Source organism: Grus americana, chromosome 7 (assembly GCF_028858705.1).
Source record: "Grus americana isolate bGruAme1 chromosome 7, bGruAme1.mat, whole genome shotgun sequence".
Taxonomy (NCBI): domain Eukaryota; kingdom Metazoa; phylum Chordata; class Aves; order Gruiformes; family Gruidae; genus Grus; species Grus americana.
Window position 1 is genome coordinate 7566187 of NC_072858.1, and position 144179 is coordinate 7710365.

Genomic DNA, 144179 nt, shown 5'->3' on the forward strand with positions numbered 1-144179 from the left:
AATTTATAGCATGAATCCTCCCTCCCCTGTCCCAAGAAACAAGCCCTAATTAACAAACCAGTGATGAAGTCAACAGAAAACTGGTGAGTAACTTGTGTGTGTTTTGGAAGAATCAGCTCCTTTGCTTTCATTTGGATGCTAACGACATTGTGATTGCATTAGGGTAAGCTGGTTTTTGGTTTTCTCAAGTACAAAAAATTCGGTACAATTTTAATTATTTTACTATGAATGAGCTCACTTTAAAGAGTAGCATTTCATGTAGCATTTCCATCCCTTTCTCCTGACTTTAATATACCAATGTGAGAATTGTACTTGCTATACTCTTCCGGCCTTTCACCATGGCTTTATTCACATAGTTTAACAATTTATAAGAAAATCCTGAGGCCACACAGCATATGCAAACACCCATCAAGCTGAACTGATGGACACAGCACTAAGAAAGAAATTTGTTTCAGAAATGATAATGACCTTCCATGTCCACGCAAACTGATTTGCAGGAAAAGAACTAATAAAACAGAGTCTTTTGATGAGACATCAAAACAATATTTTTTTACAAACCAACTTCTTGCTAAAGAAGCTGGCTGGGCATGTGCATATGTATTGCTGCTAAAGCAAATTGGTTTACTACATATGCTAATAATACATATGTATTATCGGCAAGTACATACACTAATAATTCATCCAAGGAAAAAATACTAAAGAAAAAAAAAAAGTAGTATTCTGTAGAAGGCTAGTTTGATATATCCAAGAAACTTTTGAATTTTTACACTGTGGGAGAGAAGAACACTTTTTCTCATACGAAACAACAGCAGGTAATTTAAAAGTAACAAATAGAAAGAGTATCAACCTCCAAACAATTCTTCAGTTCTTTTGAAGTAAAGTAAATGAAATGCCCAAATTATTTCTGTACCTATATCTGATCCAGCGTCATTGGGATTTTAAAATTGACTTCATGAGAGCAAGATCAGGCTCTGTAGCAGCAATGATATTATAGACTCTATTTTGATCTGGAATTACAGTCTGAAAACTTTTGTTTTCGCTCTGGTGAGCTCTCCTGTGTGAACCACACTTATAATCCTTTCAGTGGTTCCAGGTTACAAACAACAAACCTAATCTGAAGAGAAACGTTTATATGTTTGATGTTAACTGTACTAACAGCTTTATTCAGTTTGACCTCTTCAACCTTTTAATAAAGCAGATACTCGGCATACATTTTTTATTTTTTATAATAGATGTATCCCCAAAAAGTCTGAAGTGATAAGTAATCTGAATACAGACTAATATTTCTCAGTATTTCCCATATAGTTTGTACGTATTACCATTGCATAATAAATAGATGTTTTAAATATTTTTCGTAGAGGTCTTTCCTTGAACTTAAGCATAAGTTATCTAAACAATTGAAAAAAGATTTATAGTTATGAAGAGGCCTATATGTCAAGCAAAGTTTTATGATATGTTCCATAATAAATTAGCAATAAATGGATACAGGTGACTGTGGAATTTATGGCCTTTAATGTTTTAATGCTTCACTAAAGAAAAACCTATTATTAAGGTCCTAAAGGGTAATACAGGAATACCATCTACAAATTGTCAAATTAAATAGTTGTTGCCAGGTATTTGAACAGTGGAACATTTTGGCTTGACCAGCAGCAGAGGTAGACAGCAAAGAAAGTAACAGAAAACTGGATCATTTCAGAAGTACAAATGGAGATTTCACCCTGCAAACCCCGCTCCAGCCTGTCACCTCTGCTCCAGTCGCACTGAAAATGATGGGCCTGATCCTTAACCATCTCTCTTTTGAAAAATCTGTAATTATCCAGGTAATCTAAATCTACTCATAGGGCTCCAAATTACTCGTGGAGATAAAGGCTGCAGGACTCATCCCGGTTTAACTGATGGCTAAAAGCACCGTACCCCATTTTGCTTGGCACAGACCTTTTCAAATGTTTCTATCCACGTAAAAACTATTGCTTGAATCCAAGAAATAACAGTTTGGGAAAGAAATGGATTCCACTGTCCTAACACTGTGACCTCAGGTAACACTGGAAATTGCACTAAACCAGATTCGGACAAATGCCGAAACTAGATGATGCACCTACCGCAGACGCTTGTAAACCCTTTCTGCTAAGATCTCTTGAGTGGTTAAACCCCATCAAAAGACAAAAATATGGATAGAGCTGATGAGAATCTGACCAGAAGGGAAACCAAACCGAGATGGTATTTGGTGGGGTAGAGGGATTTCTCTTTGAATGGAAATCAGACCTGGCAGTAAGGAATTAAGATCCCGGCGCCTGCCCGCTCATGGGAAACAGCCCCCAGAGATGTAACACAGACCCGACCCAGCACTCAAGAAAAGACTGGGTCAAAATTACTTTTTAAGATTAGGCATATCCAAGCCATTAGCACGATGTCTGCACGTTAACACATCAGCACAAAGATAGGGCAAGGGGGAAGAGGAAAGAGTTATGCAAAAGTGCTCTGCGACTGCCATAGGGGCAGTTCATCTCTAAAAGGAAACACATGTTGTCCAACCCTCCGCCTAATAGGGTTGGACAGTAATTAAAAAATATCTTTTATTTGGAGAGCTGGGTCTTGAAACTACCAACTCACACCATTAATCTTTTTGATCTACTGCAAAGATCTGCAGCAAGGGTCAGTGAGCAAGATCTCTGCCATTTATAGAGGGACGAGCTCACTGACGGGACAACAGATATAGTCAGTACATACAGTTATCGATTCACGGTGGTTGGAAAAGCGATGGTAGGTAACCATTGCCTGATCACATCACCATCTGCTCTCATATCACTGGGCTGCCATTGGTAAATCACCTCAAAAACTACCAGCAGCTCCTCAGAAATAAAATTTAGGTGATGCAAATGCACGGGGAAACTATTTGGATTGAATGGGAAGCGAGAAGAGGGCTCAGGGAAAGGTATCACTGCCCCCAGACTGCCTTGTTCTGCTCATCAGAGATGGCAGAGCAAAACCTACTGCTAGGCTGGGAATCTTGAGATTTGCTCAAGACATTTACACTCCCACTTGCGAATGTGTAAAATGGGTTGTCTAAATGTTGTCTAAACTTCAAGCTACACCACATTAACTGTGCCTTAACAGTTAAAGCAGTGACCCCAACTCGTCTGTCCCATGCCACATGCTTTCCTCCCAGCATTAACACGGGTCTGCTCCACCAAATGGTCATGTCGGTCCGATTTGCCCCAGGTGGGGAACGCTTCTGGTCTAAAGCACATTGACATCCTCTACCAGCAAACCTAAATCCGCAGAGGGGCTACTACTGGTATAACCAGGCAGAGTTTGTGGTCAGGGGAAAATCTACCCATAACCAGGGCAGTCACCAAATAACAGTTTCCAGGCAGAGCCTGGAGGGCAGTGTTTTCACCAGCCTCCAACGTTATCTTGAAGATGTGTCCGTTTAAACCTTGTTGTCATTCAATTAATCTCCAGCACGGCTTCAGTAAAGAGAGAAGCTCTCCACTCCAGATAGCTGGGATAATCGTTAATTAACCCATTAGTCTCGCTCACTTCACAGTTCCTTTCCTTTCTCTGCTCTACTGTCATGACACCACTAGATGTTTCTCCTTATTTCAACAGGACTAAGAATCTCTCTTTGGTTTTTTTGCTTTTTTTTTTTTTTCCTTGGATTTTGGGGTGTTTTTAAAAAGAATTTGATGAACACCTGCGATTTCATCTGGAAGTTGTTTTTATCCTCATGCTGTGAAGAGCTAACTTCCAGATCACCCTCCCATCCATATGTTTATCAGATGTGTTCTTGTTGTGCTGGGTTGGGCAGGGTGGGGTGGGGGTTTTTTCCACTGTGAACTATGAGTTTATCTGACCCTTAGCAATGACTGCTGCAGGTGAGTTGTAAAGCTGTTCAGATCAAATTCAGCTGCTATACTACAGGTACAGTCTTCTGCTGTGCTCTGTCCAGAGGGCCACCAGCCATCGCTCCCCAGGGAAGGCTCCTTTGCCCTGAGGGAGCCTTACCAGCTGCAGCAGAGTCAAATATTATGGAAACTCTAAATAATTGCTATGTTTCCTTGCGCTTCTGTTAGTCATCACTTGCCCTACAAATTCTGTATCACTGTAAAAGATAGATTATTGAGTAAAGATCCCGTGGTTATTTCTTTGAATTCTTTCTCCCTCAGGACAGAGCAAACTGAGATGATTGTGTGAGCAAAAGATTAGTTTAGCTTGAGCAAGTGTCCTCAGATCTGGCTCTAGGGTATAATATCACCTTTCTGTTGTCTCTGAAGTACTTCCACTCAGGAAATACGGGGGAAAAGACACCCTCAGATTTTTATTTTTATTTTTTTTCCTCCTTAGACAACAGAAGTTAGAAGACTTAGATCTAATTGTGATCCCTCTTAGGTTAACAGTGTTTTTATGACTGACTGTAGTAGCTGCGATGAAGAGTCCACATACAGAAATACTCTGGAAAGGTCAGTTCACAAGAACACTCAGCTTCTGGAGACAGGGCAAGTAAAACAACTCTGGTTTAAAGACAGTTGATAGCTTCTTCTAAATAAAGTTACAAAAAATTAGGACAGATTTGCTGGTTCAAGCCAACATTTATTTAATTTACATATTTAGCTAGCATACTTGTGCAAATGAGATAAAAAATGCACTACTGCTGCACTGCAGGTAAGGTTCTCCATTATAACTACAGAATTCTAAAATATAGTTTTCAGGCTATTCTGCCTCTATCTACTATTCCACCATGATAAATCTTTAAATATACTATATTGCTATGTTTCTGGAGATTTCCAATGTATGGGTATTTTAATGGCATCTACAGTAGTGTTTAAATGAGTATAAAGAAATAAAATTTATGGATTTCAGATGCTTCTGAGTTTAAAAGCAGACTGAAAAATATGAAAGTGAGGAAGCGATGAGGTATAATGAACTACAATTGCTTTGCATTTGGGATTTTCAAACATGTTTAAACCATTGAAATCTCTTGGTACATTCAGACATATATCCAAGAGCTTCAAAGATTACTTCTTCATATAGAAGCTGTGCATTGGGAATGGGTGTGAACCAAAGCCCTGCTCTGGACGCTCCGGTTCCACTCCGTGGCTCTGCATCACAACCTGAATTTTGCAGCTGAGGTCCCTCCCTGTCATGTCCAACTGCCGATTCTTGCAACACTTTGTGTAAGATGCTTTTTCGAGTACTAAAATTACATCAGTGACCTCCGAGGGCTACAGCTGGGAAGGAGGGATGCTGAACTTCCGCTGCGGCCACCAGACTGCTGCTTGGAGACCGGACTGCAGGGACAGACGGCGTTTCCAGTGGCTGCCTGTGGAAACCACACTATTGCTTGTCACGTCCTGCAAAATATGATTGCTTTTCTCCCTGAGCAGTGCGTACGGAGCTAAAAACCAGTCCATGCCGAGGTGAGTAAAGATACAGGAGGTGTGTGGCCTTCATGTCCAGGCTGCTGGAACCACTGTCAGAGACTAACTGGGACAGGAGGGCAAGGGGAGCAAAGTCTGCTTCTAGACACAAAGGTGAAGTGAGCGGGATGCAAGCAGGAGGTCTTCTACCGTCAGGTGAAGCAATGGAGCAGATGATTGAAGGAATACAAGACAAGCCATGTCCAAGTAAAGATGAAGAAATTAAGATGGGGATTTTCGTTCTAGGAAGAAGACAGGGCTACACAAAATCAGAAATAGTGAGAAGAGGTTAAGCCTACCAGAAGGAAGGAGTTGCTGTTTGCAAGATGAGGAGGATGATGCTGAGATACAGAAGTGTTTGAATGAGTTGCTGTAAACATATCATATTGATGAAAAAAAAAAAAAAAGAAAGAAAACCAGAAGAAAAAAGGGATATGTGAGTTCATGTGATTTTAGACATTTCAGGAGTTACTGTAAAGCCTGCACAGGGGAGAAAAAAAAAATTAAAAAAAAAGCCAGTGATGCTGAAAAAAGGAAAAATAAAACAGGACAGAGAAGTGAATGAGTCAGCCTCAAGATCTGTGATGCTGGTGACACTTTTCACATGCTCATTAGGGGCTTCCTAAAAAGTAGAGTGTCTTTTAATGCTGAAAGAGAATCAGGTAAGAAAAGCAGCAGTACCTACAACTGTATCTCCACAAAACTTAAGGGTACACTTGCACCTACAGCTTCCCTAAGAGCAACAGTCCGAAAGGTCCGGCTTACTGTCTGCCTTCCTGGGTTAATTGATTTTCAGTCTATTTTTTTCATGATAAACATTGGTGATAATGGAGCATAGTGCTTTTTTTTTCCTTCTCCTCTCCTGAAGGTATGCAGCAAGGTGAGTTTTGTACCCAAATATGTGTGTCTCATTTAATGATATTGGCTTAATGGCTACAAATAATGCTTAGCCTCAACAGCATTTCTACTGTGATTTATTTAACAGCCAAGTTCAGGGCCATTTCTCTTTTTTTGCTTTCACTGACAATATCTCCTCACCCTTTTTTCTTCTTGTTTATTTCAACTCAAGAGGGACTCGGGAGAAAAAAATAAAAGTGGAAGTTATGCTAATGAAATTCTGTTCTTCCCTTTTAAAGATACAAGCATAATCTTTCACTAACATGCTTATTGCAAATTCAAGCATGCAGGATCAAAACTCAAAATTATTCTCACTCTCAAAAATAAAACAAATATATAAAAATCTTGAGAACACAAATTTAAATCACAGCAGAGAATGCCATACCTTGAAATCAATAGTCAAGTTCAAATATAGACCTTGACTTCCACCACTAAAGATGCTGCGTGGTGAATCTAGCCCAAGATTTTGTCCATAGATGCACTTTATCAAACACCTCCACCCTGGGACTGGGAGAATGAAGCGACAGCAGTCACCTCTCCAGGAACCAAACTGACTGCAGCTCTTCTGGAGCCGGATGTCTGGTTCTGGTTCTATTTCTACAAGGCTGAAGTTAAAATATATATGTATTCTTGCCCTCTCTCATTTGACAGAAGAACGTACTCAGACCCCTAACATTTGCACTGCCTGTCTTGCTGCCATCGTTAAGAGAACCTACTGCCTTGTAAAAAATGTAACTACACGTGTTTCATAAAAATCGATATAAAAATAACAACACTGGGGTACTTACATCTTTCTGGAACAACTGAATTCTGAAATAAGCATCTCTGGTTCTTCATCCTGCAAATGGATCAAATTACATTTCATTAGGTAGTAAAGCGTGGTGCAATAGCCTGCCCAATCTGTTTTCATCTTGTCTTGTACAAAGTCTCAGATATTCTTACTCATTACTCAACCTAATGGGCCTGCCTTTGGCATATATTGAATGTTAGTGCTCTCCTTGGAAGCTGCAGAGGTTAACTGCTCCTAACAGTCTCTTTCCTTCCTCTCCGGGCATGTTTTCACCATGAATAATAGAAATAACAGAACTGAGTGTCACAATACCCTGGAACGAAGGTGCTGCTACGAACCACAGTGATGAAGTAATGGTAGCATTTTTTTGTCTTAATCCCTGATCATCCCAATGGAACCTTGTCCATACCTGGAAATATTTTGAAACGCATCAGGGAAGGAATCTGCTCCTGCCAAAACGCTGGCAGAATTGAAGGGCCACGTTATTAAGTATTATTATCATTCTTTATTCACTTTATTGGTAGTGTTTGCGCGATTGTGGCTATGCATGAGAAGAAAAAAATGCTGTCAGAAGCTGAACTGGGGATGTTACACCCTTCATTCAACTATCATTTCAGAGGAGGAAAAAACCCTTTCTAAATACAGATGACCTAATTTAATTTCAACTATGAGCTAAATCATGGTCATTGTAGTCCTGTAAGTGGTCTTGCTGCAGCAAGTTAAAAACAAAATTCCTTTTGAAAACAGAAGCTTGAAAAATATTATTTGTAAATATTTGTATATAATTCCTAGGCTCTACAGCAAGAAATGACACAAATTTCTAATCACGCACAAAAATGAATAAACAGTTGATACAGTTGAAATGTTTTCTTTGCTCTCGTTTTGTGCTATAATATTTTTCTAGTCAAAGTAGATACATCACATTTTGATGTAGTTAGGTTCTTTTCAAGGTGTGAAATTGGTAAGTACCAACAGCAAAGGAAAAAAATTCTTTTAATACTGCGCCGTGCCACTTGAAGCAGTATTACCCTGTGGCTTCGAGCCAGCAAACTCCAGTGAGAACTATTTTATAGCACATGACTATAATAAAAGATATTTAAACATGGCCTAACAATGGATTAAACTAGTAAGACATAGTTTGTGTTAGATCCCAAGGATGAATATCAAAAATAGAGGCAATAGTTTTGAAACAACAGCCAGCAGTGAAAAGTTTACTTCTAATATAAACCAGACAGTCCCCAAAATAATTTGTGGTTTATTTAATTCTTACCGTTCATCTTGTGTTCTTTTGAGTAAGCTAAAGTAAGACACCCGCCTAAAAACACCAGCTGGTTTCGATTTTGATTCTGGATCTCTAGTGAGCTGAAAAACTGTAATCTGCGTCTGCAAGGGTGGGGAGTCATTTCTGTAAACTGGAAAAATAAGGATTTGCTGGGGGGGGGGGGCGCTGGGAGGGGAAGGGCAGCTTATGAGAAGGTGCATTTTGGGAGAAGAAAGAAAAACCAACCTCGCTAATATATTATAATAAATTACTGTTTTGTCATTATCTGGTTATATTTGCACAAACATCAATTGCATGTGAGCCCTGAAAAAGAATGTCTCATTGCCTTTAATATGCACTGCAGTGTGCACCCATACAAAATCATTACTGTAACAAAACCAGCTGCGTGTAATAGAAAGCAAATGATTTACAATGTTACTATAAGAAACTACTTTATTTCATATTATCATAAAAAGAACAGCACTGAAAATTTGCATGACAAACACAAGAATCCAGGAAATTCCAAATCTAATTCATTTTTAGGTTTTAATAGGTATTAACTTACAGAGGTGAATTGTTAAGAACATTTCTTGAAGAATATTTCCAGACAGTTCAGCTGCAATATTGGAACTTGTATTTAGTGAAATGCATACTAGTCCAGTAGTTGAAGAAAAGTCATAAGCCTTAAATAATTTGGATTCATAGCTGGACCTAAGAAAGTACATTTATTTTTATCACCATGCTCTGGCTGAAGGTTCTGGTCTATCAAGGATGTCTCTGAAGTCATTGAGACTTCACTCCACTGAACAAAACCTGCTGGATTAGATGCTGTTCCTTCCTAAAATTTCAGTTCTTTTATGAATCTGCGCAGTTACTGTTTTTAAGTGTTGTGAAATTACCACAAATAAACATAAGCAGTTTCAAACTCATGTTCTGCCCGGTTGTATGGAGTAGCTGGGTTACTCAAGTAGGTTACGGAGGATCAAGTCCCAACATCATCTGAAGCAAGTCATGAAACAAGTTTCTGCTGTATCGTGGAAGGTAAGCCTATTTTATGTAACTACCAAAGGAGATAACAGCTGTTACCAAAAAGGTGGCAGGCATGTAAAACAAAAAGTCTTGAACAAATGAAGCTTTATAAGACCCAGGCAGGACTCAAACAAATGTTCAATGAAAGTCACTTTTATGACTTGACTTTGGTTTATCGCAAGGCAGTAATAAATGTGTCTCATTAAAAGCCAGTAAAAGAACACCACCTACACCACCAATTGCTGTAATTGCAGATATAGCAGATCTGGAATAGTTACCTAAAGACCCTCATTTCCTAGCATTTAATGCTTCCCTGTCCATATAAACTAGCCTTCTATGGATTTAAAGACTGTTGGATGCTAAAAGCAGCAGCTGTTGCTGGGAAAACACCACTTTCAAAGCCCTGTTTCTTTCTCAAGGTGAAGGTAGAGGGATGTTGAATGAACATGGAGCTCTCCTTGGGTAAAATATTGCCAACAGAAAGACAAGTGATTCCCCCACTCTGGCTAGAGAGTAAGTGTTTTGCCTCAGCGTTATTGCTCAGCGGGTCAAATTCATTGCTGGTGAAACGGCAGTTCCCATGGTGAAGCTGCAGGAAAATTCTGAAACCTTCTGGCACCTGTCAAGAAATGGGGATGTGAAAGTGGGGGGAGGAACTGGCATGTAGAAGCTGGGATTAAGGGTGGGAGCCACCACATAAAAGGTTATTCTTGTTCTAGTTGTTAGAACTTTTTTATTGCGTAGAATTTACATACATGCTTATTAAGTGGTTTAAAAAAGAAGCCTGACAGATATTACACAGCATGCCACACTCTTTATGCTGCTGCCATACAGATGTGTCCAAAGCATAAACAGACTTACAGTCAGCACTCGGTTGCTCTATGGGAGAGTATCTCTGCAGTACATTTCTCCAAACTTTTCAGGACAATTAACTTGAGAATTGGAAACTTCCCCCCCCCCAGATTTTATCCTTTGCTTGATCTCTCACTGCTTTCCAATTATGCAGCGAAAATATATAGCAAGTGTTTTAATGTCCTAGATTGAATTTCCTAGACCTAAGCTAGCAGCAGAATTACTGGGCCAGGGATTCTGGCACAAGAAGTACAGCTGTGTATGAGCTGGTGGGAAAACTACTGGAATATCATGACTAGTCTTGGTGTTCACACTTCAAAGAAGCCATGGAAAATTGAAAATAGATCAGAAAAGAATGATTTCAAGATCGGGAATATCTGCCTTGTGGGGATAGATGTATGCAGCCTAATCTGTTTACTTTATCAAAAAAAGGTTAAGAGACTTGATCATGATATATTAATACCTACATGTGGAGAAGATTTGTAATGGCTCTGTAATTTAGCGCACAAAAATGAATCAAGACCTCAAAGTTGAAAATGGACTAATTCAGATTATGGATAAAGCAGACAGGATTAACAGTGATGTTAATTAATTACCAGGAAAATTTTTACGAAAGAATTGTGTGTTCTTCACTCCAGAAGAGACTGGTGGCTCTTTGACATCAGAGAAAACATTGTGTTTGACTTGTGAACTGGGCTGGGTGCAGGATTCCCAGGTGAGGCACTCCGGCCAGGGCAAGTTCGTTAATCATGATGACCCCTATGACCAAGAACGTCCTGGGGCAGGTCTTATTCAGTTGGACTAGTTTGCAAAATCAATGTCAGTATATGAACCACAGTAAAGCCAACATCTTGAATGGTCCCTTCTTCACAGCAACACTGATGCTCTGGGAAGCCCTGTCACCTGCGCTTGGCTTGGTGCTCAGCTCCCTCTTTCCTTCCCCATGCCCTCCATGCCTGGACTTTTCTGTAGAGAATATAAAAATGGAGCCAAGTAATCTGCTTCATCCAATCCCACTGGTACCATGCAGAGCCCAACTGCTCTAATCTTTCTTCTACCTCTCTACCTCTTTTCTCTCACAGACTCCTAAATTTCAGGCTTGCCACTGGGTAGAAAAGTCTGGAAAAAATGTCTTCTTTGGGAACATATGCTGGATACTTAAATGTTGAAGTGAATCTCTGTTCCTGTGATTTAAGTCATTTCAAGGATGAGCCTGAAAAGTGGTATCTTGGCTGGGATGCTATTTAAGTTAGTACTTACAACTGCCTGGGAGTTTTCCTGATAAAGGTTATTTGCACAGTAATGTTAGTCTTGTGCCTCTTCAGTCAGCACTCTCTAGGCACTATCATGCTGCTCAAACCCAGCAATGGTGCAATTATTAGCACCTTACCTAAAAATTTCTGTGACCTCTTGATATTGTCACTAGGGATGGAAGGACCCATGCAGTGGCAGGACACTGTGCAAAAGATCCTGAGAGAAATTAGTTAGCAAGAAGACCTGATTGCCAAAGTGGAGCACTTAATTGTATAGCCTTTTCTGTCACTGAAAATGAAGGTGGAAATGCTGCTGCAGTAGTATGGGGAGAGAAAAAATGAGATTGAGCAGCAGCAAAGAAACAAAGAAGCTGAAGGAAAACAAAATATGGAGATGATTTAAAATCACTTATGAGACCTGTGCCTGCTAATGCATTTTTTCAAATGATTATGACTTACATAAAATACATTCAGACATCTTCTTCTCATTAGAAATACTGAGTTGAAAAAGATATAACCAGTATCCCAGTGTGTTCCTCTTACATGAGCTTTTGAACCACAGCTACGAAGTTGCATCCAACACTGGTATGCCTTAACATCATATGTTGCTGGGTGATGAGACATCTGTGTTCTTACATGGACAATCATATTTACTCCAACATCAGTGAGAGTGTTTCTAGAGAACAATTTCTGGTGTGTTAGCATGGTTTCTATTTTTCTACTGAGACTGGGATGCTCCATCTTTGATTTCATATTTTTCTAGCAGATGGGAGTTTCAAAAGAGCTGCTCTAGTGAGCTTTTACTGTTATTCACTGCTTTTTCACACTTAGACAATGCTGTCAAACATCAATGGAAAAAGAGGGAGCACCATTGGCTTAAGCCATGAAGATGCAGTGAAAACCCTAAGGAAATGGCCAAAGTAAGAAAACAAATAATTTTTGCTAACTTAAGGTCTATTCAAAGTGGTGGGTGAAGAAGTTCAGAGGATGACATCTGTATCCTAACACTGTTAGCACTGACTTTTTTAGCGAGGCTCAAACCAGAGACAGCTCTGGTGGCAAACTTCCACAGCAATTCCTCTTTTAGAAGCAAAGGAGCATGAAGAGCAAAGCTACATAACCAACAAGAGATTGTAACACCAGGTAACTGTTTTCATTTTTATTTACTCAGACTCTAAAAAGAACTAAATCTGACTGCAACGCTTTCCTTTCACGAGCAGGTACGTTTTCTGAGCACAATTCTAAAGCGATAGTGGACAAAGTGACAGAAGACCCTCGACAGATTTCTAATGTAGGGGAAAGGGCTTCAGAGCTGCAAATAATAGTCGGCGGCAAAATTCTGCGCTCCATCACACTGGAGAAAATTCAAAGTAATTACCCCACTGACTTCAGTAGAGTGATCCTAGATTTATATTACTGTAAATGACAGCAAAAATTGGACCCAATATAGAAATAATTTATCTAAGGCCCTAAGTATAGTTGCACAATTCAATCTGTAAATAATGCCACTAATGCACATATGGCTAATTTACATCCAGACTATGAGAACATATCCAGTGCTGATTTCCAGGATGCTTGAAGCACTAGGCAGTGCCAAAATAAATCTGCAGTATTCCCATAGCCCTCACAATCTTTCCAACTTTTGGTGTTGGGAAGAAGATGCAGTACAGATATTTTGGAAAAGTGAAATTTTATCTGTTATATGACTAGGTATTGGATAATTCTTACAAAAAAGGCATAGAAGGCTGTCAAGCAGTACGTCACGTCTACTTGCATGAGCTCTGCAAGCTCTCTCCTCTCAATAAGTTGTTTTTATCTAATTTGTCTCTTACTGGGAGCAGAATTTTAGAAGCAGCTTGAGTTTTCTAAGAATAAACCATGCTTCAAAGAAAGGAGGGTTGTAAGTAACATTGGAGAAGAGTGCTTGGAGTACATACATTTAATGCACATAAAACTTAACTACAGCAATTTAATTTAGATTCCTTTTCTAATCACATATTTATATTAAGTCCTTGCTGAAGCCAAATTGAAATTTATATTGCTAGGAGGCAAAGATGATATAAAATCTGAATTATTCATCAACTCAGCAAGAGAAAAAAATTCTCCCAAAATACCAAATATTGTTCTGGGATTTCTATCAGCTCTGCAATGTGGGGTGAAGAGTTAGAAAATCCATGTCTTGGTTTACCAGGGCTTGAAAGGAGACATGTTAAGTTTAAATGTAACAAATACAGCAACCCTCCTTCCTTCCTTCCTAAAATATTTTATTTTATGTTATGTTATTTTGGTTTTGTGTTGTTTTCATTTTTGTTTTGTTTTGTATCATCAGGGAAGAAGGGTTCTCCTGTTACCAACACACCGGAGGTGTTGAGACCCTGCAGTTAACTGCAGATTAATCACGGCTGACTCAGTGCTGCAGGTGGATTCCATTAGACCCTTCAACAACAGAAGAGACATGGGGTAGTCCTCTAGTAGAAGAAAGTCCCTGGGAAGAAATTTTGGGGGTAGCTAAGTCTGGGAAAAAGTCTTGGGAATAAGCAGAAAGTTTAAATGTGTTGTTTCAGTTAAGAAGACCAAACTTCGAGGGAGGACTTTTCAGTCTTTTCAAGGAGCCTGCTATGCTTTAAGGTGGGTAGGTATTTCACCTGCTTGCTGCAACTGCTAATGTAGTACACAAAGGAACGATGTAAGTATAACAATTTCATCTTCTTGCAAGTAATTCCTTTTTGTCTGCTCTCATATGGCAGCCTACTGATGTTGAATGTGTAGGTCCTGTAAAGCACTTTGAGGTCCTAGAGAGGGAAAAGAAGTAGAGAAGTTTGGAACTTCTACTACTAAGATCTCTTTTTAGGATATAATTTTCTGGTATTTGCTGAGATTCTCCTTAAGAGAGTTGATAACCTTGGGTAATTTCTGAGGTAATGGTCTCTGAGATCCTTGGAGACCTATAAAGAGAGAATAAATGCATGAGTTATTTAAACCCAGGAAAAATACCTCTGAAGAAGCCTCATACTCAGACAATGATAAAAATCTCTTTTTTTTTCCTTCTCCTAGTTCATTAGGAAACAAGAAAGAAGGTCATAATTTTCAAGTCATTTTTTTCTGTTGCTGATGTTTTTTAGTTTCTGTCAAGCATGAAAAAGATTATTCTCTGCAGAGATGGTAAAATTATCCTTGACTCTCCTTATATTTTTATGTCCATTTCCAATGCATAAAAGTTGTTTGTGACCCTTCAAGCATCGGACATGTACTGAAAACAAGAGACGAATGTGCATATTTAAGTCTGAAAATAGACGTCATATAGCCAATTTCCATTTCTAATGTAGCTCTTTAGTCTGAGACCCAGTTTGTGTTTCTATGATTTTTGAACATATTTCTCTAAGGGTCAACTTGGAGGTTCCCATGAAGTTTTAGGACAGCCAACAGCAAATTGGGATCTGGCCCGTAGTGGTCAGTTTTAGAAGAGTCATACTGGTCCTGTCCCCTGCGGAGGTGTTGCTGAAGACAGGCAGAATCCTACCAGGTCTAAGGCAGGGCTATGATACCTCGACATGCCTGAGGTATCCCACGGCTACTTCAGGTTAGAAGTGCTCAAGGAGTTTGCGTGATGGGGACGCTTTGACAGAAAAGCAAAATGGTTTGCCTGCTTACGATTTGTTCAAAAGCTGCTGAGAGTTTGGTGTCTTCATGTCTTTAAAAGACTGAATTGAAATCTAACTCAGACACCTGACTAACATCTTGAGACACAGGCAGTTTGGGTCAAATCTGGATGACTGGCAAGTTTAATTATAGCATTTGATGACTGGTTTACAGCATTTAAACCTCTTTGAACTTCACAACGGATGACAGTGTTGAAAGGCTGTGAAAGGAGATCAGCTAAAAATGAACAAAAAAAATGATGCTTCCAACACTCTTAGTGGTACCTGGTGTTTATTTGAAGTCTGACATGGTACAAAATCCTAGTGTATTGGTGACTCCGGGTTTCTGGTTGAAAAGTACCAATTTCTATCAAAGCAATGGACAATTCCATGGGCCTCGTTTCAAGCCCCCAGTCCCCTTTTTAGAGAGACATTTCCTTTGCTATTTGTTGTGTGATCCTGTTTATTGCAGTAATGCAAGAAAGACAGTGAAAAATGAGGCAGGGGAGACGTGAACTGTATCTTAAGCAGAGGGGAGGATAAACCCATAGCTGGCTAAAGAGAGCAACGGCACAGAAGTGATGACAGCGGCGGTACCCGAGAGCTCCGTACGGGTGAGAGAGTGCGTGTAGGGCTGTCAAGAGCTATCAGAGAGGATTCAGCCCTAATGTCGAGGCCAAAGGCAGCTGGAGGATGGATCGTACTTTTCACAAGATGCTCCATAAGAGTGAGCGTGAAAGGTAAGAGACCACGCAGAGCAGTACAGTGCCAAACTCACCCAGCCTCAGAAAACCTTCAGCATTTTGGGATGCAAAATTTAGGTTCAGGACAGAAAAGTGATGAAGATTCATCTAGCTTTTAATATTTGCATCAAATACTTCCCAGCTTAATGAATTCTTTTCAAGCCAAGAGAGCAGACAAAAACAGTAGCTTGAGAAAAACTTTTCGATCCACAGCGGTGGGTTTGAGCCCAGCAATTTCATTTCTGCAATCAATTAATTCTAGTGAATTCCTGAAGAAGTCACTAATTGAAAAAATAACGACAGCTAAGATAAAGTTACCAGACAACAATGCTCAGTCTCAAAATTTGCACAGTGTCTCCAGAAAATGTGTAATCTGGACAGTTGCAACAGCTACCGAAAGTTAGTCAGATAGGCAGAAAGCAGAAGCTCGTTACATGTCTAGACAAAACCAGCCTGTGCCTCACAACTACATAATGTTCAAAACAAACACATCGCCCAAGATCTGCCAACAAAGAATTATTCAGCAAATAATTTCAAAGAAGAGATAGCATTTTCAAAAAACAAACAAACAAAAATGCTTCCTACTTCATAAACAGAAATCAGGGAGAAATTAAATCACCAAATTATCCGCTACAGTTTACCACTGTAAGCACAACTGCTCTGATCCTCTTTAGCAAGTACGCAACTGGAAATGAGAAGCAGAAGATGGAACCGTCTCAGCAGCAGAGGCAAAAAGATTTTCTTGCATTTTCTTTTGGAAGGGCAGCCAGAATATCAAGCCTGATGTTTAATCAGATGTACTGTTGGCTCAGGAAGGAGAATTGAGAAGGTATTTCAAATTACTGAAATTGAAAAAAATCCATCATAATTCTTGGAATTCCCTCTTTAAAAAACAATGTGGATCTCCTGGGCCAGAAATGCCTGGAAGAACGTGTAATAGAGATAGATGGCACACATGAGGATTAAGGTTCAGTATTAAACACACCATAGATATCCACTGTTGTTCTGTGATAAAGTCATTTTTTAAACTCACTCTCATCACTGTATCACGTTTTCTGTCCAAGTCCGCTCACTCTGACTATGTTCTAGCACGAATTTCCCGGTCCTCGGGTTTGTTTCTTTTAGAAGACTTTGAGCTCAAAATGTTATGTTTGGAGCTTGCACTCAAAAGTATCTCCCTTGAGCACTATATCGTGATAAAAAGGATTTCTCTCTGAGGATGGTTCGTAGCTCCTGTATTGTTTTCTGCCTTGTCCCTTTTCACGGTCTTCCCACCACCTGTGTAGGGTAGCAGAAAGACAGCTGAGAAAAGCAAGCTCATAATTCTCGCTGAAGAAAAAGCCATCAAAGCTGGAACACACGGCCTCAGAAAAGTTTCTACGTTTCTGATTTGCGATATCTATCCCATGCTCCTGGTGGCTGCTCCAACACCCCTTCTCCTTGTAGATAACATCCCTCTCTTCTCTCACACTGTTAGTCCACTTAGCTATTCTTTCCTAAATAAACCACTCAAAATAAACAAACTTTTGGGATTAAGGAACGGTTTGATGACGTGAGCTAGCTAGAAGGAGGAACATGGTGACCTTGATACATAAAAAGTCATAAGTGCTTTTCACAGAGAAAGCATGAATTACAGGTCTTGCCAAAACCCAATCTAAGAAAAATTCCTCCCTTTACCCAAGAGACATTCCAGTTTTAATTATCTCTTGCAGAGTCCCAAGACTTTCCTTCTCTTGTATCTATTTTTGTCTGCTTATTCTAATCAGCGAAGAGACAGTGAAAACAGAATTTGTCCATCACTTCCGTCAGCTTCACAGTATCCTTCCCCACATGAACTATTGTTTAGTTAGTGCCTGCTTCAAATTCAGGCAGAAAAAATGGTTTCTCAAAGATTAGTCATCCTCATTAGCATTCCCACTGTAGTGCTACAGCAAAGTATTTAATATTAATGTCCACTGATATTCCCACACTATTTGTCCTGCATCCACAAAGCTTGATCTCAACATGGGGAGGAAAAGAAAAAGAACAGTATGGTCTCGTAACCAAAACAGTGCAAAGAAGACAAAATGGATTTTCTAATGTAATATTCACTAAATCATGGACAGTGATGAGCAAAACCCACAGTGCATGCAGGCGCTGAGCGGTGGCAGTGGTTTAGTAAACCGGAATCTGAGTTGTTTCTGGATTAATACTCTAACACAGTGCCAGGGGACACTGTGTTGCTGGAGATATCATTATTTCTCTGAGATGTTTTGTCATTTATATCACACGTTACATTCAAGAAGACGACAACGTCCCTATTCCAAAGAGAACGAAATCAAAAGGCTGGATTGCGACTTGACCCTAGAGGGGTCTAAGAGGGAATAAAATATATCTGGTGCACCTTTGAGCAGAATTCACTTCAAGCAGAGGGGTAGGGGAGTTGAGAGGGCATCTCCCCAGTGCCTGCTCCACCAGCCGAGCAGAGAGGAGAGACATGAGAAAGGGAGAAGGGCTCCACTCCCCTCTTCTCACATGCCAGATTGTGCATAAGGAGGAGAGGACTAATAATCTGCTTATTTTTGAAAGCCGGAAAGGCAGATTGGGTATTGTATTGATATATTGTACGCAGAGGTACAAAAGCTCTTGCCCTGTTCAGCTGCATGCATATGTATTCCAGTCATATATATTCCTGTTTAGAAAGAGACAATAATAAGAAATTATAGAATAGCAATAAAAGACAAGGAAAAAGCACAAATCCTGCCTGCTGTAAGAACTCATAAAACTTTTCCTAAGACACAGCATGCAAGACATGATGTTTGACTTAAATTTCTGATTAAATAAATACATTCTGCCTACCTAAAATTCATTTCTTGTTTTGATTTGACGAGTACATCGTGTTTGCTTTTGATTTAGTGCAATGAAGAATATACTATTAAAACAGAATTTGTATGTGGTAAAATTCATTTAAGAAATAAAGCGACATACATATGTGTCCCCGGTTTCCAACAAGAACCCCGTGACTTTTCCCCACGGCCTAAGTCTCCTGCAGAACGCTGTCACCATAATCCTTCCTGGCTCTTCCAGCCTGCAATACTGCTGCTCCTTCCCCACGCGCAGCAGTGCGCTCCGGGAGCTTCGCTGACAACTCATTGCAAAACTTTTGGGAAAGGTACCCAAGGATGTGGGACACTGGCAGCTGGAGAGGAGGGGAAGCGATTTTCAGGTGAGGGGGATGGCGATTTATCCCAGAGAGTTGATGTGCAGCCTTAATTTGACCAGCAATACAAACCGCAGTGGATAATCATAGCATTTATAACTCTTTAAGAAATTACTACCCTAGATAATCCATTTATGTGCTTTTGTCTAAATATGGTCCCAAGGCGTGTTCTGAAGTTATCACTTCCAACTGGACCATCTATTTTCCAACATCAACAAAAATCAGATACAATGTGGAAAAGGAAAGAAGTGCCAGCACTGCGTTAATTACCACAGCACGCAGACAAATATCATTCCCAGTCAAAACTTAAGTAGTTATTTAAATTGTGTACAGAGATAACGCGAGCTGGGACTCAGACTAATGACTCTGTGTAGACCGGTGATACCCACACTTTTCTGACCCTGGACCATAACTCGCTCAGCATTAAGTGTTGTGGGCAGTATCATACTTTACTCTCCCTAATGGCCTTCAGCTTTAACTTTTTAATTTCCTGTAGGTCTCAGCAGTATGAGAAGGTCTCCCAAGCTTTTTGTTGCTCACTAACCCGTGAGCTGTGGACTGGGGACTCGTGAGTGAGGGGTGGTGGATGAAGTATTATCTGACTTGGCTGCCGATTTCCCCCCTTGTTACAGGTTTTTGGGGGTGGGATACAGAGCCTTGGAACCCTAATTGCGTGTGGACTTCTCTCCTTTTTCTGTAGAAACGAAGTTAATGCCCGTGACTCCACTTACTGGTGTGCATGTAAACGCACACATACACACATAGCCTGCAGGTATACCACCAGCAAAATTACGTGTCTTCGAAACATCTGACAATTATATCCGCTTTCTCATTTGAATCCAACAGGATTGCCAGGGAGGGCGGATGGGGTGGAAAATAAGTTCCCGAAGTGGCTCGCAGCAGGACGGCTCCTCGGCCACCCCGAGCCCCCCCCAGCCCCCAGCGCCGGGCAGGCATGGACAGACCCTGCACTCCCCTCCTCTGCCCCTGAATTTAAGGGAGGTTCTTTCCCTTGCTAAATCACTGTATCACTATTGCTGTATTAATAATTAACATAAATACAATAATAGTATTATTCATGTAACACTGGTTAATGCCTACAGAAGTTCCCTCCTGCCCACAGCTTCAGTAGAGATCTCCCTCCCCTCCAGAAATATAAATATGGTGAATTAACGAGTCGGGGAGCTCAGGCGGGAGGGGACCCCCAGGGGGACCCCGGCCTCTCCCCGCCCGGTTCTCCGGGCAGGACTGCGGGGAGGGGGGGGGCCCTCAGCAGCGCCTGTCCCGGGTGACGGGCCAGGGGAAGCGGCCGCCCGCCCCGGCGGCAGCGGGGAGGGGGCGAACCCTGCCCTCTGCCCTCTGACCGCCGCGGAGGCCGCCGCCGCCGCTGGCAGCATGGGGAAGGCGGAAGCGGCGGAGCCGGCCCGTCAGGCCGGGCGGCGGCGGGGGGGGAGCGCGGCGAGAGGCTGAGGCAGGCGGGAGGGCAGCGCCGTGACGGCCGCGGCAGCCGGGCCCGACACCCCCGCGAGGAGCGGGGCGGTGGCGGCGAAGCCCTCCGCCCCCGCTGCCCTGAGGCGCCGAGCTGTGAGGGGCAGGGGGAGGCCGCCGGCGGCCTGCGGGGCCCGCGCCGGGCCGGGCCGCGCTGCGCTGAGGGACCGCGGCGCTCCGGGCCGGGCCGGACGGCGGAGGGGCCCTGCCCGGGGGATGCCCTGGGGGCGGCGGGGAGCCGGGCCGGCGGCAGCGGCGGGTGAGGGGAGGCCGGGGGCAGGACGGGAGTAGTGTCGGTGCTGTGGGGGGACCCTGCGGCCCCCAGCCATGGAGTCGCAGGTAGGGCTGCGTGGGGAGGGGGGAACCTGAGGACTGGTGAGTGTCACCCGCGGCGAGGAGCGCCGGAGGAAAGACCGCGGCTGAGCCCCTGACAGGTGTCTGCGCTGTAAGTGCCCTTATGCAGTAACTCGAAGACTTACAGACTTTGTTATTGCTGCTGCGATCTTCAAAGATGATGTTGGCAGAGCAAGCCCAGAAGTGGTTCCCAACTCACGTGCAAGTTACAGTCCTTCAAGCCAAGGGTCTGAAGCCAAAAGGTAAAAATGGCAGCAACGACGCCTACACCATCATACAGCTGGGCAAGGAAAAATATTCCACCTCGGTGGCTGAGAAGACCCTGGATCCCATCTGGAAAGAAGAGGCCTCCTTCGAGCTCCCTGGATTACTCATGCAGGAGAATCCAGAAAAATACATCCTGTACCTGATTGTCATGCACAGATCGCTGGTGGGGCTGGACAAGTTTTTGGGACAGGTGGCGATAAGTCTGAATGATATATTTGAGGACAAGCAAAGAAGGAAAACAGAGTAAGTGATGGTTGTTGGTTTTTTTCATTATAATTTGTGCTCGTTGTGAGCTCGCACTTGGGGAGGGTGGGAAATAGTAGCCTTACTATCAACGTAGTTTGAAATGAAGGTAGTATCCTCCTTTCTGCTATGGTGTGTTCAGAGCCCCTAACGTATACAGTTATGGCATTGACAGCCTGACATCTTCCAAGAGGAATTTACTGTAATCACAGTGGTCGTCCTGTGCAGGGAAGGACTGTCAATAACATTAACATTTTTTGACAAATTCTTGTGTGCAACGTAAACTCATTACAGTCTGTTTTTCTAAACATTTTCCTTTGTTCTGCTCAGGGCCATATCCCCATTCAACTCCTACCTCAGTTTGAACCATATATGAGACTCGGATTCCCTTGAAGCCTGGTGTCGTTCTCTTTAAAAATGTTTTCCTCCAAGCTGCAACCAAGCATCTTTAAATAGTCTATATTTATGTTTTAGTGGTCAATGAACTGTGTCTTAATGCAGGCTTACCACAGCAGTACAGTGCTTTTCTTATCCTCATTAGCCTTAGGCTGCGGTCATGCACACTGCTCTGTACAGCAGGCCTCAACGGAGAAGACTGAAGAGAAATTTCTGCTATTGTAGTAGCCTCCATCATTACCTACATACGTCTTTGTCAAATAAAATTGCCATTTGCCAGCAAATCGTGGCACTGGAATGCAGAAAAATAAAAAGGGATCACAGCAGTTTATTAGGCTGAACTGTATATGTATCTAACTTTCTGGGGTTTTCAACTAAATTAGTAAAATTGTTATAATTTCTAGTGAGGACATGGTTGCGTGAAGATGTCTGGTACCAGTGTAATCCTCCAAAGTGTATGGGAATAAAGTGTAGGTATAAGCATACTGCAGGCATGCCTGTGACTACATGATTTGTGTTTGGTTTAGCTATGCATGTCCCATGGAAGTAGTCTCAGAACAGCATGGAGACCTCCAAGCTAGTTTTATGTAGGCAGTGATGGATAAGCGCTGACAAATCTTCCGGCCCCAGGTGCCTTTCCTCCTCCAGTGTCTCTGCAGTAGATAGAAAGGCTCCTGTGCCCAAATCTCAGCTGTTAAAGTCTGGTGTTTCTTCTGTTGGTGATGGTAGGTCTATGGTAAGATGCTGGACTTTGCATCCAAGTGACTAAGAGGCTGGCATTGTTTGTCTGTTGCTGACTGTGCTGGGGTGGTGTGAACCTCCAGCAGGGTCGCAACAGACAGCTGGAGGTGGAAATCTGCAACTCCAGCCAGGTCTTGTTGATCAGACAACTGCTTCTGCAGAAACCATCTCAAAACCTGGTCCTGCGGATGTGCAGTGGCTGAGGTTGAAGGACCACCAAAGACAAGGCAAAGCTGTCTTTGCCCTGGTGGGTTTGCTGGGTTTTTTTAAAGTAAATTTTTAGCAAAACAGTATGTTCACTAACCATATAATAGGAAAGAACATGTCAGTGCAGCATCTCTTGTGGGTTCAGGGTCTGAAGTATTATACTTTTTAATTGCTTATCTTTTTAAGGACAAACCAGTTATCTTGATGCAATACATGGTAATGCCTGTAGCCTTAGGGTCTTAATTTCTATTTACACCTGATTCAAGTAGTTTCAGTGCTCTTTAGACATGCATCTTAAATATTCTTTAATCATCAGTTGTAATTATCTTGCAAGTCAGTAGGCAACTGTCTTACTTTAAACACCTAGCTGCTTTACAGAAAAAAAGGTGAATGAGTCAAGTAAACACTACTAACTGTAAAAACTTTGTAAATCCAGGTAGAAATATGTATTCAGAAAGGGGAGGAAAATATGTAAATTATTCATGTGAGTAACAAAACCTCTTCTCCCTTTGGGGAACCATATGCTTTTGCACCAATTTTAGCAAAAGTAGTATTGGAGTCTTACAAAATTATTGCAAAAATTTGTAAGTGGGCTAATTAACATAGTCCTTGTGGTAGTTAAATAAACATTCACATCTCTTTGGTATTTCTATATGAAGTTGTGCTTAGCAGGGCTTCTTAAGTGTTCTTTATTTTTTCATTTCTTTCTCTGAAGTGCGGAGAGAGGAACTCACATGATGTAAATGTGCAGCGGTGCTTCCCTAGACCATGGCTGAAATTACCAGGGTTCCCCGAGAAAGCTGCGCTCTGCCTGCGAGCTGTACTGCAGACAGTGGGGGCCTATGGGGAAATTTTTTACAAACAGCCTAAGTCCTGTTTTCAGAAGTTACTTGAGCATTTAAGATTGCAAATCTTATTAAACGTTGATGGGTGTTAGGCTTCTAGAGCCGAGCAGCCGGACTTGTAAAAGTCTTATATATGTGTAAAAATGCGGATAGGCGGTTAGTGGGTTTTTTGGCAGCACCTACTCACTTAATATCAATTTAAATTCTTATGAGATAAGAGCCACTGAAAGTCCAGTTTTCCTGTCGGTGTCTTCAGAAGCCTAGAAAATGTCCTTTTTAGAAACCTAGAAAATGTCTTTTTTGAAACTCACTTTTGAAAAGATAATTCAGAGTCCTTAAGTGTTTAGATGTTTTTGAAAAGTTATCATGGCTGTCTGCTTCTGTGCCTTCGTGGGATGCGTGTGTGTCGTTGCTGTCTCCTTTAAGCTTTACTTGGAGATGTGGATTCAATATTTGTACATGTATGTGGGAGGAGGGCAAACTTTCAAGAATATATTTGCAAATGCGATCTCAAACAAAACACTCTTTCTTATTCTCCTTTTATTAAATCCTTTTTGATACAAAATATTCCTAGTCCTGTGTTGGCAGTAAACTAAGGGTAATATATTAGGACCCGAAGACCTTCTAGCCGTGACTATGGTGTGGGAACTGAGATACCCGGTGCCTTTCAAGACCAAGTCCAATGTCTTTATTACCAGAGCATTCTGATGGTTGAAAGCTATAGTCATTGTTTCAGAAACACTAATCTGTTTTATTAAGCAATGTTTTTACTTTCAAATATGTTCAACAGGCTTGTGGTGTTATTAAATCCAGAGTTATTTTCTCATGTTGATGTAACCTTAACATTTCTTGCTTTGTTTGGGGATGAATGAGATCCAGTTATTTGATGAAGTGTCTATTGGTAATATTTCTACTTTTTAATATATTTAATAGCTTCCTCTTTCCAACACAGCTGTACATATGGTGCTGTAAGAGACAGACTCAAGAGTCACCAGGGTATTGCAAAAAAGATATTTAATATTCTGCACAATGCTGAACCCTGTCAGCAATTCCCTAGTGCTTTTTTAGTAAGGAGGTATGAGAAGTGAAGGCTACTAGCTGATTTTGAATTCCTAGGAAGACCGTGGGGTGTGTGACATTCAGCTTTTTGTATATTCTTATTTATTTAATATTTTATAATTTGGAAGAAATAAATTTAAAAATTCGCTGCAGCTTCAGAAACATTATATTAGGGAACAATAATCCTGTTTTCTGGATAGCTTTTTATCTTACTTGTAACACCTTAAGAAAAATATTGTCTGCAGTGGAGTTTTCAGGCAGAGGCCTCATGATAGGATTTGCGCATCTTGTGTTCTAATAAACTTAATTTCACACAATATTTAATGGAACAAAGCAGTATATTTACTCAAATTTGATAAGGAAAATTTTGTACGCAATGTCCTTTCTCTTTCTTTCTGAAACTGATGATTTTCCGAATTCTTAAAAGTGAAAATTCCCGGAACAGTTAGATCCAGATGTGGCTCAGATGGTCTCTTACTAGGTCTCTTCCTGAGACCTCAGCCAAAGCATCTGCAGGATCCTCATTTGTTTTCTTTCTGTATTGGTGCAAAAGTGCCCATCACACTGTGCTGACTTTGTAAAGTTGTGTCTCTGGCACAGGCCCTTTTTACTTCTTCTGTTCTTTTCTCCAGAGTTGAAACTAGGCTCCAGATGCTGAGAGATTTTACTGAGTCGTTGAGGTTTTTTTAAACAGTTGAAAAAGCTTGGGAGATACTGCTTTATTGGAAGTATATTTAGCATAACTTTTCAGATCTTGGATTTCTGACATGGTTTTATTTTTTGCTGTAAAATCCTATGGGTTTTTTTAATTCATCCTGAGAAATACATGACAATTTTTTTGGTTTGCTGTTGCAGAATAAATATGCCTCTTTTGCTCTTACAATTTAAATGTAAATGATGATCAATGAATGTGTTGTTTTAAAGGACATATACATTTTTGTAATAATTTCAATTCAGTTATAATTCATAGTTGCCTTAATAGTTGCTGGTGATCTGACAATGCATAACATCAAAACGAATTTTTGAATTATCATGGAATAAAAAAATACTAATTTACTGACGTGTCTTAATTTACTGAAGTATTTTTCAGTAGTTTTTTCTTAATGACTGTGCTTTTTTTTTCTCTCCTGTGTGCTAAACGAACACAGCAATAGAAGAACAAATTTCCGTTAGCTGTCACCATGATGTTACTTATTTCATCGGCATTTGCTTCATCCTTGTTGTTCTCTAATTCCACGCTATTTATCGTCCGTTCCTTTATTAGCTTTCCTGGAGAGCTAATTTTATTATACGTTCAGCTGATTTAAGATGCAACACTTGTCTGGAATATTATAAATTTGAAGGGGGCAGGCGATGGTAGAGTTATTTCTTAGGGAAGTTTTGTTGGAGGAGACATTTTTTATTCGTGACTTAATTCACCTTCTCTCTGGTTTCTATAATATCTCAACACCCTCCCATCCAACCCCCCCATCCAAATTGCAGCAGTGCTGTAAAAAATGCTTATTTGAGCATAATACAGTAAAGGAATCTTGGCCTTATCTAAGAAGTTTCTCATCTGCTTACATTAAATAGTCAAACCCAGCTTCTCAGCAAACAAACAAAAAAAATTAACGATTGACCACGATCGATACCCCTGTGTTGTAAGCACTTACCCTCTAGTGCTGCTGAGCTTCCTGAAAGATAGGAAAATTGTGTGACATCCTCCAAATTAATGTGAATTCCTTCTTGACAGCCTCCCTCTTGGCTATGGACAGGTTCCCCCTTCGACTGCCTTTGCCCTGTCCTCTCACATCTGTAGCCAGGCGCTTGAGGAGATGACTTCAAATGCCACTTGAATTATGAACAAGCAAACGACTGTTAGTAAACAGATAGTATGATTTTGAAGGCCTCAGTGGTTGTTAATGAATAGTGCCTTTTTAAAAATAATTCTACAAAATGTAACGCATTATAAACATTATTTACTATTTTTGAGTCTTAAATTTAGTTTAAATCAGAAAAAAGCAATTTAGGTGATAAAACTCAATAGTAGTGGAAATGGCAGGCTGTAACACAAATTATCAAAATGTTGTGGTTAAAGTAAGAGAAGAATCTCGGTCCACTTTAGTCAAAAGTGGGAGGAGTAGTAACTGAGAAATGTGTCAAAGGCACAGAAATAATGAGCAGCCTGGAGGATCCATATGGATTTGTGCTGTTGCCTTCATGGTACCCACTCAGTAAAGGTAAAAAAGTAATGTTAGTGGCGAGGAACAGAAGAGAAAGATGATTATTAGGGAAAACAAAACGTTGAGCCCAGTTGTAGCTTTATGGGATTATAGTAATATTTTGAATTAACTAGTAATATCCCCAGCATTTACATTTCGACAACAAATGCAAGCACATCCTCTGAATAAGTCATCATTCTGAGTCAGAGTCTGAGTGCCATCTGGACTGAAATTCTTCTGCATTTTCTGTGCACGCGCACATGCTTGCACACACACTCAACTGAAATAACTGGCCTTATTTCTCATACTTTTAGTTATTTTGTTTCTAAAATAAAAGTTTTCAGACATAGTCTTTAGCCAAAATAATAAACTAAGACCACTTAATTCCTTTGATTCTAGCTGATGTTCGCTACTCCCTTAGTAAGGGTGTTGGGATATCTGTCAGTTCCCGTATGTTTTGTGATGTTACTATGTCACTCTGTAGTATTTATTTTTAAACTCTACTTTGTATATCTCATTTCATTTGGTTTCCAGAAAGTAAGAGTATTCATCTTTGTGAATGTCATCACTTATTTAAATAAATAATCTATTTTCTTCCTCATTTCCCCTCGTACACAATGTAGTCTGTGCGCAGCCCCTTGCCTTAATTTTCCTACTTGCTGACTTTTGGGGCAGTCTTTCAGTGTGGTATCTGCGTGATTTATCATGAAACATACTTCTACATTTTTTTCAAAGTGCATTTGCTGCTAATGAAAATGTTAAACAGTTCTGGGCTTTGGATGTTGTTTTTTTTATCCGTTAGCTGTGAACATTTATGTAAGCGGGAGTTTCTTCAGTGTATCTAGCTTGAACATAGTAATCTAAGATGAAGTAGTACTTTTTTACCCTGACAGCTGATGGACATGTTGTATCATTGAGATTTTGATGGTCTTTTAGAGGGGTAGAAGTACCTGCCGGTGTAGAAAATTCTCCTTATAACTGTGTAGCAGATTAAAGTTGCTTAGTAGATCAGGATGCTGATTTTTACCTGTAAAAGCAAGGTTAGAAGCCTTGTGGATGCCGTGATTGTGTGGCTTTTTTGCAGAATTCCTCCAGTAATTTGTGAATTGAAATCAGGATTTTGCAAAAATCTTTGGGTGCAATCTAATGATTTCAGCAAAGTGAAATTAGATCAGTTCGATAGATATTAACTGGTAGAGTGAAGGCAGAGTGGTGTATTTGAGAAGCAGCAAAATGAGTGGGAAAATTCCTTTGGTGGTTTCTATCTTCGACACTGGCAAGAAGATGGAGTCAGAAGGTTATCTATCATGCACAGGTTGAATGTGCTGGCTAGAAGACTTCTAATTCCTCTTGAAATTGTTAGACAAGTATCCCAGTGGCTTTGGAGACTGTTAAAGTTTTAATTAAAATGTAATTAAAGTTACATAGTGGTTTTTCTTACCCGTACTGTTGTTATTTTTCTTACCCATACTGTTACGAGCTCACTGTTACCTGCTGAGCAGAATAGGTTGAGTGATGCTTCTTCAAAGAAAAGAGAGGGCTAGGACTTGGAACTGTCAAATTCCATGGCAGATTTGGAGTATAAGGCATGACATCAGCTTCCTGCTATTAGGAGAAGAGAAACAAGATACTGGTTTCAAAATATTTGTTGAATGCAGGATGAAGGGTGCAATGAGAGTAGTGTAGATAAGTAAAAGTCAGTTGGAAAACCAAGTTCATGGAAAGAAAATGACATCAGAAAAAGGGAAGGGAAAGAACAGTTAAAAAAATGTGTTATAAAAAATATAATTATGTTTGTAGATCACTAGCTACTTAGATGGAATAAGCAAGCCAGAATGTTGTAACTTGCTCACCTACAGTAACTTCAGTTTTATCCTTCACTCTTCCTGTCCACTTTTTCTAAGCTAAAGGGTTCAGTACTGCTAATATTACACAATTTATTTTAATAGTATGCAGAAGATGGTTGCTGTCTTTCATAGAAATAAGGGAGTTTGCTTTTTCCACCCCTATTTGTAGATATGGCCAAAATTGACTAATTTTGTCATGGTTAGAAAGTAGCCATGTTTCTTCAGAGAGTAGTTTAGTTTTTCAGGGCTGACTGGGAAGCAGGGTTTTTCCTATTCAGCCTTGAATCTTGATCTTCTCTTTACATGTTCAAAAAAATTGTCAGCAATACAGAGTGGCAATTTATATAATACTTACAAAACAAAAATGATCAGAAACCTGTGCAAGACAGGCAAAACCCATTAGCGCACTCAAAAACAGATGAGAAAAAGAAGCAAAGGTTGTTCTGATGGAAACCATAGGGGAAAAGTCGAAATTAGAGGGTGTATGGAGGACCTTGTCCTACAGAATATTTGAAGGTGAGAGCAAGAAGTATGAATGTGATTCAGAAGGCAATAGGGCTTCCTTTGAAGTTGGGAAAATTTGCCAGACTTTGTACAAGGTCTGTTTAAATAAAGACTGTCTGCAAGACTGGATGTAATATTTGGTTATTAAATAAAAGGGCATCTGCTCTCATAAAAGCCACCCTGTTTTGTTCATGTATGTTATTGGCTATTTTCCTACTTTGTACGGGCTTTCGATAGAATAAGCTCATGGCAGCCTGACAAATGGAGCATTTATTGTGGCTAAAAGTACTGTAAACAAAACCAAAATAGCAAGTTTTATTGGCTTTTATAATACATTACAATTTTTTAAATTGGCAGTGGTATAGTGGAATTTAGTATTTTAGAACCTAAATGTTGTTATCTGAAAACAGTGGACTTCATTTTCCAATTCTTTTTTCTACTATATACAGTGCTATTTTTTCTATTTGTTGCTCACGCCCATGTGTTGTAGAAACAAATTCTAATAAGAAACATTTACAGACTCAGTTGCTCATTCACGTGCAGCTCCACACAAATGCATTGCCTGCATTTGTTCTCATCTGTTTAAAAAAAAAGTAATTATTCGCTTTTGAATTTGAGGAAAATCATGATTTGAGTCTGCTTCTCATATTGTCTTGTTACGAGCTGAAGCATATGGAACCTTCATAATAACTAAAACAAGATAAACTCTCTAAGGTAACAAAGAAACCTCCTTGAAATGCCTATGAAAATTAAATATCTGTGTTTTATATAAAGATTTGATCCAGCAATCATTATTCAAATAGAAATTCCATTGAAGTCCAGAGGAATTTTGCTGGAGTAAAGAGTTTATGATTAAATTCTATTGGAATCAGTGGTAGTGTTGAACCTGGTCCCAGCAGGTATGAGGTCCAGTCCCTCCGTGCCAATGTGTTCGCTTCTTAGAGTAAGGAGAGTTTCTTTGTTTTCCCAGCTGAACTTCTTTTTACTGTCAAGTTCTTCAAAGTCTACTTTGAAAAATAAATGTACAATCTGCAAATGCAGCATATTACTTGTGTGCTGGAATTCTCTCCTTCCGACCTAGTGAATGTCAAAATAACGCGGAGGTATGCCCGTAGCGGGTGAGTACTGATAGTGACACAGAGTGGTTGTTGATTCATGATAAGAATGTCAATAATTGAGTTAAATTCAGTTTTAAAAGAAAAGGCTTTCTTCCACACAGCAAAAGCTTAAGAATTTATGTCTTGATATTGTTCTAAAACAAGTTAGGAAGTGTCATACATCAGTTTAAAGTTTTGCTAATTCCCAAGTAGAATCATAGGAACTTTTAGCCATCTTATTAGAGATAGAATAATAATGTTTGAGACCTATGAGGGGAGGGAAAGATGGAGGAGGGGGTATGTTTTCTTGCAGTGCAGGCTGAGCCATTACATTTGCATGTCAAACAATGAGGTCCTCTCTGCTTATTAAGCCTCTAAAACCAGTCATAAGCCTTATTTATATTTACATTTATGTTTAGTGTCTGTCTAAGGAATCAAGGTGAGGACTTTCTCAGTTTCAGGGTGGGTTTTGGTTTGGGTTTTTTGGTGTGTTTTTTTTCTGCACAGTCAAGATCTGTCTGAGCAAGGCCTCGCTCATTATGGCTGCGTATTTTTATTTTTTTAAGAGAACATATGAACATACTGTCTTTTAAATAAGAGTTTTAAAGAATGTAGGCTATCTCATCTTCCAGTTTTTGCGATATTATATATCGCAAAAAAGATTTACTCGTTTCTATTGTGTGTGTTTTCTGTAATGACTCTACAGATGACTTAAAGTGTTTCTGGAATCAGTTACCAAGAAGTGAAATGTTATTAACTAAAAGGAAAAATGATCCATCTTCTTCAGACACATAACATATTTCAGGTTTTGCATTTCAGTAAAAATACATAAATGAAGTTACCTCCCAACACAAGAAAAACTTTCTTCCTAAAGGTTTAGTTGTCCGCTCACCAGTTTGAACTTCTGGATCTACTGGTCTGGATTCATATTGTCCAGTGCTGGGACAGAGAAAGTCTGATATTTCTTCATTATTCTGCTTTAATATGGGATATAAAACCTTTTGGACATTACAAAATAACAAAAAAAGTCATAATACTCTTTATCCTTTCATTATTTCTTTGGCGGGTCACTTTTAGAAGTATTTTCTCAACTCAGAAATAGTATGTCTGCCTGAAAATTTGATTTCAGCTGTCATCTTTAAAAATATTTATGAAATCTGAAAGGAAATTGAGGGTTATTTTTCTCCTTTCCTGACCTTGTTTTCTATATTTGGCAGTATTGAATAATGTATGTATAAGTGCGTAATCAATTTTGCATCTGTGCTGATAGGCAATTTCATTTCTCAGTCTCGAGTTCCAAAGTTACTTCATCGTGATGCTGCACCATTGTGTTAGCAGTGTGCTTGCATTTTGCCTGACAGTGGGTTTAGAGCATTTCTTTGGAGCTGACAGATCTGAAATATGTCTTTGTGCCCTTTCTTAAATAGGAAAAGGCTATTGATGGTGGGTGTGGAGAAGGGATTGTCTGTCAGTCATTCATTTAGGTGGAGGAAGATCGAGCCATAATTCTGCAGATGTTTCCATGGGACAATGGGTCACGTTAGGGAATGGATAAGACACTTAGGTAATGATAAAGCCTTTGCTGGACCTGGCAAAAAAGCACACTTGGCTTTTTGAAACAGGTGATCACACCTTTGTTCTCTTTTTCAAGGAGTGAGGGTTTATGTCATGGCTCTAAAGCCTGTGGAAACGTTTCTGAAGTTAATCCTACTGGTGACCTGCAAAAGAAGGGACAGCTGTTAGATACACCTGCGCACTCGCTGTTCTACCACCGATACTCATGGAGTTACCATCAACGTTAGTAGGGGCTGCAGTTGCAGAACTGCTACTGCAGTTGACATAAATCTTAATCAGTGGGTAGAAGGAAGGGACAGAGAGGGAAAAATGTTTGCTAGCGTATAAACCTGAGCAAAATCAAAGAAGGAAGGGTTAGTAGATGAAGTATTTGCCACATAGTATACATTCAGGTAATATACATCTCTGCTAAATAAAGGCCACTTGAAAAATATCAAGTGTTCTTTTAAATAGCAAAATAAAATCTATTTGTATTTATAATTAACATTAGATACATCTGCTTACAAAGGAGAATTTGTGACCCCATTAGCTTTGATGAAGTTTAGTAAGCTTCCATGGAGTTGACACTGGTTCTCGAAACAGGTAAACAGTGCAAAGAGCTTTGTGCTCGCTTAGTTATTAAGTTTTTTCTTCAAATACAGACAAAAAAGTTTTGCAATACAGAAATGTTTTAAATTTTGGTATGGAATTTGTTTTTTGTATTTTAAATTATCTTAGCCAGATAGATACATTAACCAACCAACCAGAGTTTAATGACTAGCCTCCAAAAAACACAACTTAACTTGCTCTTTTTCTCCTTCAAGGTGGTTTCACCTAGAGTCCAGACAAGGGAAGAGAACTAAAGACAGAGGAGAAATAAAGGTCAATATTCAGTTTATGAGGAATAACATGACAGCAAGTATGTTTGATTTGTCAGTGAAGGACAAAACTAAATCCCCTTTTGCTAAACTAAAAGACAAAATGAAAGGTCGAAAAAATGATGGGACATTTTCGGATACATCCTCTGCAATTATCCCAAGTACTCACATACCTGATGCAAACATAGAGGTATGTAGTGGTGAAGTACAAATGAAATCAAAACCAAAAAAACCTTTCCTTTTGGGACCTCAGCGGCTATCCTCAGCTCATTCGATGTCAGATTTAACGGGATCGCATGTCTCCTCAGAAAAAATAAAGTCTGGCACAGTTGGCTACTCTCATCTTTTCAGGCGTCAGCTAGAATCTTTTGGTTCAGTTGATGAAGGTGGTAAGTAAATCTCTTACTGCTTAATCTTGACCATTATAATTACAGTTGACTGCTATTAGAGCATTCAAAAGTCTATTTCTTTAGTTTATGAAGCAATTACAAGGCCAAAAAATTAGGAATTATTGCTGGCCTATTTTTTTTCACGTTCATTAGTTGGTGGTAACTCATAAATGGTGTTTCAGAGCATAAAGAATAACTACCATTGGTCATAATTTAGGATAATTTATAATTTTTCTTCTTATATCCTTATTTGAGAGTATGTTGTAGTGAAGCATTGCATTCTAGAGGGAAGTCTATGCAAAATAACATCTTGTATAAAATAAAAGTCTGTTTAAAAAGTTTAAAACTCTCACCAAAGTTTTAAACCTGATTTATATGAAGAACTAAAAATACTTTGCATTATTCAAAGTTATTATGCAGCAATAGACTACTGTTGCTTTCTGGAATGGCACTCTAGTCACAGCTGTCTTCTTTGTAGAACTTAGTTTTCACACAGGAAACAAAAGTTTGCTGTAGAGCCTATCTGTAAACGTTTCTGAACTACGAAGTCAAGGGTACAGCTGTTCAGTTTGTTTTTTTTTAAAATAGCTTAGTTACTCAGCAGTGTTTTGAACTGCGACTCAATTGCAAAGCTTCTAGACCTAAGCTAAAATGGGGTTTCTGCATGTCATAAACTATGATATAGTGTCTCATTGATAATATACTAATGACAGATTGTTTGCAGGGAGCCTAAAATCTCCACATAGAAGGACATTAAGTGTTGATACTTCTAAAATGAACCAGCTTGACAGCACAGTTGAATCAGCACTTGAAGCACAAAATGACCCATTTACCAATGTGAGTGCTTCGTTACCCCAAAAATTTGCTACACTGCCAAGACAGAAGAATCCGTTTGAAGAAAGCCCAACAACATGGGATCAAAACATAAGTCTGTTTTCCAAACCTGTCGAAATCAGAAAAGAAATTAAAAAAGAGAAAAAAGAGAAAGTTAGTCTTTTTGAAAGAGTGACTGGAAAAAAAGATAGCAAGAGGTCAGATAAACTTAGCAATGGGGGATCAGACAGTTCTACTGACTTGAAATCACCTAGTGCATTTGGTGAAACTCAACAGGAGAGTTTTGATTATGATTCGACTAATCCATTTATGACAAACTTCAAGCCTACAAGCATGTTGCCATCGTCAAGGTAGGTTTTTGTTGTATTTCAATCTGATATCTTGAACATGTTATATAAATGAAAATGTGAAGTGTTGAGGACCACAGTCTTTGTGCTTTATATACATTTATATCATTGCTTATCTGTTTCTAAGTAAAAGTTATGAACATTTATATAGTTTGATCTTTTCTTACTTCATTTTGAAGTTACATTTGTATTACTAGTATGTACTGTGAATGTTCTTGGGTACTTGCATTTATGGAAGACCTTGTTTGTGCTTCAGAATGGGTTCTTCATGAAAGTCTTCTGCTTTTACTGGACACTCCTTGCTAATTATTACACTGCCCTAATCAAGGTTTTAGAGGGAAGGGTTTCAAAGTGCTCCAAACTGGAATTTTCAGCTTGTAACATAAATCAGTTTTAAATGGAAAACATGGTTCTAACAAATTTGCCTTTCCCTATTAATCTTTAATTAATGACACAGTAGTATTTTCTTTAAAAAAATAAATAAAAATTGTTTCTTGTTATCTTGTTCTTTAAGGTTTTAGAACAGATTGATCTTCTTATATCCCAACTCAGTTTTATTTGTAGGTTAGAATGCATGCACTCCTGATTTAAACTTATTTTCTCAGCAAAACTAATCAGGGATATGAATTAGATAAATGAACTGAAATGGAACTGCGATAGAAAAGATTCGGTTCCTAGAAGCTCATACAGACTTCAGTGAATTATCTTCTTAGCATCTTCTATGAGTCAAGACAGTTCCTAGTGTCCTAAATAACATGTTTACAGAGTCTTAGAATATTATTTATTTAATAAAGGATTTCTCTAGATTAGAGTAAGGTTAGGATGTAGCTTGGTTTGTCAGAAGTTAAACTTCCATTTAAATAAGCTCCTTTAAAGAGAAGTAATTTAAATAACAATTAAAATTACATAGCATTTAATTTTTTTAAAATGAAAAAATGTATTCAGGCAGATGCTAGATATAAGTAGTGAAATCTTTTGAAGTTCTTGAATGCAGCAGATCTTGATAAATATAAATCTTTAACGGTAATCATGATGGACTTTTTTTTCTTTATTTTGTAATTAAAAAGCTCATCACAGTGCCCATTCAGAAGGACTGTAGTCATATGTTCCCCCTCTTTGTGCGAGTCTCTTCTACTAGTTCTTGACTTTTATGTAAACATAAACTTTTGATAAGACAAATAGATATTCTCTTATTTTCAAAAAGCCAAAAATAGTAAACATTTTGACCTTTTCTATAAGACAACTGTTAGGGAATAATATCTAGCACACAATAATTTAAGTTAGAAGCTCTCGACTTTTATATGCTCCAGTATTATGTTCTGCAAGAATCTTTTAGAATAAGTTCACTTTCTTTCCAATGTATCTCGTACAATGATTTTTCTTTTGAAGTAGAAACTAATACAAAATGTGCATATTTAATAAGTTTACAGTTTAAGTTTACGTTTTATCTGTGGAGGATTTGTTGAATAGAATCCATTTTTAATTTTTCAAACTAGTAATACTGTGAAGAAAGAATTGTATAAATCTGTGGGCACAAAATAAATGAGGTTGAGTAACAAATTCAGTATGCAGAAAGCATACACAGGGAATTTAGACTTTGAGTTGCTTTTTATTTACTCAACATGCTATTAAGCTCTTCTGGATGGCTACCATTTCTGCAAGTAAACCAGGCAGTATCTTTTTATTAAGGCGTGTCCAAAATCAGTGTTCTGGTGTGGATGAGAAGTTTGCTTTGCAGGTGGATCTCCCAGTTAACCCCACTTACCTAAGCCTTTGTTTGAGTGATGGAATGGTCCTGGGGCAAGTGAACTGGATTCCTGTCTGATGAAACTCCACTGGAAGATGTATTCCAGGAGCACATTGGAGCCACAAAAGGGTGTTCAGTCCATGGAAGCAGGCTGGAGATAGTGCAAAGTGGAAGAAAAAAAACCCCACAGCAACTCTTTTCCCTCACCCTCAAAAAAAAATGACCAAACTCCTTCATGTGCAGAGTGTGAAGGTCAGGTTCTTAGCACCGATGAACCTATGTAAAGTTAGTGGGAGTCTTTGTAGTGACTTTGAGCTTTGGGTCTGGCTCAAGTCCGTCCTAATTAATTGTGTTTGGTAATACTGACTAAGCAATAATGATGTGCAGGACAGCAGCTCATAACAACGCAATGGCTAGGTGAGTTGCAGAACAGAGTTGCTGAATAGCCCTTCACCCAGCCAGTAGTCGTGAAGTGCTAACTGGCTGTGCGCGTGCTCTGTCACTAATTACTCTTATTTACCGATTAAAAGAATGAAGATAAATGCATATGTTTCTCAGCTGCTGATATAGAAAACATAGAAGTGGTTCTGCAACAGTTACAGGATTATTTTTTTCCTAAAAGCAAGAAACATGCCAGGATTATTTGAAAATTATTATTTATTTTTATTACTGTTATTTATTATTGTTATTTCAAGGAGGTTTAAGAAGTGTTTTGGAAAAGAAGACATAACCTGTTTGTGTATAATACTAGTTGCCAGGAAATCGCAAAATATAGACCCCTAATTTCTATTAATGTCTACTCTGGCAAAGGTTTGTTCTGTGGCTTTGGCTAAATCACTTTAGTCTCCTTATTCCTGATATGTAAAATGGGGATGATATTTTATTACCTCTTACAAATGCTGAGTGGATAAATTAGTATTTTTTAATGGTTTTATAGATATGGTATTACATAAGTGTTAAGATTGGGGTGTTTTATTGTCTGGTGTAGGGGTAATATAGATCTTTATGAGCTGATTTCTTGACAATTTAAAAATGCTGCAGTCTCAGTGAAACAAGAAACGCTGGTTTTGTATATATTACAAAATCTGTTAGTTCCAGAAGATTTACATCATACAGCCAATGAAGAATTTTTAAGCACAATATGTCTAGTATTTTTAGCCAGCATTAACCAACACTAATTTTGTCTTCGTACTTCTTAATCCACTGCTTTGAAACTTTTACCTAATATTACCTTAAATTGCATTCATTCTTACAATTACTGCTATTGTCATGGCTCTCAAGAGGTTAATTTGCAGTCAAGAGCCACGTGGATTTTGTATTGAACACAGTTAAAGAAATTGAGGGTACTCCTGGAAAACAAAGCTCGTTTTGTGCCATGACCAAACCTTGTGCATCATTTCTCTGAAATTGTTTGTGTTTAGGAAAATACACTACAGTAGGCTAATAAACTGATGTGAAAATTTCTCAATTTACACCACTTGACAAGTGCTAAAAGAAAAGCATCTTTAATTTTAATGTGTTATTAGGACCTTTTTAGAGAGATTGTACAAGTTATTAACAAGGTCCTCTGAGACAGGAGACGGGTAATTAACAAGACCTACAGAAAGAGAGTTTAGGTAATTAACAAGATCTTAGGCACTGGACACAGGGAAACAAATAGTCCGATATTTAAAGCTGACAGGTTGTTACTAGTCTGATCAAATTCCAGATCTGGGAAATGAATTGATAGGTGCTTGGGAGCTTTCTAAGAAACATTATATATATTATATATACATATATGCATACATATAGAGAGATACACATTAAAAAAACCTTTTATAGTAGTACTTTCATGACCTAAGTATTGTTGAACTTAGAGAAGAGAAAATAAAGCTTATGCCAACATACTGACCACACTTTATCTCAAGTTCTTGCAGTGAATATGTTACATTCTAAGCACTATGGAAGATGGAATAGTGGAGGAGAAAAACATGTATCTTACTAGGATTCACTGTAACAATTATGAATAGTGCTCATATTTATAACATTAGTTATTGACCAATTGGAGCATAAATACAAAAATATTATTTAAATTTTGTTCTATGTTCTTTTACTGCTTCAGCCCTTTTTTTAAAATTGCAACTTAAAAAAAAAAATCCCAACCCTTGAACTCATCTCTTTTGCATCTTTCCTCTTTGTCTGTCATTTCCAAATACGGCTATTCTCTTCAGCATCTCTCCCCTATACTGTCATCACATGTAGCTGTTAGAGCTGCCTGCCTCTCCAGTGATGCCTGTTCCAAACAAATCAGTATCTGCAGTTCCATTTTTCCCAACGGATGCAATGTTTGAAATAAGCAATTTGAAACATTTGATAGGTCCATTATTAGACTGGCGGGGGCGGGGAGGTGAGTTGCCATGAAAATGAACATTGATAACTGCGATGTGTTCAGAGCTTATTAAATTAAGTCTAAGAAACAGTTGATGTCTGCTACATTTCAGCAAATGTTAAAATTTTGTATGTTTGATGGTCAACTCTAAAGAGAAGCTTTTGCGAAATCATGGCGTTGCTCTGAATCTCTAGTTTACTGCTTGTCAGTTGAGCTGTGTTAGTATACCAGGTGCCAGACTCTAGTCAGCTGCAATTGTAAAGTAAAACCTGTTAACTTAAACCACAGCGAAGATAAGTTATTAGTGCAATAACTTCAACATCATCAAAGATAAATGACTGTGAAATGGTTTCAATCTTGCCTGTTACCTGTGGTGTGCCAGAGGCGTAGTTACTGGCCACAGCTCCATTGGAATGAACCCCAGAAGTTGCCTGATGAGAGCCAAGGGTTGTAGTGGCTGTGTGTTTCTTCACCAAGGAGGTCATCCTTTTCTGGTGTACAGTACAACTCACTATTTTTAATTTTTCTATGCCTTGTTCAAAAATAATGATCTTTAACAAGTTTATTACTGTGCTTGCTTGAGTAGTAAAGTTTGTTCTGACATTTTAACGTATACTTCTCAGTCAAAAAATGACATCAGGTGAACGATGCTATTTTCGGAATTTTGTTTCCTCTGTCAGTGTTAGCATGTCTTATTTTAAGAACAGTGTACTTCACTGCTTTTCTTGAAAGGATTTTTTCAGCTCTCTACTGAAATTTGGCTAGCTTTATTTCTAGTCAAATGCGATTATAGTCTAGGTAGAATATTGATTGTCTATGACAGTGTATTAATTACAGTGTAGACTATTAATTTTTGTTAATTCAGTGGGGTACAGATGTCAGTTGAACATTCTTTCAACAAAACAAATACATTACAGGTATGTGAGAGGTAAAGGGAAACTACAAAACAAGCAGAAGTCGTGCAAGAGTTCTTGTCTGTCCTGCCAAGGCTGCTATCATCCAGTTTCTTTATTAATAAATGCGGAAACTATATAAAGTTGATGAACATTTTTTTTCCTGTTTCATTATAAGAACTAAGAATCAATGCTACTTTTTAAGCATTCAAAAAAAATTTGGAAAGTTTCAATACAAAATTTGACTTTAGGGTTGGTTGATCTCTTTGGTTGACTTATAGATCTCTAATAGTAGGGTCTTCTGGTAGAGGTGCTAGCACAACTTCTAGAATAAAAGTTCTTTAGTGGTGTCTTGAGAATAAAACTTCTTTAGTTTTTTAGTCATAGCACAACTGCCTAGTAAAAGGAGGAGTATTTAAATACTTAAAAATACTAACTTTTTATGTAAAACTGTTGTTTGTTTCCAGAAACGTAAATTAAAATTCAGTTGAGTACACTGTGTGAGATCACTTTTGATTTTAGAATGTCTTGTAAGTCCTGCATAATAAATGAATTTGCATGAGTAATGTGTCCAGCAAGTACAAGTGCCATTGCTTTAAGATACTTACATGTTTGGAAGGAGGAAGCCAGCATTCTAGTAGAGCTCATGAATGCAGCTCTGTACGCCTGTGCTTCCCTTGCAGTATCAGACACCTCAGAATTGGTCACCAGCCTAGTATGGATCCAAATTCATGTCTGTTTTCAAAATGAAGGTGTTCATACATAGACCCAAAATACTTTGTTAATTTTTTCGAGTTGTTTTAACTGAGAGTTTCTGTGCTTCTGTATAGTTGCATTGTCATGTTTCTACTGCATTAAATTTGAGATATGTGTGAGCTACAACAGCTGCTTCCTTGAGCTGACTATTGTTCAGGAGCATTATCGAGCACTGTATTCCGAAACTGTAACTTCTTTATCTCATGGAGCTTTCTGCCATCGTTAAAGGGCTCCATAGAGTGCAGCAGTATACTCGTGAACAGACCATTTCCAAAGTAGTCTATGTAAAGAATATGTAGCTTGAGAAAAAATGATTTGCAAAAAAAAGTGTCTTGCATTCAAATTTCAGGGTTTTTGGTCCAGTTTCTTAACTCTTGGCTTGAGACTTTATAGTAATATGAAGAAATTGAGTGATAGCAACAAAACCTGATACTCTTTCCGTGTCCTCCTGGGGTTGCACAAACTCCAGAAGGCCTTGGAGCATGGCTTGACAGCAGGACAATTTATATAGTGAAGTGTCTTAAGTGATGTTCCCCAGAATCTGATTGGGAAATAAATGGTAAAATGCTTACTCCATACTTGCTTAGCTGCCAAGCGTGACAGTCATTCCTTCCCAGAGTATAAAGTGATGTCTGCATTGCCAGGCACAGCAGGCTAATAATATTCTATGGAAAGCAAAGTTTCTGAAATTCATTAACTGTATCTGATTTTATTAATTTCTTTTGTTTTTCTAGTACATTAGTAATAACTTAAACTGCATCCTAATATTTCAAGGTTTTGATACGTGTTGTAAGAATCCAAAGAAAAATCTGTAAGCAACGTAATAAGGATCAATCCAAAGACTGAGAAGTAGGAACAGGAATAATATTTTGACTCAAATGGAAAAAGAACATGGCAGAGCTTTGCTAATTACCTGTACGTAGATCTTTCGTATTAAAGGAAAAAACCTGAAAGCTCACACTGAGCTTATTGTTATAATGGATATTTTACATGTCAGGTTAACATAGAAGATTTCAGTACTTTGAATAATAATGATTAATGTAAATATCCTAGTTTTAATTTCTAATAGTGTACAATACACCGATCGTATAACTCATATGAATAGCAAAAGGTAACTAAAAAGCTTTTGCTCCTTAAGAAAATATGCTTTCTATACAGCATAATCTAGGAGTCTGATTCCCATTCATTATGTTGTCAGAGTAAATGGTTCAGGCACTAAAATGTTTAAATCAGTTATAGGAAAGATATTTTTAAACATTGTTTTAATCTCTAGGCATTTATAAGCTAAATATTTAAGCAGCCACTAGACCTAATGTTTGAATTTTTAACTACCGTTAAACTTCAAAAGACAAAATTACAAGCTCCAGTCATAAACTTGAGCTTGTACTACATCCTAAACTCCACTCCACTGTGTTTAAGTTTCTATACAAACTGCAGATAATCAGCACACAATGTAAGTACTTAAGTATCTCATAAAAAATAGGTGTTAAGGAGAAAAATTAAGAGTTTCATGTAGTTCTAATGAAATGTATTTAAATAGGGAAAATAGCAAGAAAATATAAAATAATATGCTTGCTATGATTATGAAGTAGTCATCCAAAACACTCTAGAGAATCAGCATTATAGTATAGCTTATACTATTTTAATTTCTCATCACTTCTCTCCCCCGGTAACATGGCGATAGGGAAGGGTTCTCATCTCAGATGAGCTAAAGTTGAAATCCAAGCTAATAAAACCCCAGAAATTCAAACAAACTGTACTATTCAGTAAAAATGTACATGTAAAGCAAAAGTTATATCCCAAGCAATAAAATAATGGATATGATTTAATCGGGTAAAAATATCTGCTATAAAGTATCTGTTAAGGAAACTAATTGAATTCCCACATGTGTGAAATGGAGGACACAACTAATTGCTGTGCTAGATTGAAGAAGTCTATTCTACCTACAGAGAGGCAGGGACGATGTAGAAATTGGGTGGCTTGCTTGATCAGTGCCACCAGCATGATCCTACCGCAGCTGATTTTGAATCCATCTGGTGTGATTTACTTCCCTTTTACTTGTACCTAACTTTCTTGAAGGTGATTGGAGTGAATGAAAGTTTATTAGTTGTAAGAGACAAACTGTCAAAAATCACGATGGGACCTAGGACGTCACCTTGAGGCACATGAGACCCCACAGTGGTGGAAAGGGGGGCTTCTTGCCCTGTCTGGATAGGTGGAAGAGGTAGAAAATTACTTGATTCCGTTGGTAGGTTCAAAGGTACGTCCAGTGAGGAGACGTTACCCAGATATAACAACACCTGGGAGTTACACACGGTGTTAACGACAGTTTGCCTGTAGTTCTGAGTGAGTTGGCAGAAAGTGCATTTGTTAGAAAAGAAACATCCTTTTACTTGTAAACTGAGCAAATTTAGTTTGGGCATAATTGAGAGACAATAATTACAGAATCCCACAATGCCAGTGTTTTACAATCACTGTTCACAGTAAACTGCACTCAAAAAACCCCTCCAAAACAAAACGAGTCTTCCTTTTTCCCAAGCTGTGAACATAGTTTTTTCAGGCTTCCATTGCAAAAGTTCCCTGCCAATTTGTGAACCCCTGGGGAAGAAACAGAGCCGGGACTATAACTACCACTATCACTATGAGCTCTGACTGTAACAGTCAAAAATGACATTTTTTTTATAATTGCTTAGCTCAGTGATTTCAGAATGCTCATAGGAAGTCAAGAAAATGGCTGCTCGAAGGAGGCTCATGATGGTTGTACAGCGTGTGGGCTGTGGTCCTAGGGACATGTTTTCTGTAAGCTATTACCAGCAATCAAGTCAGACGGTAACTTTAGGGCTGTAAAGTTAGGGATGAAATTTAAATTAAAAATAAACGCCCTCATGAATTTCAATCCACCATACGCACAACTCCCCCAACTGTATGCACTCATAATTTTACGGTATTTTCTTTTGAGGTATCACATGGTCCTCGGACAGTGAATTATGTGTACGGCAGCGAGAGCCTGCATCTGCTCATGCTCACCTCGGGGTGGAAGCGCTGGCAGGAAACCCTGCGGGGCTCAGCGAGGCCACAGAGCTCCCACTTTACCTAGCGAACAATCTGATGTAAAAAACGTTATGTGCAGTCTCAGCACCTGTTTCTTCCTTGAGAAGCAGTATATTTTCCACATCTCTCTTTAAAATAGGAGTTTGAGTTTTTATGGGTGAATATTTTGTTCAATAGTTTTTCTTTTTTTTTGCAAGTATATTCAAATTGCTTCATGTGCAATACACAGATGTGCTCTTTAGTAATTGCTTACAATGTCCACAATGTTATGGAAATGATTGCAGGTATCTTAGCTAAAAAAAAAAAAAAATTAGTCTGTATTGCCAGGGATTTATATTTCTACTTTTCAAATGCAACTTTTTGTAGTCAGAACTGCTGCTTTTCTTTTAAGCTGCTGCTATGAAATAAGAGTCCCAGAACTTATTTCACAGAAACTATAAAGTCATTCAAGGCAATGAAAGATCTTGCTTTTCTAACCTTTCAGAAAGTCACTCAGTTGAGCAGTCAGGCCGTATTATTCTATATCTTGTCTAACATGAGGAAACAGTCCCAAAAGAAAGATATCCCAAATTAACGCCACACTTCGTTAAATAGAGACATTCTTGGTTTTCACCAAGCTAATTCGATCCAGTTCAGTTAACTCATTTTTTTTTGTACTCGGATCACAAAAGGCAGCCATGAATGAAGCAAGTTCATCATGTGTTTGACACATCAGTGTGAAACTAAAAGGCGGGCTGGGAGGGAGGGTTCCTGCCTTTAGCTTTTTAGACAATACCCGATGAAAGAGGCCCCTCATTCAAAAGTGGTCTCCAGCAAACGAGGCAGATTGCTGCGGATCACTGTTACAAACAGGTATAATGGGAATTAGCCAGAATTTGATTCATCAGACACCTCCTGATTTCTAGTTGTGACTGTTCGTGTAATCCAATCTTCATCTAATATCCTCAGCCCAGCAGATGGTTCACGGGACTTCTGTATGAGCAAAAGGCTGCCTACTTTAGAAATGAAAAATAATGTACACAATAAAAAATTCTAATGTAAAAAAAATTGTAATATAAAATTATTTTTTTACAGCAAACCCCCCATTTTTTCTGTTTGACATAATTTACATTTGTAAATTTACACTGTTTTACACTGTGGAATTTATGGCTTATAAATTCAGATGACAGTGATGGACAGTCACAAAATACATGTTCCTTACTTCAAGCTACCTTTAAAATAAATAAAAAAACCCCAAACATTTTTGTAACTTTTTGCATTATTCTGTCAACAAATGTCACCTTTGACAGCCGGTACGTGCACCCTAACTGGATAGTCTGTGATGTGAAAGAATGATGTCTGCTATGATGCTACCAAGTAAATAGGATTTGTGAGCCATATCCAAATTCTGAACACATTTTCAGAGAGTTTTCTCTCCACACTTGCTCTAGCAAGTACATAAGAGCACAGCAGCATTGATTTTTGAAGATATTTGCAAATAATTACATCAACCTGAGAGACCAATGAACCGTTTCTTAGGCCTGACACTTTGACAATGGCTGCTTTTATCAATATCAACTGCACTTTTGCAGTTGAGGAAGGAAAAAAAATCTCAACATACGCAAATCATGAAATAGCTTTGCTTTCTGGATATGTGGGATAATCACTAGGTTTGGAAAATAACGGATTATTTACTCAATTTGAAGTACGAAACAAATGTTGCTGACAGAAGGTGGCTTTTCAGCTCTGACCGAAGCTGGTGATCTGACTGGAATTTCTAAAGGACCTTTTTTCCTCCAGCAGCTGCTGTGAAAACTGGGAATACATGTTAGTCTGTGGGGTTTTGTTGTTCCTTACCAATCTCATCCCAGGGACCTGCTTCCAGAATATTTCACTGAAAGTATCTCTTTTTGCTTAGAAGCTTGAGGTGAGTCTAGAGATAAGAGAAGAGCTAGGGAAGCCCAATCTGTAATATCCTTTCTTGCATTTCTTAATTATTCATTCAAATTTTATGACAAAAAGAGTATGAAAAATATGAAACATTGTGAACATATGAAAATTGCCATTAACTTTGAGTAGTTTCCTACTTTTCATAAGTTCAACAAATCACGAAAGTAAATCATATGAAATGTTTTATAGCTATGTACTACTTTTAATAGATGTTTTTGTCAGATAAGTATGCACTGCTAATATTTGGGGTTTTGGGTTTTTTCCGCCCACAGTTTTAACGTGAATCCTCCTGGCATTGAGGACCTCAGGAAAACAATGGTGAGTTACAAAGTGTTATAGAAAGTCATCAGTGAATGCCAACTAATTGGTGCTTGATACAATATAAGCTAATAATCATCTTTAACCACTTATAAGGAAATGTTGGGGGGTTTTTTTGTTTTTATGTTTGACATAACCAGGAAATCTAATTGGAGAATTATAGGCTTAACATAAATTTGGAAATAAAAAAGGGTTTTACATCTGGTATGATGATGTAGAGAAGGGTAAAGTTCGATTTTTGCACAAAAAATAAAAAGAAAATTGTTGCTTTGAGGTATTTCAGCTGACTCTAGAGAAGTGGTAGTCAGGTGAGGAACTCTGCATTAGGCAGTGATGTATTAGTTGACCTAACAGGAGTTTCCTATCACTATAGTCAGAGACTTGAGGACAGTCTTTAAATGGTCAGTCAAAATGGAATTAATGAACTGATACATGACAGGATTAATAACACAAATGATAAATGAACAGCCTCCCATAAAACACTAAAAATAGAAATACTAGCAGTTATTATTCAAAATAGTCTTTTGACTCTAAAAGTACCTAGAATAAACCGTGTACTAAGAAAAGACAAAAAAAGTCCACAGATTTCCTATGCAGCATCTTTGAAGGAAAATGTGGTCTTACTAGAATTTGTTCTGTGAACAGATGAAATATGTAAAAGTGGGTTTGTTTTCAATCTTTAAAATATATAGAAAACAATTTTCACAAGCAAATATGACTTTGTACTGTTTGTTTTTTGCCGGTTTATGTAAATGACTTGTAATAGCATTTGATGTTATTGTGAATGCCCAAGTTTCTATAATGTAAGTAACTGGTGGGAGATGTCAGAGTATATGAAGGCTGCCTTTGATCAGATAGTAAACTGAATTCTACCAGGCGGTTACTTAATCTCTGACAAAAAGCGACATCAAAAAATTGATTTAACTTAGCAGCTATTGTCTGTAAAGTAACCATAATTACAGTTTCTATGTGCTTGCAAATGTACTACCGCAAATCGTGTAATTTATTGCTGGTAAAAGCATTGGTTTAGTTCTTTTAAGAAACAAGATGTGAATTGTTTTATTTAAAGGATTTAAAGGTGATAAAAGAAATCCTTGATGATTTTTCTTTTGGAATGCCAACTATCCTAAATGTCAGTTGTAGGATTATGAGGTGGTGCTCATTTAATACAAAATACAAATTAGGAGGAGAAGAAACTATCTCTCAGCCGTAGTTTTGAATGAAACCATTTGAATATATATTTTTTTTAATATTCAAGATTGCTTTCTAAGGTGTTTGAAGTAATTTATTATTAGGCTCTGCAATAATAGCCCTCACCAAGTTATTATATTTCTTCCTTGTGCATCACATTTAGTAATTATGTTTGTATGTCTTCTGCTCTGGTGCCAACACCTGTCTCTGAAAGCAGTGTTTAAATGGGAGCAGTAGCCAGTTGAAAGGGCAGCGTGAGCTCTTTAAGGCCTAATTAAGAACCTAAAGGAAGATGAAGTAAGTAGGACAAAAGATGTGAAAGTACCTTCGATGATATTCCCAGAGCAGAATTCCTCATTAGAACAATAAAGAGATGATCAGAGATTGCCAGGCCTTCGTTTTATCTAGCTCCATTCCCTCTGGCTGTCGGCGTGTACCCCAATAGTATTTTGTAGCTGCGACAGTCGTTCTTTGCGTAGCTTATTATTTAGAATCTTTTTTTCCTAATAATTCATTATAAGATTAATGTTTTGTATTAAAGTTTTAGTAGCCGGTTTTGTAAAGATATAATTGTTCCGTATAAATTTAAGTATGACTTACTTGCTCGAACTGAACATTTAAAATCTTATTAGAATTTTGTGTAATTAATGTGATAGGTTATTCCCCCCTCGCAAGAGCTATATAGAGCATGTGTATGACAAAACATCTTTAAAGCGTATGCATTACACACAATTTCCCATTAAATTTTATATAATAATTAAAGTCATCATTGCATCTTAATTCCTGTTCTTTTGCCAAATCAGAAAATTAGGAAAACCCTGTATTTTAGACATGGAAGTGTTAACGACAAAAATTTAGTCCCATAAGGAAAAAATTTTACTTCCTTCTTGTAGAGGAAAATGTGCTAAAAATACAATGACCACAAAGTGAAGTTATTTTTTCTTCTATAGTTGTTGGAAATCAATTACTAACCAATTTATAAATTTCATCAAGTTAGGCATTTTAATAAAGTGGGAGTTATTGATCACTTACAATATTGTAACTTGATAATGTAGTTTAAAATACTGAATACACGTACATAAACGTGACATTAAATATCTCAAATGTACTGAGAAACCCTTAAAAGCACATATTTTCAAGATCTACTATTAGAATATAATTGATGAAGAGAGGCTGATTGATCTGTCGTACTTCAGCCTATTTGCAGTACCCCATCACTTTTAATTAGGTTTATTTCAAAACTTCGGCCACCTGCATATTTTAATGATTCAACATATGCCAATGTGTAAGTATGGAGCTGTATAGAAAGAAAAGGAATGAAGCATGGAAGAGGAGTTAATATGACTTTATTATGTGGTGTGCTTCGTAGCTGTGCCAGCTGTATCATTTTTAATGACAAGTTTCTACTGTAAAGAAAAGCTATCTCGTGTTCTCCTGCCGTCACAGAGGCGCAGGATTTGAGAGGTTAGATTATTTTACTTAGAGGTTCTGTGTCGTTTAAATGTCTCCATTTCTGAATCAAGTAAAACTTACTGCTTTGCATGTCTAACAGCACTAATATTTTTATAAAACAACTCTCGCAATCTTTTTCTCAGTTATACATTCTCAAATATTTCATAATCTGGTTAGTTAAGGTCACAGCTAATTCTTCTTGACACAGAATAAGATGCTCAAGTTTATAGCGTTTTGGATCGCATGTTGCCCTTTGTTAAGGGGACTAATTTGTCCATCTCTGTTAATACCTGCACTTACTGACTCATCAGAATTCATGACAGAAACAATTCTGGTTTTCCTGCTGCTTAAATCTGGGCTCCTTCTGCTTTAAAGCAAGCAAGCAAGATCTCTTAGTAGTACGTACTTCTGTCTTAAGTGCTCTAGTGCAAATGTGATGCAGCCTTTTCACTTCACCTGAAATGTAAAATTGAAAGTTTTATTATATGATTCAGAGGCCAAGGTCTGGAGAACCACTGATGACTAAAAATAGAATATGAAAGACAGATGAGGGCTGATGTCATTTAAAGCTAAGTAAATGTTTTGCTATGATAAGCTCAAAAGGTGAGAACTCGGGAAAGTTACAGTAGGACTTGAATTCTCAGAGCTTTCTCTTTTTCTTCTGTAATTATGATTACCACATAGTTGGTTTCCCAAAATGGCCATGTAACCGTTCTTGTGGTTCCTGCTCATGTGGTCATTAACTGTGTATGCATCTCTCTGAGAACAGTATTTTTTTCTGAGATGACGGTGTGGGAAACTTATTTTAAACTGAGCAACCTATTTCTAGTCGTCTGCTCCAGTGAGGGTATTGGAGGGAAAAGCTCTAGAGCACATGGAGGTATGTTGTCTAAGAGACGTTGCTTCTGTCAAGATGCACCCGAGAAACATGAAAAGCTATAACCCGTCAACCTGTTCAGAACACTGAACTGTTTAATAAAATCTAGTGTTTTTTTTAAACTTGTCTGTAGGATGGAAATCCTTTCGACGCCACTGCGGGATACCGTAACCTTACTTATGAAGAGGTTTTGCAGGAGCTGGTGAAACATAAAGAGCAACTTAAGAAGAAGGACACTCATATTCGTGAACTTGAGGATTATATTGATAATCTTCTTGTACGAGTGATGGAAGAAACACCTAGTATTCTCAGAGTGCCATATGAACCTTCTCGAAAAGCTGGCAAATTTTCCAAAAATTAAGATAGTGATACTTGATGGTACTTTCTGCTGAAGATGTGAGTGGAAGGAAATCACACTTTAACATTTTGACTTCTCTTCGTTCCTTTTCTCCTAAGAAATTCCAGGAATCAGGGGAGGACAGGACTGTGACGTGGGGTTTTTTTGTTTGTTTTTTACTCCAAACACTAGCAGGGACTGCCAAAAGTAATATTCTGTTAGATTACCTAAATATCTTTTTTTTTTCTTTTTGAAAAACACCTTTTGGTACAGAATATTTACGGTAAATAATACACATTAAATATGTCCATGCAGTTTATATAATAGCTTAGTGTTCACCATGTGGCACTTTCAGCTGGGAAGCCTGTGCTGTTATGAATGTTTTCTTGAATGATTACTGGTATTATGCAAATATATCAGTTCTGATATTACAGCATGCCATCAAGACCGCTGTTTTCAAGCCAGTACAGTACACTTTACTAAACCTAAATGTGGTTTATTGCAGTGGAATGTAGTTTGTTCTACACATATTAGAGGAGAACAGTGATGCGCAATCTTTGCAGAGTAAATGCTGTATTCTATATGATGTGCTTTTTCTATAACAATGTAAAAAATACCATGCCATTTCAGTAACGGCACGTGCTGGAATCAGTTATTTTACACTTAAATGCTGAATTTTGTGTATAATGATTGAATTTTGGTAGTGAGCTCATGACATAAGGTTGTTTTGACAATCTTTTTGTATGAAGTTATTGCATGCCTTTTTCTATCTTAAAGTCCTTTGAACAGTGTTAACAAAGTTGGAGGTAGGACTGGAGAAAAGTATGGAATACAGGTAGGAATACTTTGTTCAGTCAAAGTCCTCTACAGTGAAAATGTAGGAAAAATGAGCAGACTGACTTAAATAGACATGACAATTCAAAAAATACAGAACTGACTCAATTTAAGGTTGAGTTTTACATGATAGATATCTATCTTAGGTTTTCTAAATCTTATGACAACAAAGTCATAAGATTTAGTCATATAGAAGTAGGCTATATTGCTTAAACACATATAGAGTACTTAGAAAGGCTTTTCATTAAAAAAAAAAAAATCTGTATTCCTGGTAAGTGCTTCTAAAAGTTGGTTTTCATTGAGGCAAATTAAAGAAGAATGTAGTAAATGTCTTCCTGATCATTTAATAATTGTTTGTAAGATGACATATGAAAAAGCTGTCTGTTATTCAATAAATCGGCAAAATACAGTGATGAACGTATAATGGAAAAATATTGTAGGAGAAGAATCCTCACAATATTAACATAAATAGATTTTAATTTTCATTTCCTTCATAAGAGTCTCAGTTGGATTGTCTGTTGCTGTGAAGCAGTAGGATGATATTAAAAAAAAAAAGTAGAAGATTTTAGATTTGGATTTAAGAAAACTGACTGTCTTCTCCTCCTTCTTCTACACCTGATCTGTTTTTTCCTTAGAGCACCGCGTAATGGCTGTTGCCGGAGGAAAAAAAAGCTTGAAATTAAATTCCAATTTTTGTTTGTTATTGTAAAAGATCTAAATATGTTTTCATTTCTAAACCTGCAAAAATTGGTAGTATCTTGAATAATTATGATCTGGAAGAGTTGAAAAAGTTCTACTATCTAATTGGTTTTGATGTTCGTATTGTCTGACAGGACAGAGTTATTCTTGTTAGAAAAAAATACTTCTTTGGACCATTGTTCTCAGATTTCATTTACTTATTTTGGGGGGTTTTGTCTTATTTTTGGCTTTTTCTTCTTTCTTCCTTCTTTTTATTTTCTTCTTCTGTTTTTTTAGCAACTACCTCCCATGCCCCTAGCTCTATGTCCCTAAAATGTATGCAGTCTGAGTGTTCCCACCCCACTGTTGAGATCCCGTAGTGTAGATCGTTGTGCCTGGATGGAGACGGAGTGACTGAAGCCCGACCTGAGCGCAGTGCTCTGCGTTTAGACGTTTGTAGCACAGGAACGGGCCCATTCCACCAGGTAGTCTCTCTTTCCACAGCCTAAGGATTTATCACGTTCAGTACCTCATAAACTACATGAATGTTCCTTTGACCCACTTAAGATCTAAATGACTGTAAATTTGTTGTAATATATTCCAAGTGCCAAAGGTTATGTACTAAGTTACGGTACGTTTACTGTTGGAAGTTAGGTTTTGCACTCAATTAGATTTTAATTTCCTAATTACACCAAGATGTATTTCAGTTATTCAATATTTCCATAAAAGTTCTTAAACATTTTCAAATGTTTGGCCGAAGCAAGTGGTTTTCTCATGTTGTTAATGGGGAAGTGTTGTGCAATTGTTTTGAATTCCACAGTCATTTTCAAACTAACTGGTTTGAGACCATCTGTAGTATCTACAATGATTAAATCATACACACCAACGGGGTTTAACAAGTAAACCAACCAGAGAATATGCTCCAATGACTTTTCACTTGCAAGCCAACTTATAATTATTAAAATGAAACTCTACTATATTTAGCACCTCTGAAATCACTTCTTTTAGAATGTAAATGTAGAATATCAAACTGCATAATTGACTAAAAGCAGATCGTTTGACATATTTGCATACCACGAACGATAAGCAGATTAAAGGTAGCGAAAAGATCAATTTTTGTGCATTAGTGAAGAAATTTAGTGAAGCTTTGAATGTGCTATCTAGTCTTTATCTGATCTGTAAGTGAATAAAAGCACCTTTTGTTTCTAAGAGTTTATCAAGAAAGAGAGGAGAACGACAAATGCAATTTGGGAAAAGGTAAAGTTATGGAGAGAGGCAGATTGGGACATTATAACTATGAAAATACTTTTTATAGAGTTCCTATAGCTAAAGATAGAGGCTGCTTTTGGAGCAGTTCTGGAAAGATTACATGCACGTCATTTTCTGCTTGGAAAGAATATTTTAACGTTTTTCTATGTTTTGAGATTATTTTTGAAAAGCATCTTCACCCCACATGTCTTTTTTGAACCATGCAGCTTTCGAATGAAAACATTTCATATGGAGTAATTTATGTGTTGAAAACAAAGTGCTGTTTCTCCCATAGGATAAAATCGTAAACTTTCTTGCAGATCATTTTAAAACCATAATAACTTGCCACTTATGGTCAGTCTTGCCCTTTAAAACATCAGGATGAAAATTTTTGACATCTCCACATTATTTTGATTTTTTTCTCTCAAAAATTAGCGTTAGAGTTCATGAGTTAGCATACACTGTACTTTGAAATTATCCTTTGAAACAGCTCTGCTTATAGCCATGTACTTTACTTTAAAGAACAAATATTAAGGCCATATTTTAATGTTGTAAGTAACAAATTTAAACTTTCTGCCATTCAAGAAGGATGTTTAATATTTATATATGTTACCTCTTGCTGCTGTATTTTACGTTTAGCTTGGTTTTCCACCTACTAATGAATGTAGCATTCTCCCTAGGTTATACATAACTACACTTATTGCTGTTGGCTCTGTATCAAGAACTATTTGTAATTTTCCAGCTGTGAAAATGTTGCCTTGCATTTAGAAAGGTTTCGTGATTTGGGGACCTAATGAAACTCATGCTCATTAGGTAGTAGTCTGCATTTCTTTCTATACAGGATGCCCTTTCTTAGTTGCATCTTAAAACAAACAGAACTGCTGTCTTACTATGTTTACTGCTGCACTGGAGGTTTATTTACACTTCCAGCTTTAAAGAAAAATTATTGTCCTACATCAAGTATGTAAAGTAAGCTCATGCTTTTTTGCTCTTTATGTACCCATTACTGTTGTAGATATGATAGAGGCGTTAGCTGTGGGCTTTTAAAATGGTGATGGTTAAAGCATGGTGACTAACTTCCTCTCTTTGAAGTACATGGTGAAGGATTATAGCGCTGCCGAGTTGATGATGCTACATTTAAGGGTCTGTCAGCACTTTCGGTATGAAGCCCTATTTTCAGGGATTTATGACTTATAAATGTAGATACAGTCACTGGAAGTATTTAATATGCAATAGGTAGCACTTTAATCTGTTTATGAAGGGGTTTGAGATTTGTTTCTGTTGAAGAAGTCATGTTCTGAAGCATGGTGGGCATTTGCTTTATCTTTCATCATCTGTACGTTGAAGAAGCCAGTGTATGTTACAAACGGCGGAGCCATTCCTATTCATCTTAGAAGCTTCCAGATGTCTTGTATTACAATGTACTATAAAAAGCTGAAGATCCAGGTTGTATAGGAAGTCTGTAAAAGATATGAACATTACGTATAACTTAAGGGTTGATTTTGTCTCGTGCAATCAATGGTAGTTTGTCTACATTTAATAATGGTACAGAATCACAACTATATGCACATGTGAGAACTATAAACTTGGAATGCATGAAAAACTTTATTTTTGTTTCATTATTGCAACTTCAACTCCTTTAATTTGATTAAAGTGTTATCTTAATACTTTAATTTCTGTTCATGAAATAAAATATTGCATGTCTAACACTAATAAAGCACCACAATGCACACTACCGCAGTATTTCTTGACTTGTGATATTAATCTGCGTTACGCAAAGCATGTAACTCCTAAGCTCCGCTCAAGTGCGTGTTTGTAAGAACCATGCTGTTGAGACTCTCAGCCCACAGAGAGGTGTTTCCTTAAGGACGGCTCTAAATTAACATCCCAGCTGTTTGCAGGGGAGCCATTGAGGGAAATCTCTTCAGGAGTATCCAAAACTTGTAATTAGTGAAAAAAATGGCATGTTCTTAAATGTGCTAATAGGTATGTCTTTTTTTTTTTTTTTTTAATACAACAGCTGCAATCCCTTTAAATGCACCACTCCTCTGAGTCTGTGGTTGGGTAAATATTACTAGGAGATCTGTGGCACTGCAGGCCAGAACTGCATTTAGCATGAGGACAAACACTGCAAATTTTGATACGGAAAACGTGATGCATATTTCTCTTCATGCTTGACACAATAAAACCCAGCCGGAATGACAGAAAACTGGAGCATCCTCCCCCACCTCCCTGCCCCATAGGTATTTTTTTTTCAATGCTCCCACAAGTTTTTCAACACACTTTTCTCAGAAAAACAAAAAATGCTTTTGCCTTGTCTTCTTTTCCTCTTCCTTGAGGCAGCAAGACAGCAAAGTCTGTCTCCTGACAATAGTAGGTTTTCAGGATGTGAAGGAGATACGAAGTGTGGTCCTGGCTCAGAAGAACATTGTGAGTAGTTCACCCGGTTGTTTGGAGGCTTGAATTTCACCGGGATGCGATTCCTTGCAGTTAACTTGCTCCATGACTAGGTCCTTCATCGTACAACTATGGACTTCAGAAGTTTAGAAAGGGTTCTCTTGGAGGTATCCATGAAATGTGGTGGTTACGGGAAATCGTAGTCGATTTGTGAGATGTACGCGAACTTACACTTGCTTTGTTGTGCAAGTGTCCGTCAGCTTTCACCCCGTCTCTCTGGCTTTGCAGCTGTCCCGATGGTGAGTAGATGAGGACTGAGGACAGAGGAGGACGGCAGGTTTCTGAAAGCATCATACCGCATGTTAAATACCAGTTTCCATCTGTAATTCACATCTGGTAATTAATCTCAACTCCTATGCCCATTTGAAAATGGAGCCAGCGCAGTTTCCCTGCCTCAGAGGCATAATGTTTGTTAGTTGATACCAACCGTAATTCTGTTGAGAACGTAAGCGCCCAGCTTGATGATTAAATAGCTTCCAGTTTCCCCAGCATGGAGTTGGTTTTTAAGTTTTCATTATTTAACATCTCAACCTCATAATAAAGATTTTCAAGGATATTTTAAATGTAGTTTAGCAGTTAAAGAGCTATCGAAATATTTAGATGTAAACTAGAAGGGTCATTAAGGACAGTTCTCTCTCCAGTTACATTTATTAAAGTTAATTCTTTGTGGAACCATACAGAGTAAAAATCAGGATTTCAATTCCATATTTTAAGTTTAATTTGTTTTTATGGGAGTGTTGTGCAAGCTCTGGCTGCAGCTCACTTGGGATACGTTGCCCTTTTGTGTAACACTGGGCACGTTAGTAAAGTTATAAATAATGGTGACGAAAAACAAATCCCATCTCTTATTCTGCATTAATAAATTAAATGTTGGATTATTTTGTTGGATTATTTTGTAATAGTGCCATTTTAAGAGAGAGAGGAATAGGACTATCTGCTAAAGGAAGCTGTTTTCTCTTGTCTGTACTACTTACTGGGTAATGGTGATAGCAGGCTATTACACGGAGATTATTGCAATGTATTTATAATGTGTTTTTACAACATTTAGCAACATAGATCAGTCTTTGATAAATGGATGGTGATTTTAGGACAGAAAAGTACCCTCTGTGGCTAAATATGGACATGTTTGTACTTTTAAAGTAGGCAGTTTAAAAAGGTTTTGGGGACATGCACCATTTAAATGAAGCCAAATATTAAAAAGGGAAAATGCTTCCTGGGATGGTTTTTTTGTTTCAGCCGTAACATTATCTGCTGTGTGACATAGAGGGAATGAGTAAAGGCAACGTTGGGAAGATTCCACTGCTGGGATCCTAAAAAAAAAAAAAAAAAAAAAAAAAAAAGTTAACAGGATTGGGATTCAGATTTTAAGGGATCTATTTGCCCAGAATGTGCCAGGTTCTTTTTGTGATAGGAAAAGTTAACACAGCATCCTTCACAGCAGGATCGGTGTCAGGGTGAAACCCCCCCAAAAAGCGGGAGTTTACCAGGAAGATCAGTTCCCGAGGTGCTGGGCAGAAGCAGAGTGCTTTAGCCAGCTGTCACCTCTGCTTTTTTGGTCCCTCTGACACTAGTGTTGACTTCAGGGCATAAAAACGAACCGCTTTCATAGGAAAGTTAGGAAATGTCTGAGGAAATTTGGTGTATGCAGCCCGCGGCCGGGCAGATTGCCTCTGGTGTTTCTCGAAGTAGGTGTCTGGCTCAGGGGCTCGTGGAGTCTAACAAATAAACCACCAAAATGTGTCATATCACCTCCGGCTCTAAATGATTCATTCGGGTGAGGAATGTCTCCTTCTCCGATAACTTGCTGCTTACATTATGAATTCCTTGAAAATTGACTCCCTGGGACATCTTTACAGGAGACATCAAGGGTCTCCATTTAAATTTAATGAATATTATGCAATTTGCCGAGGACTTCTACAATGCATTAAGAAAATCTGCCTCTGTGAGGCCAGAGCTTTGTCAAAAGAATGGCAGCTTGATGGCATCCTTTCAAAGCAGCTGCTGACTCTCCAGCTATGAGTATTTTCTACTTCCTAATAAAATTATTTCCCCATTAAAGCAGCTAATTTAATTAACTTATAATTAATAGCTTAAATATGCTTATATTTTGCTAATTGTAGAATACTTAGTACTTATTTTTAAGGTACATGGGAGCACAAAACGCAAGATGTCAGGGCGTTTTAAGAGAAGAGTCTTGCCTTCTGCATAGCAATTGCGTTTGGAAAAGCATTTTTCAATACGCTGTTTTTAAGGTGTTTTTACATCCTATTTTAAACTAAATTGTTGAATGTGTATAACAAGAAACAAAGTGTTCATGCAATTTATAGTTTTAATTCCTTTATAGATATGCTCTCCAATATTTTATAGTTACGATTCAAAATCTACCACAATTACATACTTTAAATTGTAAGGTAATATTGTGAGATCCCAAGTTATTCTTTTCCAAAGTATCTGATACACACTTTTGAGTATTGTAGAAGTTAAAAATGAGCTCTGGGAGAATTTAAATTTTCCTAAAAAATTGTACAAACCTTTGTGTGGAACTGCAGTGCAGCTAAACTTGGGCAAGTAGCCTCAAGCACTCCTTTATCCAGCAGGCTAGCATCAAATTTGCTTTATTTCTTTATAACCGGAAGACAAGAGAATAGGAATCGGTTTACAACAGATACTAAGTACTGCTCTTATGGACCAAGGAAAAAAATGTTCATGTTTTGTGAGATGTGGTCCTGATTTTTTTTTTTTTTTTTATGTGAAGTATATTGAGTGTGAACACCAGGCTTATGTTTTTCCAGGATCAGATACAGAAAACTTCCTGTTTCTCGTATTTTCACATTTAGAAACCCGAATAAATAACTCTTTATTGTTAAGGGCCAGATTATTGTTGGCTACAATACATGTAACGTTTCACTTGATGAGCGTTACTGCCGTTTGAGCCCCTCTTTTAATTGGCCTCTTCGTAATCCACACACAGAATACTGTGAAATAGCGTGAATTGTAAGTTGAGAGACTAAATGAAAGGATCATCCAACAGCAGTGGGGAGAAATAAAATAATCCTAATTAAAAGCAAAAGAATTGTGTGATCTGAATTAAGATTCAGTTGGTGGATACTGAAGAGTATTTTTTCTGGAAAGTATTTTTAGTATAGCTGTCCAGTATAATTGCTTTGGGGAAAACCTCATCCTTTGTGTTTGATGGTATAAACTTTACTAGTTCCTAATAAACCAAATACTAAGTTAAGGACTTGTACTCAACCTTTGTTTCATCGGACATGTTTTCAGAGTTGAAGCAGCATTTTATTGCTGGAGTTGATCACGACAGAGTTATATTTACTATTCTTTTATCTGTTTCAGGATTTTCTATGTAGTTTTAAGTTCTGAACATTTCACCACCATCTATTTAGAGCATTATTTAAAACTCGTTCCAGTTCTCTTCATTCTTACGCATGCCGATGTGGTAAACTACTCCAGAAACCAGCTCAGCTCTCACCATATTTGGAGGCTGTTCCTCTTCTTTGCTCTTGGACTGTCTTGGATGGGGACTTGCATCTAAAGTAACAAATGAAATATGTGCCGAGAGCTGACTGCCAAAACTGGGATCAAAGCAAGTTTCTGAAGGGCTCATTGGAAAACTATCTTGAACTTTGGAAGGATGACTCAAAGCCACGGTCTAAATAGAGCAAAACATAGTGAAATAAACCTCAAGGTGGGAACAGAGTTCTTGAGTATGGGGGGGGGAGGGGGGGGAGTGTCCCTAAAAGGGAAGGGAAGCAAATAAGCAGAGAAATTTCCAAATTCGTATCAATCAGGATGGGATGGTCAGGGTGTTCTTCCTCTGCAAGCCCACGAAGCTTGGCAGTTCCTGTCTGGGCTTACGACACACAAGTGTGTTAGCTAAAGAGCATTCCAAATAAAAGGTAGCGCTTGATGATAACGTCCTGTGGGACATCATCAACTTGTCTGAAAAGTTGCCAACTTTGGAGATGGTTTCTGTTAAATACATTCACTGTTTTTCTCATCTAACTTCAAAAGATGAGAATGTTCAGCTTCAATTCATTAGTTTCAGCCAGTTCATCTGAATAAAGAGGAAACTGCGTTTTTTCCCTGTATCCATCTAAGAAAAATGTAGACTTGCAAAAGACAGCTGCTGTAACAGAAAGGATATAGTCATACTTTGCGGTTGAATATATGTGTTAAAAAAGAGCTTGCATTGAACAAAAGAGAGTTTTTCTGTGAAAAACCTAACGAAAGCCCCTGTCATAATCACAGTATCTCTCCAAGTCCCAATATTTTATGGTGTTCAGAAATAAAGCAGTAGGAGAAAACCATTCAGCAATGATGGCCTTTAGCAATCGGGAGTTGTGCATTTAGGCAAAAAGTGAAATGTTAATTTTGGAAGGAGAGCAAGACAGGTTTTTAGATAGTCCCTGTACTGAAGATTGAAGAAATGCTAATATGTAAGGTGGCTGTAGAAGGGAGCAGCATCTCACTCAGAATATAAAAGGTGAAGAATGATCTTGTTGGGTTTTCCTGTGGTAGGCATGAGAAGCAATAACTGATTCCTTACAGGAGGCAATAACTGACTAGCTACAGTCAGCATCACACTTCAGGAGTGTGCTAGATGCTGTGAACACAAATAGTAACATTTCTCAGATTTCCCTACTGCCTAGAAAAAAGTACACAAATTTTCCCCCAAAGTAAATGGCTTCAATTAAAAGCCTCTGATTTTTTTATTTATTTACTTACGTACTTACTACCCAAAGTACAATTAGCAGATGATACACAAAATATTAAATCTTTCATGACTTTATTTGATTCCTCCTTTGACTTGTCTTTGAAAGGAAAATTAATGGGGTTTAGTCAGACAAAAGGCTAATGGAGTCAATGCTTTGTTCAAAGACTGACGTATAAATAAGGAGTGATGCAGTTCTAAAGGAGATAGATTAGGTTAGTAGAGTTCTTTTTACAAACAAAGTCTTTCAGTGAAATGGTGGTCTTCTGGCAGGAGGACTTGTTGCCTTGTCCTGGGAAGCATCCTTCCCTCAGTAAATCCCCACGCAAAGTCGCCAGCATTCCTGCTTGGGAAGAGTTACTAGCGTAACACTGGCCAGTTGAAATAACTCTCGCTGCAATCCCAAATACAAAGCGATACTTTTTCTGAAGTATTTTAGAAGGCAATGCTTTCTCTTTAGAGCACTTAAAAAGACACTGAGGGATAAGATCTTCACTTACAAAATTTCCGGGATTTCATCTTTTTCTCATTGCTAACCTGGGACTGGTACTTGCACAGCTGAGTCAGTGTCTGAAAACCTTTGAGCAAGTTGGTTGTAGCCCTTGCGGTTTGCGCGGTGGCAGATCTCAGCCTGACATTTGGATTGTTGTTATCCTTTTGCTGCGGTACCCAGTGGAACCACTGTATATTCTATCAGCTTGTGCATCTCAACTGCTGGATATTAATTATTTAGACCATTGGAAAACTGAACCTCCCCTGCTTCCCACAGGTATAAAATGTGTTTATTTTAGATGTGGCCCTGGAGTTTACACTGTCTGTTGCTGCCTGTGAGAAAAGCTGGCAGCATATCTGCTAAAAAACCCCATGAACCTCTTGTTCTCAGACCCCTTCTCATGAGCAGCAAGACTCAGGAGGCTCACTCCTGTTTACAACTTTTTTTCCCTTTTTTAATCTCTAGACCCTCACTAAGTAGAAAGTTGTGCAATTCTCAATAAATGTAAATTTTTATCTTTTTTTGCTTCAACATTAATGCCAAAATTTGGCATTATAACAGGTTCAAATGAGTTTAAAAGGCAACTAAATTTCAATATTAACAGTTATTCCCACTTTGCAGTGGTTTTGATGCCTATCTTAGATCCAGAGCAGCAGACCCTTACCACACCTGTTTTCAAAGTAGCAATTAGCTGTGCTGACATGGAGGAAAATTTAGGGCTGAATATAAATCTTGGTGCCTAGGAAGGAAATATTTTGGCTTGTCTTATGGTAAAAAGTTACACAAAAAATAATGTGTTTGTAGCCCAGGATTTTTGTGAGACGGCAGTAGCATCAGTCTGTTTCTTTCTGAGACCTTTTCTTCCTCTGGCACACAGCTAAGCGAGTCAAGACATTGATTTACACAGCTTCAGTTCTGAATATAAGCTTTTTCTTCAGCTATTGAAATACTTTCTCACATGTTGGTGCACCTGTACTTTCAATTTGGCTTCAAATCAGTACAGAGCATGCACTTTGGCAAGTCGTAAAAATTAGTTGAAGAAGAAGAATAAATAAAATGGCATAGTGCCCAAGCACGTTGTATTTTCTTTACTAATATAATTGCTCATTGAACATATATTCCAGATACAGTTCTGTATATTTAAGTATGTATCTGAATAACTGCACTTTTAAATTCAAGAGTCAAGTAGCTACTTTGTATGCCGCGCTTATCTTAAATAGAGTTTGATTTAAAACATTTATCTTCCCCAGTATCATCTCCCATGTCAAAGCACATTTAAATCATGCTCTGTTCCTAATATCGCTCGTGTTTAAAATGGTATCCGAGTACAGAAAAGTTTGATGAGCGCTCTGTTATTTGCCTGCTTTGTAGTTATTAGCTGCTCTGTCATTGTGTTGAATATCACAAAAGTTGAGAAGGAGAAGCTTCAGCAAAGTAAACTTTTAAAAATTAAAGCCAAGGTCAGACTCCAGGGTTAGCAACACTAGAAGACTGCAATTTAAGACGCACCCAATTATGCAAAATCATGTGTTGAGTTACAGCCTCAAATCCCCGTTGGGATCTGTGAGGTTGCCCAGGTAAAAGTATCAGAGGAATTTCAGGAGGGGTTTTCTTTTGTTTCTCCCTTAATCTTGACAGAGAACGACGCAATTCTGGCAGTACTGATCATTTTAGATCAGTAACTCGAAAGGAAAACTCTTACTCCAGGAACGTGTAGTAGGTGCATCACTTCGGTGACGGCAGCAGAGCCAGGATGAGGCTTCGAGACTCGGAGGCCTTTGGCACCTTGTTGCGTTTTATTGGTTTGCAAAGGTAGAACATTCAGGCAACACCTCTGAATCCAGAAATAAATCAGTCGAGGAACAGCAAGTGACCCACTAAGGCTGAGCAGGTTTTACTAATTATATTCTTAATATTTAAACCAAACGCCATCTAAGTGGTTTTTTTCCCCAAGATCTTAACTTTTCCTCATCCTTAATTTAGCTTTTCCTTCCAATAATTGGAAAGCAGGAGCACGCAGTGGTGCCAAACGGTGGCTCCCAGAAAGGCTGGAATGGAGAGGTCAGGCTCAGTTTACTGGGATGATTTATGCAGAAGTTAGGATAATTAATTTGCAAAAAAAAAAATCTACTTTGCTTCTCTATTTCTGGGTGAAAGGAAAACATCATGTGCTATGCTTTTAAAGTACTTATCCCCAAGCCAAAACACTGTAGAGATATTTTGTCATCTTCCTGCTTCAGAAAACATCAAAACTTACCACCATTACGGTTTCTCAACTTCTGTGTGAATCCGAGGTATACGGTTTCATAATTTTGATCATTTGTATGAAAGCATTCTTAATAAGAGAAACAGACAGATTATGTTCAATAAAACCAGAAACACAGTTCTGAATATGTTTAAACAAGTTTTTGCATTAATAAACAAAACTGCTGGGTGTTTTTTTCAATCACGCAGACATAAAAAAAATCATCAGTACTTACTAAAGAATTTGTACAGTGCTCAGGGCAAGTTACAGCTGGATCCTCTTACAAACCTCAATCTTTGCTAATAAATGACTCATAAAACTGTTGTAGCTATGAAGCTTTTCAGAAAATTTATATAATTAAAGGGGATTTTCACCATTTCAACAAAAGTGAAGTTATTGTAAATATCTTCTTGTAACAGGAGGAAAAAGATACGTGTTGGTTTTGCAAAGCATTTCTCTTTCAAGCAGCCCAGAAATTGAGTTTCTAAACTGACAAACTTACTATGATAATTGTTCAAATGCTTTTGACAGAGTGACTCTTCCTACTAGGCACGGCTAAGGCACCGGGAAGGAGTTTTGTGCATCTCTCAGTGTGATTAGCTGAGTATATGGGAATTTGCTGTCCAATTAAATCTGTAACAGTTCTACTGAGCCAAACTGCCTTTTATTTTCTTATGCAAGGAAAGCGTATGTATTTGTAAATACTACTCAGATTCCACTGAGGCACTGACAAAGGAAGTAAATTCTAAACCCTAACTACTTCTGTCACCCTCCGGGACCTGCTCTCATCCTTTGATGTTGTTTAGCCCCGGAGACATCTCTTCTGCCTCCCACAGGTGAAATCCTGTTTTAAGCTCTTCGTCCCATCAGTAGCTTTTCCTTCCCCTCCAGGATCTGCCACATCAACGGCACTTACCTCTACTACCTGCTCAGCTCTCAGTATCCGTGTGGAGTCAGGAGACCACCTGGTGAGGCATTAGGAAAAGCCACCACTGAGAAGACAGCAACACAGAAAAAGCTGAATTTAGACGTCTATCTTCTTCATGTCCACTCTGGTAGAAACAATCTGTGCAATAAGGCCGTTAGCAAGTCTAACCAAGACGGCTGAATTATTTCTTTATGACCAAAGCACTAGCGGCAAAGAAATTCCCAGTCAATTTTTAAAATATCTAAGGACTCACTGGGATGGGACGTCTCTTTTCACCAAATGCTATAGCCACATTTTTATCACAGAATAGCTCATGTTGGAAGTTACCTCAGATTGGAGCATCTAGTTCAGCTTCCCATATCTTTAGGCAACATCACCTTTCTGTCATAACCTGCAGTAATTAAATAGTTTCTTCACGGGAATGTAACCAACTCTCATGCTTTTGTATCTCAAAATGCAGAACTGATCTGGGCACATCTTTTAACATGTAAAACCAAAAAAACCCTTGCAATCCATTGTTCTTCTATGTTGTCCTATTTATGTTAACGGGACTACATTTGCGAGTAATGGGTTTGGGATTAGATCATCTTCTACTCTGCTGCATGGTTGGATAATAATTAATTCAAACTAACATTGCAGAACTCCCCAGAGATGTGTAAAGGTAAGTATTGTCTCTATGCTGACGTTAAAAGTAAATACTACTTCTTGGAATCCAAGAGCAACCTTTTATAAAAACTAATATGGACTGTAATAACAGGTAATATTAAAATTTATGGTTTTATTCTGATAAAACAAAAAATATTCAAGCTATATTAGCAGCAAAGTTATTACTGAAGCAACAAGAACAACCACAAGCTTTATAAAAAACTATTATAATACTGTACGATTATGTATTCTCCAAGGGTCATGTTAGAAAGTGCCAGCTTGTAAAAAGGATAAAACTGTATCTAAATATACTGTCAAATAAAGTTCCTATTGACAATGAGGGAGAAAAAATTAAAAATCACTTAGTTGTAGAATAAACCATGGAACGTTCAGTCTATTGATTTACCTACTGATATTAGAGAGATAAAAATGATAATAATCTAGAACCTGGCAAAGAATTTATAATGTTGCGAGGTTACCATTAAATGGGTATTTACCCAAAAGTCAGAGGAGGTAAAAGGAATTGGGCTGACAGGAATGAGATAACATCTATTTGAACACAAGTGAATATGTCAATTCAGGAGCCAAGCTGGACAATCATATTCTGGTATCCTGCAAAGCTCTGGATATAATGTCGGTTAAGCGATGCATTCCTTAAATGGGGAAAAATCACAGTCATATAAAATCCATATCAAAATAATATTACAGAACTTTTATGAACAAAACCCCGAATTTGATGTACCAAATACTCAATACCAAAATCTGTACAGCATAGGTAAGGTATGACAGCAAAAGAGGTTAAGGAGGTAAAAATGGACATTACTGCAACAGGAGCAGAAGCAAAATCAAGAGCTTTTCACACTGAGAGGACCAAGGTTTCTCTAGCCAAATCTTCTGGTAAGGATGGAGACGTGCCATTACAGTCTCGCAATAAAGCCTAGAAAGACCAAGCAAGCACTTCAGTGATAATACAGCTTTTCTTAGTCTCTGCAGCTTTCAGTCCACTGTTAGAAGGAAGCACCTTTCTCTATGCATGGTCACCACCTGGAACTACCTGTTTCAGGACAGCAAGCATGCTAAGAGACCTCCAAGAGTGAGCAGCTCTAAAGGCATATTCAAGCTTGCCATAATAATTAATGCAGACAGAGGTACGGTATGGATAAGTAAGTGGATCTATTCAGTGCGTACAGAGGTTGAAACCACATGGTAGTTTTGGGGGTTTTTTTAATGGAGGGAAGAGATCCAAGGAAAGGTCAACCTTTTACGAACAAATGCTTTGATCACACTCATCAAGCTCATCCAAGATAACCCAATACTTGTTTTCTCTAAAAAGGAAAATTCTATGAAATTCATCAGTTTTACCTAAAGGTCAACAAATACCTACCATAAGATTAGACCAAAGCTACAACCCACAGGGGGAAAAATGTTTCTGTAAGCCAAATTGAGCTGATTTAAACCAAAATAGTAAAAAAGTAATTTAAATAAAATTAATAAGCAAGCAGAACACCTTTATGGCTGCTATAACTTTGTCTTAAGTTTGCTTATATGTAGGGCACACTATATCTTGTATCTATTATTTAGGCACTTGTATAAATTTTTTTATATTTGCATTTATTATGGGTTGGATGATGATTGTATCCTCATTGGTGTAGAAATTATCATTCCAATGGATAAAAAAATCTAGGAATTAATCTTGTTGATGCTACTGAAATAAATCACCCTAAGTAGGCTAGATATATAAGAAAACAATATAAATTCATCTAAATTCAATTATTAAACAAAGGGAATATTGTATTTAATTAGGAAATTGAATCAATTTACTTACATTCATCCTTATCCATAATTTTAGAGATGATAGATCTCTTTCTCTTACACAGACAGAAAGAAGAGAATAATCTCTCTTCCATTTTTCAATTCCTGTTTGATTTTTTTCAGCTGTGGATGAACTAATTACTAATCAGAATTAATGGAATAAACTGAGGCCAAAAAAAATATTCTTATACAATAGAAAAGGATAGTGTTGTCAAAACCTGGCTTAAGACATCAACAAACTGTGTACAGATATTTTGCCAGTATTCAACTAGCTCAGTAGCTTGACTTTCTTCAAAATTTGGAGAAAACTTGTGTGAATATTTCTTAATTTTAAATAGTTTAATAGATTATGTTAAGATCGTAACTAACAAAATTATTGTGAATTTATCGAAATGCAATTATTTTTGAAAGATTTTTAAAAATCTAACTTTTTAAAATTGTTTCTGTTATTCACCCCAATTTATAGTGGATAAGTGGAAAACAAAACACAGAATATGAAATTTAAGGTACCTAATCCAGCTGTTGGATACTTCCAGTGCAATGTCTGCTTGAGCTGAAACCAGAAGATCGAGCACAACAGCAGCTCAATGGGAGAGATACAAACCAAGCACGAGGAGGACATGATCTGTGCTCTGATTTCCATATAAGCAAAATCACGATTTTCTTAATACTGAATGAAAATGAGTAAAAAGCATTTTATCTTGATTTAAAAGAGTGGAATTCAGCCGCAGTACTGATGATGCTCATAAATTATTTTTAATCCTCACATTTTATCACGCATGTATCATTATTTAACCCCTCTAAACTCCCCTAAAGTAAGCTGATACAGGCTTAGGCTGTAACTTGTAACTTATGTTTGAAATCCCAAGTCACTGGACTGAAGCAAAATTCGTGGTTCAGAAAGGCACGATATTTTTCATACAAAGAAAGCAAAATAAAAAGAAAAGAACAAATCTTCTTTCGAAATGGACTTTATTATTTGGGTTTGCTGGACTCATGGTTTTTCTAAGGGAGACTTAGGGTATTTAATGTACAGTAATTAAAAAATTGAGGATTTATTGTGAATACTTCAAGATACCATAAAGGCTTATGCAAACCAGAGTTCAAATTGCAATTGGTCTAGTTCCTTCGAGCTGTTTAAGCTAGAAAGAAGTTTTACACTCTCAGTTTTTATGAAGCATATTATGCCAAATGGGTCAATCTGAAAATCACCGTAGTAAGAGCTTGTTATATTTGGCTGGGATCTGCAATTGTTAGGAGTCAGTCCAAAATTCAGTGAAGTCATGGATTTTCATCAAGTCAGTATAGATTAATACGGTCTAGATCTGTCACACTTCAGCTTACAATGACCTTTCTTTACACGTATGTGCATTCTCTTTCTGAATTCGATTACCAACATATTTATTTCTTAAGCCCTACAAAGTACTTTTCTTGGGAAAAATACCTTGCCTGTCAATTTTTCAACCAGTGATTATAAGTAGTCATGGTAAATCCTGCAAACTACAGTGAGACTAATCCTGGGAGAGAAAGACCTGTGCAAGCATCAAGAGCACAGGTATCCAATTTTTCAAAAGAAATGCAAGAATATTTAAGTATTTAAATCATCCATGAATACCGAAAAAGATGCACTGGTAAGTTTAGGGAGTTTCTTTGCATTACTTTCCTTGAGAAACTATTGGGCTAATTTCCACCTGAATTTATCATCACATACAAAATTGCTGCAGTTAAGAAAATTGCTGTTTGATGTATAAAGGGGTGAATTGTTCTTCTGAAAGCAAGATATTATAGGATTTGGCAGTTGTTATATTAGGGTTTATGAACTGTGAATGTTCTACAATGTTCTCCTGTACCTAGTGGGTTTGAACTGTTGATACATCTCTGAACGAATCTTGTAAATGGTGGTCCCATGGGCACACTCCAATTTCGGAACCTTTGTTACAGCAAATGGAATAAAGGTCTCGATAATCAAGTAACATATATGCTCACTGTAGCATGTAAATTATACCAGTTCTGTTTCTCTAGATTCACTTCACAAATATTTGATTGGCACCACATACTTTGTATACGGTTATAGTTTTCTTATGTTCACTGGTATATGTAGAAAAGTTTTTTGCCATGCACTTCAGATTATTAATTGATGCAAGTCAGTCTAAGGATGGTAGCGAGGTATTTAAGTTGACATTTTGATTGACTGGGCCGAAATAATGTGTAGACTCCACCGAGTTGGATTCTTTTTTGTAATTAAGATGCTTATGTAGTTCCTTTCAAAAATGGAAGTGATACTGGCCTTTTTAAATTTTATTGTAATGAACAGAGAGTCGAGAGCAGGATAAAGAGCACCTTAGTGATTAGACGGCTTGGCCAAGCTGTAAGATATTCAGGTTCTCTGTCCTCTTCTGCGTGAATATATCAGGGTCCAAACCATCTGCTCTCCAGGAGGATGCTGTTGCCACTGGCTGTAATAGCCTCGGGCACAAGGACACTCCACTTCTGTAGCTAAAGCTTTGCCAGCATTGCAGAAAGCACACAAAGTATGGGGCTAGGAAAGGAAGGAGGCGGAATCTCAGTTCTCTGATTCAGTAATGATAGTATTTGGCGCCTTAAAGCTAAAGACCTGTTGATGAACGTTCAGTGTTAAAGGCGATGCCAGTCCTGTTTAGGCATAATTATTAGAGCCAGGCACTGAACCCTCAGGGGATGATGGTGGTGCTGGGCTATAAGAATCGAGGAAGTTTCGCTGTTGAAAGTGCAGGTGCATATGTGACTTGAGGAGTCAGACTTCCGTACCTGAGTGCCTACATTTTATTTTTGTCTTGCATTTTGTGCTTGCGTCCTTTGGCAGGTGATGGCTTTGGTGATTTGCCACAAATCATGCAGAAAGCTCTAACGGAGAAGAAACCTGAACCAAACCAACCCACCCTTCAGGCTAGTGATATAGTCAGCAAATCATCCTCTGGCCTTGCTGCTCTGGATGATCCCTATGAAGAGGATCAGGTTTGTGTGTAAGTTATCCTCCCCATGGCTGATCCTAGGGGTTCCGCAATGGAGAAGGCTAAAAGGCTTAATCAGGACCCGCTGGTGTGACCAAGCGGCTGTTTACAAATAGCTGTGGTAAAACCCCCAAGTCCAGCAGAGCAGAGAACCCTGTAGGGACACTGAAAACTGCCCTGGAGTGGTCACATCCACACAGACTGGCAGAAGTTGAAAAAAATACACAATGGAGACGTGCTCCATGATCTTAGTTACCTACCTCAGGAGTCGTACTCTCCCAGTATGACGGAGCCTTCAGTTACAGGTCACACGCTTTTCCTTTTCCTGCAAAATCTCTGCTTCGTTCGTCCCTTCGGAAGCGACGGTGGGCTCTGTGCTTCCACCTCTGCTGCTGAAGCATCGGGGTCAGTTCTTCTCGCTTGGATGTTGTAACGTAATTAGTTAACAAGTATGAAATATATCAGATGCAAGACCTCTGAGGGCCTATAAAAGTCTCTAAGAAATGAGTCTTTAAAGCTTGTCTCCTCTCGTTAATTGAGAGGGGGCAGGGAGAGAGCAAGAGGTATAGTTTCAGCTCTTAATGTGAGCACAGCACATCCTATGGAAAAAATTAGATGTGAATACTAAGACGACACTAATTCTGTTATTTCTCAGCCTTGGAATATTTGACTTTATAAACTTATGTTCCTAACATTTCTTAATCTATAATTTGATATAATTTAAACACGAGGCTGTTTTCTGCTGGCACTGGGAGAAGTTATGAACTCACCCTAATGCAGGTGAATAAGCTTACACCTTTGGAGAGTAAGTGACCTTATTAACGAATTTAAGAGTAATGATTCTGTTCATCGGTGTTCCAATAGACATCGAGATGTCAGCAAGGTTGGGGATCTCATGATGTATACTCTGGATCAGCCTGTTCTTACAGTTTTAAGAGACATGAGCTGGCATGCATATACTTGCCTCCGGGGCTTTGGCTTTCTCAGGCTTTCCTCAAACCTACGGGTGCTGCTCCTGGGAGACTCTTCCCTGCGCAGGGCGAAGGTGCAGCACCCAGTCGTGCTCTGCTGCATTCCAGGAGTGCTGCCTGAGCCCAAAATAGAAACTCCTAACAACCAGAGGCGAGAACTTTGTTTTGTAAATCAAAGAAAAGTGTTAGTTACTAAGCTGGGGGAGGCCACGGGAAAATAGTTATTTAGCAGTAGGCCTATCCTGGAGCGTAAAAAAAATATACACACAGTTCATAGAGTGTGGATTATAAATTTGCATGGTTTAGATCAAATTCTGTTCTTAACATCAAGAAATTCTGTGCAAGCCCAAGCAACACTGACAAAAGCACTATTGCTCTGTAGTTCCTCTGATCGAAGGGGTCATAATTTGCCCTCGATTACCTTTAGCTAAGCATGGATCTAAACTAAATCCCTGGAGCTGACCCTCCTCAGATTTGCAAAATGTTCAGATGAGCTCTGCCTTTAAATGTGGCACCCAGCTCCCGTCTCACACTTTAACTGCAGTAAACGTCCCTTTTGAGTTTACCTGTGCATTTGCAGTTGGAGAACTTCAGAAGATAAAAAGTTAATGATGTGATATAAATTTAGGGCCGACATGCTTGCACTGTGAAGGCAGGTTAATCAGCCTCTTAACATCCTGTATTTCCCCTGGCAAGTAATGACATTATGCTTCAATCACATCAGCCTTTTTTTAACACTGCCCTCAAGAAAGATTTGGAAAAGATAAACATTTCCCGTAACATTTTTCCCCCCGACTTGCATCAGCTTCAGCTATATATGATTTATCTTTTAATGTGTTAAGGCCAGCTCAGTGCTCCCTGCCCAAGATAATCTCTCATTGACTCCACCAGGAGATTTTCTCATGGCAAGAACATTAAACAGAACGCCGATTTTATTTTATTTTTAATGTGCTTCTGACAAATTTTTTAATTTTGTATCTCCCTTTTTTAATTTTCATTTCTGTCTCGATGCAGTAGAGATGATTTATTGGGATATAGTTTCTACACTATTGTTTCAGCCCCGCTTTAACACCTGCCGTGGATGATAAATAGCCAGCCTGGTTACTGGCGTGAATTATGGAAGTGCAAGTATTGCGTTAGTATTTCTAAAGCATTGCCGGCCACAAATTACTTAATGGCACCCAAAGTCAATAGGACATTAAGAGTGTTATTGTGGCCAGTGAGGAACATACAATTGAATGTGGGGCAGGCGTTTGCATCACAGGTGTGTAATATGCCATGCACTAGTACATCACGAAATGTGACTCTCCCTCCTATGCTTTGCTTCTAACTTTATTTATTATGGCGGTCTTTGTGCGTAGGCACTGAGCTGAGTCGTTTTTGGATGGCAGGATTGCTGTTATCAATGATTTTTTTTCTTCATTCACATTGGCTCTTACAATATTTTCTGCTAACTTCAAATATTCACCCTTTTTTGTTACAAAGGCACTTTGGTAGTTTAAGAAATTGAAAGCCTACGTAAACCTTGCCCTAATATTGTGGTCTGTAGCAGGTAAAAATTTATTATATTCTTTTCTTTGTGTACTGTGGAGACAGTCCTAAATTTTATCATGTATTTGCTGACTTTAAATCCCACTCTTGAAAATGCTTGTATTCATGATTACCTTTAGCAACAAAAAAGAACACATGAAATCAGTGCTGCTATTTTTGCTATTAAACATGTTTGGCAAATGAGGTCCTGAATTAGGACACTACAGAGAAATTAGATTTTCATTGGTAATGTTCTTTTATTTTACTCATCAAGGTAGTTGTCATAATTAAATGCTTTAATTGGAAAATATTTTTTGTTTACTTCTTGAGAAGTTTTGATATTTTTGCGTGACTTCTGTATGAGCTTCATTTAAAAATGCCGTGATCAATTTAAAACAGTTCCCCTAATGATTTTATGAGGCTTTTGAAACTTTTTTCCTCATTATGTGTAGTTACTGGCATGTAACCAATTGCAAGATCAAAAGATAGTTTTGCTTACGGTATGTGTTATGAAGCACAGTGACCTTGTCCTCTTTGATTTTTCGCCAAGATGCTTAGAATTTGCGTCTCCCAATTTATGCCAGTTCTGATGTGAACTTTGCCATCCAGTGATATTTAATATGAGGAATGGGGGAAAGTGGGGTGTGGGGGGGTTGTTTTTGTTTTGCTATGGCTTAAACAGACAACCAGAATCTCCATCCAGGCTGACCAGGTTGCAAAGCCCTGCTGTGGAATCGACCCTGCAGAATTTCCTAGCGGAAATGGTTGCCCTACCTTAGAAACTATGGGGCCAGATGTGATTTTTGAAGGATAGCTGGGAAAAGCAAAGTAGACCAGTCCTTGGGATCCCTGCTCATCTTTCAGGAAGCATTGTCTGCCACAGTATCAGACCTTAATTATAGCAATAGAAATACAGTAACGCAGCAAGAAGAGATCAATATCTACTAGCTTCAAGTTCAGAAAAATCACTTTGTCCCTGGGACAATGAATTTCCAGGGATCCTCAGCCAAGAGAGTGGGTTTTTTTCCACAGTTTGGTACCCTCATGTGTGAGGCTCATCTACAAAGCAGTCCTAATTCTGGCCTGCTCAGTGACAGTTAGTTTGCATCAACTCTAAATATACTCAAGTGTTACGAACACAGCCAATGCAAAGTGGCAGAAGGTATTAAAATCATGCTTAAATTGCTGCCAGTGTGTTTAGTTCATTCACAGTCATTCCCATGAAGCAGGTGGTTTCTAGAAACATTTATTTTCTGTGCTTGCACTCATTGCAATGCAGACTGAATGCCTCTGCATAAACAATTAATCTGACTTCTTTGCATCAGGCACCCTTTTGATAAATACTGCTGTTGCAACTTGTTTGCACAGGGTGAAGACCTATCACTTAAAAACATTTACTTGATATATTTACATATAATTCTGCATTCTCTCAAGACCTGTTGGCAGCATTAAGTTATTCTACAATGTCAGCTGTTACAAGGTTGTGAGTTTCTTGGCTCTTCAGTGTTGCATAGAAACAAAGCACTTGCAGATGCTTTGCCATTTGGCTGTAATGTTGCTTTCCACTTAACAAAAAAAAGCATTTCTTGGATGTCATATGAGCATCAGTATCAGATTTCTGAGCGATTAGACCGGCGGTACAGGTAGATCTAAAACTGTTGCTACTGCGGGTGTGTACTAAACCTTTAGTAAGGTCTTTGATGTTCTACCTGAGTGCTTACAAACCGTTACCACCTTAGTCTGTCAGCATTTTTGATGTTCCAAAATGTGAAAATGATAACCACATATCATTAGCAACCTGTTGCTGTTCAAAGATAAAAGCCAGTGATGGCAGAAGCAATGTTAATAGCCACACTGTTATCTTAGAGGTACGTTGGCTGAGCTGTGCCATGCACTAGGATTTGTCTTGCCATCCATTAAAATAACTAATCAGCAAAATGGCATGTTAATGAGGGCTGTAGAGATGCCTAGATGGGTCCGCAAAAATGATCCTTTATGCCCGAGGCCAGAATCCGTTCTTACTTACAAAAAGGAAAATGCAAAGCAATTCTGTTGGCTTCGGTTGCATTGTTCTTCTTACAGCAGCGTGTGAATAAAATCAGAAGCCGATCCATAAAACTGAGGTAAAGTACAGTATAAACAAATGATTTTTAAAATGATTGTTGGATTCATCTAAGGAAGAAAAAAATTGTGGAAACTGTGAAATATTGCAAAAATTAGTTTTGTTAGCAAAAAGTAACTTAGATAGGGCTGTGGTTGCAACTAAATCATCTGTCACTGAAATGTATGCAGGTCCAGACGACAGTCGGGGAAGGAAAAACCCCCTAAATGTTGATAGGAAAGTGCTTGGAAGCAAAGCACTTAGTAACAATCAGAAGAGATGACAGATTGTATTATTGCACAACAATAAGTCTTCAAGGTATTAGAGGTATCAATTTACAGCGCTTTCTATACCATCATTACCTGCCACAGACTGACTCTAATCACAGCAATAGAAAACAGGGTAGCTCCATGGGTGTTTGTGACTTTCTCTGAATATTTATGAAGGTTATAAATTAAATCAGGATCTTGCTCTCTGTTCTTAGCCCATCTGTATAACCATGAAGGCCAAATGAAGCTTTTAGTCATTATACTTAATTGGATGAATGGCCTTCAAAGCTGTCAATAAGTGGTGTGTTCACAGTAAGGTAATTAATAATGCTATTTCCTTTTGGAAGACATATCATTAGCCATTATTTCTCGAGATACAACACTGATGTCTTTATTCAAAGAGGTAATTGCAGGTTACCCACCAATTCCCCACCAGTGACATCATCTTTGCAAACTGAATCTCACAATCTGTCACTTTTGAATTCATAATTAGGATATTTTTCTAATGACAAGTGAATGTTATTGAAAGAAATACCTACTTTGTCGTTACAGGAATAAGCACAGCCGTACTGAAGAGTGAGGGGCTTGTAACACAAATAAGGCTTGTGAGTTGTTAGACTGAACATCTGGGACCTCCAGAACGACTGTATTGACGGATCCAGCAAAAGTCACAAAGGCAAACCGGCAGCTGTATCACAACCAGGGTGTCACCAACAATTTTGATGGCACACTTGAACAGACATGCCGAAAACATTCTCTGCTGCAGAACTTACTTGCTAATTCAGAGTATTTTATAATAACACAAAAAGAGGTTCTGTTAGATTGCCTCTATTCAGAAAATACGTAGTACACAGTGTGAATGTCCTTTTTAACCCCTCTTAATTAGCTAATGAGCACATGCAGCGCAGTTGATTTCTGACCCTATCCTGGGAGGTCAGAAACGTGGATAACGACGGGATCCTTTGGTGCTTTTTATTATGTTTATTTCTCTGGGCAACCTGTGCCAGTGCCTCACCGCCCTCACAGTGAAGAGTTTCTTCCTAATATCTCATCTAAATCTCCCCTTCTTCAGCTTAAAGTCATTCCCCCTTGTCCTATCACTGCTATCCTATTTTAAAATGTATGTATGTGTACAAATAACAGGAATCCTTCACCAAGAGGTGAACAGCTCTTGTTAATGTGGTAAAGTATGCAGGTAAATTATATCTGCTTATGTCAGTGTGAACTCCTTAAATACAACCATAGTTTTCAGCTGCTCAGGGAGTTACTCCTCTTCCTTTTGCATTGGCTGTTCAGGTTTTTCAGTATCCCGAGAGTTTCGTAAAGGTATAAGCGACAGCATGGTTTATGCACTGACTTTGATCTGCAGGCTTCAAACAAATATGCTCTGCAAGTATTTGTCACAGACCCAAAAGTCTAGCAGGAGCTGGAGCCTGTTCTATATCCAAACCCAGACATTTTGGTTCTCCTTCTATATCCTCACCAATAGCAGGAACCTGTTTAACGTGGTTTCTGCTTCCCTGATCCTCACTGTTTATTTCATCTCAAGTCGTCTTTCACACCCATCGCCTTCTTGCATCTTGGCTCTCCGAGCCGCGCGAAGCCCCTTGCTGTGGTGGGACAGTGGTGAGGTGCCCGTGGCCAACTCCATGGAGCTGCCCCTGCTGAATGTATTGGCTGCTCCAGTCCCACACAGGGTTGAATAAGAAAGTGAAGAGAACCACTCTGCAGGTATGTCTTTGTCATACTCTTGTTATAGCCAGCCTCTCTGCTTGCTGCTCCTCCGCTCCGGTTAGCACGCAGGCAAGCACGGGCTGTAGCTTCAAGGCAACGGCTAAGATCTCGGGTGCTGTTTCAGCTGCAGGGTAGTGTCAAGAGCCATGTCATATTGCCTCTCAGCTCTTAATTCTGCTCTTCAGCTGACTTTCTGTCTGCACTCAGCTACATATGTGCTTTGGAAGGGAGCTGGTCTTCCGCTGACCCTATGTCAACTCGTGTACCCCAAAGAATTCGAGATACAGATGAAGGGTAGCAAAGGACTTCATTTAGGCAGCTAATGGCACGGCTGATCACCAAGCAAGGTATGCAATTTGGAACAGGTTCTGAGCAAAAATAGTGTTGATGGCCTTGGTATTCTTGACCCAGGATAGGAAGATTCATTCTTATTTTACTGTATAGCTTTGCAAGACTAGCAAGAGCTGTCTGTCAGAAAGCTGCAATGTAGTGGAAACTCTCTGGAGTTTCTTTCTTGGTGGTTTAAAGATATGGTGCTAAGCAGTTTCTTCTGGTAAAATATTTTAAGTAGTGACATAATTTCCTTCAAATAACTATCATTTTCAAGCCCAATAAAAGTGAGAGCTTTAGGGCCTGTATTAACTCAAACAGCCCTTTGGAGAATGTCTGACATTTTATGAATACTTATTGTCTGGTTTTTCTACCTACTCTTAAATAATGAAATACCTAACACCTGGAAATGTGTAATGATGCCAAGAAAGAAGATCTAACACCTAGCGCTGCCTGGAATATCAGGCATCAGAATTTCTCATTTGTAAACAATATTTTTCTTACAGGGCTTGCAGGTATCAGGAAATCTTTATCTCAAAGCCACTGCAGGAAATGTTCAGACCTTCAGTGGGTGGGTGCACTGTGACTGATGGCATACTAAAAAAAAATTACCTCCCTACGTTAGAAATTTAGGCCTTGAAAAACTATAGGCAGCATGGTTGTGAATGGCTCTTGCAGAAGCACTGTGTGAAAGATTACATAAAATTCTCTCATGGGAATGAAGAGATGTGGTATTTCAAATTTAATACAATAAAAATTGAGTTCAGTGTCTGATCTCCTTTTTCTTATCTGACTATATTTGCTGTCTAACTTGCTATGTGGAAAAGATGACACTTTTCTTCGCCCCAACGATCTCATCTCTCTTTAATCTTTTCTTTTTTTTCTTGCAAACATCCCAGCGTAGTATTTACCTATTTAAAAATCTAGGGAGAACACTAGTGCATGGCTGCATTTAAAAGGCAGCATTAAAAATACAACTTCTTGATTTATTAAGCAGAATGAAGGTGGGTTTTCCTCTATGCTAATTCCTCGAATGTATGACAAATTATAATGCACGTTTGTCGAACAATTAAGACATCATTATTGAGAAGTGAAAGTCTGGCAATAAAACTTCTTTGAATTTTGCCTTTTAAATACACAGACTTGAATCCTGGAAATCTTTCTTCAGTAGAAATACTTGTGTGATAAAAGACTGTTCAATACATGGCCCTTTATCCAAATGCATTTCCTAGATGATAGGGTAGATAAAATTATCAAGCCCATAAGTGTTTCATTTGCAAGAATAAAGTGACTGTTGGATGCGGGTGGGTTTCCACAGCCGTACTAGCCAGCAGCTGCAGTCGGTGCTGACTAGGGGCGACGAAACACGAGGCCAGCGTATGCACGCACGCAGGAGCTGGTGCAACCGCTGCTGCAGATACGAGTGGGACATGTTCCTTTTGGTCGTGCCCCAGTGCTCCTGCAGGCTTGGTCAATCACTGTAGGACTTGTTCTCCCATTTCTACATTGGGCCTAGTGTACATCACAGACAAAACTCACAACCAAGACTCTTATGATGCCTTCTCTCCATTTTTTGCCCAGCTGAATTAGCAGGATAACAGTGGGGGTTTGGTGTCTGCCCTAAAGAAGGGGGGCATTTGGGGCAGCTATGGAAGCTCTTCCGGATTCCTGAAGCAGAGCTCATCACAGGGCAGTGGAGCACTGCCATGATACACTGCTGAGTTATTCTGGCATGATAGAATTACTTCTTGATAAAGGACCTCAAGGGTTGTCTTCACCTCAAGGTACAGTAACATGTAACAAAGCCTTTTACTTGTCAAAGGCTGCTTAAAAGAATAAACATTAGGGACCATGCCCTTCCCTCCAAATCACAAACATCTTTTTTGTCGGGCTGCACCTTTGGCTAAAGATGTGTGTTTCAGCCCTGCTTCTGTGGCATTTCAATCAGCAGGAAAATCTTATTCTGCCTCACAGGAGATCTGGGCATTATTGCTTAATAACTCACACAACTGAAAACACTGGCCCTAAGCAGCGTTACTTCACTAAAGTGAAGCAACTGGATGGTTGTTTTGCACAATCTCAGCATGTGCTTGTGGAAGGCTTTGTGGAACAGTAGCTGTCCTAGGATGATAGGCATGATTTGTGTCCTCTGTAGCTATAAACATATCAGTAGAAGGCGTTATTAATGATCATAAACCATAATTATCAGGAAACTGCTAGATGCTCAATCCATTGATTATATTAAAGAACCTCTTAGAAAGGTGTAAAGCATGAGTATTATCACTGTTGCATAAGGAAATAATTATGTAATGATATGTAATTATGTAACGCATAAATAATGTTAATGATGCTGCCAAATGTTAACTGTATTAATCACTAGAGGGCAGATTATAATCCATGCTGGGTACTTTCCTGCTCGCTGCCTGTGTCACAAGGAGGCAACAGCTCTCAGCGGCTTGCTCGCTGGCGTGCAGGCAGGTGGAGGCAGGTGGAGGCAGGTGAAGGCAAGTGGAGGCAGGCAGGGTGGGAGCGGAGGGAGCCAACGCTCAGCCCTCCCCTACGCAACCGGCAGCAGAGCTGAGAGAGAGGGCACAGAGAAGCAGTCCAAGTTCAGAAAGTCTGATGGACCTTGCATCCTTCTGTTGAAACAACGGGGAGCCGTGGACCACGCTGACTTTTAGTAGAAATCTGGTTTCTGGAATTATATGAATGTGATTTTTTTTTTTTACCTTGTTTCAAATTTATGGTAGAGTCAAAGCTCCAGTGCAATAATAAGAGCATTTGTGATAGTATAGCTCATTCTATGCAAAAATGTTTACAAGATCAAGGCATTTATGATTATTTTATAAGCTCACTAGTCTTTAATATACATCATATCTCCCCTCCCCCCCTTTTTTTTGGTCTTTTCAGAATTTATGCAAACATGTATATTTACTGTAAATTTTCCCCAGTAGCAAGTTATAAGAATCTACATTTTAAGCTTACTTAGAGTCTGTACTCCACTTCCAAAACAAACAGACTCAGTTTTGGTGTTAACGTAAAGCCATCCTACCTATGTATCTCCAGGACAACCTTGGGGGATATGCTGTGTGCTATTTAACTTAAACCAAAAGGAGTAGAATGAAGTTTGAGCTCAAGACAGTTCTTGTCTTTTTCTCCAAACTGTGGCATGCTGATAAAATCAGTAACATTTCAATCCTTTGGATTTTTAAAGTAGAGAGAGACTAAATATAGACATGGAGGCCTCTTGCTCAACCTGTTGACCCTGAACCAAGTGGCTGGAGGTTGCACTGACAAGAGCCCCATTGTCCTTTTCATTAATCAAACCCACTGAGCCAGGTAAATCTTTAAACAAGATGAATGGGCAGCATTTTTAAAAAGTAAAATAATTCACTAGGCTTTGGATGTGTTTCTCTTTAATTAGTTTGATGAGCACAAAGTCTGAAGCCTTGTCAAACACCCAGTATTAACTTCTGATGCTGACCTAGAAAAGGAGCATTGCAGAGGTAAGAGGATGGGCAGGTGAAACTAACTGAATAAGAGATCTTTTCTGTTAAAGCCTTTTGCCAGATGAAAAGAATCATTACCACAATGATACTTCTAATTATACTGTCATTAGGGTACTACTGCAGGTTCCTATGGTGCATGAAGCTCTCCCTCTTTCACCAACTTGATCCAAAAAGGGTAAAATACAGGTATTAACCCTTTCACTGGAAATGAAGCTGAATATTTAGGCAAGCTAAAAGGACACAGTTTAATTTAAAGTCAAGTCGTAATACTTTTGAGGTTTCTGGAAAATTTATAAGGGCTTTTTTTTAAATTCAAGTAGTAAACAATACTGACGTGTAAATTACCTGGCCACTGTGCATTCTTGCCAGAGGCCAAAGATGGGGAAATGATGATGTGTGTTTCTCAAGACAGCCAAAAAGGAAGGAAAACATGTTTTATTGTTGATCTAATGGTTGCCTGACTGGAAAATGTGAGGGGAAGTTTCTGGCACAAAGTTGTTGTCCAAACCATTGAAAAGGAGCCAGGAACAGATAACCCACTGGGCTGCAGAGAACAGTGTTGTTCAAGGTCACTCTCAACGCATGAAGCAGCTGTTTAATCTACGAAGTGAAAAATGCTTCCTTTTTTTTATAACTTTCAAGCTGCAGATGATGCTATAGCATGACTGCAAGGCTTTCTCTTTAGTTTGGAGGCTTGGACATTCAACTCTTGGATCTGAAAAGGATTAAAAATCACAGGCACGCATGCAGCTATGGCCCAAGGTGCAAAAAATTATGTGCTATTAGATGCTGTAATAATACACCTTCTACCTGGAGCTAAAACACTTCTAGACTTTGGATTGCAGGCCTGAGTTGACCCAGGACCCTTGTTTAAAACTGACCTGGAGGAGAACACCATTTCATTGCTCTGTCCAGTGCAAAGAGTGTCTTTTCTTACTGTTCTGGATGGAATCTAGCTCATATTTTGTTCTTCAGGACCAGATGGTGGGACCGTAGGCTGTTCTGGCATATGGAACAAAATCTTGTCATCTTCAATGTTTCAAGAGTAGGGGACTCAAACCTTGTACAGAGTTACTAAAGCGTTAAACAGGCTGCGGCTCTCTCATAAGGACCACCTAACTCAGTGGGGGTGTCCCCGGGCGGGGGCTGTTTCAGGCATACAGCTTAGGTTAGTATTTGGGATCCAAAATTAGAAGCCTGTCATCAGAGGAAAGGGAGAGATACCTAGCAGAAGGAGACTTGGAGGACTGAGTTATGCCTGAGGCAGACGGCATGAATGTTGGGATGAAATTACAATCTTTCAGTGGAAGAAACTGAGCAAGGACGGTAGATCAGAGTAACAGATACCACAACAGCCAAATACATAAAGGCAAAAGGAGAAAGGGCAGCTAGGAAGGACGAGATAAATTTCCACAAAGGGGAAAAAAATAATGGTATTTGTGTACCCCTGTACATCGAGGGAATGGCTTTTTTGTGATGCTCAGCCAGTGACACTGCAGTACCACAATAAAGTTGATGGAAGTTTCGAGTGAGGATGTGGCTATGGAGGTTTTGTGAATCTCAGAAGCTTCTCTTTGATGACTAAGTAGTTATTAGCTCTTTTGAGACCAAGTACCATTTGGATAATTGGTGAGTGGACTGTGACCTGAAGTACTGATAACTGGAGGGAAATAATTCAAAATTCTTTTCAGTTTTACTCCATACTGCTTTTGTTTCATGTTCACACAACTCAATCTAAAACATGAATCATTATTTTCATAAGAGAAATCATAATTGGCATAATTTGAAGAAAAAAGTAGTAACACTTGTTAATATGGGCAGAATTCAATTAATGAAACACCAAACCACATACTGTGGCTGATTTGTTTCTAAAATATCCTCTCTTCTACTTTAATAAGCAAATGTATTGTCTGTTGTGGTCAGTCTTTTAAAAAGGCAGCAGGGTTTATCCCTTCTGCCTCATTTTTTTAATCTTTGTTGTTATCCACAATTTGAAAACAAAGGGTCTGTTCCTCTATGCCTGGAACTGGTGGGAGTTCTGACTAAAATCACAAGTGACTTCATGCATGATCATAGAGTTGTTCCATTCCAATGCTGCCTGGCATGTGCAGAAAAGAGACCCTTTCAGAGGACATTAAAAGCAAAAAAGCCTGGGAAACTTACTCCAGACTTTAATGCGATGATGAGGAACACTTCCAGTCAGCAACCGACGCAGCTCGATTGGTCACCACTGCTGCTGAGGAGCTTTTCTGAGCCTGCAGAGCTAACACGACCTGTGTCTCGCCTTGCTAACACGCTCGTGTTCCTGGTGCATTTCCCACACATCCTTTGCAACCCCATAAGCTCTTTTTAGAGAACACAACTGCACTGGCAAAGACCTAGGGCTTACAGCAGTCCAGCTAGCTCACCTCCTTTAGACTCGCACGAGCGGCTGAGCCCGCAAACCCAAAGGAGTGGTTATGAGCAGCAGGTCTCTAAGCAGCAGAAGGCAGTGCAGCTGGAAGAGAACATGTTGCAATCAAAAATATCTAGGTGCAATAAAACAATAGCTGTATTTTCACCATGAGAGACGGTGTCCAATATAACCCTACACTGGGCAGCCCTCGGGGAGGGGTGGAGAGAGGAACGACCGGTTGGCGTATGGAGTACCCTGAATTAGGCGGTTAGCCTAGGTCTAACCTAGCCTTTAACTGAGTCTGACTTAGCCTCAGTCCTCCACTGCAGCGGAACCTTGGGGAATACACGTTTTCAGCTGAGCTTTACGGTTCATCATGTGCCTTTGCAAAGGACCATAAGGTGAGATGCTCAGGCCACGTCACTTATTTTTTGCATAGTACCCAACAATACTTTAAGAAGACCTTTTAGGATCAGTTTTTCTTTTTAAACTTGGAGTGGTGTCAAATTATTTTCAAGTACTTTAAAATGTTTTCACTTACCAACTACTGTTCCTTTTCAAAGCAAAATAAATGGTTATAGGCAGCCCTGAAAATACAGCATTCATTTATCCCCGTCCGCTCCCTGTGCAGAATCCTGCTCCGTAATACGCCGAGGTTTGCTTGGCCCCCTCTGCTCCCCTCCCCTCCGCTCTCTGCTGATGGACGTTGATCCCGGTCCGGAATAAAACAGCTATCCTGGTGATTTAGCGAGGCATTGCTGCCCTTGGAAAAGGAGGGGAAATCGTAGGTGAGTACTTTAAGAAAACAGCCTGATGAGCAGCACCCTGAGACAGCCTGAGCCGGCCTTTCGTTGGCTTTATTTTTATAGTTGTTTGTGAAGTGAAATCACATGACGACATAAATTCGCAGTGTACTTTAAATATATTCTCACTGGAAGAGTGCCTCACTCTTAACTGCAGCCATAATAAAATGACTTAGTTCTTAGCTTTTGAAAACTCTCTTTTTATCTATTTTTTTTTTTAATCACTTTGGGCTGCAAAGAATTTTTTCTGATATTCTTCTTATGCTCTCACCAGTCCCAGCCTTTAGTAAACTAATTTCCAAGTAGAGGAATTGTAATACTGCATTCTTTGTGAACTGCAAAATTACCTCAATTATTACCTGTCCAGTCATTTGTTCCTGTTTAGTTAATAAGTGGAAAATATTTTACAACTTTCTTCAGATAATGTTCCCCTTTTTCAACGTTTATGGGGCCTCTATTGTATAAAATGATTCTGTGATTCTATAAGCTCTCCCCAAGATAAGAGTTTAATAAAGAACACTCAGATTTTTTAAATTTCTGTATGTCTATAACACCTATTTTGCCAATGCTTATACATTTTTAGGTGAGTTTAATTTTTAAACAAAAAGGAGATATGAAACTTATTTCTGATATAATTAGAAACCTAAAATGTAAGTTTGCTCACTGAAAACTGTATCTTGGAGTTCTTTTGCAATACAAGTTAATTAACTGGATTTAGATATTTGCAAGATGATATATTTAATGGGATTACTGCTCATATAATGTTCTCAGTGACTGATTTGGAATCTAAGCTTAGGGAACAGAATACTGAATTTCCAGCTCTTTGAGAGTTAATGTTGTGTTAAAGAAAAGTACAATTTGAACCTCATTGTTCATGAATAGCGAAGTTATTCTAGTGAAATAGAGCCGGTCCCTACAAGGGCTACGCGAGGCAGATGCAGGAGCAGGAGCGCGCAGAAACCGACATTCCTGCAAGCGCTCGGGGTACAGATATATCCACACCTGAACTCCTGGCAAGTTCAAGGCAATTGCGTATCTCATCAAAACATAATGGCCCTTTATTCAGACCCTGTCTCCCAAGTGGGATCAATTAGATGCTTTGGTCTGCGGGCTTGAAAATAAACACTCATGTTTTCATTTATATTTAGAATGAAAATGAAGACATACGGCCGTGTCTTTTCTGCCTGCTCCTGTCATGTTTTGAAACTGCTGTTAATTCATTCTTTCAAAATATTGATTGTCTTTTTAATAGAAAAATGGGGAAAGTTAAGGGATAACTTGCTCTGGGGAAAAATACAGTAGCCCTGACAAAGAATATTTCCATGTGCCAATATATCCCACATTAGCGTCTATCTTCTTTTTAAGGCAAATATATTTCTGTGTGTCAATTTGGTTCACTACAATGTTAGAGTTTCACTCCTAGCACAGGATTTCTCTAATGAATATGATAATTTAAATCTTATGATCAGAGTACTACTTTTAAAAGAAATTTGAACATTTTTTGTTTAAATGCTATTAAGTGTTTCAATATTAGCTCAGTCAAATAACTATTAGATTGGGGAATTTATATTCTCACTTTAGTGGATGGCTGTGTAGTTCTACAGTTCTTCTTTATTGTAATATTTTTTAAATGTACTTCATAAGTAAAATGATAATTCATGTTTAACCAGCATAGATTTTAAAATTTAACCAGTGTTCAAAAGCTCCAGTGAGTTCAAATGTCTTAACATTTTTATTTGTGAGAGTAACTTTAATTTTAAGCTTTGCTAAAATGAAGTCTAGAAGAATTAACTGGATAAGATCATTGGGTTCACAGTGGTTCACCAGCACGCATGCTGGAATGCAGACGAAAATCCCACAAAGAGAAGGAGATACTTGCATAGCTGCATGCATCTTCCCAAAATCAGAGCTAAAATACCACTGGAAACAATATTGTTGTTTGGCTTGGGGTTTTTTTTAACCAGTTTTAGGTTATTTTGTATAATGTATTTTGCCTTTAACATGGTTTGCCTTGGTTTGGATGCGATCATGTACAGTGATCGGAGGGTTTTAGTGACACGGATGAGAAACAGAGTGAGCTTAGCTGTACGTGCATAGTCAAAAGTGAGCTGTCAGTCACCAGAGCTGTGCCAAGGCAACCTTGAAGTCTCATGTTTTACATGATTGTTACATTATAAGTATTTCATTCTAAGTATTTCAGTAATTGAATAAACTGCTCTTATGAAGCTAAATTTAGATCTGTTCTGTTTATGAATGCATAAAAGTATGCCTGTCTGTTTTTCATGATTTGTCTGTAGTCAAGACAACTGTGAAATGCGCCCTATAATACAGAGCAATCACTAAATAGACCACAATAGATTAATAGCTTACAGAAACCTCTTAAAATATTCTCAGCTCATATATTTGTGATGAGTTTGTGATCTTAAAGTATGATATTCTGTGATTTACCAGTAAAGGAATTTGAATTGTGCGTTTATATTCCTGTCCTGTAGCATGATATTCTTATTTCTGGCGGGGATTTCACTGATGCAAACCCAGATACTGTTTTCCCTGGACTGCACAGCAATGCCACTGTTTGGGGGGGAATTCCAGAGCTGAGAAAGAGGTTTTCCTCGGTTCTTCAATTTATGCCATGCATATTCTCACTGTATGCACCATAGGAAAAAAAAAAGATCATTTAACAACTTTCTTCCGAGCGTCAAAGTGAATTTGTGAGTTTACAAAGTCAGGTTTTTATAACGCAGGGATTTCATCTTCAGGTCTTTTCAAAACACAGCCAGTTATGGAAATAGCAAGCAGCCATGTATGAGTGCACAGCAATATTGCATGTCTGGGAATGGTGTTCGCAGTGTCAATATGAAATTATAAGGAAGATTTCAGGTAGGCTGGATTCAGTGAATCAATGGCCATTTGTCAAGGACTCTAGAACAAGCAGTTGTGGGGCTTTTCTTTTGCTCTCAGTATGTGGAATTAGTGTTCTCCAGGATGCGGTCACAGCCGTAGGCACAGATAGCAGGGAGATAACAAACTAATGCTTGGAAAAAGGAGATTTGATCGAGGCATGTGAATGACCAAGGCCAAGGATAGTACTTCTGATTTAACAGTGTTGATACTGGTTGTACTTGGGGAGTTTCTATCAGCTGAGACTAAGGGTAGTTGTTTGTGCAGTTATAATAGCAGCTAAAAACATATTGCAAATAAGTCTCATTAATTTGAATAGTCTATAGTTAAAGAGAAATATAAAATGACATCAGACTGGAGAAACGTTGAAGAGACCGTGTACAAGATACACACCGCTTGTCAGAATTGAAATACTTTGTGAAGTCAGGTGTTGCCAGACTGTCTGAAAATGTTTTGACAGTATCAAAATATATCTTTTGGAATGAACTGATGATGCTATTTTGGCTTTTCAATCCAACTTTTAAATTATTTTTTTTTCACTATTCCGTTCCATTGAAAATTGAACTGAAGCTAAGTGTAACAAAACATCTGTGTCTAAATTAGTGTAATTTTTCTCCAGTTACAGAAAGAACAGTAGTTACAAGCTTATCTTGACAGATGTATTTTGCAACTATCTTCTATCTTACATCTTCTATCCACAGATAAGGGAGAAAAATACACAGTTGTACTATTGAACAGGCAATATCTGAGAGCACCAAAAAATGTGTTGCTGTATTAATCAAAGAATAATTTAATTCTGTACTAATAACAATTTAGAAAACACAAAATGAAGCTAGAACATTTGTGAAATTATCATCCATTGCACATTTAATTGACAGCGCACTCCAGGAATTAATGGATACGAGCACGGGATCTGGCTGTTATGGCAAATACCGATGCTCTTTGAGAAGAGGGAACATTGAGTGCTAGCGCAAGATGACAGCATTCTCGGGCTCCTCGGTGAGAGGTATGAATTGTTTTTCAAATGCATCATTCACCCTCGCAAAGAGCAGTTGGAGATCCTTGGATCAGGCCTGAGAGCAGTTAGGTATTCGCTGTCTCAATTTCGGCCCAAATATAACATGCAAATGGAGGAGTTCATTGGGAATGCATTTGGCAGCCCTGGGCAACCAGCTTTTCCCAAAATGAGAGCCTGTGGAAAGCTGTTTTCATCTTTCCAAGCCACTGGCCTTATGGACTTCAGTGCAAATAAGTTTCCAAATAATGAACCTGCAGTTCAGTTTCTGGCCAAGGCAAACGAGCACACGTTAACTCATTCAGAAAGGAGATGAAAAGCTCACATTCAGGATGCATTAATCTGAAAACAAGTGTACTTTTGTGTCTGGGGAGTATTATTTTCATTGCCATCAATTTAGAACATAGATAGACTGTGATTCTAGCTTCACTATCAGGTTGCCCCGCAGGCTGAGACCCCTCCCCAGGCCACTCTATTTAATTTAGACTAATCTAAAGCTAAGTGAAACTTTGTACCCTCTCTGATTTCTCCCTATGATGGGGAACACTCTGATTTCCCCTTCCCCAGTGACCTGCTTGGAGTGGCTGGGGAACCGGGGGAAGGAGAGGTACGCAGGAAAGTGACCCCCAGGTAAGGGGAATCATTATTCGTGCCAGCTGACAACCTATTAACAGATGGCAGAAACGTTCAACCAACTTCTTCCCTAGCAGTTATTCTGCTAGTTTGACTTTTCCTTCACTTTTACGCTATTCTTTTGAAGGCAGCTTTTGTTACATTAATTTTTCAATGCATTGCACATATCTACAGACATAAATCTCCTGCAGCGTGGAAAGAAATCCAGTACTTAATGCTACTCTTACACAATTCTTGTGCTCCTACTTTTGCAGTGAAATTTGACGTGGCAAAAATCAGGCTCTGTATTTTTCATATTGATTTGTTGTGGGTTTGGATTTATTTCATGGAATTAAATTCTCAGTAGGGTGAAGGAAGGAGTCAACAAAGCAGGTCTCTGATTCCCATAGGCAGATGCACTGAGGACAACACGCATCCCTCATTCTCAACGTTCTTGTAGAAGAATGTAACCCTGACAGGAGAGAAGGGGTCTATGTGCGTGTGTGTGACTTTGCATGGATGTGCATAGTACAGAGGTGAGCCTTCATGTTTACTGATAGTTTCGTGAAACACGCAGTGAGCAGGATATGGGTAGGTCTCATAGTTGTTGCACAGAGTCTGATGACAATAACAAATTTTACACCATTTGCAATCTTTTTTCTAGACAAATTTTCATTTACTACAGCTGTGCAGCTCCTTGTGAGATTTAGCGACATCAATATCTACATGAGAATCTGTTCTGGACAGCACCTAATGTCAAGAAGACTTCAGTGGCTTTGCTACATCTTTCTTTCTTGTCCTTTGACATTTACAGATTCATCCATACATGAGACCTCACAGAAGTCTTTTTGATAGACTTGCCATCATTTCTGATAATTGGGGTTGGTTTGTTTGCTTTTTTTTTTTTTTTTTTTAAACCTGCTGTGATTACTTTCTGTGGATAAGCCAAGTGAAGAAAAAAGATTCTGCCCAGTAAAGGTCCTCAACTGGCAAGCAGTCAGCAAGCAAATCAGCAGGTTCCCACGCACAAAGAATGAGGTTGTCATTAAGTTTGGGCTCTTAACTTCTTATTTGAAGAAGCAATGAGATGCAACTGCCTGTGACTCTTAATCTTTTACAAAGCAAAATTTTGGGTCTCTGCTCACAGGCAAGAAAAAATGATCTGCAGCAGTACTAAGTTTAAATGTGTTAATCAGTAAATTTTAATTACTCTGTCAATAACCAATGAATAAACAAAAGTGAACAAGAACTGCTAGTCTGAGCAGTGCTTGGAAAATATCTTAAAACACTGTTTAAAATGGAACAATTTAGAAATATTCGGCAGGTCTTAAAAAGTATTGCTAAAGTATCAAAATTTTCCTCAGGTCTTTGACTTCAGTGTTTCCATGAAAAAGGTGTTAGATGTGATGAAATTATTACACTTATTAGTTTTAACTGACCTTGAATTTTCATGACCTTACCCTCTCATAACAGCAGCTGGAGGAGTTCAGAGGAATAATTTCAAATTTAACAGGTTTCATCAGATTAATGATAGAATTGATGAGCGCCAGGTCAAATCTGGAGGATGGAGGGTTCTGGTTTTCAGCAGTGCAAGGGGGAGATATGTTAAGGGAAGAGAGGTCTTAAATTTATCTGCTGGGTGCTTCTGGGCTACAGCTCTCCTGGTGATGTTTCTGAATATCTTTTCATAGCAAGAGAAGTACCCGGGGTGCAAATCTCTTGAGATGCCCCTGGATGCAAGGGGCACTTGCAGTTCAGTCATCATTTTCTGATGGTTGTTCAGACACTTTACACAAACTTGCCAGAAACACAGGTATGAACTTGCACACCAGGAATTTTCCTCTTCCTTTCATCGGTTGAGAGGACAAATATAATTTTTATTGTTCTGTCTAATGTGGGTCAGCTTCTCATTGTCCTCACAGATGATTAATTCACCTATATTCTTTATCTCATTTTGGTCTAATAACAAAGATCATGGACAGACAATTAGCAGCAACCATGCTGCTAATTGAAATGAAAAGGGCCTGATTATGTTTCTCATAAACAATTGTGTTTTTCTGGTTTAGAGATGCAATGCAAAAAAAAAAAGTCAGAAAAAAAAATCTTATTTTTGTCTGGTGGCTCACAAAACTTGCACGAACAAGACTTTTATGTGTGTGAAACTGCCAAACTGGAGCCAGGGTTGGAACTCTCAAGGGGCTGAATATTGAGCAAAAGAGAGAAATGAAACAGCTGAGTTACTACACTGAGAAACATATGTGCTGTACTTACACATGTACCAATGTTCAAAAGATTTTCTGATATGTAGCTGTGCTCTTGAAAATTATCTGCATGGTTGTCTGGAGTTGTAACATATCTGCAGGAGCCATTTTGGCCTGTCAGGTAAATTATACAGCATTGCAAAGGAGTGTATAAATGGGTATTTATCCCTTAGCTGGAAACCTCTTTGGAGGAGTTCTACCAGCCCAATGGGTGAATAACAAGCTGTTTGGAAACTGTTTGTATGCGTATGCCCAGGACAGCAAAGCAGTCTTTCTGAAGTAGAGTATTTTTATTATCCTTTGTATTTTTTTCTTAAAAAAAACCTAAGAAATTATCTTGAAACGCCAATAATGTTGTCACACATAGTAAAGACAGGAATTTCAAAGTTATGGCTGACACTGATCCAAATTCATGCAGCTGACAACTCTTAGCCTAATCAACCATCTCACCACTACCATCTCGGTTATCCGAAATCTTTTATTTCAGTGAGTAATGTGCGCTTAAATTAATCAGGCATGCTACACCAGCAAATCCTCCTGCATGTCCTCCCCACTCTCGCAGAAGTCAACAGACAGACATCAAACAGTCTTTCCTGGGGAAAGATTGGCTTCTTCATGGCAGAAACCATAAATAGCTCCTCCAACTTCAAGAGAACTAGCTGGGGTTTATAGTGGTGTATTTGCAGAATTTTTGGCCTTTTATCTTGAAATGAGAGTTCTGCATTGTGGAAAGTAGCTAGGACTGCTTAAGTCCTCTCTCATTTCATTTTCCCAGGTATATATACCTGACCAGGTTTTCATATTTATGTATGCAGTATGTGTTTTATGTTGAGAGAAAACTATGTTATTAAATGATGGTAGAAGAAAAGTAGCGTCAGCAACAAAGGAAACAAATATACTTGAATTTACAGTAAAGAGTATGAACGGAATGTTTACAGACACACACAGAAATGAGGCTGTCTAAAAAGTGCATCAAGGGTTAATGAAAACATTGCTGATATCAAAAGAAATTGTTAATGTTGACTTTGGTGAACGCTGAATTTGACACTTGTTTTGCAGACTCCAAAAGATGTCCAGATAAGGCTCTTGTATCTTGGTGCCTGTGGAAACCACTCCAGAACCTGCAGATTCCGTGGCAGGTACAAGCAGTGAGGACACCGGCTCCTGTTGGTGATCTCCCTCCCCATCCCTCCTGCTGTCCCCAGCAGTGCTGCGGCAGGATTCTCCAGCCTGGCTGGACACCTCAGTGAAATCTGCTTTGCAACAGACAGATGAGGCTCTGGAGCAATTTCTGCAGAGCTCTACTGCTCTGATTCCTGGTGACATCTCTGGGGCTCTCCCAGTCTGTAGCAGGGGCAGTTGGTCAGAACCAAGGTTCACTTTTCTGGTAAGCGCTCCAAAGAGGAGCAAATGAGGCTTCCACCTTTGTGTGCCTCCACGCTATTTCCCCGTTCTCTCCTCTTCCACTGACTTTTCTCTGGGGGTCAAGATGACACCTGAACCTTCTCTAATCATGGCCTATCATGTTCCAAATGGACAGTTATGCGTTGTTTCTGTATTCTTCCTATCTATCCTTTCTACTTTTCTTTCAGGTGGCTCTATTTGTTGCTATCACGTGTTTTTTTCCCATAAATATTCTCTTTCAGCTCTTGATACCTCTTTTTGTTACCAGAGTCATACATTCTGCCCCTTCTCACAGTAATCTCATGACCTTGAGGTAATATACAGTACTAAAATAGACGAAGTCCTTTCTCTTTCCTTGGCCAGCACCTAGTTTCCAGCCCTGCTAATGTTATATGCCTGGGGTCAAGTTAAGATGAGTTCCACAGAAAAGATATTTCTTTCTGTTTGGTAATTTAAGATTGAGTTTGAGAGCCAAGGGTACAATACCTCAAGAATAGCTCTTCATCTAACAAATCCAGTTTGACTGTCAGGAGCACAGAGTAACCTTCTAGCATTTTGTCATAGATTCAAAAGTATATTGAAAGGGTGGAAATGATGCTTCTACAATCAGAGTCTTAAAATATAAGCAGTTGACTTGTTTTTTCTTTTCTTTAATTTGCTGTCCATGTGGCATGCAAGGGTGCAACTAAATGAAAACTGAGCTTGATGGCTGAATGGTATAACACTACTTCTTGCTTTTAATACTGTTGCAATTAAAGCCCAGAGACAAAGTAAAGGAGAAGGGTCTGAAGCTCACCATCTCATGTCTACAAACATCAGAACTCCCTTGAGGATGAAATTTTCATCACGTGAGAAATCCTGAAATTTCAAAACTCAGTCACATCTTTGAAATTCTAGTGTCAGGTGAAAGCAACCTCTGTTCAGGTCCCTCTGGTAAAAAAGCCTATGCTGCCACTGCTAAATCTTTTTCCTATACACAGGACCTGCTTATCAGGTCCTTTCATGTAGACCAACAGGTCCATAAGGTGACTGAGCAAGAACTGTACCTGTGATTTATAATCCCATAATATCTAATTTACCTATATGCAAAAAACCAAATTTATTTGGAGAAAAACATGTTTCTCTTCATCATGACAGGCAACAACAGTTGCTTGACAGTCTGCCTGGTTCCCCACCATTCTACAACCCAAATGTGTGGCTGTACCTGCTTTCAGCCAAACTTTGTGTCCAAATTTCTTTCACCGGGAAACAAAAATTACGCTCCATGCAAACAAAAGGATTTTGCCAGTTATACCACTAGAGGATCAGGTCCCCATACATTTACATCTGCTTTACCATTTTAAATAATCCAAAAGTTAGGTCTACCCAAGGGAAAATTTCATTTAAAAGTCTGAGACCAACCTTAAATAATTTTCTACCTGAATAGAGGCATATGGATTTTTTAAAGTCAAATAATATATTTTACCATTTTAGATAAAATGCCAGCTGTTGTGATGAAATAGGACAGTGACAGTTACATTAGGAAGACCTCTTTCTTAGCTGTCTTACCCGTCAAGCTGTTACTACGGTGCTAGCCAGTGCTGTCATGACGGCTCCAAGTGGAAGATGTACCAACGTGTCACAACTGGTGTTGTGTTAGTAAATACCATATGCATGTTATTTTTGATTTCCTACGAAGGTCTAAGGGGAAGGAAAGTATTTGATGGAAATGATGTTTAGTCCTGAACTTAGCTTCACATTGTGGAAGAATGAAAATTAAAGCTTGCTTAAACATAGAAGGAAATGCAGCCAATCACAGCTGAAGGATTAGTGAAAAGTGTTAAAAATATTATATGAAAGTTTTAATTACACAGAAAAATTATAAATTGCCCAGTAATTACAGTATATTGATTCCTTTTTTTTTTCTTGAAATGCTAAAACTATTTCAACACACACAGAATCAATAAACATAATTAAAATATGAGCTCATCAAAACAGTAATTAAATGTACTTAACAGCTTTTGTGGCTTTTCTCCATATGGTTACTGTGGGAGTGTGAATCTGGCTTGCTAGATAAATGTAACAAAATAAAGTGAAAGCCTGGGAAAAGATTACTGTGGTATCATAAGCAAATACAATAAAGTCTAGCTCTATAATAAGTTCCAATAAATCAAAAAGTTGACAAAGGAAGCAGTGTTTACAATTATTAGAGAGAAATTCTGGATGTTTTATATTTTTATGGGATTAACACTATCATGGACTTAATATAGAAGCCAAATCAAATCTTTCTTCCATCATTAAAGCTGTTCTACTAGAAGACTTTCTGTTCAATGGAAAATATTTGGGACCGTTATGGGCTTGCTGGTGTTGGTGACAAATCACTTGACAGCTGTCATTCAGGGCACAATTCAGCTCAAGGACCTAAAGCAGCTGCTTTGAGTTGCCCTTTGGGGCAGCAAATCTCTCTTCAGCGATTAGATAAAGCAGCATGACTGCCAAGCAGAAAGTAAATTAGGTGCTTAAAGCGGGGTGCGTGAATACCTTTTCTCCACCCTTCTACTTCCCTCTTCCCTGGGTACGTGTGCAGTGTCATAAATAATACAGAAAAATCAATGGACAGTGCTTTTTTAAAAAAAAAAAAAAAGAACAAAAAAGATGCACATCTTTGGAACTGATTTCCTCAGAACACACCGTGGGCACCTATGGGCTATGCAGCTCCTCCTCTGCTGCCTTTTCTGGTCTCCTCTCTCTAACATGTCTCCTGAGACCCTTGAGAAATGTGGCATTTAAATGCCATTTTTGCATCACTGCCATGACGGGCCCATGCAGATCACAAGCAGTGCACGTATCTCAGGTGTTTCCTGGATACAAAAAAATTTGCACAGATGTTAGGGAAACGCTTACCGCCCTGTACTCCCTTGATTAAACCAAAGTTGTCACTGATTTAATAAGAAGATATGAAAGTAATCAAGGTAGTTATTGTGTAGTAAAAAAAAAATAGAAGTGTGAAGATGTGGTGACATACCATGTCTGTAATTAAAAAAATGAGATGATAGATGTATTTTTCTAGTACCCAATGCACAGCTAGCATTGAAGGCATTGGCTGTGTAAATAAAGTTACTGCTACTTCTTGTTTTCCCTAACCACCTCTTGACCTGAGAAAACAAGTACATTTCAAAATGTGATGCATAGCAGTGTGTTGCAGAGATATTCACAATTTTCTCAATAGCTTATGGCCACCAGCATACCTCACACCTTAGTGTTTTGAAAATTCGAACATTCATTTTAAAAGCTTTGTTTAAATCCACCCCCAAATCCCTAAAGCCAACTAAACCCAGAGAAAGGAATAAGACAATGCATTACAATTTCTTACACTTTTTTCCAAAAACAATCACTAGAGCTTTTTCCCACCCAGATCAGGCCTCATCCTACTATGAATATATTTCTCCATCACCCCAAAGGCTGAGAAAAAGAAATGCTTTAAGACTGTGAAGCAGGGCAAACAGGCAAATAACTCCTTTAAGTCAATAACTCCTTTAAGAAACAGCAAGATTTGGTAACTAATCAGGTGTTGTTAAGGAAGGAATCCTATTATGGTTGCAAATACCCTTTCTCTCCCGTCTTTCTAGACTAAGGCACAGAGAACAGGAACCCGTGGCACAGCCGAACGGAATCCCCATCCCATTTTTAAGCATCAGTACGGTTCAGGAGTGCAGGAAGACATTACTGCTTGTGTATTTGCCACCTTCAGTCCTTTCTCACTTACCAGTTTTCTTTCCATTGTTGTCACTATATACAGCTGCTAAAAAAAATCCGTCCCTTTTTTCTTGAAATGATTCATCATTTTTTTTCCTTGTCCTTGAAAGCACGTAATCTTTCTATAAATAGGACCTGGACCATAACTCCTGAAATTCCAGTTCCACTGACGTTTTTAAAGCTTTATATAGGACTCAGATTGTGGGAATAGAGTTCGTGGTATTCCCTAATGAGAGAATCACATTGTATTAAATTCCTTTACTTTTATCACATGAGCTAATGAAAAGGCCACCTTTTTTTTTTTTCCCCAAAGGTAGCTAATCGCTCTAAAGATGCAGTTAGAATTATACAGCTCTCACCCCAGAAGTATTCACACAAAACCAAACTCTTCAAAATCCTGTTAACTTTATGAGAATAAAGCACTAACTCTACTGGCTACTGTTTGAAAATTAGTCAATATGTTTCTGTCTTTAACTAACTTTAGAAAATTTGAGCTAGTACTTTTACACCTGAAAAACGGGATACAATAATCTGTTACTGGGCCTTAATATCAATTGTTTCCTGCTTTTAACGGAATATAACATCCTATTGCCTCTTCTGCATGGTGCTACGAATTTATTTGACTCTGCATCCAGTTTCCTCATCTTGTATTATGTTGCCAAGCAGGAGACAAAATGTCTAGTAATTAAGGCTGCTTTTAAAGTTGAAGATGGCCTTTTAAAAGGCCAAGATTGAAATGGAAGATTGAAGACAAAAATATCTTTAATGAAAATAATCAAAAGGAAAAAAAAATAAAAGGTTTATTTTAGACTTGGCCTGAATATTGAATTACAATGGATTTAAAATATTCAGCAGGCAATAATAGCTAGGAAACAAATATCTGGCAAATTAGGCACTGCAATCTGTAGCAGGGAGCTTCATCACCCTTAGAAATACGTTTTGCAGGTGCATTGATTTTTTTTTCTCCTGAATCAACCAGCTAGATATAAGACTACTTCATCTCACAAATATACATTGTCATAGGAAAATCTTTTTACTGGTCTGTGTTGTCTGAGTGTGTTTGAACAAGTAGTAAGTTTCAGCATAGGAAGTAAAAAGTTAATTTAAAAAAACCCCAAAACTGTGGTATATTACTGTTTTGTGAGAGGAACGCAGTTTGACAGGGTCAATCTACCGCATTTAGCCATTCATAATTCCGTTTACTTTTGCACAGCCCCAATGACATAGGCTGTGGATGATGCCTTATTTGCAGAAGATCATGCGTTCCCAGTAAGTTTTCCTGAAGTCCCACAGGGTACGGCCAGCGTGATGGAAGACTGCAGCGCACGCATGGCCTGTTTCATCACTGCTACCATTGACATCAGTGGGGTGGCTCTGCCTACAGCATGCTATACGGAATTGGGCCAGGTTTTTGAAATTTTAACTCAGGTATCTCATGATCCCATGTTCCTTTGTCAGGTAATTTCTTTGATAGGACTACATCTCTTGTGCTGCGATTTGCTTTCATCCCTGCAGGGATGCATCTTCTTGGTAGTTGAGAACAAGTTGTAGTTCTTCATTTGAGACAAACTGAAGGGTAACTTTGGTATCTTTCGTAGGACAATAATTTTTAGTACCTGACTTCTGGCTGTCTCTCAGTGGTGCTGGTGACTGGCATAAACCTGGAAGCAAAAGGTTTAAACATAAATTAAGTTTGTGCAGAGCATTTACAATGGTGGAAAGCAGTAGCTGACAGTGGGACAGGAAAGATGCAGATGTAAAATATCCTGACTTTTTTTCGGGGGGGGAATGAAAGTTGTTACGGTACACTACTGGCTTTTTATGCCTATTTCCCATTTTCTGACAGTCTAAAGAGAACCTGGTTAGGCATTTCCAAGCCCTATGTTTATATTAAAATATGTATTCTGTGGTTTTGAAACATTAATTTGTTTTATTTTCTCTGAAAAACTGAAATCTGACTCTTCTTAAATCTGGCATATAGGTAAGAAAAAAAATGAAGAACAGCTGCCTATTTTAGAGGGGAAAAAATAATAACATAGCAATAAAGCTCTGATATTTGGAAAAAGTGTAGTGAGCATGTATAGTACGTTAACGTCTTATGAATTTGAGCACATGCATGCGGCTAAACGCAGGCGTAAGTTTTGAACCTGGAGCTCTTGCAGCAAAGCCCACTCTCCCCAACGTCTACACAAACGTGCGCTCCTCCATGCATGGCTGGTCCCATTGGCTTCAAAGACACTACTCATGGGAGTAAAGTTACTCATGCATTTAAGTGCTTGCTGGATTCAGGCCAAAAGCTTAATCTTTTCCATTTAAAACCCTTTTCCTAAACTGATAACAGTCTTCAAGTTTTCAGTATCATGTGCAGCAGTTTAAATAATGTAGAACCAAAGGGGTGGGGGGGAAGTGGAATAACAGTATTGTAATTTAAGGAGTATCATGAGATAAAGAGCATAGCACAGACACGGTTTTATTAGTAGTAAGTAGTTACCTGCAAGGCTGCCGTATGTCGTTGGTCTGAAGGCAATTCATATGTCTCAGTTTCTGAAAAAGCAAGGCAGGGAGGATGGGCAGCTTGAAAAATGCAGGTACAAATTATCAGAGTAAAGCAAAGTGTAAAAGATCATATTTTATCTGAAAGTAAACAAAACTTGTACTGCTCTTGAAACTCAGTACAACAGGGCAAAAAATTTCGTTGAAAGTATACAGACTTTAGGCAACAAAACCACAAATATCCTTTTGCTTGTTGAGGTTTTTTAATTGTTTTGATTTTCCATCAATGGTGGAGGCTTCCAATCTCTTCCAGTTTTTGCACTAGTCTCCCTATGCTCTTACCTTCCGTTTTATCGTAGATGAGCTCTGAATGACTCTGCTAACCTCGTTAGAGGTGTTTCATTCTTTCTCCCATTAGGTCCTAAAAAGGGTATTATATACACACGATGACGTTCCATTTTCTAGGTGTTTGGTTGCGTATCATTATTTATATAAATGCTATTCATATGCATGTTAGAGTAGGCGAAATCAAATAAACGTGCTTTATACCTGGAATGGAAAATATGTAGAGTTTATATGGCATTTATTTCTTTTGTCTTGGCTGGTCCTTCATGAGACAAGATGTGGAGGGAGCTGCTCTCTGCGGTATGGGTAAGGTTTGATTAGGAGTTGAAAAGTTTCACTGTCCTTAAGGAGCAGGAGTGCTGATAACATCATCCTGCAGCTTCCAAAGGTCTTTCAGACACACTCAGTTTCTCCTACCTACCTTCCTACAGACAAAGACCACAATTTTTACAAGATATTTTCTTCGAGAGGAGTCTAGAGAAGGAGAGATTTGATGGGCTCAAAGAAAACTATCTGCAGTAATAGTCAGAGATGGAGCTTCATAAGGACTGATGGCTTTTTGCCCAGAAATGCTTCACTGATGTAGCCCAGACAGGGACTTGTCCCAAGGGAAAAAGCAGGAGCGAACAGAGGGGGAGGAGATAGAGAAGAAAAGGAAGAAAAAATCTACTTTTTTTTGAATTTTTTTAAGAATCAAATTGTATGTCTCTGGGTTTTCCTCAAGGAATAGAGGGAGAAAGTAAGAAATGAAAGATGCTAACTGAAAATGTTCTAATATCAATTTTGCAATTTTAGCATCATTATTTATCAGCATTAATGACAATGATACATCTTTGGGAGCAAAGAACTCAAGCAGGTATATTTTGAACATGTGTGAGCTGTATGAAAATATTCAGGTCTATAATGTACAACGTTGATATCTCATAATTTAAAAATATATTTGTGTTATTGTGCTGCACAGTCTTCAAGTAGATTAACTGACTTATTCTTGCACAGTCACATCCTGGAGTATCATGTTAAAGAATTTGTGGATGAGCAGCTTCTCTCTGAACAAATACGGAGCTAGTGGAGTCTGAGGATGGTTAGTACAAGCAGCTATGTGAGGAAAAAATGTGGTCAAAAGAGACCATGGAATTTCCACCATCACAGTGAAAGGAATGGATGAAAATCCCAGCAGAGCAGGCATGTGGAAGTAGTCTCTGGGGACAAATTCTAACATAAATATGCCATGTTACTGCACAAGCCAAACTGAATTTAAGTCAACAATATCTCTACTAGGCTTGGTATCAGACCTGCCTGTGTAAGGGAGAAAAGTGCTGAGATCCTGTGATATCCCAAAAGTGTTAGAAAAGGGAAACAATTGGTATAAATATAGAAATTCAACACCAGAAACAAAATACTGACCTAATCAGTGAAATGAGCATCAAAATCAGTCTTCATGCTAAAGCTTTAAGGGTTTGGCATATCAAATAAAGCATGAATATCTTCAGGAATATGCCAGAAGCTAATTGGTTTAAGAAATCTGGCTCTATATAGAGACCATTACTCATAGATATCACGTTTTTCTATTGTACAAATTATCTACAGTGCTCATACTGTCTGCTCAAGGGAAAGTTTATTTTCATTCAGTCTTTTCTTCCCCCCTGACCTTAAAGGACTAATTAACAAAGCATTAGCATGTTTCTAAAATATGACTGAATTCATCTGCTTAAGAAAATGTACTGAAGAATGTACCCTATTATTAGAAATGACAGGATGTATATAGGGCCATATGTTTTCAAAGGGGTTTCTGTCAGTGTTAATCAAAACGTTGGAGAACTTATGAACATACTGAGCAGCACGTCAACCATATGGATAATATCTTCCTTTTAATAGTGAGAATTTGAATTAATAATAAACACTGGAGAGTAACCTAAAATGAGACAGAAACAATAATATTAAGACCAGCAAAAGCATAATATCACATCAGCCTGAAGACTCCTGGGCATTTTAAAAAAATTCCTATTGTGTGTTAAATGATGGAACTACATTCATTAATTTTTCTTAGTTTAGCTTGGAAAGGTAACTCTAAAGATGCAGTTTATTTTTACTGGGTTTTGTACAGGACAGAGTTTGGCTCTTATAGCATGCTATAGCATGTATCAGTATCACGTGCTTGTCTGACTGGTAGATGTACATTCATTATCACAGTCTATTTGTTATTGAAAAGGCATTGGGATATTTGTTTGGTGACACATACGTGCACAAATCATTTCATGGGCTATGCAAACAGCTGCAGGAAGAAAACTGAGTCTGTTTCTAAGTTTGCTAACCTGGAAAATGAATTGAGACTACATTATTTTGAAGAAACCTCCAAGGGCTCAACTTCAGAACCTTACCTGCTTTTACAGATGGTGAATTCACTGAACTAGGTATTGAGAAATCTGCTTGAGAGAAAATTAATGTTGCAAGTGCAGTTATATGCTTCTATCTCACTTATGGGAGCACATAGGAGATAAAACCATAAAAAATGCAAAAATTTTAGTTATTAGGTACACTAAGTAGTCCTGCCTTTGTGCTCACAGTTGCCTGCAAGCACACAACCGCACACCTTACAATGGTCTTTCAAAATCAAGCCCTTTTGACCGAAGGCAGCTCTGCAGCGGGGGGTTGGTCCATGCCCAGGAAAGGGCTCGGTTCCCTGCTCTGCTTTATGGGAATTCTCCTTCCCCTATATGGGAATTCTCCTTCCCCTATACGGGAACTGAGTGCTCACTCCTTGGCATTGCCCAGAGCTGCTAGGTGCCACTCAGCACCAATGCAACACAGGGAATGAACTGCGTTGCCAGAAGACACCAGGAGGGTTTGAGCTTGTTGCCCCACCACCTCGGGACCCCCAGCCTTGGTCCCCAGCCCCTAGAAGTTGCACCTGTGCCTCAGCTGGCGGCAGGATCGTGGTCTTTCTCACCGCCTGTTCTCAACTTGGAAGGTTTTATTTTCACTGATACCAGTCCTGGTTTATTTTCTCCTTGGTTAAATACAAAGTTCCATTTAGACATTTGACTACTCGCACCGAGACATAAAGCCTTGAGCTGCTGATAAGCACAATCCAGCCTTGGCCGGGTGAAAACCTGAATCTTCTAACAGAGAGAGGGAGAAGGGGAAATACAGCTTTAAGTCTTTGAAGCTATAAATTGAGATCTCCCTATTATATAGTGATGTTTTTTATTGGTAACTATCCATCTGCATCAGTTCCCAGCTCAGGAGTATTTTCTTTTGGCATTTCTTTTCCGTTTTCCCCTTGAGTCCATTACTGCTTTCCAACTTCCTTTTCTGATGCTGGTTGAAAAGCATGTTGTTATAGGTAGCACCTTCTGTCTGGTACATAGTCTTGCACCTGCTCTTAGCTTTGTTTTTGGAGTAGTCACAGAGGACTCTGTGGCAAGGAGCAGAGTTCATCCCTCCTTTCCCCTCTGCACTGTTCCATCAGCTCCTGTAATTTTTCTGCTAGTATTTGTTCTGCTACTTAATAGCCTGTGACTTTCCTGCAGATCTCAGAGGAGTTTCTCCTGCACCTGGGAATCAGTATCCACCTGCAATTTATTGGTAGAAAATATATATCACCTTTAATTTTTTTCCTTTTTCAGATGAAGTACCAGGACCCCTGCACATAACGTGCCAAAAGTCCGCATTTCACAGTGAAACCTCAATTGCCTACCACTGAGACGTGGAGGAAATGCAACCTCTAATCAACCTGCTGAGGACACCATACCTGCAGGGTGCAGCTGCTGTAGTGACTTTTATTAAGCTGGTTCACAGGGCACTCTCCCACCACACTGTGATCCAGCCGCCTGCCCAGCTCTTGAGAGCCTCCTGCAACAATACTGCTCTCCTCATGGCCAGAGATTTTAGCTTCCCAGGCCCTTTTTGTTCTTAGCTTCTCCCTTTTATAGACTCCTCTTCCTCCAAACATCATGGACTACAGCTTCTCTCTCTGGATGAGCAATATTTTCCTCTTCCAGATGTTCCATCTCTTTCAGACAATCTCTGCACTAAAGTTTTAGGCACAAATTTTGAAGGTCTTTCTTATATCTTTAGAAGACACCTGTCTGGCTCTTCTGCATATCTTCTGCAGCAAGCACAGTCGGCAGCATCATCTGAATGCTGTAAGATGTCCTGAGGTCAGGCCAGCATCCCTGCTTGGCACGAGCCTTTGGCTGGTCTCACCAGGCTGCATCAACGTTACTGGAGTTTCTGTACAGAGAGCTTATGCATCTTCACAGATCCCCGTTCTCTGGTGTGTCCCATGAGTCCTTAAATACTTTAAATACTTCTGCCACACAAACTATGAAAAAGAATCCAAAAACTGGCATGTAGCTTCCACCAGCCTTCTGTCAAGCAGATGTTCAGCTATAGGAGTGTTGCATGAGGCATTGTACTGATGCTGAAACTAATTCCTCTTGCCTCCAAATCACAAGAGGAGGTGTTAAAACCTAAATAAATAAAAAATATATATCCACTAGTCAAAAGAGAGAAGGGGGGTGGGGGGGGAGAGGAAACATGCTTGTTAAAACTTCCAGACACCTTGGCAATTAGTCTCACCATGGCATAATCCTGATGAGCTCTCACATCTCCTATTACATTTGGTACATAGTGTTTGTTAGCATTTTACTCCATCTGCTTCTATACAATCTCCATCAGCCGAAGGAGGATATGGTTACTCCAGTCATTAAATAAATGAGGGAAAAGGATCTTTCCACAGGAGTTAGAAGGGCTCATTGAAAGAGCTTTAAACTAGATTTGAAGGGGGGGACTGATAAAACCAGGCTCGCTAGAGATAAGCCTGGGGGCTGCATGCCAGTCTTTTAGGGACAGTGTGCTAGCGAGGTCCTTTGGTCTACCGTCTCAGTGGAGGTAGGGGATGGAGATCCCTGCAGCAGCAAAGACACAGGGGTTATTGATGTGTTAGAAACCACAGAAGTGCCTGAGAATGGTCACATAGGAATTAGGGCTTCTCCGTCCAAAAAAAGGTGGCCGGAATAATAGCTCAGCTGAAGTGTACCTACAAATGCATGCAGCGTGGGCAACAAACAGGAGCAGCTGGAAGCCATTGTTTAGCAAGAAAACTATGATATAGTTGCCATCACAGAAACATGGTGGGATGACTCACACAACTGTAGTGATGCAGTGGATGGCTACAAACTCTTCAGCAGGGATAGGCAAGGAAGGAGAGGTGGTGGGGGGCCCTGTATGTTAGGGAGTGTTCGCATTGTCTAGAGCTTAATGATGGTGATGATGGGGTTGAGTGTTTATGGGTAAGAATCAGGGGGAAGGTCAACAAGGCAGATATCATGGTGTGAGTCTGTTATAGACCCATCCAGGATGAAGAGGCAGATGAAATATTCTATAAGCAGCTGGGATCAGTCTCACAATCGCTAGCACTTGTTTTCATGGGGGACTTCACCTTACTAGACGTCTGCTGGAAATACAATACAGCAGAGAGGAAACAGTCTATGAGGTTCCTGGGGTGTGTGGAAGATAACTGCCTGACGCAGATGGTGAGTGAGCCAGCTAGGGAAGGTGTCTACTAGACCTGTTGTTTGCGACCAGAGACGGACTTGTGGGTGGTGTGATGGTTGGAGGCCATCTTGGGCATAATGATCATGAAATGATAGAGTTTTCAATTCTTGGAGAAGTAAGGATGGGGGTCAGCAGAACTGCTACCTTGGACTTCTGGAGGGCAGACTTTGGCCTGTTTAGGACACTGGTTGACAGAGTCCCTTGGGAGACAGTCCTGAAGGGCAAAGCTGCCCAGGAAGGCTGGACATTCGTCAAGAAAATCTTAAAGGCGTAGGAGCAGGCTGTCCCCATGTGCTGAAAGATGAGCCAGTGGGGAAGAAGACCAGTCTGGCTGAACAGAGAGCTTTGGCTGGAACTCAGGGAAAAAAAGGGAGTTTATGGTCTTTGGAAGAACGGACAGACAACTCAGGGGGACTACAAAGATGTTGTGAGGTTATGCAGGGAGAAAATTAGAAGGGCCAAAGCCCAGCTAGAACTTAATCTGGCTACTGCTGTAAAAGACAATAAAAATTTTTCTATGAATAGATTAGCAACAAAGGTGGGGTAAGGAGAATCTGCAGCCTTTATTGGATGTAGAGGGTAAACATAGTGACAAAAGCTGAGGAAACAGCTGAGGTAATTAATGCCGCCTTTGCCTCAGTCTTTAATAGTTAGACCACCTCCTGGGCTGGAAGACAGGGAGCAGAATCCAAGGGGAAATAGTGACCTGCTACACCACTTAGACTCACAAATCTATGGGGCCAGATGGGATCCACTCAAGGGTTCTGAGGAAGCTGGCTGAAGTGCTCACCGAGCCACTTTCCATCATTTATCAGCAGTCCTGGCTAACCAGGGAGGTCCCAGTTGACTGGAAGTTAGAAAATGTGACACCCATCTCCAGGAAGGGCTGGAAGGAGGATCCAAGGAACTACAGGTCTGTCAGTCTGACCTTGGTGCTGGGGAAGGTTGTGAAGCAGATCATCCTGAGTGCCATCACACGGCACGTACAGGACAACCAGGTGATCAGGCCCGGTCAGCATGGGTTTATGAAAGGCAGGTCCTGCTTGACTAACCTGATCTCCTTCTATGACAAGGTGACTCGCTTAGTGGATGACAGAAAGGCTGTTAATGGTTGGACTTGATGATCTTAAAGGTCTTTTCCAACCTAAATGATTTGATTTGATTCGATTTGATTTGATTCGATTTAATTCTAATGATGATCTCTGTTGCTTGTGGTAAGTATCTGTTATGTTAACTCTTACTTTTCCTCCTCACACTTGGAGGTAATGCTTTTTCCCCCACTAGCACCCAGGTATTTGCTAATAATAAAATTACTCCTCTTTTTATTAAGAGGTCTATACCAGCATGACTTGCAAGTTCAATAAAATATGTTGGCTAGTGTTCATTGCACCTTGCCTGAATGGAATAAACAATTTTTTTCCTAGTATGATATTCAAATTGTTGAATGCATTAACTTCTGGGATTTACTGATCAACTATTCCTCATTAGAAAGAATATCTCTTTTTTTCAGACCAAATCTACTCTTATTCTTCTAAAAGGAAATAATATGCATTCATTTTCCTTAAAGCCAGTTAGTAATAGATTTAAGTGGATAAATATATTTGACATTCTTTGCCTCTCCATTTCTTTTTTGCCAGCAATGTCGAACAGACTGTGAAAAGGAGAATTAATTCATTATCCCAAGATATTAATGAAGTTCTCTAAGCTTCTGATTCTTGGACTGCAGGTCATTAGGAATCATTAATTTTTAAACCTATGGATGATGTCCTCTGAAGCAGATATCATATGAAATAAACAGATCTATTAATGTGGTAGTAGGATGAAGCTTGGGAGGGTGTAATTGTATGGAAAAGCAGAATTTTATCTATGCAAACATCTTTAACATAAACTGAGGCAGTGCTTGGCTTTAGGCAGCTGTACCACTGTATGGCATAACACAAGGTATGAGGATTATCATTGTCGACTCTCAGACCTGACAAGGTAGTCTTCTTCACCCTTCCATTTCTGCACTCCAGCAGCCACAAAGTGATAGTTACCTTATATATAGCTTTTGTCCAGTCACATCATGGTCAGAGAGAGCCTACAGCTGTCTGCAAGAGGTCCTGCAGGCTGATACATTCATTACCTGAAATCCTGGGGGGGGGTGGGTTTATGTTTGAATGTAGAACATTTTATGGTTTTTCTTTTTCCTTCCTAAGAAATACACATATCCCTCCCCATTTAAGAGTTAAACACGCCTGGACTACCCCAATAATGACTTTCTTTTTGATGTTTCTATATAATGATTAACCCATATTAATATGTAGTGCTCCTAACCTGAGAAAAGATATGAGAGCTCAGGATTGTTTGAATGCTGACTAGGATATCTGCGTTAATAGTCAAACCATATGTCCTCCTAGAAGTATGATGTTGTTTGCGACCTCAGAAGAAATCAGGCCTGCTTATGGCAAATATATGGAATTGATTAAATGAATAAATAACCCTATTATTTAGTTTTGCATAAAAATATGTGGGACCCAGGTCAAAGATAATCCCTAATTTTTCTATGCATAATAGATTCCAAAGTGTAAACATTACCAGTAGCATGAACCAGACTAGATGCTTTAAGTCAACAGTCAAAGGTGCGAGTGTAAACTCAGAAATATTGATAATGTTTGTGAATAACTTCAGACTAAATTATACTGGAGTTCCCAAGCTGATACGAGTGCCTCTGTTCTTTTAATACTCCAGTGTCTGTTATACGCATGAGTTCAAAGACTGACCGCAGTTTTCATGTTGAAGTTTCTCTGTAATATTTGGCATCTTTGCTTAATTTCAGAGCCTCAGCCTCTGTGTCAGAACAGCATAATTTATTGAGGAACTGAGGTAATATTTTCCTTCAGCCCCTACCCAGGCACTCTGTATTTTCTGATCATGATCCTTTCCACCCTTGATTTTCTTTATTTTTTAGCTTTGGTGCAGAGGTTCTGGATCACAAAGATTACAGTCTGCAGATCTGATCTTTCTTCCTCTGTACAACTCCGTGCTGGGCAGCACGCGGAGAGGAAAACCCTGCTGAGAAGAGCTCACAGAGAGGGACCGGGGGGCAGCAGGGCTACAGGAGGTTAAAGCACCTTCTTAGAAACAGCAGTACAAATGACTGTCTTGTCTGAAAATGCAAGCCAGGCAGAGTGACACGCTGCCTGTTGTGGGCTGCATTGCATTTGCTCGTGTTTGGTTCCACATGACACAGGCTGAATTATGAATAAAACATGAAACTTTGCTTTTGCTATGAAGCCACTAAGAGATCTTCAGTCAAATTCTCCGCTTCTCAGATTAATTATGAGCATAATAGGTGTAAGACTAGCAAAGCACCTACAAGTTATCCTGCTTGGAAGAAATCTGTTGCTAAGCTGTGCATGCTGCAAATGGCCTTCATCCCCGGGCCCCGCTGTGCTCTGCTGAATCTGAGACACAAATCCAAACTTCCCAGCTGCTTCCTACATGTGTAATGATCTCAAACTCAACCCTCGCACAGCCATGTTGCGTTTGATGAAGTTCAGGTTTGAATTCTGAACGGAGCAGCTCTTCGCGGTTGGATCTTTTATCTGCTGAATGCACGGGGTGAAAAGAGAGCAGTGTATCTGGTAACGCACAGAAAGCAGACCTTACCTAATAACATACAGGCTCGCAATTCACGTGTGTGTAGAACGCAACCCAATGTGCCTCTGATATGGGAGGCATCCAAAGTCCATTGAAACCACTGGGAGCCTCTCCATTGTCTTCAACTGAATTTTAGATCAGCTCCATAATGTACAGGGCTGTCTCTGATAATGACGGCAGAATACAGGAGTTGACAGGTCAAGGGCATCACTCATGTGCTGATAATGAGTCCAACTAACAGGCACAGCATAATGTAAAATGATGCCTAACTGCGTGAGAGGCAATAGGAGCAGCTCCGCCCCCCATTCAATTTGAATTTAGGAAATGTCAAAAAGTTACTGTGTTCTAAACATTCCTCCTAGCAAATAATTTTTTATTAGAATCGATGTTCAAGAATTTGGATTGACTGATGAATAGCTATTTTGGTTATTCAGCACTTTCTTAAAATTCGTTGTTTAAATATGATTTCATTTTTGTCTCCCTCCAGCACAACTTCAGGCAATATTTTTAAACTATAATTTAATACATGCAAATATAATCATTATTTTCAGTAGACATTTGGGTTGTTTTATTTTATGCAGTTCTCTAATTAGCATAGTCATCCTGTATTCTGTAGGTACCCATGGTTTAGTTTTTGCAGCGTCTCCTAGAAAATTATGGTATGGTGTTTGGTCTGAAAAATTATATGATTTGGATTATGTATTTACAGTTACCCAAAATCTGCGCTGTGTGCTTTACAAACAAAAAAAGAAGAAAAAAATCCAGGGTAATAGCTAAGAAATTCTTTTTGCTATCAGCAAAAATAGGCATTGCTTTGATAAATTAATTCAGCCACTCCTCCACAAAGATAGGACGTATACTTACATAGTATCTACATAAATACAATTTGTGTGTGTGAAATACAACTCAACGTATCTGTGAGATGGACCAGATCCAAAACGCACTGAAGGTAATGAGAGAATGTAGTACATGATATTTTATGCACACGACTATGTAAATAAGTGCTGTGTAGGTATACAGGTGTGCGAGCGTAGGCAGGAGCACGCGTCCTGCCTGCACATCTGCATATGCGTGCACACATACACGGCTACGCTATATCTTGCTTTTTCCTGTGCACGCAGTTTGTGCACAGGGCTGGCGTGATGTCATTGGAAGATACTTAAGCTTCATTTGAATTTAACCCACTGCCTGATGCATTTAGAGCCTGTTTGTCATGATGCCTGGTGCAGAGAAGGAAACGTGGAAGTTATCAGTTTGGTGTTAGGTGGTTTGTGCTCTGGTGGGGAGAGGGGGTTGGTGATCCCAAGTGGAGCTGCTTAAAGTCCACCAGAGAAGGGGACAGGGCAAGAAGTCACCATCTTGTTTGTTTTCCTTTTTCAGAAATCCACAAGCCTGAAGGAACCACATTCCCTTGAAGCCACCGCACAGTCATGAAAAGCAGCTGAAAACATAACTCAGCTTCCTCAGTTAGTTACACAGAATTTGTAACCCTGCCTCACCTGCTTTTTTAAGCTAAAAGCCTATAAAACAAGAATACGGATGAGTGGAAGGTTTCTTTCTCATCAGTGAGTCATTGCTTGAAGCAAATTTTGTCTACCTGGCTCCATGGCATATTTGGTAGTTACCTGGGAGTTGCCCACATATAACTCATCTGTTGTTCTCAGCCCTGACGAATATATTTAAAATGCAGCTGCGCAAATGAATCAGAAGGACTCCTAAAATCATATGAGTCTGGAAACTTCTGTTGCTTCCAAGGTTTTGAGGTTTTTTTTATGACAACCTCTAATTTGAGAGCTAAATCACTGACATAATAGCTTATGGTGCAAACGGATAGTTTCTCCAAATGACTTTGCCATGAGACAGTAAAAAGTCCTTGTTATAAATAGGCTTTTCTAGGTGGGATGACATAATATCCAGTATAAGATATTAAAACACAACTGATTGCATTCTTTGTTGTGTTATCCTGCATATAAATCACCAATGCTCCAAATGCAATGCATTAGAAATTAAGAATAGATCTAATCAATAATCTACTACATTATTGATGGTTTTTATAGTGCAGACTTAATCTTTTGAAGTGATGCCATTAAGATATTTGAACAACACTTATAGTAACAACCAGTCTGCACAGAGGATAAAACCCCGCTGCTGTAACCTTCAAAAAGTGCCAGATGTCTTTGCTTAGAGAGCACTGGAACTTCTGCAGATGATGGATGTGAGCAACCAGCCCCAGGGCTCCTTCTGAGCACCTCGAGACCTGCTGAATATCTGCACATTTTCTGTGGCATCTATCCCCTTGCCACAGAGGAGGATGAACATCCAGGCTACCCCTCTGTGATGGCAAAGGAGTATATTCGTGCATATATATATATATATATATATACTCAGGGTAAATGAGATCTTAGTGTAGCATTTGTCTCTGTGTGGGGGTCTGGAGGAGGGAGTGCACTTGGCACTGGTAACAAGGGAGCCATAGTTTGACTGAGCTCCTGTTGTAGCGGGGGGTAGAAGGTGGAGGCACCAGCCATGGTTGCCTCAGAGCTGCACTGTTTTCAATATGCAATTATACCATCCCTAAAGGTAAATAGAAGGTTTGTGTGTGAGAAATATTTCTGTAAAATAGTTTGCAGCTGAAAAGATAACACTATTCCCTGCTTCCTACTTGGCTGTACAATTTTAATTATGTCAGGGAATCTCTCCTATTTTATATTCCATATATATTTATGGAATAAGCTGTTGGCAAATAGGACATTATTTCAAATAATTTAATGTATTTATTAAAAGAGATTACAAATCTATCCAGGCTATAGTCATTGCACTTAGGGCAACTATTATGGCTATATTATTGTTCCATTTATTTCAAAATATCTTTGGCAAGGACTGCTCCTCCGCGAACAGTGTAAGAAAAAGACTCTGTCTGATGAGCTGCCCTTCTGCGTGGCAGAGGGCTCTGCCATCCCCTTTTCCCTCCTAGCCCTGTCCAGATAACTACGCTCCGTGGATTCAGCGTAAGGCCAGGGCAGAAGGGGAAAAGCCTGATACACCCTGGCTTTATTTATTTGTGCTACTCGATTTTAGCCCAGAGTGGAACAGAGATACGGAGACACAGTCAGCAAGAAGCTGCAGAGCTGCTGAGGGACACGGGAGTCCTTGTACATCCCTTCCCTGATGGAGGAATCCAAGGATACCACAACTAGACCCTTCAGCTGTGCCAGTTTTCCTCCTCTTGATCAACTAGAGGAGTCTCTTAGAGATTTCTCTTCACAGCAGAGGTACAATCCACCCCTAACGTGATTGACTCTTGTGACTGGTGAGAAACTAGGTGATTTTTTTCACAGCACAATGGTGGCTGCAGATGTCACACATTCACCTGCTTGTACTCAGATCCTTGCTCCTTGGATGTGGGCGTCCTTGAACTCCCTTTGAATGGTCTGCAAAAGATGATGAAGAAAGACCAGGCTTGTCAGTGGGTTTAACTTCACTAAGAGAGTCTAAACCTTCATCTGAAAAATGTCTGGCTCTGCAAAGCAGGAAAGGTAGAGAACTGTTGCACACACATAGTTGCAGAGCTACAGCAAGAGCAGCGGAAAAAAAAAAAAAACAAACCCCACACCACCTCACTCTGGCACCGCAGCCGTATAGGTGCTAGATTAAGAGGTGGGAGCAAAATCCAACATGTTGTAGAATATGACCCAACACAATCCTAGGTGATGGGGGGGAGTGAGGGCACCAGCGTTTGCACACAGTCAGTCACATGCACACACACACTTAGTATGGCGAGGAGGGAGGGGAACAGAGCCCTGCTCTAGCCCTGACTGGGGATCGCCCAGGGGAAGCAGTAACGGGCTACAAAGCCCACTGCACTAACACACCCAAGAACAAGGCGAGAGAACATAAATGAGTCTGTGTTTCCATCTACCCCAAATAGAACGGCTGGTCTACATTCATCATTATCATCGTTATTGTTGTTATTATTGTTGATATGATTATTTCTGCAGCGTTATTACTCTGTTGGTGCAAAGAGTTGTCATTCCTAATGTGCAGCCCCCACATAGCAACCGGCATGAACTGTTATAAAGCTGCTCGTATACCTAAGGGTACCTCACTGGTGATACAAGCACATTTACCTATGAGGGGGTAAGGGAGAGGACCATATCCACTGTTAAACGAGTGCAAAACATTGTTCGGGTCCTTTCAAAAACCAAAGGATGAATGTGACCAGTGCCTGACACGTCTCTAGAGCAGCACCCGAAGCATCCCATGCTGAAATACAATTACTGCTGCTCAGGTATCATGTGCTGCTGTTTAATCAGTATCTAGAGCTTTCTACTATTTTTCACAGGTTTAACATGGTATGGTCAAATAAATAACTGTATGTGATGGTTTTATTTCATAGATTCTGGGTAATAAGTTCATCTTGGTTAATTAAACCCCACATATATGAGGCTAACAATACATCCCACTGCCATGCTCCAGAGTCGCTGCACTCTGTAGCTATCACAGCCTCTCCAAAACGCTTGCTCCCTCAACAGGATACGGCCCCAGCCCTGTGAGTGCTTACGCACCCACTCACGTGCATTACACCTGCATTGGTTTCACTGGACCAGTCAAGGTCATAAATTTAAACGTCTTTATAACTGTTAGTAAGATTAGAGCTGTAACAACATTTTGGGTGCTTCCTACCTTCCTGAATTGCTGCCACTGCTCCTTGTTTGACATAACATAACCCATAACATATTTTATAGGTTTGCAACCTTTGAGCACAATGGATTAGAAAGGAGGCTAATTATGCATAAGATAGATAGTGTCGTGGTTTAACCCAGCAGGCAGCTAAAACAGCCACACAGCCATTCACTCACTTCCCCCCCACCAGTGGGATGGGGGAGAGAATCAAAAGGAAAACACTAAAACTCGTGGGTTCAGATAAAGACAGTTTAATAGGACAGAAAAGGAAGGTAGTAGTAGTAGTAGTAGTAATTATTATTATTATTATTATTAATAATAATAGAATATACAAAACAAGTGATGCACAGCACAATTGCTCACCGCCCAGACCCGATGCTCAGCTAGTTTCCTGAGCTGCGCACCCCCAGGCCAGCTGTCCCAGTTATATACTGAGCATGACATCATATGGTATGGAATATCCCTTTGGCCAGTTTGGGTCAGCTGTCCTGGCTGTGTCCCCTCCCAGCTCCTTGAGGACCCCCCGCCTTCTGAGAAGCTGAAAAGTCCTGGACTGCTTGGCAACAACTAAAACATCAGTGTGTTATCAACATTATTCTCATCCTAAATCCAAAACACAGCACTATACCAGCTGCTAGGAAGAAAATTAACTCTATCCCTGCCCAAACCAAGAAAGATAGAAAGATTTATGCAAATATAAACCCAATATAATGTATTATTTACATACAGCCTATACCTACCCTCAGTAACTTCTAGAGAAATCTGGGCTATCATGAATAGCTTGCACCTCATTTCTGAATCTTAGTCCAGAAAAGAGCGGAGGATTCTGGCTACCTTAAATGGCTGCTAATATTTTCTAGACTAGAGCATATTTGTATAAGAACATAACTCGACATAACTCAACACAGATGGACAACAAACAGGATAAATCTCTATCATTTATTACATTTGCCTAGCGATCAAAGGTGTCTAACTAGACATTTTTCCTCATTGGTTGTTTGCATTAGATATGCAAATCTTTTTTCTTGCAGAGCCATTTCCGAATATATTTGCAAGGCTATTGATGTCCATTACTTCACTTAAATATAGATCAGAAATACTGACAAATATTTTCATTCAAAGAGTTTGATCATTTTCAGATTACTCTCCATGCTAGTAATTAACCTCAGTCAACACCCTTCCATAGCACTTTCAAACACAGTTCCTAGCAAACATAAAGTTTCATAAATATGTACTAAATAACCTTAAAGCCCTTTATGAATAATTATGAGTTTTTAAGTTTTTGTGAATCTGCATATTAATTCCATTCCATAAATAATACATGAAGCAAAAATCCAGCTTGTTTGGTGTCTGGGGACAGAGGAAGAAAAGGAGGGGATAATTATCAGTTTAATGTGGGAAAATACTTAACCTAAAAGATTATCTTCAAAACTGATGACTCCATAGGTTTGTATATATGTGTGTATAAACACACACATATAAAAAAGATATATATACATATAAAGATGCGTATATCTGCAGACAGAGTAGAGACGTGCATCCACTCTGAAAGAATGCTTTCGTTTGAAGCATGTTATGCTTCTGCCTCTGCTGTGCCGTGCTGAGCTCTTTAAGTGGGATGAGCTTAGCCTCCATATAGTCCCTCTTTCTATAAATGTATGTTCCCCCAAAGGTAGAAAATTAATGAGAGGCTGCTGACTAAAATTACTACATTTTGCATTCTGTGGGACATTATGGATTTAAAAGATAAGAGAGAGTGCAGCAAGTCCAAAAACAATTTCATTTCATTAATCCCTTAAGTGCCTCGGGATGAGCAGCCCATGTCCAGCAAAGGTGATGTTACACCAGCTTTTGCAGCCTATTGCACGGCATCCGAGCGCAGTACCTCAGCGTCTTGTGTGCTCTGCTTCTCGTCTCTGGATGGAAGACGTCCAATGAAAAGATGGAGTGGGAATGATATATGGCTGAATGGTCTTAGACTGACACTTCCTGGATGCACACTGACAATAATAGGAAACGTAAGGGGTTTGCAGAGCCAGCTCTCTGCTGATGCAGTGCCTGGGTTTTTTTACAGAGTTTACAGTAAAGAAAAGGTATTTTCTGGTCAACTGGTTTTTTCCGCATAACAAAATGGAAACTATTCTTTTTAAAAGCAGAACTCAAGAAGATATTAAATGTTTGCCTTTGTCACAGGACTGTAACTGTGTGTATTTGGTAGAAGTGTATTGATTACTGCATCTTTTATAGCTGTGATTGTGTAAGAATATAAACACAGCAAGATTTGTCAGATAAAGTACAGATGTGGTTGGAAAATGCAGAGGTTTTGTGCACTTGAAACAGAATTTGCGTGTGTGAAACCCTGTCTGCACACCACTGCCATTTATAGTTCGTAGAGTATTTTGAGAGAAAATTATCACATTCAAATTTTATATTTTTAAATGAAGAACTCCATTTGGTTTTTATGTATTAATCCACCTATAAAATGAAAATAGATTTCACTTTTCCTTTCAAGTCTTTTAGATCTCTTTCATTTCACGGTCCTGTTCAGCGGCTGGTTTGAAGCAATGAAGGTAGTATTAAAACATTTTAATAAAAACGAGCAAATAAATAGCAAGCCCGTTCTCTTGGGCTTAACGCAAACAGAAAGAAAAAAAAGAAAAATTAAATTTACACAAGAATTTTGAGAGATGCAAGTGCTCCATTGCTGCTATTGATATTTTCTAGCACTGCGGCATCACTGGAGGGATTCCTCATTTTGCTGTGTGGGTGGCAGAGAAGCTGCCCAGGAAGGTGTGTTATACACAAGGTGATGGGAGCTGGTAGCACCAGCGGTTGAACAACAGCCTCAAGAGAGTGGTACAAATCTATCCCAGCTGAAGGGCTGTCCCAGGCCATGGATGAGTCCTCCTACAAATCTCTGCACTTTGTTCCCCAAGCAGGAGCATCCTCCAGGCAGCATGAGGAGAGCCCTTGGCACCTGGGTGACTGCGGTCACTGAAACGGAGCAGTGCGAATGCTCTCTACTCCTCACCCAAAGTGACCTGTGGTAGCAAAGCCCTGCTATTTAACTTGGTAAAACCTATTTAACCAGCTTGACTCACGCAGTCAGTAATAAAAGCAATTAGGTGAGTGGCTCTACCACCATATCAGAAAGGTTGATAACCTCTGGCTGGAGAGTGGTGAGAAATAGGGGAATTTAGCCCACCCTGCAGCCACAGCAGGACGTGTACACACATAGGAAATCTCCGTATTTCACTCTTACACCAGCCCTTGCTTTTGTGTGTATGGGGAAGAAGCAGAGGGAAAAGGACCCTGCAGAAGTGGTTGAAACAAAAGCTCGACCTGAAGCCGTTCTAAAAGTTTCTGGGAGTGAGAGAGGGACTTGCAGAGGTTGTGGTAGTACTACGCCTCTTCACTGAAAGCCTGTTAATTAATCATAAAGACTCAACTGGAAATAGTTTCTGGAAAATAAAAAAAAAAAACCAAAAACCAAACCCACAAACAAAAAAACCAGAGCACCCCAAATTTGTTTTCTACTAGAAATGGGACACAGAGTTTAATGAACTATTTTTAAAAGCCAGTATTACAGTTATTTGGGAATCTGTCTCCTTTGTAAATTGACAGGTCATTAGGAATTTGTAATTTAGCTATTTTTATTGCAGAGAAAAAAAAAAAGGAGAAAAAAACAACCCATAAAATATTTAATTGTAGTTGCTGTGTCTCACGGAAGGCAAGACTTCTTGCCTCTGAAATGCTTTCTGTGGATACAAACCTGTTGATGAGCGGTTTAAGCTAATTCTTATGTGTGCAGGACTCATAAATTCATAGACTTTAGTATGAACTCAGCTGCAGCCTATGTTATTGGTTAAACTGTTTTCATCTCAAACCCACTCTGAATCCCCAACAAAAATAGTAGGCCAGATGCCCAGACTGCAGCTAGAGACCCTCATTAGGCATCATTTGCATCCTATTAACCACTGAGCTGTGGGTCATTCGCTGCCTGTCAACCATTCAAGTCATTCCTTTTGTGTTAATTAGTAGAGAAATAAGGAGTTAATGAAGATCTTATGATCTGTGATGATTCATCTTTGTTGTTTCAAACGAATCCCTGCTCTCTGAGCACTCCAATGAGCTCCTACACACCGAATAATAGAGAAATAGTCAGAGGGAGCTTACAGCGGCCTTTGGAGTGTTGTTCTCCAGGGACCTTTTGCATGGTGGGCTTTGTTAGCTAAAGATTAGAAGGAGTTAATTGCTTCAAGATTGCTAGCAGATTAGGTTACAGGGTGTGTTGTATCTATGTAAGCATATGTCAGGTCTAGTTAAAAGATAGAAGATGCTTATTTTAATAAAATTATGAAAGAAAGAATTAATTTGTCATTATAGCGAAAATCTTATTTCTACTCTTAATTTGAGCACTTACAGATGAATGCAGCGCTGGTTTTGCTTTCGCTTTCCTTCTCAAAAGGGGAGCGCACGGCTCTTTGCTGGGCAGCACGGCTCCCTAGGCTGGTCCCAGGCCCGTGTCTGACTTTCCGTCCCCATTTGAGGAGGGTAGAGCAGGGCCGCGCTGCGCGGGGGGCTCCAGCCCCCGTCTCCCAGGGCTCCTCTTCCTCTTCCTCTCGCTCCGAGGGGATGAGGGCTCATGGGCTGACTGGGCGGTCAGGGGGAACACAGAAAAATCCCACAACCTGCGCTCCTGAACACCTGGAACCTGAAGCCTCACCCGCCCTCACCAGGATGGTGAGATCGCTTCCACGGGGCAGGAGTTGCTCTGGCTCCAGCAAAGAGAAGCAGCTCCTACAAGCTGAGGTGCTCACCTTCAGGTTTGCTCTTTCTTGAGTGCCCACTGATCCCTGTCGCTCCAGGGAGCCGCTGGCACGAGACCTTTCCCAGGCAGCACCAGCCAGCAGATGCCTCTGGGCCTAGAGATGGCTGGAAACTCCTTTTTTCAGACTCTTAATTTCAAAAATAACCCACAAACAAACAAAACCCCCACAGTCCCCTTCCCCAAAGCAATTTCCTCAAGGCTTAGAGCAGAAATTGTTCCTACATCCACACTACCTGTGATGCTCAAGTGTATTTATTTTTACAGCAGCCAAATGAAGTTGAAAGTTTTGTTTCTTCATTTCCAGTTTGCTTCCTCTGGAGCAGAGCCAGTGGCTGAGGAACCAGGCTGGCATGGCTGGAGGGGTTAATGCCTCTTTTCTCCCCACCATCGTGCTGCGGGCTGCTGCTTCCAACAGCAGGAAGGTTGGAACATGCACAGACGTTCATCATCTATGACCTGGATATGTACTAAAATAAACCCCAAATTTCATATTCTGAGCTGTAAACCAAAGTAGGTCAATAAAGAACAGGTTCTTGATGTGGAGGATAGTTCCTGCTTTTCTTGCCGTGGTGGCAATAACTTCTGGAGAGAAGCTGCGGTGCTCCGTAAATTGGGCTCCTTATGCAGAGGTTCTGCTGAATTCTCAGAAACTTTCTGAGTTCCCATAACTGGCGGGACATGGACCAAGGGCGTCAGGAGCTGCCTCAGGACAAGAGATGGTGGCTCCTCTTCTTCCTCCTTGCTGGATTTGTGAATGGTACTTTAGTCCTTCTAGGAAACTAGTGTCTTGCTTCTATTTTAAAAAAAAAAAAAAAAAAAAAAAAGCCAAGAACTGAAATTAATTATTTAGGTTTCCCAAATATTGTGAAAGTTTTTATTTAGACTTTTTTTTTCCCTGTATGTCTATCAGGTGGAAAATAAGATTAATTATTTGTTCAGCGCTATATTAAAGTGTCTGTGAATGTTGAGGTGCGTTTTAGCAATGAACAATATCCTAAAAGAGCTCAAGATCTGTCTGAAAAACGTGCCACTCACTCTTCTCCATTTTAGCTCTCACAAACAGCAAGTCAGTTAGAAATAGCTATTTTCTCGTTTGTGAAGAAACACTGTGTAAATTGCAAAGATATATCTGGTGAACACTTTTTTACATCCTATTGTGAAAATTGTACGTGGTTCACATCTTCCTGGCTGTATTAAAAAAAAAAAAAAACCCACAAAAAACCCACACGGGTCAGATATTTGGCTCCTCTTAAATAGTATTTTCCTCATTTCATGGGTAAAGGAGTGGGGATAGGCTTGGTGGGGCAGGAGAGCAGCCCAGGTTAGTCCCATCCCCTATGGCTTGTACCGGTCCTTTGCACTGGGATGCTTTCCCTGGGCTTAGGGTGATGCAGCCCAGTTAGTAAATAACTCTCTGGCTGGTTCATTATGTTAGAGTCCCTCTCAACTTTAATTGCTCTAAATGAAGAGAGGCTTCACGCCACTTAGATGTTAAAGGGAAAAAACCCTGCCCTGCCCCTGCACACGCAGGCACAAGAGGAAAAAAGGGAGGCCACTGCAAGTGATAAGGGAAAGGCGGCCGTGACTCTCGTGCGACTTCAGAGAGCTGGAGGAGATGGGAATGTAACTGGAGGCAGATCAGGCGCCGGAGGAATCACAGAGAGCGGGCAGGGGATGGGGTGGGAGCAGGCACGCAGCCTGCGACGCACAGCCCAGCTCCTCTTCAAATCACCAAAGCTACAGCCGAGCCAGAGCGGGGCCGCTCCTTAAGCATCGCCTTAACTCTAGCCCGGGTTTCGCTGCCGGCAGTACCAGAGCGGCAGCTATAGATATTCTTTTTCCTTCTCCTGCGACATCATTCAGAACGAGCCGGCTATTGCGTGGGGGTGGGAGGGAGGGAAGAGGCAGAGAGAGAGAGAGAGAAGAGGGGAAAAAAAAAAATAAGCAGAAGTAATTTATTCGGGATCTTTGAGAGGATAATAGCCAATTATTTGTTTATAACACTGGTTAAATTTTCATTAGGCAGATTAATGGAATATCATGTACTGTCAACATTGGACTGAGGGGTGGTCTGTAAGAGATAAACGGGCAAACAGTCGATGTGTCTCCCTGAGTAAATTAGTTTTTGCTTTCCTGTTTTTCATATGAAAATGGAAAGGTGGACAAGGTGGTGCATTTTAAAACAGGTCTCAAGATGGGCCAAATCAGTTAAATATGAAAGCAATTCCGGTAATAAATACATTATAATAACTTAGCATCGTGCCTATCATTTTGATTTCATGAAAGTCTGGGATAATGTAGATTTTTAACCTGCTCTCTTAATACACATTTCCTCTTCCTGAACTTCAGCGTTTCTTGCTGTGAGGTGAAAGCATATTACTTTTTTTTGCCTGATTTTTCTGTGTAATCTGTTCAGTATTACAGCTGGTAAGTGCTAGAGGCTCACAGCTCTTTCTTGTGAATTCCGGTATTATCATACTGGATAGCATGAGCAGTCCCCTCTAAGTACTGTATTATCAGCATCAGAACCCCTGAGTGGTTATGGTTGCATATCCTCCTCTTTTGAAGTCAGAATATTTCTTAACGTATTAGCCTGGGATTTTCAGACAAGCCACGGAGAGGCGGACACCCAAATTTCAGTGGGAGTCGGGCCCATAAGTCCACTTAACCTCTTTGAAAAATCTCAAGACATTTTATAGAAGAGCAAAGCCGTGCAGAGGGTCTCGTCAGCCTCATCACCTTAATTTGACTTCACAGCTCTGCTGCTCTCGGCGCTGTGCAGGCTGGTGGAGAAGACAGGTCCTCTCCAGTGAACACAGCTCTGGTGTAAAACAGCCCCAAGACATTTCATTCAGACTTGACCACTAATAATTACAGGGCACAAAAATGGCCTCTTGCTATTAGGAATGGCAAAATATTTATTTCTGATGATATATTATTATGGCAGTGCCATGTAGGTTTCCATTTACAGACAGCACTTGGTGACGTTTGCTCTTTTAGGTCACAAGTCTGCTCCATTTTGAGGCTACATAACGCTTCCAAGAATAATATTAATTTTTATGCTTCTTAAAATTGCAATTTTAATATCCATCTCTACAAAAATGATCTGATATTTTCTTTACAAAATCCCCAAGTACTTACATAACGTGTTAATAAAAATTCTTAGACATGGTGAGGGGACAACTCATACTTCTGATGTGTTACCCTGACCTCATCAGAACATCTGTAAAGAAAGCAGAGCTGAGAATTAAGTAATGATGAATGACACTGGTCTGAAACCATATTCCTTGGGTTTGTTGTTGCAGCCTCCTTAAAAGTCCCCCTCTCGTGTGATCATAGACCTACCTTTGGATGTCAATTTTCTCTATTTTCATCAACCAGGAGGCTCACTACGCTCTTCTTCTGCCACACCACATGGTACCTTGCCATGTGTCAACAGAAGGAGCAGCAGCGGCAGCCTGGCTCCAGTGTCTTCATACTGATCTCGAGGGATAAGAAAGTTCACTCCAGATCCTTAAATTCATTTATGTCTTAAGTATTGTATTGTGGACTGGTTTTTTTTCCCAAGTAGAAGGTGTCTATTGGTACGTATAAGGTGTTTCCTGACATGTATAAGGTGTTTCTCATCTATAAATGGTTTCTACATGCTTGATAGCTTTAACTGCGGTTTATTCGCCTCCTGAAAATGTACTGGTCCAGTGAGGCAGGGATCCCACCACACATGAGTTGTCAGGTGCATGTTCGTAAATCGGTCTGAAATCAACCTGAAAATATCAAAAGCTGTTGATAATCACCTGACATTGAGTTACACGTAGGACAAAAAGATACAGCTCATGTCTTTGACTTTCAAAACTGAAAGGAAATCTTGTTTTCAGAGTAACCAAGGTTTTAGCTGAGATTTTTAGGTTAGATCTTACTTGTATAGACCCAGTTGCCATGGTCCTGCAGGTGTATGATGTATGGAAATGGTTTTCACTTTAAAGAGGGGCAAAGGTAAAAACTGAGATATATTCAGGAATTTAATTTTTAAAAATGTTTTCTAAGTCAATGAAATGGCCATTTTCAAACCTTCCATTTTTGTTATGTCAGAATGTTACAATAAAAGCAGACAATTTTTAAAATTTTAAAATTCTCTTAAGAAATGGAATTGAAGGAAAACAAACCCAGAAATGGGTAGTGAAACATTCCTCTTGAACGTCAACCTGTTTTTATCAAAATCAAGACATCCCTGAAAAAAACCCAGCCATTTTATGATAGGAAAGTCACTCTGAAAACAAATACCAGCAAATGTTACCGAATCGCTGGGTGGCTGAAAGTTGTTGCTGTGATGCAGGATCTACGCTGGGACATTTAAGGAGTTAAAATATTTGCTAGCAAAGTTATGGACGTCTATAATGACTGGGATTACCTGTACTACTCATCAGTGCAGAAAGAATAGCACTAATAATGCAAGTAAATTCTCATCTTGCAGATGTTTTTTTGTTTCATCTTGGAGGTGAATCTGTTCACTCATAAATCTTGCTTTGGGTTTTTTAAAAAAAAAAAAAAAAGAAGAATTAGTATTCTAGCAAGTCCTCTCCATGGAATGACATTCATCATTGTCAGTGTAAACGAAATGTTGCAAGAACTGATAGGCTCTATTTTTCTTGTACGAATTTTAAAGATATGTGAATTTTGGAGGGAAAAAAAATAATTAGGATGTACTTGATTTAAAATGCTGTGAAGTATGAAGTCCATCCGGCAAACAATTCCTAAGAGGCATGGTAGCAACTAGCAAAGGTGTTATTCCAAAAATGCCAGCAGCAGTTTTGTTATAGTTCCATTGAAGAAAAATATTCACTAAGAAAGGAAAGAATTCTTTCCCTGTATCCATCCAGAGATTCTCCATCTGTGTGAATGGAAGATATATGTGTGTGTATATGGCAGTATCTTTTTTCCTAACAAATAGTCCATATGATAAGCTCATAAGGGTTTTGCTGAATATTTATATTTCCCTTGCTTGCTGTGAGCCAGACTTCTCTCACAAGGGATATAATTAGCAAAAGCAACAAAGCAGACATATTTTTAGCAAATATCCTTCATTTCCACAGCACTCTCCCGAAACATTCCATTTTTGGGGGGGAAGAAAAATTAAAAATCCCACCCGTAAGGATGAGGCAAAATGTGAGATTCAATTTGTGCACACAGATATCTGCCATTTCAGAGGATGGCAAGTTTCCACTTCCCTAAATGAACAGGTCTGCTTTCACTGACGAACTAATGAAGTCTGACCCTCTATTAACTATAAAAGGAGCCTCAGTTTAGTTGGGTTTTTTAATCATGTTAATGCAATTTATCTACCGCATTGGGAGACTAATCTCCACTTTTCAATACAGTAGTTAAAATGAAGTGGTCTCTATACCATTTTGGGATTAGTAAATCTACTAGAGACTTGCCTTTTTCCCGGGATGTAATTTTTTCTTTTCAGGCCATCGTCATTAGTGCCCCTTACCTGCAGTCCTCAAAATAACCAGCAACAAACTCTATGCAAGCTCAGGCTTTTAAAGGAGACTAGATCAGTTAGGCTCCCAAATCCCATCAAAGGACAGTTGTGCTTGGTCCCTCATCAATCTGAAATCCCTTTGGAAATCCCAACATTAATTCATGCTAAAGGATCAAATATGTCCTATAAAGCAAGGGGTTCAGTGGCTGCTCTGTTAGCAGAACTGAGAATAAAGTCGCTCTCTGGTGACTCCCAAAAATACCTTCCTTCGGAAATGGCCTCGTGAAATCTCCTGGCGTGCTATCATACATTAGTTTCATTTGAAACAACTGATAATATCCTGAGGCTCACAGATATGATCTCTGCTTCCAGTTATATTTGAGCCTCTGATGGTGAAATTCGGCCAACTCAGTTTTAAATACAACACCTAGGATGTTAACAAAATATGTTTCACGTGGCTGGTAAAGTGGCTGCTTTTTATTTCAAAGCCATTGACTTCAAAGGCCGCTTGGATTGTGCGTGTGTGTGTGTGTTTTCTTTTAAAAATCTTCATACTGTTTCTGTCTTTTTTTCTCACTATCAAATAGATCATTACATTTTCAACACTTAAGGACAAAAATTCTTCTCTCAGATCTGCACGGCAGATCTTGACAGTAATATTCAGCTCTTCCCCACATGCAGGGAACTCCTGTTGACATCAAGGAGAGAAATGGAGACATGTGCAGGTAGGTCTAAGGAGAACGCCGGCACCGAGACCCTCCAGCCGAGGTCTGGTGGGAAATCTGACCCCCACTTTCCAAATGCCCTAGGGCCTTGGGATTTTGGGGCCCGGTTTCCCCTACATTTTCAGCAGCTGATCTTGAGGAGCCATTGAACACCCGTTTTCTGGCACCATCTGCACCCAGAATTTCAGCTGCAGTGTGCAGGGCCGTATTGACACTCCTTCCCATTCACCTGCATGTTATTCCCTTCCTGCCGGGGTTATTTCTGATAAACAGCAGATTTGATCACCCCTGTCACCCAGTTAGCTGGCTGTGCATTTAGGAGCAACCTCCTGTTTTTGCTTGTCTGTCTTAGCACTAAATACTGTCCTGCACGTTTGCTGTGAACCTTGGCATCATCGGGAAGTTAATGTTTGGAGTCGTGTTTATTCCTACCCCACAAACTGAACTCCATAGCAAGTGTCAGTCGATGGCCAAGGGAGGGGATGTTTGTTTGTTTATTGGTTTTGTTTGGGCTTTTTGGGGAGCTTCGCTTCATCTTTGTTAATATTAACAAAGTATTTGTGAAAAAAAAAGAAACTTGGGCAGACAGCTGCCGATTACAGTTCAAAATGCCAGGAGGTTGGTGCTGCTCTCCACAAACGTGTAAGGCTTTGTTTCATTTCTCTTTCGACTTTTACCATGAATGTATTCCCAGAACTTTTCTAAGCATCTTCTTTTCCCATCTCTTCAAACAATGAAAACAAATCCAATGCCAAAAAAGGCCAAGTATGAAAAGGAATAGCTCGGCCATGTTAAAATGTCTTCCCCCAAAACCCAGCTACCATGGAGAAGGATTAGCTATTTAAATGGGCATATTTAAAAAAAAAAAAAAAAAAAGCCATTAGGATAGATTTGTTCCTTCACTTCTCATTTCAGTCTTCCATTGTGTATGTTTAATGAAGAGCACAAGGAGGGTGAATAAGTTAAATAAGGCAAATAAGGCCATGGTTAACTTAACTAGTTATATGATTAATTCTTTGCTCTGGCTATTTTACTCATGTGGGAGTGTTTGTGTGTGTTATGAAACGTATATTCAAAATCAGTAGTTCAGTTATTTAAAGTTGTAAGGTTTTTATTTATATAAATGTACATCTGTTGTCAAATAAAGCAGCTTAAAGGGAATCTTACTGTGAACAAAATTGAGATCAAGATCCAGGATGATGGAGAATCAGTCCTTAAATAACCAGAGGTTTTTATAGTGCCGGTGCAAACATTTCTCAGACATACCCCAACTGACCTCTGTAAAGGACTTTTGTGGAGAACAGCTCTACAGAACATTGCCTTCGGTACCATCATCCCTCTGCTGCAGCCCTCCCCTCTTGATGGGTTTGTCCGTGGTCTCCTCTGCACATTGAAGGCAGAACAGAGCACACTCATGGGAAAGTTCATCGCTGTCCTCCAGTGAACATGAAACCCTCTCTGAAGCTTTGCAAGAGCCACTCCTGAGCAACAGCTCCATGCCAGAGCCATTGTCCCATCAGTAGAAGTGTAAATCACAAAGTATGGGCACTGGTTTCTCCCTACAGTCAGTGACAGGCACATATGGGAGGTGATTTTGATCTTCAGCCCACCAGAGAGTGATTCAGCTGTCTATCCCTCCACTGACTGTGAAAGATCCTGGGAAGATTTCACTGCTAGGTTAGGATACTAGTTTCTAAAGGGAGATGAATCTAAGCAATACTGAAGAGGTACAGCCCTTGTTAATCAAGAGGAAATATAGATGGGAGTGAGGGCATGGGCTAAGCAGCAATCCCTTAGGAGATTTCTCATCCCTGCTGCTGCTGGCTGGTCTGGAATCACGTACAGGAGCTTGGTTCAAAAATTCAAAATTCGGAGAACACTTTCGCTGGGACACAGGGTCTCGTGCTGCTCCCTCCTGGCACGAGCAATGCTTTTACCACCACGCCAGCTTCCAGTACCTGTATCACGGGTCCCAGTTCTGCTGGAATCTTTCTTAAACATTTGCCCAAAACTCGCTAGTCTACAATAAAAAGAAAATAACAGAGAGTGAATATAAAGGTTGTGCGAGTAAATGTGCCTAAAGTTTCAAATGATGAGCCTGTTGGCCGTTTATTTCATCCACTGTCATCCAGCAGAACCCAGTGCTTGAACTGTCCCGGCACTCTGCCTCGCCAGCCCCTGCGATTTCAAACTCTGCTTAGGTCCCCTCCGACCGGGTCTAAATACGAAAGCTGAATGGACACCGGCTATAATGATTTCACATGGGTCTTTCCAATCGTTGCCATAGCAGACAGCAACATGGGAGGAACAGGATTCAGCCTGCTAAACTGCTTTTGGCCCAGCTCAGGAAAAGAAAATTTAGCACATTCTGTCAAATTCTTGTATTAATATTTGTGTAAACAGAGGGAGGAAACTCACGATGCGTAATTCAGCCAGGGAAGATGAAGGTGGTTTTCTGCCTTTTTGCTGGATAATGAGAAGATTCATGATAACCTGTGCCCTTCCAAAAGTGTCTGAAGGGCATATCTGACCCTCAGCAAAGAAACATTTCCCCAAACTTGCCAAATTATGCATAAAAAGAAATACATTCCTGTGCTGCAAATCAATGTATGTCTTTCAACAGAGACTAGTTTGCATTCCAAATTTTTTACAATGCCTGATGATCTATTTACACAGAAACTTTCAAAACATTAGTAGCAAAAAGCCCCTGACCTGATGGGTTTTTCTTCCAGATTAGGAGAATTCTTGGAATTGTACCTCTGTCTTACCCCATATCCGCTGTTTTCCCTGCGTGCTCATGACAAGCTAACAATGAGGATTGACATTTCCTTATATTTTAGAGCTGACATGAAAACTTACCCAAACTTTGCATCCTTAACCTTCAGAATAACAACAGGAGCAATGAATTAGGTCTGATATCGCTCTTACCGCTGGACAAACATCGCTGAACTGTGCTGACGCTCGCTGGCCTTCATGCCCAGCTCGCACCAGCTACAGGGGTACCACTGATGCTTGGGGGATATTTTGGGGACTGTGAATTGCCCGTGGATTTAGGGCTGCCCCACACAAAGGTGAGGGAAGGGACTCTTGCAGAGCTGGGGCTGGCTTGGGATGTGCCGTCTGGGGGTTCAGCCTGCTGTTTGCAACAGGCATCCCACAGGGAGACAGGATTTGGGGCCCGCTATCGCACCCAGCTGCCTTCGGGATGTCCTTTCCCAACAGGGTCAAGGTGGGCTCTGCATGGAAGGAGCTGTACCTCCAACAGGCTGTGGATGTCCCTTCCCAGGGAGGGCATATGGGACTCTCAGCTCTGAGGTTATTGGGTTTATTATAATTTTGGAACTCGGGTGTATTTTTTATTGTTACTGTTGCCTGTCACAATTTTTCAGAAATGCACATGCACCCCAGAGCTTTAGGATCAAATGGAAAACCGAATAAATCAACACATTATTGATGATGGATTAAAACTATTTCCGGCAGAGTAATCTCCCCTCACAGTGCATCTGTTGAGGAGGACTCTGTTATACTTTTGGGCATCTTTTAGGTGTATTAATTAGTACCAGCTGTAACTGGTACCAGCTGTAACTGCTTCAACCCGCGGAGCTGCTGAAGGGAGCCCCCTCCGGCATCCGCACAGCCCCTTGGGGTGAACGTGCTCTCCCCAGCGGGTGCTAGGGATGCAGGAGGAGGACACGTGCTGGGATGATCAAACGCTCCATGTGACTGCAGACTGGGTGTGTGAGGTGGGATGTGGCCGTAATCCCTTTCATAACATACATGCTATCGTACCCTATTAAAGTATACATTACCACTAAACATAAGTAACATCGCTTTCCATGTTAGAGCTTCATGCATTTCATTTATAATTTAAGACTGTTATGGACTAGACTGATAATGTCAGAGGTCTTGAATTGTTCTTGAACTGTTGCAAAACCAAAATATTACAGGACTATTTCAACTTGGTCAGATACTGTCTTCCTTCGTACAGCTGGTACTGCCTTTACATTCTGCAGCAAAGTGTCTGAGGTCAGGGAGTGCCTTCCTCTTTGTCTGGTCTCTATTAACTCTCTCTGGAAAAAGTTGTCCTCTAACAGATTTTTTCCCCCAGCGTGCCTTTTTGGGACTGATCCTTTAAATTTCACAGAAACAAGCTGCTACAGCTTTTGAATGAACTTGCTGCTATTTGCTCTCACTCTCTCCCTTTTCCAGCTGGTAAGTGTTAACTCACATTGCCTTTCCTTGCAGGTTTTCATTTCTTATTCCCGGGAAGTACATTTTCACATAGGGAAAAAAAAAAATCCCATAAGTCCTAGCAAATCCATTTAAACACAGATGTAGCCATTTTACGGTTGTTGCTATGACAGTTTGGCAAAGGTTATGCATACTGTGAAACCTATCTTCCGAGGAGAGAGAGATCCACGTACGAGCAAAGGCGGAAGGTGGAATCCAGCCTCAGCCATGCCGTTGGGTTGGTAGGGAAAGGAAAAATGTGGAAGGAAACTCTGCCCATCCTGATAGCTCTTCCATTACGCCCACCAGCATATAAATGGAGCTCAAGGTCAGTGAATCAATAGAAGCAGAAGATTGGTCACGGGAATGGGAAGATGAAAAGGAGATACTTTCTTTTTTCCTGGTTATTCAAGGAGAATTTAGCCCCGACAAGTCAAGAGGGACAAGGCTTCCAGAGAACATCTCCTGCCTGCAAGTAATATGTTTTAATCCAGGTAATGCGTCACATGGTTCAGCCCTTAATGTGGACATGGATATGGCGTCTTTAAAAATATTTTCTGTATATCTCATAGCACTGCTAACAAACCTTATTCATTAAGAGTAAAGCCATATTTAGTGTACTGTGAGATAACCCCTGCTAGCTAATTCATTTTCTAATACGATGTATTTCTCAGTGTAAATAAAGCCCAAGAGGAGTCAAAGGTCTCTTTCAGAATTCCTAGGGAAGCACCATTAATACCCTAAGAAATCTTCATTGAAAATCAAAAGTGATATACACAAGAAAAAACAAACATCTATAGGAGTCATAAAAGTAGGGTAAATGTGCTTCAAGCTCATTGCAATAAATGCATCTACCACGATTACTTTGCTCCGTGGGGAACAAGTCTGTTAATTTTTTACTCTTAAAATGGATTTAAGTTAAATCTCATCTTGACATAAATTCTAAATTTTAGTTAAAAGCTGAATAAATGTAAATCACAGCAACCACTAAAATATGAGTTGGAACCAAATTAAATGTTTAGTTAATTTTTTTAAGGTACCTTAGGGGATAGTCACTGGATATAAATTTATCTGAGTATTATTTACAATATAGAAAATATTTAAATATAGAGGATAAATTCATGCTCCTTGTTTAAATTAAGTTATTCCAGGAGTGAATTTGGCCCAGCAGGGTTTAAGCTATTCTTAACACAATCAGAATATCAGGAAGTCTTTTTTTAGCAGCATTCGTCTCATAAATGGACAATTTTGATACTGTAGGATTTATAATTACTTTGTACATTTCATACATATAGCACAAAAGATCCAAATGCAGCATTTCCTTTGATAGCCTATTACGCCTGACATGAATTCCCTATCGCATCTTGTTAGGGAAATTTATCTTATGTGGGAGATTTTCAAATTACATTTGCAAAATACACAAACACCAAATGAGTCTGTAGCTTAAAAATAAACTAAGGAACAGACATTTAAAGACAATTACGATTGTTCTGAACGGTATTTGACAGTATTTCTGGATACGCAGCCTGGAATTAGTCCTTTCCCTGTGTGGGCGGCATTGCTTTGTCCCGGTGCAAGAGATTCGTGTCCCCGCGCTGAGGAGCACAGCACAGCCCCGAGGCAACGCGATGGACGCAGTGATGGTGTTTTAAAGTGCATTTAAAGTGGCATGAAAAATTGCAGGGATAAGGGAGGGACAACCTCACCCTTACAGCAGCCATCCCTTGGTCACCAGTTTCTCAGAGCTGTTCTGGTCCCTGCACCCACCCGTGTCCCTGTGCGTCTTCCAGCATCCCGGGACATCCTGGGTGGACAGGACAGGGGTAGCAGGACATCTTTCTCCTCCTGCCTGGGAGGACATTTTCAGCACCTCAAATCCCTCACCACCCCTTGACCCCCTTCCCCATCCAGATGTGTTGAGGAACGGGAAGAAACGGAGGAATCACCTGATTGCTGACAGGTGAAGGCATGAAGTTACCAAACAAATCCCCGTAACTCCCCCAAAAGCTCCTTTGGCACTGTCGGGTCTCAGGAGGACCGGGAATACCTTAACCCCAGTCCTCTCTGGTGTGAGTCTCCCCCTGGTAAGAGCGGAGGCCAGAGAGAGGTGGTGCGGGAAGCGGCAGTGGTACCTGCCGCCCAGGTGTAGCCCTGCATCTCTGCCTGTCCCTCTCCCCGCGCCGCCAGCGGTATCGCTCCTTTCAAAGGCAGCGTAGCTCCAGGCAAATCTGCTCCGCAGATTGTTTCCATCCTGTGTTCCCCACGGTTCTGGCTCTGTCTGTGCCTTGTAGATATAGTAACTTTGCAGCTTGTAAAGATTTGTCTGCTCTTCCACCCCCTCCCCCCACTCACTCCTTAAATGAGTGACTGGGAGAAGTCCGGTCATGTTATAGGTACTGGGGAGCGGAGTTACGCACCAAAGACTTCGGTGTGTCACGTCCTCCAGCAAGACAGAGTACAAGACCCCGTCCTCCGGACGGTGAGCTCTAACAACCAGACCGGGCCACGGGAAGCCATGGGGAAGTCCAGACATCCAAAGGTTGCCTGTTCCTGATGTTCAGTCATTGAGGGGCTCAGCTCAGACAACGAGTGATGGAGAAACAGCCGGTACCTGGCTGACACCTCCAGACGTTACCATTGCACAAATGTTTACTAACGATAAATAGTAATAATGAGATTTTATGACTTCCTGACTCCTAGTCTTACCTACAGTCCCCCAAGAATAAAGCCATGCGTCTTGGAAAAGCTCCAGTGGGAAACACAGCGCAGCTGCTAAGCAGAGGGTCCCTTGGAGCCCATCACCTGCTGTACCAACCTCTGCAGTGGCTTGCGCTAAGCACAGGCTCCAGTTTAATGCATCCATTTTGTGACTTCTCATGCCCCAGCTGTCTGAAAAGACGTTAAAAAAAAAAAAAAAAAAAATCCCTTCTCCCTCTCCCACCACACACTTGCACAGCAGCTGTATTTCCCTGTGGTCCCCGTGCTTGGAGAGCACATTGCGGCAGAATCAGTCTGAAACTCCGTGTTGTGAGAAACCAGGCTGCTCCCCCCACCGTCAGCTCTCCGCAAATCTAATTTCTTTCTTCTGCTTGATTTCTCCCATTTTTTTCTCAAACATGCAGTCCTGCAAAATGTGCATTTTTGTGTTACTACAAGTAATTTCACACCTAGCTTGTGAAGGAATGAAGGTGGGTTTGGGGTTGGTTTTAGAAAAATGCCTGGCACGTACATCTCCTGGTACCCAGCTCTATGCTCAGTTCCCTGGTTACTCTTCTCCAGGACATCTGCAGACAGATGAGAATTGGAACTAGATTTTGGTCTACCATATCTGGGATCGTCAGATCCCCATGTTGGCTTTCCAGAATGAATTTCAGCGAACACCTACAAGCAAGGAAACAAACCCTTTCTTCCTACAGCAGAGAGGGAATTTTAAAGCTCAAGGGCTGCAGCTCTCCAGCTGATACCTTGTTATGCCAAGTTGGAGCACAGAGTAAATTTCTTACAGCCGAGTTATAAACCCCCTGAAAATAGGTTTTATTATGGAAATGCAAACACAAGCATGGCTATAGCAACATGAAAGGCTCTGGTATAATAACGCTTAGATCCAACTCTTTGTGGACAATTGGCATGGAAAAGTATTTGATTTTTGTCCGTTTTTTGCTGGTACATGTCAGTGTCACTTCACAGTCAGTCTCAGTTTATAACAAAATGCATAAAAATTGTTAGTAATCCTCATTTATAGCTAGGGACTGAGAAGCACCATCTCAGACATTACTTTACCTATCAAACATGGCTAAAACAGCTATTGACATTTGGAACCGTTATTCCTGGAAAGAAAGATGTGATGTTCGCAGTTAACTAAGCAGTGTCTATTGAGTTTAGTGTCTCTCACACACTGTAAAGCATTATGGTCACTGACCGAGCTTTGATAATCAGTTTGTTTCAGACAAGAAGGGAAAAAAAGACAGGAGAAGGGGGGGGCAAATCATGAAGAACCTCAGTCTGAGATACTCTCCATTGCTGTAAGTTCAAATGCTCCGCATATTTTCAGAATCCTGAGATTTCCTTAAATATATCCTCATGTTTGTATTTCTGGTTTTTAGTCAAAAAGAAGAAGAATTTTTAAAAAAAAAAAAAAAGAAGAGGGATTTCATTGAGCTCCCTACAGTTTCCACCGTGTAAAGAAAGTCGGGCTCTTATGAAAAGCTGTGGTCTACGCTGATCCATTGGGTGGAGGGGACAAGCCAAATTATAATGAGGAAATATGTTGCAAATGAGAGGAAAAAACCCACTGTCCTCCAATTTTTCAGCGCATGGTGTTGAGTCATCCTGCCCTAAAATTCCCAAATGTAACAATTCCATTTCTATGGAAAGTGCTTTTAAAGGGCCGTGTTTTGCTTAAATTACTCAAACGAGTAGCTCTGCTCGGTTCAGTACATTGAGCCCTATTGTGAGAGTAAGGTTACCACTAGTCAGCCACATGCCTTCGCCACGAAAGCAATCCCTCACCTGTGCCTATCTATTTTCCTAAAGTATTTTTAATGATCGGATGTATGAATCTCTGTTTCACTGGGTCAGACACATCCCTGGCACTCAGCCATCCTTCCCCCTATTTCTCTGTAGCAGCTTTAGGAAATTTATTTTGACTGCCATGGTCCTGGCACTTTAACATGCTAAGCATCAGCATTCCAAAAATGGGTACGATAACAGAACACTTAAAGATCATGGGGTTTTTTTGTTTGTTCTTAATCTGAATATCCCTTCTGCTCAATAGCGTAATTAATGATTGTATGTAAATGAAATAACTTTAAATGGACAGTTTACAGATGAGGTTGTTGCGGCAAAGGAAAAATGTAGCACATTCCGAAATATCTAAATAAATGTGAAAATGTACCCTTTTAAGATTTCAAATATCTTTCTTCTTTTTTCCCCCATACACCTCAGGATGTATCTCCAGCTGGAGAAAGCCAGGCAAGTGCCATGTGTTTGTAATACACATATAGCTGTACTGGCTCTTCTGCTGCTGCTGTGGTGCTCTTGGAGATACTCGGCATAAAATATCAGCCTCTATAGAGGAACATAAAGTTTAAATGTAAACTTTGTGGTGAGATCATATTGCCCAGCCCAATTTAGATTACCTTTTCATTTTGATGCTCTGCTTCCATAAGAACGATCTAGGAACAACTACTAAATTTTATCCAGTTTTTAAAACTTCACATTTACAGTATTATTACTTTTGCATATACGCTGGTTGGACCAAGAGGCATCATTGTCTCAGTCTCCTGATCAGAGAGAGAAAAACTAAGGTCTCGCATTTTCCAAAGGGAATAACATTTACAGGGTATAAAATGCACAGCTATAGGTAAGTTAAAAAAATCAGGATTTGCCTCTGGTGGGTGTCTGGCCCTCAACCAGCCTCACTCAAAGCTATTTACAGAGGCTTAGAGGAATTTCCAGCAGTCTTTTCACACATAGATAGTTTGTAATAGTTTGTTGTTTGGGATCCTGGATTGTGTATTCATCAGTTTCCAATGATTTGTTGTGACAGTACTTAAAGGACTCATGAGTGATACTCTCCAGGCAACTAAATGAATAGCATATTGCTCTGAGCAAAGGTATTTTTACTGTTCTTTTACTGACTTTTATGTTTACTCTACAACTGTGTTATTTAATATGCAGATTCTTTTTCTTCTTTTTTTTTTTTTTCTAATTGGAATAACTGGTTATGTCAATTATTGAACCCTCCCAAAGGAAGGTGATAATGTGGAGCCTAAGTGGGAACAGTGTTTTATATGGTGTTGGAATTTTTGTCTGCTTGTGATCTACAGGGATTTGCCTATTGTGGACTTTTTTTTTTTTAACTTTCCATTATTTGACTCATTTCAATGGTGAAGCAATTAATTTTTTGTCTGAAAACTTTCCATCAAAATTGTCCCTTTTTTCATTCCTAACATTTTCTAGACACTCAGCCAGTCTATTTCCTGATTTTTATAGTCTAGTTTATTGCCATTCGCCTAAGAATCTGTCAATTTTTTTTCAATGCTTATTGGTCGCTGATCATTTTTAATTTATTGCCACTTCCTCATTTTTTCATCATATTTGTCAATGTAATTATGGGTGGAGTTATATGCACACAAACAGTAACGCAGTTAGGGAATACGTTGTCTTTTGGCTAACTGAAAAAGTCACTTTGAATGATTAATAGATGAAATGTAGAAAGTGTAGCATTTCAAAGTTGCCAAAACTTGTGGAATATTTTACATTTCAGTGGAGTCATCTGTTTAACAGCCCTTGTTTTGTTTTGTGTATTACTCTCCCGTACATATGCTTTTGGTTTTGAATCTTTATTGGTTTTGTCCTTTATTTCCACTCTTTCCTTAGTACAGACACATAGGAAATCATAACTGAAATAATATTCATAGTTTGGTGTACGGTGTGAATAGAAGCAAATACTCTCTGTTTCCATCTGAGAAGCAGACCAGGATTTAAAAAAAAAAAATTTGTATCAAACCTGGTGCAGCGATGCTTAAACTGGAAGCAGGATCAAGTCTTTAACATTTTTAATAAAAGAAATAGGTTAGGCCTCAGAAGAAAAAACAAATACAACTAGCTGAAATGTTCTTGTAGTGAATTATTATCAAATCCTTGAAGCTGTTTAGCCCATTACATTGTCAGGTAAAGCTCCCCAGGGGACTTGAAAGTGTATTTATTTATTTTGTTATTAAGAAATATATTTGGAAGTTTTAAAGGTATGGATCAAATTCTGGTTTATGCAGAGTATTAAATTTATACTGTTGGAACTGGGAGTAAAATACAGTCCATGCTTTGTAAACCCTAAAACATTTTTGGCACTTTGGGAGGAAGTGAAGAACAACTGTTTAAAATCTATTTCCTTTTAGCCTCATCACTATATGTCATCTGTTAGCAAATATCCACTAGCGCTATTAATAGCTAAGGGAAATATAGATTTTAAGACTTTGTTTCTGGGAGGGTTAAAAATCCACAAAAATCAGTGTTTTCCGAGCTGATACTAACTGTAATTAATGGTTCTGGGATTTTTAATCCTATTTGAAGGGAAAAAATATATCAATGTAAAAAATATAAGAATATGCATAAGAATTAATTGCATGAACTGTATAGCAAGATGTCACATGTCAGTGTACTGACAGGGGAATATCCTTAACTGAACAACGAAACTATTTAATTAGCTCCAAAACTAGCAAATAAAATTTGCACTCCGTGAGGTAACAAATGCTCGTTGCGTTAATAAACATCAAGAACGGAGGTAGTACCTGAGCAGTGAGATATTGGCTGAACTCCTCATCTCAGCACGATTCATAAGCCCGTTTGTAATTTTAAAGATAAAAGTGAGGGCCAGGAAGGGGACACTTCGATGCTCAGCACACATCTGCTTAGACGCTTTGCTGACTCGGGGCCTTAAAACGTGCCTCTGCTGCTGCTTAAATCCTGGAGCATTTTTTAACCGATGGCAGGAGTTCTGCTGGCTGCTGGAGACAGAGCAGGGATGCAAGTGAATCATTTATACCGGGGAAAACACAATCTACAGCCAACGCTGTCTTATTCGGGAACAGCGGCCAGGGCTCGGGTGAAGAGGGCTAGCAGGGAAAGAAGGAAAAGAGAAAGAAAAGATTGCCTCATCCGTATACTCAGAACAACATTATCGCTCATTATCTAAGGCAGGAAACTGTTGCTTGGCTCTTGATAAGTTTAATCACAGTGTTTCACAGGTGTTTTTCTTGAATCTGCAGCCACTGGAGTCATGTGATTATGGGAGACTTCCCGGTTTTATTGAAGATTAACTTTGTCTGCAACCAGCAGAGCTAGAATCTTGGACATTAAAAGCCCCAAACACAGAAAAACAAAATAAAAGGATTCCTGAAGTTGTTATTAAAAAAAGAATCAAGGGCCTGACTCATAACGTTCATAGTCCAAAGGAGAGGACTCTGTTTAAACGCATGGTACACTCATACTCACCTGACTCAAGAGAACACAGTCAAAGCCCAAGTATGTGAGCTGCAGGGGACAACAAATACCAACTGCAAAAGCACGCAATCCACCTTTGAAACGTCTTCTCTCCCCTGCTCGCTGGCTCTGCTGCCTCTTTTCCTCCTGCCTGGCACTGGCTGAACATCTCTGCACCACAGCGGCCAAATTCCTCCTTCTGCCCTGAAAGGATGGGGTATGAAGAGCAAGATGGGTCCTTGGTTCACAGAAGATGACAGCGGTGAAATGAAGTGATCCAGAATTGATGAATTGCTCCTGCGCCTCCCAATACCTCACTGAACATTCTCCTTTGCCGAGATGAACAACAGCTTTCTGCCATGCAACCTACAGCACATCACATTGTCTGCCAAATTGTCGTGGTGTCTTCCTGTCTCCATCTTAGACTGCAAGCCCCTAGATGCAAGCGCTGTCTGCAGGTGTAAGACGCACCAAACACTTTAAAGGCTTGGTACTGTAAATAAATTTAAATGTGGTAAAAGGAAGAAAGTTTAGTTCAGGTGATGTTTTTCAAACTTATAAGCCTTGCTGCCAAAAGCATATGCAGGTTGCATGTGCCTTTAAAAAAACAAACAAACAAACAAACGAAAAACCCCCAAAACAACACAAAATCAAATCAGTTTAAAAAAAAAAAAAAATCTTGACACAGGACCTTATGTCAGCCAGCCTCATCTAGAGGTCTGGGTATGGAATGAGGCAGGACAGGCCCTGAGCTTTTCAGTATTTGAAAGCAGGTGTGCATATTTCTGGCTGGTATTTTGGATTTGCTACTCTCTAGAAAAAAAAAAAAAATCCTATTAAATCCTTTTAAACATTTCGAAGCAGCTGGGCAGATTTGACCATCTTTCTCCAACCCCCTGCTTTTATTTAAAAAAAAAAAAAAAAACCAACAAACCCAACAACCTGAACTCTCCCAAGCTCCCCAAGGAAATTAACTACAAAAAACTATGTTAATGGAACATTAAAGTTGTAATGTAAAACCATAAAAGTCAGGAAATTCAGAGTTAGGGCTCCCATGGTACCTCTAAGTCTGTCACCTCATGCACATGCACTATGATAGGACCCTCAGAAACGAACAACTGGGGTAAATGCAAGTATCTCGCTGTCTGCTCAGGTATTTTATTTATTCCTAAGGTTGTTTTGTTGCCGGTAACCTCACTCCGTCACTGCACTAATACAAGCGGTGCTCAGCACGGGACCACGACAACCGAGCACTCCCAGAACAACCTCACGGCGCGGGCAGAGGCAGCCGGCGATTCAGGGTGCTCGTCTAAACTTAAAAGCAGCAGAGATGCACAGATTTGTATTTCTTTTATGTGTAACTTTAGCATACGGTTAGTTAATCTCAAGCAGCAGCCATACAAGAGCTGCAGTTTTGTTCGGGCAGGAGATCAAGTTCTTCGTAGAACGATTTTAGAAGGGGGAAAAAAAAAAAAGGAGAAGAAAGAGGAGGGGGAACTGGGGCAGCTGTGCACGAGCGATGGCAGATACCTTATTCTGTGATTCTGTAAAAATAATATTGTAGCGATAGCATTTATGAGAGGGATTTATAGGACAATTTTGCAGCCCACATGTGTATAAGAGTCACCAAAGCAATTCATATTGAGAAAAGAGGGCAACACATTTCAGCAAAGCAATTTTTAACAAATATCCTTCCCGATATGCAATATATACATTTATAAAATCGAAGGTCTGCGCACAATAAACCAAGCAGATCGGTATCTTTCCCAAGTTTTACCTTCTGACACGCTCCTCAGCCCCGAGCACAAACAATGAGCCACGACTGACCGGAAGAATCAAAACAATTCCTGGAAAAAAAAAAAAAATTAGGTTATCATTCATTAGCTCTCTATCATTTGGCCACCAGTAGGCTGCAGGATATGAGGGCCATTTAATTAGGCCCTGCACTACTCTCTGGTGTGAAAAAGGCTCTCAAAAGCTTTGATTCCCCACAGCTTCACAGCAGGAAGTTGTTGGCGATAATTGACACAGGATTTCCTTGTTAACCAGCAGCAGACATGCTGGATTAAAGCGACAGAGATCTAGAGAAGAAAGTGAAAAGAGATAAGAAGCTCGGAAAGACTTCTGCTTATTTTGCACTTGAGGATGATGAGCAAATAGCAATAACAAACTGGAGTGCTGCTCCCTGTGAGTAAGGCCTCCACTTATCAGACCCATTTCAGCTTGACTGATCAAAGATTGACTTCCCTTAAAATAACATAGGCCTGGGGTTTGTTAGTTTATTAAGCTGCAGGTTTTATGAATTATCACAGTTTTAAAGATGGATTGCAGTTTATGTGAAGGAGTAGAGGATTATCGGGTTTTCATCTAAACAATTATAAAATATCACAGCTGAAAGCTTGCTTGCAAATGACATAATTTTCTCCTGCAAACTAAACAGGTCATTGTATGCCTTCATGTAAGTATTTCCAGCAAGTGCACAAATACAGTAAAATTAACTCTGCAGCTGAGATGATAGCCCGGTAAAATATCTATTTTAACTTCCAAAGAGCATGCAAACCCCACATTCCCTTATGCTGTTCCAAAGGTAATTGTATTTAATTTTTGACCGGGACCTTTTAGGTCTAGTTACGTTAAAGAAAGGAAAGAGAGAAATGGCCCATTGAAATGTTTCTTAAAATGTGGTCATGATAAATGGTACTGAAACAGATCCACATGAGTATAGTTAAATGAAACGTCCACTTTAGAGCAGAGACAATTATTGGATATCACTTAATAACTTAACCTTACAACAGCACATGTGGCATTAATAAAGAACTGAGAGTAATAAAAGCTACTACTACTACTATGCTCGGTGCATGCAGACAGACGTGTGTACGTATGGGTAGGAGCCAGGGGAAAACCAGGGCACTCGGGGGGCAGAAGGAGGAGGGAAAGGACAGAGGACCGAGGCAGGAGATAACGCGCTAGCGGTGGTGGTGGATGAGGTGGAAAGGGAGAGGCAGGTGCAGTCGGGGATGGGATGCTAGCAGGCAGGGTCAGGACCTGTTATTCTGAGCCATATCTACAGCTCCTTGCTGGCTGCTGGGTACCTGCAAACCCCCTCATCCCAGCAGAGCCCCATCTCCTTCTCCCTTGAGGCAGCCCGGCAGGAAACTGCACAGTCTTGGGCCACCAGTGGTGTTACCACAAAAACCAAATTAATTCCCAAGGTGTAGTCCCTCTTCTGGGAAGGGGAAGAGATTGTGTGGTTGCTGCTATGCCCAGGATTCTGCAGCTAAGCTCTGCAGTCCCTGGAAATCTCTACAGGGTGGAAAGATCCAGGAAAACCCTGTCCATGTGGGTACATGCTACACTAAAACATCAAGAGCCTTAGGTAGTTTTGGCTGGAAAGTAGCTGTTCAACTGTGTGAAAAAGTGGAGGTATCAGTAACTATTTTTATTCCAGTGCACAAGCTGCTGTTAACAATATTTTAAAGCAATAGCAAAATGCTTCTATTCTCCCATCTCTGTTTTTAAGGTCTTGAATAACTAATTTTGACCTTTTTAATAGGTTCTGAGCCCAGAAACTTTTGTCCTTGCAACTGAAGCCAGAAGAACGGGAAAACAGACGTTAAAACAGTCTCATTAGTGTGGGGTTTTTTAAATCCTGTTCTCTGCAATGAATGTAACACATGCACCATGCAGAACCGCTGTGCCTCAGCGCCGCTATGTTTAGGTTCACCATTGACTTCAACACATCTGAGTAATGTCGCCATCCCAAATTCACAGCAGGAAATTCTCCTGGAAACCCCGTCATGATGTACGAGGCACTTCCATACACAATCTTACAGTCCAATGGTTTTCTTAGGAGTATTTAAGAAGTATTAGCCAAGAATTATCATTTACTGTACAGCGGCTTCTCCTAGAATGACCAAATTGGCAAATCGTTTTTATGATTGCATCTTCTCCTGCCTGAAGTTGCGATTCTGCTCACTGAAGCGACGGAGCCCAGGCATCCAGTGATGCACACTGGACACCAGTGCAGCTGCTCAGGCCACAATCAACCTCAGTGTCTTTTTAGTCTTAACATTCCTTTTCCATAGTGAACTATGTTTTGCGAAGTGGTGGGCTGTTACGTTGTAGACTCTATAACATAGATGAACTAAAGGCTGGTTGTGTTGGACTTAGGTGAGTATTCACTGGAGATGAAATGGAACCAAAGATCTGGTTATCAACAATCCTATGTTTCAGTGGGAGAGGCCGAAACCCAGACCCACACTTCTCACCTGCTTCAAATCTCTGTCATGAACTCCATTAAAATTTAAGGTTAGAACACCTTAGACGAGACTGAAAGATCTCCTCCCTTCCAGTCCTGTGTATCCATTGCCCTTCAACAAATGAAGTTATAAATCTGTATCTTAATCATGTGGTTTGCCACATCCTTCTTTTTATTTCCTTTCTGACATGCTTTGTAATTCCCCCTATCATGCTTACTTCTCCTTATTTTAAATTGATTGCATATGAATTAATTAGCATGTTCTCCTCTGAACTAGCAGCATCCTTTTCAGCAAGGATGCCCAGCTGGTAAATTACCATGTGTTTTAACCAGGACGATATAGCACCGATTCCAGGGGCACCGCAACCGTAGGAGTTTTTTAAGTTCAGTGGCAGTTTTACACATGGATGATATGCTGAATTAGGCCCACAGTGCGGTATCTGTTCAAAGACAGTAAGAATTTCTTTTCTTTGGCAGATAGAACTTAGTTCTGCAGTTCCTTTGCATTTGTACTAAGATAACTAACACGCACACAGACATAACTCATTTACTGTTGCATGATCAAAATAAATAGTATTTCTTCTCATTTAACATCATTTCTAGCTTACAGTAAAACCATTGTCTTAAGCTACTACCTGAGAGCCTGATACAAATCTCACTGTAACCATTGACAGGCTTCATCACGACTCAAGTGAGTTGTGTGCCATATTGCTCCGTCCCATCACAAAAAAATACGGTCAACAGAAAAAAACGAGGCTCTGGTTCAGTATTTCAGGGTGCTTGGGCAACCTGGCCTTCTTCTACACAGAGCAGGGAGAGTTGTTAGTGAAAACCATCGCAGCATTGGACCCCATGATGCCAGGCATTATTTTTTTTTTGAAATATAGAATTCCATCATATTTCAAAAAAAGCCAGTTTTGCACATTTTGAAGGGAGAAATATGGATTAATGAGTTTCTTGCTTTTTAAACATTTATTGCTATTGATAGTTCTTGCAGTTTTTAATGGTAAAGAACAGAATTAATTTACAACTAAACTTCTTTAAGTTCCTTTAGTTTCAATGTTGAATGTATTTTTTTCAAAGCTAGGATTACTTCAGTGGACATATAAACAGAATGAAAACTGCTTCTTTTTTATATAATGTAAACAAAGACTCTATTCCATTTTAGTTTTGACACAGCAAATTGAGATTTGTGGTCAACTAGTAACCAGCTTCATGGACTAATCCATCTTAATGCTAGCAAAAGAGTTTGTTAATTTTCCTGGGAAAGAAGGTTTCTTTAATTCACATATCTACATATGGTAGATATGATTCTTTCATTTACAATGGCATTTGATAAAATCCTACTTTTATAAATGATGCATCTGCTTTTAATGTCTTAAATCCTGTGATTGAATAGACAAATCTTCCCCCTTGTCTTGGTTTTTTTTTTTTTAATATTTAAAAGGCCTTACTGCCTTAAAACATACATCAAGCAACATTGTAATAGAGAAATACACTTTTAAGACAAAGTGACAGATTTACATATCTGTGTGATGTGACTCTCTTGACAACCAATAAATGTATTATATTGATGAAGTGAATATGTCCTCTATCTGGTCATTTTCAACTGGAAACTAATAACCAGCATCACCATATCAGGCATGCAATAACCTGGGTTAAAACTAGGTTCATCAAATAAATCACTCAGGAATTTTTCTATTTCTTTCCCAAGACACGTTGCACATCTGCTTAGTGAAAGGAGGAAAGAAGCAATATTTCTTTGATCAAAGTCTTTTTTAATATCCTTGTATCTGTCCTTTGGGAATGCTATCTCTGGACTTAGGCCTGGGAGAGACGCTCAGCATCTCCTGAAAGGTGCTAAGCACCCTTTTACTGCCATTGACTGCGGCAAGAATATTCTGTTCCGTACAAGATGGGGCTCCTTCAGAACAGTTGCTGATGCTACATCACTTTCTAATGATCCAGGGAATGACAGAAATTCAAGATTTCTAAAAACAAAACACAAGGTGTTTTTAATGAGTCCCAGTTTATATCAACAGCTTTCAGGAGGCAAAAATAAATAAAAATTTCCTAGGCAGAAAAGTATACTGCATTAAATTTACCCCAAGCCTCTATCTCATAGACATGAAACACCTATGCATATGTAGAGATCTCTGAGAAACACTTTGAAAAGCTATGTTGTGCTTTTAACTTTTTATAAAGTCTTATTAATATCATTTAGAGTTGCCATGTGGCTGGCTTCCTGCCTGGCCTCTTTTACTATAGACTTGGCAGTTGTTATCCCGAGCACCGCACATGTGCAGACGAAGCTGAGCGTGGGTAGCAGCCATTTGTCTGAGGCGGCTGGATTTTGTCATATTTCAAACTGGCAACCCTAATGCATGTTCTTACGGGATACAAATCTGGTATGAAATTCCCAGAGTCGAGTCAAGGCCTGGCTTGGCACACGCTAATCAGTTTTTTTCACGTGAGGATGGCTGTAAGAGTGTATGGACAATGGGGGAGTTTTTCCTCTGCTTCCACGTCTGCCAGAGCCTTGGTGGAGCCACTGAGAGTTGGGGCAGGACTTGAGGATTTGCAGGATCAAGCTGTTAAAATGCACCCCCCTCCCAGACTTCTGGCTGTGGATATAGAGCTCTTCCTTAGTTAGGAGGTAGCAGACATAAATGTGGCATCCATAGCCCAGACTTTCCCTAGTTCCAGGTCAGAAGCATGCTGAAAAGGTGGGGATAAAATAGAGAAGGGAAAGTGGCAGCTACATTGCTTTTATTTATCCAGGAGCTTGCTAGCTGGTAAGCGTGGCAGAGAAGGACCTGGAAGTGGCTCAGAGAGCAGCCTTTCAATCCTGATGTACCCTGGACCCACAGCCCCTCCAGGGACCTGGACCCCTTCTACCCCTCCACGCTGCCACAGAAGAGGCGAAGCCTGGCAGGAAGCACAGGTCAAGTCTGGTGGAGACTCCTGGGTTTCTACAATCTATTTGCCATTTTATGGTGGGGCAGACACAAGCCAAAAAAAAATGTGGATAGGAGTTGGTTTCACATGCTTGAGACCAAATACTCTAACTTTTAAATTAGACAGTATGGGCTTGGTGTCACTGTTCTTGCCTGTTCTCTAGGTGCTACCCAAGAATCAGGTCTCTCATGCAAACTATAGTGAGATGTGTCACAGACCCATTTCTAGGCAGGGCCTGTGGCCCTAATGTCCTCCAGCACTTTTCATTATAAAGCACCATTTCCATCAACTGCATGGGCAGGCTTTTTTCCACGTTGCATGTCTGTCTTGGCCTTGGATTTTTGGGTAAGACTACAGCAGAAAATATTCAAGAGGGATTTCTTTCTATACTGAGGGATGTGCCACCTGCAATTTTGTGTAAATGCATGTCCGTTCAGCTTTGGCATAGCTGTAAACCTCTTTGCCCTTCCTGTATAGTATCTCGCTTACAGCTGGACCATGTGATGAAATAAGGAGAGTACCATAAGGAGAAGGGGAGATGTTAGGGGACAGAAGCAGACAGATCTGTAACCATCTTTCTGCTAGATCCTGCCTTTGTATGTAAGAATAAACTGGCAGATCTACTCTGCTGGCAATAAATAGGTGGGAAACCCACCTGCTGATGTCTCAGCCCTCTCAAAAGGCTGCACCATAGATGGGATAACAATCTACTAGTGCCAAGTATTATTCTAGTTACAAAGCATATAATGTAAAATAACAGTAAAACCGCTCAGTTTGTGTAGAAATTATAATATATATAGGATACAAATAATACACAAAAATTACAATTACCAAAAAATCCCAGTAATCTGTGTTTTCACTTAAACAGTACTTAAATGTGAGCATTTCAATGACAGTAAAATTCCCCAAATGAACTGTTAGATAACATATCCAAGGCAAAGCAGACATGCATTTCTGCAAATGTGTGTACGACCATGACTTTTTTTTGTCTTGTGTCTGTACGTGCTTCATGTTTGTTCACCAGAAATCTATCACTTAAGGCACCAATACCAAAGTGTAAGGTGTTTGGGTGAGTTGGTTGGAATAACTTGTGATACCGCGTTTATTTCCACAAAATGAAATTCAGCGTGGTGCTCTCTAGATTTCCACTCCATCTAAGATCTGAAGTTAAATCCCAGTGCTACTGATTCCACAGGGCTTCTATCTTTGCTCAGGAGATAAGTGGGATTGAAAAGCTCCTGACAACTTGATGTGGGCCCAGCAGACTTGGATTAATTTCACTCAAAGATTTTCCTTAACTGGATGTCATACAACTTTTAATAAGTCATTTGCTACCAAAAAAGGTGTACAGGATTGCTGAACTAACATGACATTTAAAAGAAAAGGAGAAAAAACTACTTTTTCTGCCCTGGAAGCAAAAGCTGGTTGTTTTGGCCTCATGGTGAAAATATCTGCATGCATCTGCATAAGTAGGAAAATTCTCTGCTCAGAGCTGTCTTTGAAGACAGTGCACCTGCCTAAACATGTCTAGCATGTACGGTTTGTGTCCTGCGGAAGAGCAGTCCCAGCACTGCACTGCTCTGTTGTTTGCATTGTCACTGAGCATGGAATGGTTAAAAAGGCAACTCTGCACCAGCTGTCACCAGACAGGTGGTTCTGGATGCAGGTATACAAAGGTGAAGTCACTGCAGGTCTGTATATCTCCCTTCCTCCAGAGCAGAAGTCATGGTGAGGAAAGTTGAATGTGATGGATCCTGGCTTAAGGTCCCCTTCCTCCAGACTTCCTCCAGTAGCAAGGAAGAAACAGCGATGGGTGGAAGACATCACTGAGGAGCAGTGGCTCCAAAGGCAATGGGGTGGATGGAGAGTGTGCGGTTTACGCATCACCCCATGTTAGAGCTACGCCTGAAATTACAAATATTGTCTTACATACTGAAACTCTGAATTCTGAACTGCACTTATGTAAGGAGTGAAAAAATGTGAATGTTTGCGTATCTTTTGATAGCAATATCTCATGACAGAGGCAGCTTTCGTCAGTGCTCTGAGCTTATGTTGTCTTTATTAAAAAATAGTAGTTGTACTAGTAGCTTGCTTTGTTTTTTAGCTCCTGAACATGAAAAGCAAATGTGAATCAGCCTCTTTAAATTAAATATGAGAAACAATTACATTTTGACAGTTTAATTGCATTCTTCCTCCACCATGGCATTCTAAACAAGATACCACATGTATTTAGCATGCTGATTATATTTTTAGATTGTTTTGCAATTAAGAAAGTATCCCTAAAAGAGATAAAATAATTGGTTGACTAAATCACTATTTCTTGAGGGAACAATATTAAGAAATGAATGTTGAATGGCTATATCCATAATAATTAGCTTTTAAATCACTGCTTAAAGGTTTTAGGTTTTTAGCCTCCAAAATTGTATCTGTCATTCAATTTGCTGCATATTATTCAAATTTGCTTATATAAAAAAAGAAAAAAATCCAACCACTGCCAACAGTGTAACTGACGGGATCTCATGACTTTCAGAAAAACCACAAGCACCCAAAATATCTCATTGGGACACTCCTAGTCCACATCTCTGATGGGCATTGTGCTATTGATATTGCAAATAGAGAAAAAGGTACTAACTTATTTCAAAATCACTGAGTATTCAAGCACAGTCCAGCTTCCCAGGAGTGCTGGATGACCTTTACATTGCTTTTATTATTTTGCACAAAGCTGTTTCTTACTTTTCTTGAGAAAAAATAAAGATTAAATACCAAAAAGTTTCATGCGTTTCTGCTATTTTTCTCAACAGTTGATTGAAACGGGGTGGTGGGGTCTGAGTTTGAAAAAGAACACATCCATTCCCCAGGTTAAAACCACCTCTGGATGACCATCTTCTAAAATTTTGTTTTAAAAATAAAATAATCTATTTAAAATATGCAGGTTGGAATCAAACTTTCAATTCTGCTGAAACAAAATTGTGATTTTAATTATCATTTCCATCCACAGCACGTCCCAAACAATTTTTTTTATTTTGACAAAATATTTTCATATATTTTCATTTGACTCTTCATACCAACAACAAACTAAAAAAAAATATCAACTTCTTCCAGTGAAGTCAAT

At 39.5% G+C, this 144179-nt stretch overlaps 1 protein-coding gene and 1 long non-coding RNA gene across 3 annotated transcripts; both read left to right on the plus strand.

Annotated features, from left to right (window-relative positions):
- Nucleotides 1-20858: 20858 nt before the first annotated feature.
- On the plus strand, nt 20859-53748 carry RAB11FIP2 (RAB11 family interacting protein 2). Its single transcript, XM_054831435.1, has 5 exons — nt 20859-21431; nt 32707-33149; nt 33874-34333; nt 45347-45392; nt 49046-53748. The coding sequence occupies exons 1-5, from the start codon at nt 21079-21081 to the stop codon at nt 49271-49273; spliced, it is 1530 nt and encodes a 509-aa protein (XP_054687410.1). The 5' UTR covers nt 20859-21078; the 3' UTR covers nt 49274-53748.
- Nucleotides 53749-81806: 28058 nt separating this feature from the next.
- On the plus strand, nt 81807-107592 carry LOC129208766 (uncharacterized). Of its 2 annotated transcripts, none has more exons than XR_008577883.1 (4): nt 81807-81935; nt 85730-85857; nt 89799-90126; nt 107298-107592. It is a non-coding gene; the product is annotated as an uncharacterized LOC129208766 (long non-coding RNA). The 2 variants fall into 2 exon arrangements; XR_008577882.1 differs by lacking the exon at nt 107298-107592 and adding an exon at nt 100343-103653.
- The last annotated feature ends 36587 nt before the right edge of the window (nt 107593-144179 follow it).

Coding starts and splice junctions, on each gene's coding strand:
- RAB11FIP2 (XM_054831435.1), top strand. CDS start 21,079: ATGATGTTGGCAGAGCAAGCCCAGAAGTGGTTCCCAACTCACGTGCAA. Junction 34,334..45,346: donor AGCATGTTGCCATCGTCAAG/GTAGGTTTTTGT, acceptor TTCCGCCCACAG/TTTTAACGTGAATCCTCCTG. Junction 45,393..49,045: donor AGGACCTCAGGAAAACAATG/GTGAGTTACAAA, acceptor ACTTGTCTGTAG/GATGGAAATCCTTTCGACGC.